The sequence below is a fragment of the Pteronotus mesoamericanus genome, unplaced genomic scaffold (genome assembly GCF_021234165.1).
Source record: "Pteronotus mesoamericanus isolate MK-2021 breed Mesoamerican mustached bat unplaced genomic scaffold, CSHL_Meso_final contig_246, whole genome shotgun sequence".
NCBI lineage: Eukaryota > Metazoa > Chordata > Mammalia > Chiroptera > Mormoopidae > Pteronotus > Pteronotus mesoamericanus.
In genome coordinates, this window is record NW_026555104.1 from 3,284,011 (window position 1) to 3,406,641 (window position 122,631).

Sequence of the window (122,631 nt, forward strand, 5' to 3'; positions counted from 1 at the left end):
AATCTTGAAGTAGGTGGCATCAGACAACTGGGTTTGAATTCTGGGTCTGTGTGACCTATAACTTTAGGAATGTCAACTTGTCTAAATATCACTGCATTTATTTGCCTGTATTAGAATTTTTTTGTTGTATAACAAATTACCATATACTTAGTGACTTATGCAACAATGAAAGTAGCAGCAACAATAGAAACTCACCTAAGTATGAGTGTACAAGTATATTTTATTGATTTTAAGGTGTTTATAGAGTCACCAATTGAATAACTCATAACAGATACAGACATGGGAAATTAAAATCTATGCATATGGGTAGACCTAGTGCTTTGCATAGGGTAGACCATTGCATCATAAGAAAACATAAAATCAGAAATGTATTTCAAGATTGTATATGAGATATATATTTTTGTCAACTTGATTCAAAGTCTTACTGCAACTGTTCATTTTTACAGGTTTCAAATTTCCTGTATAGTCACAACAGGCAAAACACAAACTCTACAATATAAAAATCTGAAAAATGATAGAAAAGGAAAATCAGAATTAAGAAAAAGTATAAAAATAGTGAAAGTGAATTACAAAAACCAAAGACTTTGTTGCTGTGTAATCAATGGACTGACTCCCTGCCTCCTAAAATCAGCATTGTCTTACTTGGTATTTTAATAAAAAAGATAAGAAAATGTCCAGTATATTAAAATGCAGAGAAAGAAAATGAAGCAATCTCTGCATCATCCTCAGAAACAGAAACAATTCTGTAATAAATGCATTTTTTTAAGTTCACTCCTGTGTGAAATACGGAATCTGGTAGCTGGTACAGAGGCTGCAGGATCTGGCTTCCTTAGCCCCACTGTGAGTAATATTACTGAGAAAAATTATGATGTAAGTTTCAAAAGTACCTTGTACAAATCTGAGATGAGGGGTATTCATACTATAAAATATTATCTTAAAACAGTCACAAGCTTAGAGAGCAACCAAGATATTTGGGGCTTCAAGGCTCTTCCTGAGGGAGGAGCTTCCACTGCACAGATAGATGGACTTCTTCCTCAAAGTCCTCACGCTCCTGCTCCTTGGAGAGCTCCAGGAACACCTGCCATGGAGGAAAAGAGCGGAGAAGGGGTCACACTGCTTCTCCGAGCTCCACAAGAGCGCAAAGAATATGCAGATAGTGTACATTTATGTTCCATGGGTGATACAAGAATCTCTAAAACTGACCCACCTGCTCCAGGGTGGACTGCGAGAGGCTGTACTCCTCCAGGTCAAAGCTCTGTTTAACTGCAAGAGGATGGGTATGTATTAGGGAGTCACATATTTTTGATCCAGAGAGTTGTACCAAGACATGTAAGAAGTAGGTATGACTAGATCTTAAATAAAAAAGACAAGGGAATACACATTCTTGGACTAAATATGAGCATGCAAATTCACTGTCTATTCCTGTGCCAGGATGGAAATACTCTTCCATTGTCTTGGAATGTGAGTAGAGGCACTGCCAGAGTGGAAACCTACTGAGGTTCCAGACCACCTAAGTAGGATAAGCTAAGGGTGGCTCTCTCCGTGCTGGAACGCTACCACGTGCCCCTCTCCACCCACCCTCACTCTTCTTTACCCTGCTCTCTGCTTCAGAGGCTGCCTCTGCCCCTTCTGGAGGGTCCACCAGCAGCAGCCCAGGAGGAGGGCCCGAGGAGAGGGGAGGCAGGTCAAGGCCTTTATTCCTGTGTCCTGTGACACCACCTGTGTCCCTCAGTTGAAAGTCACTCCTCTCAAGGTGGCAAATTCTATATGATTCTGCACCCAGGTTCCAGTCATTGCTTCCTCTCTCAGTCCCTTTGGACCTAACACTCCTGCTGGTTTAGCCTCAGGTAATTGCACTGTTCCTTGCACCTTTGCAAATAGTCCCTTTATTTAAAAAAAAAAAAAGTTCCCTGATTATCTTATTTAGATAATCTGTTACCAATTTATGTTCCATGGGTGATACATGGACTATGACTGAGATTCCCAAATGTGCAGATACACAAGGGGAGGAAATAATGAGTGGAAAGGTAAGACTGGAAAGCAAAGTTATCAGATTGCTGGGGTGGGGTTGGCCCACAATTTGGAAACATGGGAATGGGTCCTAGACTTGTGTCTGGGAACACATAAAGAAAACATGCTGTGGACGGCTGATGGCCCTGCACTCTCAGAGTCTGGAGTGGCAAAGAATCTGCGTGTTTCTTATGGAATGCAAAGTGGGAGGTATCCTTAGAGGATATTGTAGAATGTTAAAGAGGTTCCAAGCAGGGCCCAGGGCCAGGAAAGTGTTCACAAGAGGCCAAGGGGAGGAGGCATTAGCCACCTCAGTAGGCTGTGGTCAGGGGCTACTGAAGGGAGTGGAGAAGGTCTCTTCAAGGAACCCACAGAAGCACCCCACGAGAGAAGGGGAGTCAGGACCTGTTGCCATAGTATGGATCTAATGATCCAATCAAGTTTTGCTTCCATAGTATCTCTTCTCCCCTCTCCTTATACTCTATCCTAGAGAAGCCTGAAACCTGTTTATGAGTAGAGGAGAGAAGAGGGTAGGAAGAGAGAGAAAACTGACTATCCTACCTTCCTGGCTTCAGGTCTTCAAATCTGAAGCAAGAAAGGGGCATGGGAGGCTCTAATTTTGCTGGAATTTACATTATCCAAAGGAGGTCTGATTGTACACAAGAATGAACCTATGTATCAAGATAAGGGAATCACAGGAAATGCATTTGGCTCCCACATTGCTTGGCCTAACCCATAATTTCAATAATTTCAATACATGTGTAGCAGCTGAGAGTGTAACTATGGCCAATTTAACATCTGGAGGAAAAACTGCTAGCTTACGTTTCAGTATTTTGTACTTTGTGTCATCTTCACGTAATGGGATACGAAACTGATGATAAGTTGTTTTCCTCCCTAAGTCAGAACTTCAGTTTCTGCAAATTAAGCACAGCAGAATCTGAGGGGGGAGGAGGCATTTCTGAAAGCAGAAACACCAGGAGGCTCTGAAGAAAAGGCTCCATTGTATTCTAGGGAGACGGCCTTCCTGCAACATCTCCCTTCCTGCTTCTACTTTGTTATAAAACCTTTCCTGTTGGTCAGAGCCTGTGGTGGGAATCCTTCCCATTGGAACACTGCAAAATTAGACAAAAGGCCAGAAGAGTCAGTGTGGAAAATGGACCCATAGACCCTACCTAGAGTGACGGTGACCAGCAGCATCAGAAAGTGAAAAGAAAACCTATCTGGGGCCATCACAAGCTTATCCCAAGGGGAAGAATCTCGTGAAGAACTAGAATGCCTGTGACTTCTAATGGCAGATGGATGACAGGCAAAAAAACATACAAGTCAAGAAAGGGAAGGTGTTCAGCTTTTTATCAGGTTTCATACACCAGCATGACAGGCAAAAACTTAGTCCAGAGCAGCACAGTTTGCGAAAGTCCAAATCTCAGATCAGAATTTAAGAGCCGAGAAGAGTTATGACTTAGCTCAGTCCAGCAGAGAGCAGCCTTCTTATGAGTCTCTAATGCTATCAAAGAGCACCGAGCAACAAAATCAAGTGTGTGTCTTTCTGTTTGCATGAATTTGTGGGCACTCTCGTCCCAAATGCCAATGGTCTCTTCCCTCTGGGGCCTCATGCACTTAGGGCAGGGTTTTTCAACTTTGGCACTAATGACATTTTGGTCCAATCATTCTTTCTCATGGAGGGGGCTGACCCGTGCCTTGTGGCATGTTTAGCATCACCCCTGCCTTGACCTATTAGATACAAGTTGCAGCCCCCAACCCCACCCCTAGTCGCGGCAACCAAAAACATCCCCAGGTATTGCCAATTCACCCGTGGTTGAGAACCACTGGATTAAGGATTAATAATTTATTTATGGTATAATACCACAATTTTCAGTTCATGTACATATTATCCTGGCTTTACACAAGATCTGAATATACCTGTTTCCCAGCATCTTAACTTCAAACAGTTGCTCTTACCTATCTCTAATTTGAAGAAAGCCTGCGATAAAGGTCGCACATCCTCGACAGGCAGCTTGTACACCATCAGGGAGGAGTACCTGTGAGGAGAGGAGGGAGGCTGAGCTCCGGGTTTCAAGAGCACAACCACTGACGGGCGAATGTCTAAAAAGGAACAACAGCCTGATGGGTGAGAGGTGATACCTCATTGTGGTTTTAATTTGCATTTTTCTAAAAAACAAGACAAATGAACAGACAAAATTGAAACAAACTCAAAGATACAGAGGACATCTTGACAGGTGCCAGATTTGGGGGGAGATGGGGGAGCTGGGTGAAAAAGGCAAAGGGATTGAGAAGTACAGGTTGGTAGTTACAAAATAGTCCTGGGGATGTAAAGTGCAGCATAGGGAATACAGTCAATAATATTGTGATCACTATGCACGGTGCCAGGTGGGGACTGGAAACATTGGTGGGGAGCACTTTGTAAAATATATGATTGTCTAACCACTCTGCTCTGCACCTGAAACTAACAGAAAATAACATTGAATGTAAACTGTAATTGAAATACAATTAAAAAATAATAAAATGAAATCATGACTTTGGAAAACAATAAATGAAAAGGAGCAACAAGGTCACCAACAATTTGTTTGCATGTACATATCTGTGTAGCGCTGGAAACAGCCATAGGGTAAATGCCCTTTGATCAACAAAGAATCAGTTTCCTAAAGCAGAACCATTGTAAGGCTCTTAAGAAAAGGCTCCTTTGACTCTAGGCAGGAATGGCAGACAAATGGCAGGGAACCAATGACGGTATGCCTCTAGAAGGGAAGACGGAGGCTACTTACCATCCTTCTTCTCTTTTAGCGAGAAGAGAATAGTATTTAACTAAAAAAGACGAGGTTCACCTCCTTGCTCCAGCACTAGTTATTTGGTGTTATCAAACCTGCCTGAGCCTCAAGTGCCGTTTGTTACTGAGAGTAATGAGAAGGCTAAGAGACACCATGCAGTGAGGTCTGACCAATGCCTGGAACTGGGCATTGTACAGGTGATCTCATTTAATGGGGATGGTTTCACCCTCTAGAAAGAACAACGAAGATGAACTAGGTACCAGCACATGTCAGTACCTGGCACGTTCCCTTACAAGAATTAGCTTCCAAATCAGCACTTTGTTCCCTTATTTCCTTCTTGTGGGGTCCCTTGGATTTGGGCCTTTCTCTAGTAATTCAAGCATTCACAAATACCATAAAGGTAAAATAAAAAAGAAGAATGAGATGATAAAGCTTTTTATTTTTCATCACCATAATAGGAAACAAAACAAAGACCAAGATGAAATGGAACACCAGTCTGTTTACCTTTCCTGCCGAGCAGCCTGGGGGAAGAGCCTCAGAATTTCCGTGTGGAGGGGCTCCACTTGGGCGAAGGTCTTTACCTTCATCTCCAGCAGGTAATCTTTTCCAAATTTGCTCTTCAGGTGCTGGATGGAACCGATACATCTGGAGCAGGTAGGAGAATGAAATCAATCAAGAAAAGGGAGCGGGAAACCTACAACGGGTGATATTTGGCCTCTGTAGGCCTCCATAGGCAGGGCCAGGTACATCCAGAGCAGCAGCCCCTCCTGCTCCTCACAGTGATAACCTGTGCAGGGAAATATCCTTTGTTCAGGACAGAACTGGCGGCCAAGTGTGGGCACCCACCTCAGCCTTCCAGACACCATGATGGCCACGCGGTCACACACGGCCTCAGCCTCCGCCATGTAGTGGGTAGTCAGGAGGGCGCCCCTCTCCATGTTTCTAATGGTGGCTCGGATCGCCTGCCTAAAGTTAGGTCAAGGGACATGTTAATTAGTGGGAATGCTAGGACAATGTGAAAAAAAAATTAAATAAGTTACCATCAGCCCATATGAAACAATTTGTGAATTCAGATCAGACAAAGAAAGGATTTTTTGCAGGGATAACAAGAAAGGAAATAACCAAACTATGGTTTGGGCTGAATGGAGAGAATGCTATTGGGTAAAAGTTTGTTTAGAAAAATGCTGAATTTCAAGAATATTTATGAGAAGAATATTTATTTATCAGTAAGCAAAAAGCTAGAAAATGATGACATGTAAAAACATGATAATAATGGCATATACCCTAAAGTACACAATGGCAGATTTCAGAATACTCCTGGAATAGTTAAGGAATATATTTTGGAGATGGAAATTTTTTTCTGCCAGTAGAATTTTGTTTCAGGTGGTGTTGCAGAAAACTTTAGAACTTAATATAGATTTATGTCATTGAGTATAAAAATGGGCCATGCATATGCATATGACTAGGATGAGAACAAAATTCTTAGAGTATTATATTAGTTTGTTAGAATATCTTTTTCTCCCCCATAAAAATTGGCAGTGATGTGCCAGCAGATTTTTCCCCCCGTCATATTGCTGTTCCTGATAATGTCGGTGTCTTTCGCTTTGTAAGTAAAACAATTTCACTTTGGGTTGCTCATGACATCTCACCACATCTGCTGCTGCCCCTCGGGGTCCATGCCCGTGGACGGCTCGTCCAGCAGCACCACCGACGGGTTTCCCAGCATGCTCAGCGCGAAGCACAGCTGGAACGAGAGGAGCCACGCGTCTGGCACCGGTCGATCGGTGGGTGGGCTGCACAGAGCATCACCGAGCTCCGCCCCTACCTTTCTCTTGATCCCCTCGGATAAGGTCCTCACGGGCTGCTTCTGCTGGTCCTGCAGCTTGAGCGCATCCACCAACCTGAATGAGACAGCGAGTCAATCCATACCACCCCTGCATAACGGGGCATGCTGTGGGGTAATGGGCAAATCAGAAGGCTACAGTGTAGAATTTTTAAGAACACTCTTCAGATTGATCATAAAATAGAAACTATATATGATTGTCTAACCACTATGCTCTACACTTGAAACTAATATAAAATAATATTTAAAGTCAACTGTAATTGAAAAATAAAATGTAAAAAGATTGAAATTATCTAGGATACTTTATGGACCTTTCATGGATTTTAAGTTCATATTTTCAATGACTTTTTTTTCATATTAAGAATAATCAATAGACTTTTCCTCTCCAGGCCTAAAATGAGTGAACACAACACTGAACTGGGGTCTAGATAACCAAGTCTTCCCCCGCAGCTATGGACTCATCAGCTAGAATCGCCCTTCTTTAATTTTGTGTGAAGCTATTACATTCCTGTAGTAGAGAACAGGTGTGTCTCCCCCCAGGTACCATGTGATGGCGGCTGCAGCGTCTGCTTTCCTGAGCCCTTTCACCGCTGCAAATACGTCCAGGTGTTCCCTCAGAGTCAGGTTGGGCCACAGCGCGTTCTCCTGAGGGCAGTACCCCAGGAACTTGGGGGAGTCCCCTCCGCTGCTCCCCTTCAAAATCACCTACACAAAAAGTTCATTCTTAGACTCTGTCCAAAATTGTGTGTGTGTGCACATGAGTGTGTATTTCAATGATGTGCTTCTCTTGAGAGTATAAAGTCAATAAGTAAGCACTTAGCTCTGGGAAAAAGATGATAGACACACAATAAACCCAAAGGCAGCTATTCCTCATTGCTCTATCCCTCCATTATAGTTTAGGCTTCATAACCAAGTCCATCTCCGTGGTTGAATTCAAGTTTGCTTATTTTGTTTTCCATTGTTTGACTTCATTCATTGATCCAAACATTCAAAGGGATAGATACTTGAAGACTCTGTTTCTCCAGTGTAAAATAGCTATTATTGTTTAATCTGATTTACAAGTTTATTGTGAGGATTGCACAAGGTAGTTCTTTTCAGTCAGGGACAGTCCCTCTCCCAGGGGACCTTTGGCATTTTCTGGAGACGTTTCTGGTTGTCACAACTGGTGTGGTAATGGGATCTAGCCAGTAGAAGCTGCTACATGTCCTACGATGACTGGGATAGTCCCTCAGAGTGAAGAATGATCTGGTCCAAAATGTCACCAGTTCTGAGCTTGAGAAATCCTGAACCAAGCTAAAAAATGAAAAGCCCTTAGCACTAGCCTGGCACATGGGAACCAACAAATACATGATAGCACTTATTATTTTTATGAGCCAGATACTATCAAGATAACAACAATAACAACAACAACAACAACAAGGAATGTGTACCAGTGTTTACTAAGTGCTGGGAATTTTATGTTTTGAATCACTTTATCCTTAGAAAGACACAACATGACTGAGGTGTTGGTTTTATCATTCCTGTTTTACATATGAGAAATCTAACATGTGCACAGATGTAAAAACTTGCAGATCATACAACATAAACCTGGGAGCTAAAACTGCGATCTACCATCGGAATCCAAGTCCTTGACCTTATATTGCATTGTCTCTCCTCGATACAAAAGAGAAGAAACATAGTTAACCTGGCCTCATAGAACTTTCAATCTAGCAAAACAGGAAACAAAGCATAAATGTGAATGAATTATAGCCTCTGCTTCATACTTACAAGGAAATAAATGTCCTAAGGAAAACCAGGAAGGATATCGTTTAGTTCCTAGTGTAGTCAGGGATAGCCCTTTTGGGGAGGTGAATTTGAAGGCGATGAGAAGGAGATAACCAAGAACAGGAAAAGCTGAAGGAAGGGTACTCTGGCCACAGGAAAAACAAACCCAAAGGTCCAACGGTGGGAAGACCAACAAAGGCCGATGTGAACTGGGGATGTGGCATGAAAGGTGTTCAGTGGAGCCCAGATCTTGCAGGGCCATTTGCAGCCATGGTAAAGATTTTGGATCAATTCTAACTAAAGGATTATGAGCAGGAATGTGAAGTGACCTCATTTGCATTTTTAAGGACTGCTGTCTGCTCTGTGAAACTAAGAGGCAATTCAGGAAACCCTCACAGCAATCAACAGGCTGTGCACCCTCTCTTCAAAAACACTCCATAGGACCTTGGCTTTCTGTCAAATGTCAATAGCACTTCCCTTCCAAGTGGTGGTCCTTTGATCTCCGTCCATCATTTGGCTCAACTTAGCCTGGACGTACAGCCGAGTGTTATTCATATACTATTCTAGTTTTCCTTTGGAATTCAGACAGTTACTAATTTTCCCTCTAACTTATGATCTCTATTTTCTGAATAAATCCTGGATCTTGGCAGTTCAATTCAACAAGCTTTCAGAATACATGTGTTCACAAAGCCAAGATCTCTGACCTCCAGTAAAGTGAATACTTACCTTTACTTTCCAAAAGATTGCCTTTAATGTCTCTATTTTTCATTCAATAGAAGTCCTTCTACAGATAACATGCAGCCCTTTTGAGCACATAGGTATTTTTGGAATTAAGAAGAAAATTCTATTAATCCTCTTCGTTCGATGCATAAATCACATTGATTAATACCAAAAGATCACCTATGTTTGTGAAGACCGTCTTCAGTACGTATTGCAAAACATTTGATCTAGGCAACCATTAATGACTGTATTTCAGTGTGTCACTGACCTGCCCCGCAGTTGGTTTTGAGTCTCCAGTTATCATCTTAATAGTTGTGCTTTTACCAGCTCCATTGTGTCCTAACAGACCTATAACTTCACCTAAAAAAAAAAAAAGATATGCTAAGAATTATAACCACAAATAATCATAAAAATGAAAAAAATACTCTTTGAGGACTACGTATCAAACTTTATGTCAAATGCACTATGTATGTTAGTTTGCTTATTCCTCACCCACGAAAACCCTGCATTTTACAGGTAAGGAAACTAAGGCGTACGGAGCATAAATACCTGTCTAAGGTCATGCAACTGGTGAGAAAGAGGCTGAGCTGGAATTGAAACAAATTTTGATGCCAAAGGCTGTTGCACTGCACTGACACTTTCACCAAATGTGTCATTTGTTAGGAATGAAGAGTGAGCTACTACATCCCAGGAAGCTCCCCTGTGTGTAGTATTCCTCATTGTAAAATTAATTTTACCACCTAGAAAGTTCCTTCTTAACATAAAAACTGCCTCCTTTTCAGTTTCTGTTCTTTTTTTTTGGTTGTCCGTTTTAACAGAACAGACATAACTGTCTTCTAAGCAAAGAACAAGCTGTCCTGAGGCTTTAAAGCGGGGTGCATCAGCAGGACACCGCTGTCAAGCTGGCTGCCTTTGCGTTTACCCAAGAATGGCCTCTGCCTGGGAGAGTACCATTCCCTTCAAAAGACCTCATCTCCAGAGGTCAAGATTGCTCTGCTAACAGAACCACTTTTCCAACCTTTTTTAACGCAGAAAGAGACATTTCTTGTGGCCACTTTCTTCTTCCTCTTAGCAAAGCAGTTCTTCTTTTTACTGGCATATTCCTTCCGTAGACAACTGGCGATGATGACTGGTTTCTGGAGAGACAAGTGAGTAACTGCAGGGCTTCATTTTCATCTTAAAATGAGTGAGTGCTCCCCACCCCCGCCAAACCTTTCCTTATACAGAAGCAGGAATCCGCCCTCGGAAAGCAGACCCTGCCGATCTGTATTCCTGCAGCACTAGGATGTTTGCACTGAATCATCTGTGTGATTTGTGTTTGCCCTTCCTCGGAAAACAGGAACAGAGACATTTTATTAAACAAACGGGTCTGTTCAGACACACACGCACAGGCACACATGCACACACACATACGGGCAGGTACTTCTGATGAACTGTCTCCTCTGCATTGCTTTGCTCGATGAACCTCCTTAGGTTTGGTAACAGTTAGCCTTAATTGCCCAAACTGTGACTGGAAAATTAATGTGAGTGTGGGGTCTTTCATCTCTGTTGGCACTGCAGATTCACGGAAATCAAGTCATGAGCCATATGTGTGAGGATGAAAGAACCTCAACATACTTTTTTCAAAAATTCAGATTAGGAAGGTGCCCGCTTTATCAGACAGGGTATTATTTGGTGAAGAGCATTTTTAGGAGTTCTACCTTGTCCGAGTCCGAGACAGTCACAGCGTTTGCTGTTCTCATTCTTTCCATCTGAACATCTTCATCCTCTCCCTCAGGTTCTTCTGGATTTGGAAGAACTTTACTGCTTCTTGGGGAAATTCTAAAATGAAATCAGGTTTCCAGTTAAAAACTTGTAGCAGAAATAATAAGCTTTCTGTAAACTGTTATCAATTATTTGAATAGATTGAGTAACTGAGCACAATATAATCTTCTTTTTTCTGCTCTACACCCTGTGCCTTACAAACAGCCTCATTTTCCAATGATTCAAACGACACTGTTTTACATCATCCTTGCTTTTTGTCTAAGTTTAAGTCTCCTTGTTAGTTGTGACTTCTTTTTTTAAACAATAAAATGGTACACTCCAACAAAGGATTTTTAGGGCAGGGTCGATAAAGGAATCTAGGAACTGTAATTTTGACAGATATTTTGGTGTTCTTAAAGCTTTGTGAGAACAATGTCAAAACATGTGGGATCAGGGATGTGTCCCAGAAAATCCAAGATATACAATGACTGGTTTCTGAGCACTGTTGCTTCTTGGGGACATGTGTCAGAATCACTCTTTCCTGGCTGCTCCTAACCTAATTCTTTCCTTCATCATCCCCGCCACTGATTACTGCCGATTCCCATCTCTCCTCCTCAGGCCATCCCAAATTGCTGCTGTGAGCTGATTCCCTAAAATATGCCTGTCATCTTGTCACTCTCCTGCTCTACCACCTCCATTAGACTTGAACTTGATTCATATTTTGTGAGTTGGACGAGGTTTTCAAAACACACCTGTGTGTGTTTCCCATTGCATAATATGTAAAACCTTCCCAATGGTTCCCTATTCCAAGACCCTCCAATATCCAGCTTCATTGTAATTTTCCATCAGCCTCCAGCACAATGAAGGCTTTAAATTTCTTCCAGGTACCTTCTTGAACCTAAAAGATTGTGGCATTTATTCTAATTTTTGGTCTTTTGCTCAGACTACCCCTCCTTCCTGGATTGGCTACATGTATCCAATTGCTTGTATATACTTAGCCTTTATTTCTAAGTACTAACTCTCGTATATAACCTTCTAGCATGTCAGTGAAATTACAGTCTGCCTTAATTTTTCAGGGTCTTATGTGTGCTAATGTAGCTTCTCTCACTAGGTTATAAGCTCATTGAAGTACCAACAATGATAATTCTGTGTACTACATGGTCCCTTAAAAACAATCCTGCACAGTACTTTTTACTCAGTTAATTTAAGCCTATTAAAATGTCTTCAACAATAAATATTAAAATAAAACATGAAATTCTATTTGAATTCTCTCAACCTGAATACAGGATCCTTTCTCATTGATTTCTTCCTAGAGTTTGCTTCCAGACATCGTAGAATGAAGAGCAAAATGAAAAATTGAAGGAAAGGCTAGGAGTGAAAAAGACAATCAAAATTAGCATCACCATGGAAACAACTTCAATATTAGAATTGACTTAAGGAGTTTAATAATATATAAAGATAGATTTGATAACATTTTCATACGATTGAAAGATTGTATTTATTATTCTATGAAACTCTCAGAATTAGCTTCACTGCCCTTCGGAGAAACCGCGACAGAAATAATACTAGTAAGTTGATACTAACTCTATTCATGACTTTGAGAGTTTGGGCTTCATACTCAGGGTCAGATGATCATTATAAAGCTAGTGGCCCAGAATTTAAAGTGTGTGTATGTGTGTGTGTGTGTGTTCAGATGTCTAAAGTGCCAAATTTTTAAGCACCAAAATTAAATTTTTAATTTAATGCAAAACATACAAATGTGTTCCCTCGGGCGAGAACATTTAAATGGAAATGTCTCCTTACTATTAGCAATGCCAGAAATACAGGATAATACTCTGAAGCTCCTAAATATTCCATAGAGTCAGGAGAAATCTGTAAAATGAGAAAAAAATGTGTTTAGATGAATCTTCATCTGTTCATGAATCTCATCTCAGTTAAGATAAATTAATGCCCAGTATGAGACCTTGCCAACCTTCTACGTAATTCTCACTTGTGCATTTCAGGTAAAAATCAATTTCTGACTGTGCAGTCTGTTTTCCTTGCTTCCAATATCACTCGGTGACCTGTTCACCTGCGTGTGGCTATCAGCTCGGACGCTTTTATGTTTCCCACAGTGAGTTAGCAGGACGTGGCCTGCTAGGGGAACCTGGGTGGTGTTGACAGGACTCATCTAAGCCACAGGTGGGATTTGTCTGAAGACAACCCTCTCCCCTAACTTTACATTTCTTTCTCTCTGCATCTGTGCTCCTTCCCTCTCTTCTTCTCCCACAGCCCCAGAATAATTGCATTGCTCTGTCCATTGCCACACACACCCTTAAGAAAAATCACAGCCACCTCTCATGCTTAAGACAGAGCTCTTCACCTGGTGTTTCCCAGGCACTTAGGCTCATGGTTTCCATTAAATTTACAATATGTTTTGAAACGTGCCCCAATTTTTCAGTGAATTAAGAGTAGAGGCCCAATGTTGTTTCTTGAACTATATTTCCCAAGACTGCTTTTTTTTTTCTGAGCAACTTTAAACTGATGTAGTAAATTTCTAACCATCACAACCATCCAATATCAAAAAAAGATAATTTCTTTTTGCATTATTAGATGATTTGCCAGGATCCTGATATCATTTCAAATGACCTTTTTCTCCTAAATGTTTTAGTCACCCGTTCTCAAACCTGTGACACATTCAAAATCAGTTTTAGGCCTCCCTGACGTTTGCCCTGTCTGCCACCACATTTTATGTTTCGGCTTCTTTCCTTTGTAATTTGGAGTTGGTGATCCTCCAACCCATCGACCTCACTGCTTGTCACTGTCCATAAACTCCTTCATTTCCTTCACTTGTTTATTTCCCAGTTTAGAATCCTTGGTCCATGTTATAATCCTTCTTTATACAGAACCGCCCTCTTCCTCACCCTTTTCTTTGTCAGACTGATCTTGCAACCTGATTGGACGCAGCCCTCCACTTGCCGAGTTGTACCAGGAAGCAGACCATGACAGCAAGCTCTCAGCTTAGCTGACTTCACTTGAAAAGCAGGGCCGGGCATCCTTTAGCACTGCTTGTCAATTCTACTGACCTACTCTCTGAAATAATACTTTCTATTTTTTCTTCTTTCCTCAAAATCCCAGTATCTCTCTTCACTTCACTTTCAGCTGATAATTTCACTTCTATCTCTAAAAAAGTACAATCCGCCAAAAGGGAATCATTGCATCTGTTTGCCAACAAAACTATTTGTATTCATATACTCTGGCCACAATTTTGATGCATAGATGAAATGTTCCTACCTTTGTGGATGTTAATGCCTCTGCTTGTATACTGTACACCATTTTTTCTCACCTATTCAAGGGCTTGACATCTTAGGTACTCCATCTTCCTTGCCAAGAGAAATTTCTCTCATTTCACCATAGTATTTCCTGTCTTAAACAAAAATCTATCCTCTTCATTCACCCACTCATCCATCTCTCTGGTACCCTTTTTAGCAAAACTTCTAGAAATATGTGTTCATAGCCACCATACTACTTCCACATCTCATAGTTTCTACTATGCTCACTCTTATCAGGCTTTTGATTCACCCTCTTATTGAAATATATCTTATTAATATCACCAGTAACTTCCATGGTGTCAAATCCAATGGTCTCTTCTCCGTTGTCAACTTTCTAGACCTCTTATTTGTTGGTTGAATCACTCCCACCTTTGGAAGCATTCTTTACTGCCATCTGACACCCATCCTTACATATTGATACTCTAAGTGCTTAAGGAGAGTTTCTGATAAGAGTTTCTGAGAAGAGATTCTGGCACACAAGAGTCCCCCATTTTTTCTTCTACCTCACAGGATCCTTCTCAAACTGATTTGCTGTTTCCTCCTCTTCCCAATCTTTAAATTTTGGAGTTCAAGGCCAAATCCATGGGCTGTCTTTTCATCCTAACTATACTTACTCTGTAGGTTATATTATCGAGTTCCATGATTTTAAATATCACTGATATGCTGATGAATCTCAGGTATTTAGCTTTAGCCCCAAACTCCACGAAAGCCTACATACCGAATTTCAGACTTTATGTCTAACTGGCTGCTTGATACTTCCCACTGCATGTCTATGAGGAACCTATGTCCAAAATAACAGAAAAAGAGCATCTCATCTGCTTCTCTGTAGGGTCTTTGTTTCCAGGAGTGAGGGTTATTATGAGAACTATAAAATTCTACTACTGTGGCATTGTCTTTTACCTTCCTAAACCAAGGCAGGCTTTCCTATTGAATGAGAACATGACTCTAGCCTGTGGTAAGTGAACTGGCTTTCAGAAGACAGAGACCTCAAACCTCATATGGCTAAAGACTCTACATGCATTTTTACACTATTCAAGGATGTCTTCAATGGCCACTCATTACATGACCTTAGGACAATAATGACATTCTTACCTCTGAAAAAATGAATAGAGACCCAATCAGTGTGAATGGTGGTATGAATATGGTGCAGTGAAACAGCCATAGAAATCCATATTCATTTATATCGGTAACAACTGTCAAGAAGATGGTGACCTAAAGTAAAAACACAGGATGGTTTCACTAAAGTGCAACGATCTGAACTTTGGATGTTTTTCAAGAGAGTGGAAATTCATCTTGTAAATGTTCTTATTTTCAATTTACTTCTCACTCCCCAAACCAGTACCGCCATCTTAATTTTTACTTCTGCAACACAGGATTGTGCCACAAGTCTGAAGTGGATGGAGTATGAAAGTTTTAAGACACAACAGGGCTTCTTAAATTCAATGTAAATACAAATCAGAAGGAGTTCTTGCTAAATTCAGATTCTGACAAAGGATCGATTTATTACATAGTCCTCTGCATTTTTCATTTTTTCATTTCCCAGTAGGTCAGAGACACCCTTTTAGTTTTCGGCTTACCAGCTATTCATTTTCATAGCTGCACAGTATTTCTTTGAATAGATGTGCAAAAATTCAACAATTTCACCTTTACAAATGATGTTTCAATTTCTCTGCTGCTATACATGATGGTCTACATGAATTTTTGTATGAACACTTTCAGTATTTAAGGCGAGATTCTGAGAAGTGCTGTTACAGTTTAAAATTTATGTGCATTTAAATTTTCAATAGTTACTAGCACATTATTTATTAAAAAGATGGTGACAGTCTATTCTCCCAGTGACCATGAGTTAGAGGGCACATTAGGCCATCACAGTGCGACAGGATTTTATAATTACTGAACGTGTCTTTGCTTTACTGTCAATATTAGGTAAAGAACTGTATAATCTTACCATGTAGTATGATAATGGTTTTGGTGATTTGTCTTTCTTGTATTTATATTTTCTCTCTACTGGGCATTTTTTAAAGAAATTATATGGCATTTTCTTAACTCAGGCAGTTTTTTCCTCCTGTCCTTTGACAGCTGCTACCCCTAAGGTGTCAGTGCCTTCTGAGATAAATCACACCTATTTATTATTATTATTACTCCTTTAATTTACGCCTGGGTTTGCCTGGCCATATATTTATTCAGAGAGCTCTCCTTGATTTTCCCAACTAAATTTATCAATGAGTTTCTTTTTTATTCTGTCTTTCTTGGGATTTGTTATTAAAGTTATGTGTGCTTTACAAAAGGAACTACAAAAACTTTGTGGATTTTTCTATATAAATATGCCATAACAAAGTTATGTAATATTAACACGGGTTTAACAGAAATCAGGGATCCCTACCTATGCTTTTATGGCAATTTTTATTTTCTTGAATTCTTTATTTGACTGATTTCTTGGTTGAATGGATTTCATCTTTAAGTGGTTCATCTTTTTTCCCCAGCTTTATTGAGATACAATTGATATATAACATTGTGTAAGTTCAAGGTGCACAATGTCATGCTATGCAGGTATATTAGGAAGCAAGCCCGTTATTTACAGGAGTCCAGAGTGGAGAGAGGGAGACCGGTTGCAGAGCCGCTGCAGCGCTCCAGGGCAGAGACGCTGAAGGCTCAGACAGTGGCTGCGGCAGCAGCACTGAGACACGCCACACAGACTTGACAAATGTTGGGTCTCAAGGACAAACAAACGGATTGAACGTGAGGAGAAACAAAGAGATAGGAACTGAAGATAAGTCTAGATTTCTGGTATGAGCAAATTATCTTCATAGGTTGTACTGTAAGAAAATCATGTATTAAGAGATAAAGAAGACTAGGATGGAGGAAGGGATTCTGTTTTATGTATGTGATCACCAAGGTGTTTTAGAAATATTCTAGTGAGATTATAAATGAACCTTTGGAGGGAGAAGTCTCTCGGGACAGGTTAGACCTGAAGATGTGTTTGAGGTCATAGTTTATAAATGGTATACACCCTCATTTACAGTATGTTTTACATATGTCTATGATTATCTTAGAATAATTAGAATTTTCTAGATAGCAAATTAATTTACCATCCTGCTTAGTATAAAGATTAAAATACATGTTCTAAAATCATGTAAAGTGGTTTAAAAACAAAATAACATGTGTTGTATGCACACTTACAATTAAGAAGAAAAATGACCAGAGGCCACTATTTTTCCTCCCGTTGCGAAAAATGAACGATATCACATATGTGAAGAAAATAAGAGATGATACATATCCAATGCTACACAGGATCTGAAAAGAGAATATTCAGCTTGGATAAGGTAAATGCTATCTAGGAAAGTATTCCTACTTCAACTTTCCAAACTAGGCTATAGCAAAAGCAAGGTGAAGTTCTCTGGTTTAAGGTTAATAATATTGCAGCATTCATTAAAAATATAAAATAAAACCATTTCATAATTTTTGCCACTTACCTGCACTAACAGGTTTTGGATTATATATACAATGTCATCTGGGTTAAAGACATAATCCATTATTTGCATTACAACAAGGATCAAGAAAAAGAGTGGAACGTCGACAAGCGCCTGCCCAAACCAGTACGCAGAAGGGGAGAGGCCTGAGATCCACAGCAGGGAATGAGCTTTCTTCTGATTAAAAATACATAAATAAAAAATAGAAGAGTCATCAAAAGGTTTTGAATAGTTGAGGCTGAGAAATTACAAACATGCAGTCACAAACATTCTCTCTCTGTCCCTTCTGCATATTATGCTGATTTAGTAAATGAGTTTCACTTGCCACCCTCCTGCTTTAAGGGTAATCATGCCATAAACGACAGGACAACTTCATTATCTGAAAGGAAAATGCACCAACTGCACTAGCTTACATTCCATCACACAGCGATTAGCCATTGCCTCTGCGAGAAGATACCTGTTCCTTCCCTTTGACACCATCAAGGCTTGCAAACTGTACAAAGATTCAAAAGACATGGGTTTACAATGTCCTATAAGATAGATAAATTGTATTTTGAATGCCAAAAGTGCCTTTGTGATGGGTGTTTTATTCCGAGCCTAAGAAATGATCACCTAACTAGTCAATTTCATTAAAAACTCTTTGGATAGGCATAAGAAGTCTTCCTCTAAAACATGACACTCGTCGTTGAGAAGTAAACCACATTTTTCATTACTACGTGTGAAAGCTAGTCAGTGGATTTTGTCACTGTAGCCCATGATAAGCCATATTTTGTTGCAGTGATTGTCCTAACACAAAGTTTTCAAATATAACTTGAACTTTTCTAACAGTAAAGCACAAAAACAATTAAAATTTAAAATCTCACATTGAGTTTCTATAAAGAGACGAATTAAGGAAAAGGTTGGAATGCCGATAACTATTCTGGAAAGGAGAGCACATCTGGAAGGAAGCAGGAAAGAGAGTGATAGTGAGGACACATTAGAGAGCTGACGTTTCCTAGTCATTAATTTGTTTGTGTGCCTGGCTCTGTGTGGGTCGCAGAGCTCTTGTGGAGCTTACATTTCAGGGGGAAGGGAGATAAAGTCAATAAGCAAGTAAGTACAATAATAGCTACCTAATTAAAAATGTTAAAATTAAAAATTAGAAAAGTAAAGTTAAAAATGTAAAGAAGCTTCAGGGTCACATGAGAACCTTTACAAAGGAGAAGAATAGTAATATGGGATTGGGGTGGGGAGGGGGTCCTGGGGAAGGGTTGAGTTTGGGTCTCAGCAGTGAGTAGGAGTGATCCACGAGGCAGGTTGGGAATATCGCAGGCCAAGAGAACAGGAGGAGAGAAGGTTAGGCAGTGGGTAGAGCTGATGTTTTGCGGGAACTGGAAAGAATGCAGGGGAGCTGAGTGTGGTTATCAAGATGAGGGGGGCATCAGACTGAAGTGGAAAGGGATACCCGGGTCCAGGTCATGCGTGGTTTTACAGGCTGCACTACTATTTTGTTCCTGGCCCATAATTTGATGAAGGGATTTAGGCAGGCAGTTAACAAGGTCAGGTTTGTGTTTTTAAGATATTTCTGTTGCACTGTGTAGAAAATGATAAGGAGAAGACAGATGAGGATCCACAGCGAGCAGTGAGGGAGGCTGCTGTGCTCACCTGGGACAGAGATGATGGCGACTGTGACTAGGGTGTTGCAGGAGGGGAATGTGGACGACTCTAGATATAGATCTGAAGAAATTTTAGGACTTCACCGACAGCTGGCTATGGAGGCAGGGAGAGAGCAGTTGCAATGTCCTGGAGCTGCCAGTTAAATTTGTATTTTAGACAAATACCTTTTTTTTTTTGGTATACGTATGTCCCAAATTTATATATTAAAAAAAGGATTCTTTGTTTAGCTGATATCAAAGTTTAACTTAGTATTTGTAATTTTATTTGCTTAATCTGGCAACCATTGCAGGAATAGGTCCTACATTTTAGTCAATAGGAAAATAATAAAGGTAATCCAATATTTAGGCAGATGAGTAACAATGGAATAGGCAGAATTTAGGGAAAAATATTCTTGCGCTGATGATGTTTATTCTTAGAGAGGCAGAGGCAACAAAACAAATGAGAAAAGACTCAGAGAGCAACAAGCACGATGCATAGATTTTTTTTTTTAATGAGCCTCTGTGGCAGAGATGGGGAACCTATTTTAGATTGGGTAAGCAGAAGGGGAATCTGTTTAAATGACATTTACGCTGAGATCTGCGTGACAAGAAGCCAGCTGTGCAGAGAACAGGAGGAAGAACATTGCAGCCAGAAGGAATTGGCCAATATAAAGGCACAGAGATGGGAAGGATATTGGCATGTCTGAAAACCAGAAAGAGCCATGGAGTGGGTCAGGGAGGAGACTGAGTGAGGAAAGGTTGAGATACTGGAGAGAGACCATGCAGGATTTTGCCAGACAGAGCAAGGCATTAGAATTCCATTCTAGACAAAAGAAAATTATTCAATTTCATTTAATTAAAAATTAAATTCTAGCAAAAAGAAGTTACTGGAGGTCATTAGGCAAAGTAATGAGGTGATCTGATTACAAATTTTTGAAAGCCATGCTGGCTGTCTACATGGCATGAATTGCAAATGAGGAGACCAATGGGTAGCTACTGCAGTGGTTCAGGCAAGGAATGATGATGATCGAGACACGGATGACGATAGTAGAGATAGAAACAAGTGCATAGATTTGATACATTTGAGGTAGAGGTTAAAGAAATTGCTGAGGGATTGGGCAAGAGAGGTAAAAGAAAGAAAGAGAGAAAACTTTCAAATATTTGTGCTAGAGTAACTGTAGCTGGTAGCACCATTCACTGAGAAAAGTTGGGAGATGAGCAGATCTAGCCAGGAAAATCACAGGTTTTCTTTCGTTCATGTTTTAACTGCCCACTAGACATCTCCATATATACACATATATCATGTAGACTGTTGTATACAGGGAAGTTCAAGAATTCTGGAAATAGCTCAAAGGGGCCCCTAAGACTAAACTCTGGACATTTGGCCATCAGACACTGACATGTATGGAAAACTTACTATGTGCCAAATAGTGTTCTAAGTAATTCATAAGTATTACTTCACCCCTGAGTGATTAAGCAACTTCCAGATGTTCATACAGCTTAACAGTGGAAGAGTCAGGATTTGAACCAGGCAGGTTGACCCAAGAAAAGACAAAGAGAGAGTAATGAGCAGTAGAAAGAAAATGGTGAATATATGGTTTCCTAAAAATGAAAGAAGAATAGTAGTTTGTGTTTGTCCTGGGAGAAACATAGGAAAGGGCCTTTCTGTTAAATAGAAAAGTTCACAGAGAGGCAAAAGAACTTTGTGATGGGCTTCACGAATTTTTATAAAAGCACAAATCACAAAAATGAAGCTTCAAAGAAACGGTCTTTTTCAGTAACAAGTCAAAGAGCCATGGTGAGTTGGTTAGGTCTGTTTAACTCAATAACTTTCCCACCATCCAGGAGTGGAATCCACCACTGAGAGAGGGGACATCAGTGGGAAGTATCTAGATATAAAACTAAGTGATATACCAGATGAAACTGCCATTTCCTGTTACATGATGATATCTTCTAAGCTGTTCTTCTTGAGGGCTCATTGGTTTAAGAAAAATTTGTTTCTTTTGTTTAAGAAAAATAATGTTTTCTTTTTTTAACTTTTATTTGCCAACTTTTAAAAATATTCTCACTGAGGATGTTTTTTCATTGCTTTTAAAGAGAGAGAAAGGGAGAGAGAGAAGCATTGATTGGTTGCTTCCCAATGCACCCAGACCAGGTATCACATGAGCCCATACAGAGGATCAAACTTGCAATCTAGGTATATGCCCTGATTGGGAATCAAACCCACAACCTTTGGGTTATGGGAGGATGCTCCAATTAACTGAGCTACATCAGCCAGGGCATATTTGTCAACCTTTTATGAAAATGCTTGATTGTTCATTGTTTTCGGCACATAACTTACGTGTGCAACCACCTACATATAACTTTAGGGTCATAAGATGGGGGTAGCGTTGCCAGGTATTAAGGACATGTAAAGGCTTTGTTAACTATTCTTACTTTATAGTCACCAATGCTGCTCATGGCAATGTAAGGAGTAAAACAGGCTGCCACAGGAATCCAGAAGAAGGAATTACTCATGGGCCCGTATTCCTGGGATGTATGCTCCTGAAATCATACAGAACATATGAGTTGATAACAATTGGCTATATGGTTCATTTAGACTTTCTTAACTAAATCACTCAAATAAATAAATCAATCTGACTGTCCAAAATATGCGTACTTTCCAAGGTTCTATTTGTAACTTCTTTCCCACATTCATTTTCAATCATGAGTTGCAAAAACTTGGAGACTTTGAACATGAATCCTGATTTACTTGTGAAGAGGTAAATTCCACCAGGTTGCACGCATGAACTGGCTAAGGTCCCACAGTTAATAACATGTGAAGTAAGCACACAACTTCTGCTCTCTGACTTTATGATGATGAATGACATTTAGGCTGATGTTTTAGTGGACAATAGAGTTTGTGGACTGACAACGCTACTCTCAAGTTAGTGCCAAATCAGTTCACTTCAAGATTTCTGAAAAATCATTCCTCTGGCTCAACATAATGCATAAGCAGTAAATTCAAGTGCCTTTAGGTACCTGGTAGATGATAAATGAATGAGTAGGGGGACGTTAGGAAATAAAAATGAAGGAGCTTGGAGAAAAATGATCAGCACACACTCCACATAAGGGCATTAAATCTTAAAAATTTCAAAATCCTGTTCAGGTTAAAGAGGGTTTTGCTAGAAGCTTTGACTTGACCCATGATTAGTTGCCTACTATACTACAAGTCGTCTGTATCACGAGGTCTGGTATCACGAGTTTTGGGACCTCTTTACTTGTTGCTTGTCTTAGCCCCTCTTAAGATTTTGCATCCCTATGAGCTCTTACATCCTATAAACTGCCAGAATAAAGATGCATATGTGGAAATGAGGCCCTGGCAGGGCAACAAAAGGCACCAAGGACCACATCACCCATTTGATGTCTATGGTCACCCTTACTGATTTTCCAGATTTGAAAGATGTCTAGGGGTGCACGATGCACAATTAGTCTCAACAGCCAGCCCCCTTACTCACAACTTGGTTAATAAAGAACGTATTACGTGCATGTTAGATTATACCCACCCACAGTTCTGTAGTGCTTAGCCTGGAGGGATTCACAAAGAAGCCCTTGATACCAACGTCGTAGTTTGGTCAGGAGATCACATGCATGAGTGGCTGGTGGAGAACACTTCAGGACACTCTGACAGATGGTTAAAGTTATTGATTGAGGTCAGAAGCTACAACAAGCTCTGTGCTTTAGGATCAAGGAGGATGTGCTTGCAGAATTGTAAGAGGACACCAGGAGCTGGGTGGAGCCATCAACAGAGGTAATTTAAAGAGAATTTACATACACATGAATGCAAGGTCAACTGGGCTGGTAGGTAGCAAATATTTTGTAGATAATACATCTTTTTAAAGGAAAGAACTCAGGTCAGGTCATTTGCTCATTCTAGGAAGCTCTCTATTATTGGTGGTCCTGATAATTGACTAGTCTCTTTGAATTCAATAGTAAACAAAACATAGCAGCACCTCTAAGTGCTATAGGTTTCCTTGGCTTAATAATAACAATACTCAAAGTCTTGTTAGGACATGTAAATAGAATAATACATGTAAACCACATGGTAAATGTTCTAAATATTTGAGGTTGACTTGGGCCCTCCCATAAGCAGGGGACAGTTGTTTCTGCCTTGGAGACTTCAGAAGTTAGGAGGACTGTTGAGTGCCACTTGGGAGGACAGAGGTCCACTGTGCTTAGGAAGGAAATGGGGCAACCCCCACTGCACCCCAGATCACTATAGCTTTCACACAGTGTGCAAGAGGCGCTCAACAGTTCTTATTGCTCTTTCTGAAAAAGCACAGAGGTGAAACCAAGGGCAAAAGTGCTTCAAGTATCTGGATGAAGGCCACATCAAATGATGAAAACCAAAGAAATCTTGATGGGCTTCTATGCAGAAATTCTGCATGGAATGGGTCTTCGTCTATGGAAGGGCCTGGGGTCAAAGATAAACACTACCCAAAACAATCACACAAGTCACTGAGGCTGTGGCGGCCACTTTAGGAGAAGGTACTAATAGCAGATCAAGCTATAGAAAGCAGGGATGTCTCCACAACACTATTGTTTTCCATCTTGATCTCTCTACCCCTGCTTTCTGCTCCCAGCCCCAGCAGCATTTTACTAAGAAGGGAAAAGAAAGGGGAGAGGTTCCAGAGCAAAGTCATGCTCTCCTTTATTCCCCAAGATGTTAAACTACAAAGAAGAATGAAATAACAAATCACGCCACTACCACCTCCTCCAATCCACGTCCCTTAAGCCACAGACTCACCCTGCAGTGTTTGGAATAGATAGGAAATTGAAGCTTTGGACAGCACTGGAATGATTCTTAATAACAGAAGGGACCAGAAAGCTATTGGAGAGGCCCAAGATGTCATTAAAGAAGGCAAAAGGAAATTCAGCATAGTGAGATGAAAGAGACGACTTGACATAGATTTGCACCCTCCTTGCCACCCACCAAGGAGATTCTGACTCAGAGGATCTGAGCAGGCTTGGCAAACTATATTTTAAACAAGAACTGCTTCTAGTTTTAATTCAGCCAGTTCCCCGATCTCAAAGCAGAATGTTTTCACTGGTTTTTTGTTTTTTTTTTTAGAGAGAGAAAAACATCAATTTGTTATTCCACTTGTTCATGCATTTATTGGTTGATTCTTGTATGTGCACTGACTGAGGAGTGAACCCACAACCTTGGTGTATCAGGACAATGCTCCAACCAACCGAGCTATCCAGACAGGGCCTGAATGTTCTTTAATGGAAACTTAATGCATTCCCAAGAAGAGTAATATTAACAGCAATTACAATATTAAATGCATTTTATTGAGTGCCTATGGTTTTCTATGTTTATGCATTTTATTGTTCATGTTTATAATAACTTTTTTAATCTGCTTTTGTTTTGTGAACTAGTGAACCAAGGACTACAGAAGTCAAGTTGTTAAGGAGGCCACACAGTCTGGCCTTGATGACTCCAGCTACTTCAACCAGGTCCCACTACTTAGGACGACAGATAAGTAAGAGATATAAGACTGAGAGTCATTTCTTTTTCCCAATTAATTGTATTTTCTGTTGTTCCTTTGACCCTGAGTCAACCAATTAAGTCTGTAATGTTATATATTTATTGCTAAATATTATGTATATATGTGAATGTTTATAGTAATGTATATGTATATAAAACATAAACTTTTTCAAGAAGAAGTTTATAAAAATTAAAATGATGCTATTTCAGCATTTCAAAGATTTTTTTTGAAAATTCACTTCTTATGGTTCAGGATAAGGGACATAATATTATACTTACTTCAAAATAGGTGCTCCTGTCTGTCTGAATGTGTTCTGAAGAATTAAAAATTGCAAGTAGTGCATTGCTAATGATATCCATGAGGACAGGAAAGCAGTTGAGCCGTTTGGTATTGCATGCTATTGAAAATCTGTGATCCTGAAATAAAACAAATATGCATTCTAAGTCTTCAGAAAGCCAATACAAAATTTAATGAAAGAATATGATAGAAAATCATTCAAATTATTGACAATACAAGAAGGCTAAAGCACTGAATATAATTAATGTCATCATCACTATATTTAATTGTAAGAAATCCAGGATTTTGGTCTTTACTAACTACAGCATCAGCCATGTGGCTATTTATTCCTAAACTCTCACAAAACCTAACACCTCACATGATTTTTGGCAGAAACACTATAAAACTCTGTAATGTAGCCTCACTTTAACATGGCAGTAGGCTTTGTTTCAAAATGTGATAAATTCATTTTATAGCTAAAGAATGTGTGCATGCTGGGAAGACAGGATGCAGGCAGCTGTTGTACAGAAATTGGTTTTCAAAAACACTGAGCTTGCAATTGCAGCGTGGCATGGAAAATCTCTTTTTAAAGCGCCATTTTAAAATCATTTCACAGTATATGTAAGTCAAGTCATTGTGCTGTACATCTTAAACTTCTACAGTGCTGTATGTCAGTTATATCTCAAAACTTGGGAAAAACACTAAAAACTGACATTTTATATATATTATATATATAAAAACATGATTATTTTTATCCCAAATAAAAAGAATACAAGTAAATTATTATCTATATTGGCCAAAATGTGGGCAAGCTTTGAGCATGTATTTTTACAGTCACAAATACATCAAGTGAATTGTGCCTAACCTATACGCTTAAAGCAATGTTTATTGATATTAAAGGTGTCATTTTAAACCTTTTTTTCCTGAATATACTGGAAACTAACCTGATTAAGAGATATCAATAACTACTTTGATCAAAGGTAATTTCTGATTTTATTCTTGGCATGGAAATTATTCCTGAAAATTAACTAAAAAACTGCAAATGGTCAAGCTTTGTGCTGATTTGTACATTTAACATTATCTTCTCATCTTTTTCCATCTGTCTAATATAGGGATCTCTATCCAAGCTCCTGCAGGGCCTAGGCAGGTGGTATAAAATGCGAAGTATGGAGATAGAGCAAACTGACAAGTAAAGTCTGAGTATAAATTGGACAACTGTTTCTCTGTTCCAACTGTAGACTGCCAGAATTGTCATATGAAGGAATTTTTTAAGAGAAGCCAATTTAAATTTTTATGTGAAATATACCAATATTAAATATTTCCAAATAAGGCAGTTCTCAACCTTTAATAAGGCAGTTATTCTCAAATTTTAATGAGCACACTGATCTTCTGCAGACCTTATAAAAGTGCAGATTCTAACCCAGGTCTCAAGTGGGGACTTGGGTTCTGCATCTCTAACAAACTCACAGGTGATCCAAGATACTGATACATAAACCACATTTCAAGTTGCATGAGTCTGTTAACATCAGATTCATAAGGCATTTTCTGTTAACATCATGGAACTGAGCATAAATATTTATCTAAAGCTTTGACCTCTTCGTACAAAGTGTAAAAGGTAGGACTTGAGCTTCCCCCCACCCCCACCATAAAAACCACAAAAAATTCTACTGTAAAAAAAAAAGAGCTAATATTTCTTTTTGGTAACTGGAGCTGAAGTTCACAACAGGTATTAATCAGATATATGTCTGGAGGATTTATCGAAATATCATTTGAGCTGATATTCATTTGAGAATGAAATTTAAATTAAGGATTAAGATGGAATACAACTGTTAATAAGGTTTAAATTCATTATTAATGGTAGCACACATTGTAATAAGGAACAAAATCAAACAGTATTTATTATATATTATATGCAGGCTGTGGGCAAATAATTGTAGTCCAGTTTCTCCTCTAAAAATGAGAAATATCCTTCCTGCTTTCGTCAAATTGGCCTTTTACATCGGTGGATATGTATTGTTCAGATTCTGTGCCCATACTCCATCTTTGGTGAGATGTGGCAATTGGAACCCTACCTACCTTGCCATCACCTGACACAGTGATAGCACCATTGTATGACGGCTCGCTGGGGCCATATCTAGTTCCAAAGGCATCCACTTCCAAAGCTATGTTCTGTTGCCTCAGTGAGTGTATAAAGTTTTCAATGCTTGACCCTACCAAGAAGGTAAAGATCAAAAGAAGTAAACATGTAGTAAAACAATAGTCAAATAATATTGAAAAAAAGGAAATAATGTCACTCAAAGCGTATCATCATAAGGACTGTCTAAGGATTTCCTTAAAAAGGCAGAATTGATGGTGTGGTACTAAAATTGATTCCAAGGTTACTTTACCTAGAGGCTAGGCATTTCCCTTATAATTGTTATTAGTGTAAAAATACTATTTAAAATTAATGTCATAATTCTTAAAGATACTAATCTTTTATTTTCTTTGAAATTTGGAATATATTTTCTTTCCAGAGCCCATGAATGCATAGTGCTTAAAAAGTGTTACGGGAAGACCATCACAAAGATCAGCCAATGGCTTGCCTACCTAAATCCCTTTTCATTGTTTGTGCAATAAGCTGTAGGGTTTAAGTAAACTTGAAAAATGTGTTTCTAAAACAAACTCTCCAACCCTGTATTTTCCTTTTTTAAATTTATTGTTTTGCTTGGTCCCTTAGGTGCTTTCTAAAACACACAGGATTTATTTTTTCTTCATGATTTATGTTGTCTGGGGAATCCTTCAACAAGACCTGCATTTCAAAGTTTCCTTTAGCTCCATGTTTACCTGTTTTGTTGATGACCAATAAGTGCGTCAGAGGGGTCTGAGGTGGTTGTCCAGGTGAGAGGAAGTACATATTAGGAGACAGTCCCCAAGAATAACTCTTTTGATATAGCTCATAGAATAGATATCCCAAAAGTTGAGGGCAAAAGCTAATGCCCAAAAGCAGTAACCTGTATTTAAAAAAAAAAGTCAGAGAAAAATATTCATGCAGAGCACTTCTGTGGGTTTTAACATTTGGGGAGATAATGGATGTTATAATAGAAATAAATTATAAACACTAACCAAATATATGAATCATGCTTTTCTGCCCCTTTTCATCTTTCTAAAATAAGACAGTTCTTACAAAGCTACCGTTGGTATTTCTGTCCCTCCAAATGCCTCCCTGTACCTCTTTTAAACACTTCATTCAAGCTTATGAAATCTGCTGATTACGACTCTTAAATCGCTCTCTCCCTAGAGCCCACTTCTTTGCTTTGATTCAGTCTTGTAATTTTTCTTTCCGGGAGACCTCCGCAAGCTGACATATCGCCAACATCCAGTCTTACGACACTCTGAAACTTTCCCTTCTCCTATCCCTGATTTCTATAAATTACATTTCCTTATTGACTTGGGCTCTAATGCTCAATTATTTTACACACATTTCTCTCCCATACATCCTTTTTCTAAATGGTTGCAAATTTCTATTTGTCATATCATCGTTACTACTTGCTTCTCCTTCTTCTGTCTTCTACTCTTCAATTTTGGACATTAATTATCTCTTTCCTGACCTCTTTCAATATTGTCCTAAATGGCTCTTTGTTTTATATCTTGGGGATAGTGTCTACTGTCCCCAAGCCACTTGCACTGCTGCTCTATTAAGTTTCTCAGCATTCTGTTCTAATTATATCAATTGCCTGTTCAAACTGAAAAACAAAAAACAAAAAACAAAAAAAAAACCCATTCAATAGTTCCTTATTAGTCATAAAGTCCAAACTCTCTAGCTCTATGTAATATATAGTCAAAATTATTTTTACTTTTTGCATACTCTATGTTGCAATTAACTCAAATTAATAACAGCTCTCTGGACTCCTCATGCATCTCCATGCTCAGAACTGCTGTCTGAATTTCTACCCTCCTTTTTCTTCTTAGCTAAATAGTCTATTTTTCTACACCAAATTCATGTAAAGTTCTTTTTATGATACCACTACTTGGATATAATATCTCTCACACTGAATGCCATAGTTGACAATAATGTCTGATTTTGTGCTATGCTTTTTTAGTGTACTTCTAATCACCCTCAGGAGCCAAATCTCATGTCTGATTTATTTTGATGAGTGTACAGATGTGGACCACAGTGCTCTGCAGAGGTGCTCACACACACTGTTGCATGAATAAGTGTCCTGGGTGGAGAGCAAGGGGGTGTTACTCAGTGAAGAGCCTGAAGCTGTACAGAGCTGCAGAGATTTCATATTGTGACGTCAAGCCATGGCCAAGATAGGCCAGGCACAGAGACAAGCCTTTTGGGTAGAGTTCCAGGGCTAACTTTCATGTTCTGATAGACTACTTCAATCTTTTGATAGGAGCAAACTTTGTGGGAAATTAAAAGAAAGGCCACATACTTTATCTGTTTCCATGACATAGCAATTAAAAGTTGGCTTCCATGTTAAACAGGCTGTATACTGTTGCTGAAATTTATGTTATCTGAGGTAGTTTTTTTTTTCTTATTTTGAACATGCTGACCAAACATACCTGAGGCACGTGGATACTCACATGGTCATCAGAGTTTTTCTTTCCTTCTTTAACTTTAGGAAGCGAACTTTCGCCATTGCACAGGTCTGCTGCCTCCAGAGTGCCATGCCGCTGACCACTTCTTTTGTCTCATTAAAGGAAGACAAAACTTGTTCCAGCTCAACAAGGCTTCCTGTGTCTTTTGTCCTATCACTTTGTAACTGTCCCCAAATTCCAATATCTATAAAATGTAAAATCAGTAATTTATGAAGTGCCATTTTCAATGTGCATTTTGACTTTCCTATGGTCATCTTTTCACCACATGGTGTCAGAGTAGAGTCTTGACAAAGACAAGTAATCTAATTCATGGTTTTACTTGAGCAGCTACTAAAGAAATGGGAATGAAGCAAAAAGAATGTTATACTACAAGAAGAAAAAAATGATATAATAAAAGAAAATCTTGTATTTTCTGAAAAAAATTCTGTGTGTATAGCTTTGAAGGACTTAATTCATTCTAAGGAAATCAATGAAAAGAAACCTATATTTAGCTGAGAAGAAAAATCTATTCATTACAAGAGATAAACTCTCTTAGTATTTCTGAGCAGGTAGAAGAGTTAATGCATATGATAAAAGTTACTTTTTTTGAAAGAAAAGCCTAGAGAAATTGATCAACTCAAGACTTTCAGAAAGCTGTATGAACATTAAAAGGTAAGTGTAACCACTAAGAAAAGATATCAAGTGTATAACTTCAAAAAGGATTTTAAAAACCCATTTGGATCAATTAGAAAAAAAAACCCAGGAAATAAAAAAGTACAGAAAAGAGTAAACACATAGGATGATAGTAAACCAGATCAAGTGACTATCTTAGTCATTACAGAGAAAAGGCAGAACACTTTCCAAGTTATGACAATTAGACTGACAGAAAATCTTTCAACAGCAATAATGGAACCCTGAAGTCATTGGAATGATATCATCAAAATGCTACAAGAAAATGAAGTGTCAATCTACAACTCTCATTTTCTTTTCTCTATAGCTCTTATACACAAGGAATATTATATTATGTATTTGTTGTCTGCTCCATGAGGATCTAGTCTTAAGCACTGCGATATTCCACGTGCTTAGTAAAATGCATGGTACAAAACAGGAAATTCAAGATGGGAGACCAGCATTTCTATCTGCTCTACATTTTCCCAACACCAGACTAAATCGTTACATTCCCAAAGCACATAATTTCATCACTCAAAGTATATTTTCAAGATAAATATTCCATAGGAAGACAAAATTCAAATGTATTTTTTTACCTGAGTCATCAATAGCTGATTTTCCTTCTAATTTCAAGAATACCTCATTCAAAGTTGTCATGGAAACACCATAATTCTGAATGCCTTGGTTAGAACATCTATCAAGATCCCTGTAAAGGTCTAAAAAAAGACACAAAAATGCATTAAAAAGGATATAATTTATAATAAGATTGATAATAACTATATTTTAAAAAAATAGAAAATATTTGTGATAGACCAAATGCATTAATCAGTTATGATATAGATATTCCCTTATTTATAAAATACTGTATACAGTGTGTTAGTTTCCATGTCTTCTTGAGTATAAAATTTTAAACATTTATTTTTTCATTCTTAGAAAACAGTGTGTGAGGGATTTTGAAATAAATTATTATATTTTATTTAATTTGTTTTTTTAAATATTTAATTATTAGATTTTGAGGAGTGTTATGGATGAATTGAGTGTGTCAACCCAAACTTTATATGTTGAAACCCCCATTATTTAAGAAATATTTTCTAGAAAGTAGAGATTTATGCTTTCATGTTAGGGAATAATTGTTAGGCAATACAGTAACAAATGCAAAAGAACTAAGGCTATTGTAACATCAATAGAAATAGGTCTGTGGTCTCTACATTGTTACCTGGAAATTTGTTTGTCCTTTCCAAAGGCAAAATATACACAAGCTTTTCTTCACTTTGTGCTGTTAATTTGGCATCAGGGATGTGCTGTTTAACAATTGATGTTATATTGTCTGGATCACACATTTCATTCAAATGCAAACTAACATTTAAAAAGAGTAAATTAAAGTTATTTTTCTTGAACACTATCTCTACAAACAACTGTACTATGTGCTTGTCCTTTCCATAATATTTATGAGACAAGACATATATCATTTCATGGGTGAAGCAAGACATAAAAATACTAATATAGTCAAAACCGTATAATCTATATCACATGGCAGGGGAACTTGTGTCACGGATGTTACAGATAAATTTGACTCAAAGATTGTTATTTGGCGAAAAGAGATATTTGGCTGGATCTTGGCTGGGGTTAGGTGGAGAGAATGCCCAATTTTGTTTCCATCTGCTCAATAACTCTGAATTCTCCCTTCACAGTAAAGTATGAGTTCTGCAGAAACTAGCACTTGAACATGGGAAAAACAAAAACAGAGGTAATTTGGTATAGTCATTAAGAATATGGCTTTATGGTTCTACTGATCCATGTTCCAGAACACGAGTCTCTGAGCATCAGTTTTCTCACCTCTGAGGTTAAACAATACTAATCTCAAAGAATTTCAAAATACAAAGTAAAATATGTATGAGATAGCACAGGGCCTTGCACTAAGTAAACCCTCAATATATATTTGCTGATGTCATCAATTTTTTGGTCCAAAATTTACTCAGGTCAAAGCTGGTCTGCCTTCTTGTGAGACCATATAAAGTTCTTCATGAAATCACTGGATTTTAGAAACCTCATTGTTAGTCACGTGTGTTGAAATTGACTGAGGCCATAGAATGATGAGAGTCATCACAATTGATTTGGATGACATGACCCTAAAAACATCAATTTTAGAAAAAGCTGTTCTGTGTTTACAAGGCCCTGTGCTAAGCATTCTCCAGGATACCTAATAAAAAGAGTAAAGAACCTTCTCTAAAGGAGCTTGTAACATGGCATAGTATGAGTATAATATAAAGCAACATATTATAAAATCAGCGAGGGAGAAGAAAGTTGAGTGAAATCAATTAGGCACTTTGCACATTGTCAATTACTCATTTGTTCAACATTTTTTGTTTTAAATGCAAAGCAAGTATTATTACTTGTATTCCATAAGTGAAGTTACTGAGAATCAAGGAAGTTAATTAAGCTGCACAAGGCAACAATTCGAAATAATGCTTTCAGGGTTCCAGAGGACAGGGTGCTTCTCAAGGAGAAAAACATAACAGACCATCAAGAATGAATAAGATTTAACCATGGTTTAGTGGGTTGGAGGAGGACATGTTAAGCAGATGTCCTATCTCAAGCAGAGACAAGACACTACAGTATGGACCACACCTAGAGAACAGCGAGCGGTTCCTTTTAGTTGGAAGGTACAGGTTCAGTCAGGTTGAACCAAGCAATCATGATGGAATGGTAGATTTGAACAGGTTAAATTCCTGTAGTAAATAATGGGGGTGAGAGGGGATTCATTTAACTACTGGAGATTAAATGATATGAATTTATTTTAAGAAATATTAATATTTTGGGGGAAGTATAGGGAATGAGTCATATTACACTTGCAACCTTGGTCCAAAGAGTCTACCACTTGTAAATTATGTGAGATTGGGCAGATTATTAAAACTATCTGACATGTCAAAGAAGAATAATAGTACCATCTTAAAATTATCTGGAGGATTAAATATGATTATATGAGTATTCCTACATCAATTATCTTAGCAAGTACCTAAAACATAGCCAATACTTATTAAGTGATAGACATTACTTAATATCAATAATAACTATGATCTGGAAGAGAAGGAGACAGAAAAAAATGGAGAAAGTGAATTCAGGGGGAACCAAGAGGAGGCTATTGAAAATGGCCAAAATACACCAAAATAAGCATCTGAAGTATAATAATGGAAAGAACTGGAATATGAATACATCCCTTTTTTGCAAACAAGGGGTTGTGAAAATATTTTCCAGAAATTTTATTTAAATGTAGCCTAATCATCCTTATAGTCTTAATGTCTGCAACCCAACATAGTCTTCATTCTAGCTAAGAGAGAGCCATTGTGGCGCAGTTCTAACACAGATCCCTTGAAATGAACACAGCAGTTGTGTGGCCTACTTTAACATACTAATATTGACATCACCTGTCCTCAACATTTCCAACATGTTCTAATATGTCTCCAGCAATAAGGTCATACCTTAAATGGTAGCCAATGCCCCATTTCTTCTTCAGGAATAGAGAAGAGCCCGCACACTTCAGCTTCCCGTTAGATATAAACACCTTTCGATCTAAATAGATAAAAGAAAACAAATTAAGTACATTGTATTAAGGGGTTATTTTTTTCATTATTTATAAAAGAACAAATCTATTAATAATTAATGTATTTTAAGAGCATGCCCCACTAAAACAGATGCATTCAAATTCTGATTATGTGTAAGCCACTTCCTTTGTCATCCAGTAACTAAAATGATTTGTTAGTTTATTGTCTTGTATATTTAGAAAAATTATCATATATTGGAAGGATCTGTTTCAAGCCGACTGACATTCATATTGAATAAAGCATAATATATCTTTGAGAGGAGCTATATATTTTACAACCAATGCAACAGGATCAGAGTACTTCCATGGCCAAATGTACTCAGGGATGTAGGCATTCAAAGGGGTGATTCTGTTGTCTTGGCAATTGTGTTGGAACATATCTTTATGTATTCCACACATGTCCCCAATTTCTCACTAAGATACTTGAAAGAAAACCCGGAATGACCAGCCAGGATGTCAGCCTCATCCATGAACTGGGTACTGAAGAGAATGACTCTGTCTGATTTCCTCTCTTTAAGAAGGTTCCACACATGGTGCCTTGAAAGAGGATCTGATCCTGCTGTTGGTTCGTCCAGTAGCAGAATCTGCAGTAGGAAAGCACATAAAATCATTTTCCCCTTTCAGGCAACATCCTTTTAAAAGACAACATACTCATAGAAGTTTTTGGAGAAATATCTTAGCCCTTAATTTTTCATGGTAACTGCTCTCTTGCTTTTATCATTTACAAATTAAGTCTGATCAAATACAATTATTTCACAGTCTTAAGTCTGATTTCACCAGTAATTTTAGTTCCATTTACCTGAGGATCTCCTAAAATGGCAATCCCAAAAGTGAGTTTCCTTTTCTGTCCACCGCTTAAATTTTGAGCAAGAATGTCTTGAATATTTTTCATCTCCAAGTCCCGTAAAACACGTTGTACCTAACCAAATAGAGGATATTTGGTGTTCATTTTGAGAACACTGTCATTTTGCTGTTTATTCCAAAGGGACTTTCTGCCCTTTAGATAATTAACTGTGTAGAAATAACACAAGTGCAGTTAGGATGTCCTAGGTAAACAATTTCATTTTCATGCCTATATGTGGCATCTAACATGTAATCTACCTCTTGTTCCACTTCCTGTGGCTGAATCCCTTTTATTTTTGCAAAGAGCCTGAGATTTTCCTTCACAGTCAGGAAGTCGAATTGCACACTGGATTGGGGACAAACTCCAGTGAGCTTGCTGACAGCCTCCAAGTCAGCTGTTTCCGAAAGCAAGTGATTATAGATGGTGACTGAACCTAAAAGTTAAGCGTAGAGAGTTAGCAGCAGGGGCATGTTCCATGCTTTAAGATATTTTTAAATGAAAAAACAATATGCATCGATCACTAGAGTCCTTTAAAGACTTTGTACCTACCTCCAAGGAATACACAGCTGACTCATTAAAAACTTAATGCTCGTAATACATCTGATCCCGTTGGGATGCCAACTAGTAAGCATAAAGCTACTCATCAGGAAACATTTAAACCACAAAGATGTTCCTAAATGAAGAGAACATGAATCTATAGAAGAATAACTTGAAGACACTTCTAAAACTTTTAAATACCTCTGTGTGATTGGTAGTTAATGAAACTACTAACTATGAGAATGAACTAACCAACATAATTAACTACTGAAATGCAGGTAATTTATTTGCCCAGGTTCTTGCCATCAGATAATTGTCCTCTCACCTGCTGTAGGAACTGACAGTCCGCTGAGCATATTCAGCAGCGTTGTTTTCCCAGCTCCGCTGTGACCGAGGAGGGCAGTGATCTGGCCTTCATATACATCAAGTACCAGACCTGGTGTTATTTCAAAGAGATTACAGTCAGAGCCTACATAGTAACTTGACCTTCTCTGATTCTCTGAAATTTTCATGAGCTCTTATAACATGGGTATATTTGGTTAGCAACATTCAAAATAAAATTCATCCCAAAATTATTTCCTTTAAACTTGTATCTGCTATGATAAATATTTTATAGATGTAATATTACCCATAATATATTATTATGTGATTAACAACTTTGGGGGGACAAAGAAGTTTTGTCATTAAAGATAGGCCGACTACAAGAAAGATAGGTTTAGGATTAGAGAATGTGATGTATTGAAAATGAACTATCATACACCTCTCAGATCTGTAGGACATCAGAGGTGCATCCAGCTTTCTAAAATCACCATATGGTTTTTCATTTACTTGGAAGGAAACGCAATATGTTCAAACAAAGGAGCATCACGATAGCTGGAATATCTATCTGGTCTTTATCTACCAAAACAGTATCACGGTGAGACATAGTCTTGAAAGCAAGCAACCAGGTTAATTATGGTATTTTATTACCTTTCAGTGCTTCTACTTTTTCATGCTTTCCTTTTTTATATTCTTTGCTAAGATTTTTTATTCTGGAAAAAAAAAGACAAAAATGTTTTGAGGAGATTGTGGCGGTGGACAGCAGGCTGATGAATCAAGTCACTGACGCTGTGAGGCTAGTGAGGGCTCTCCCGCTTCACGCAGGCCCAGGGGAGCTGCAGAAGCATCGGGGGCCTCTGTCTAGAGGCAGAGGGGTGCCCCTAACTACGTCCCCTTCCCGGCTCTCTGGAGGGTGTCTCTCTCCCTTTTCTGCCTCACCTGCCTCTTTTTTTCCTTCATATTAACCAGAGAACAAAGAGGCACAGGACAGAGCAAATCAGAGAGAAAAGGGGGTGAAAATAACCAGGGAGTGTGGTACAGGGTCTGCCATAAAGAGAGCAGGCAGAGAAAGAGGGAAAAGCGTGAACAACAGAAAAAAGAGATAATGAAGAAGATGGAAATATGAGTATTATTTATTTATTGATGGTTGTTGCTATACCATAAGACAGTACTGAATGTAAATGCAGACAATGTGAGAAAACAAAATGTTATCAAGAAAGAGCGTAGCCCTTCATGGTGTAGCAGCCTGGATATCGGTGGGTACAAAAAGGAATGGAAGGACATCTTTGTCACATGTGCATTCGCCCGGTTGATCTCTGGACTCTGACCTGTTTTTCCTTTGCACCTCCATGGGAGTTACTTATTACCTGATTGCTTCCTTCCCGTGGAATTCTGGAGACACTGGCTCAAAGGAGCCATTAGATGAAGGATCGGAATCTATTTCATTTTCAAGGGTCACGTGGTTAGCGCTTCGGTGTCGAAACCAAAAGGAGGACTTCAGGAAAAACCAGGGAGAATGCTGGTGTCCGTATTCAGCTACGTGAACAGACAGCAATTACATGCTGGCTCAGCCGCCACTTTGAGGATTACAGTCACCAGAGCAGTTAGCAGTCTTCATCTAGTTCTGACGAGCACTAACAATGTAATTACCCTGAATCGCCTGTCAGTGTCTTTTTTTTACAAAGAAACAATCTAAACTGTTATGGTAGAGCAAATCTTAGAAAGTAATTCTATAAACATCCCTGGCTGGTGTGGCTCAGTGGATTGAGCACCAGCCTGCAAACCAGCAGGTTGCTGGTTTGAGTCCCAGTCATGGCACATGCCTGGGTTGGGGGCCAGGTCCCCAGTTGGGGGAGTGCAAGGAGCAACCAGTTGATGTATCTCTTACACATCCATGTTTCTCTCCCTCTCTTTCTTCCTCCCCCTCTCTCTAAAAATAAATAAATAAAGTCTTTTTTTAAAAAAGTAATTTTATAAACAAAGTACAGAAGACCCTTAGGCTTATTTTAAATTTCTGGGGGGAGAAAAGCTGGCTAACTTATATTTAATACACTGTGTACATTACTTATATATCCCAATATATCCCAAATATTATTTCAATATGTAATCAGTTTAAAAATTATTAATGATATAATGTTTATCTTTGTCCTAAGTGTAGACAGTTAAAGAAATGCAATGAATGAAATTGTGTTGAGTCATAATCATGACTCATACTTACTGGGCAAGATTTTGTCAAAATATAATGTCAATACCAGATAGAGAAAAGTATCAAAAACCAACATGAAAAAAGTAGCTATTATTAGGTTGGGGTTGTTTGAAGAATCCAAATGGGTGTTAGCATTCACATCATAATCCAAATGTATAAGCTGAAAAAAAAATACATACATTGAATATTAAAAGGATAAACAGAACCTCAGGAATTATCATTGTTTTATTATAGACACTGGGCTTGCAAAAGTAAATAAAACATAATTCCTGTCTTTACAGAGCTCTAAGCTATTGGATGATATAATGATGAAACCATCTAACTCACAAGCAATTTGGGAAGTTAAGGGAAGTAGGTATGAAAAGTTTCGAGACCCACAGGCGGCAGCAGGCCAGTCCTCTCAGCGGAAGTGAAAACTCGAGGAAGGTGATACTTGAGCGGGGACACCTGTAGGGTTGCATCTGGCTTAGGACGAGGGAAAAGGAGGGCATTCTGGACAGGGGACAGGATTTGAAAGTAAAATCATGAAGGGCTGAAAGTCCTTCAGCAGTAGGACAGGGGGCAGCAGAATCATTACTTAGTGTGGTCAGATACACTGACTTTACACATAACATAACCCTTCATTTAGCATTTACGTTATGATCTAGTTAGCATCTAGTTATGATATCATAACTAGAATGAATTTTCTGAGAGGGGGTTCAGTTTCATTTAATTTGGATGATCAAAAAATGAAAATGGATTTCTATGGAATTCCTGGTTTTCAAATACTTGTGATAATATCAAGGGCCATGTTTCCTGAGTATGCAATTAGATACGTCTTCACTGGGACAGCCCATTAAAAGTACAAACAGAACCCATCAGCAATGGAGCATCAGCTGGTACAATAGTTAGTGACTGAAAAGGAAACCATGCCAAGAGAGAAAAACATCAAAACATATTTCTCCTATCTCTTCAGTGTGTATAATTACAAAGGTAGATAAGAATTTTAATGTTCAGTATATGCAGCATGAATTATTTGGAGGAATCTGTTTTAAATACTTCGTGAAAAATGAAATAAGTTACATCAGCTCTCACCTGGGCCATTCCAGCAGTGAAAGCAAAAGGGCTGAGGAGGCACAGGACCCACTCCAGGAAGGCGGGAAGGTGTCTGTACAGCGCAGTGAAACCCAAGCTCCCCCAGAAGACCGTGAGGAGGAAGAGGACCAAGCCCGTAATGAAAGGCTTCCTTATCAGGACGCTCATCATGAAGGCTAAAGTTATCTGAGAGAAGAGAAAAACTTCAGGTGGGATGTAACTCTCTGAGAAAAATCAGTAGCATAATAAAAAGAATGTTATAATATAAAATATATTTCATCTATTTCCCTCACCCCCCATATTGTCATATGTACTCAAATACTGCAAACAGAAGAAAATGGGTGTGGCCAAAATCTGTGATAAATAACAAATAGTTTTCCTGAGAAAGTGGAGGAGGGAGGGAAGGGTTTGGGGCGGGGGCAGGAGAGATGTTAAATTCATCAACTCACCAAAGACAGGCCATAGAGAAGAAAGAGGATGAAGACCACCACAAAGCCAGTTAGGACGACAACGTGGGTAGATTTTACAATAAGAGCCATCAAAGTTGCCATAATAAAGATGAAGCCGGCATATATCAAACCCCAGGAGAGCCTTGCACAGAAACAAAGTGTCAATTCAGAGTGTTGCTACCCCATCACTTGACTCCCTCATTTATTCAGCAAATGATCTGTGAAGCTCATCATGTATCAAGAGAAAAGGGAATACACAGCTAATAAATCAGAAAACTTCTCTGCCTCTAAAGTTCATATTGTACAGGGGAAGGTGGGCAATAAACAAGTAAACAGGTAAAATGTGTAGCTAATTACAAAATAAGAAAGAAACTGGGTCATAAAATGAGATTAATTGGGAGAGGTTTTCGAGGAAAACATTTTTGAGGATTTGTCAGTTCTAGGCTTTCATTTGTGTTAGAGTTGAGTAATTGTACAAATACGGTGGACCAAAAATAGATGATGAAGCAGCAAACGTTTTCTCTGAAGAGCCAGAGAGTAAATATTTTAGACTTGTCAGCCAATATGGTCTCTGCTGCCACTGCTCCGTGCTGCCTTTAGCACGAAAGCAGTCACAGAAAACATGCAAATGGATATGGCTGAGTTCCAACAACAATTTATTTATTGACATTGAAATTTAAATTTTATATGAGTTTTTGTGTGCCATAACATATTATTTTTATTTTTCCAAACAGTTAAAAATGTAAAAGGTATTCCTAGTTTGCAGATGTGAAAAAAGGGGGACATATTTTGCCACCCCTGATATGATGATTAGATAAAGATTAGATACAGATACAGATGTACACAGAGACATAGGACATGGATACAGATATATAGATGGATTTGAAGATATGGTATTTCTTGTTATAAATGACAAAGAAGGAGGAAGAAAGTTCTTTATAGGGGAAAGAGAATAAGCTTTCCAATCATGCAAATCTAGGTTCAAGTTTTCTCTGCTGCATTGTAACTATCTGATCCTGAAAGGTAGTAACTTAATCTCTTCAAATGTCCTTATCCTCTACTGAAAAACAATAAGAGAAGAAAGTGAAATGTCGTGTTATGGGTTTACCATGGCATCTGGTCTATACCATGTTCACAATGAACACTAAGTTTTCTTCTAGTCAAAGGGAAAACGCCATCACATTTTGGGAAGTCTTGCCTAATTGTGATGATTCCCTTTGCACAATATACTTCCGTTCATCCGAAACTGGTCATCTCTGCACTCTATGAACTTCTACTTAATTTCACCTGTATGCCATACAAACAGAATGCCATGGCCTTTTCTTTTGGGTTGGGGGGGAGTTCTTATTTTTTAATGCTTCGCCATAAGACTTATTTGATTTCTCTTTTTCTTTTTATCATATTGGTTGCTTTTCTCTGATGTTCTGTCAATTTCCATGCTTCTTTAAAAATACAGTGGCCAAAATTTCCTTCAGGATCAAATTATGCAATTTTAATACAAAAAGAGACACCAGAAGAAAAAAACTCCCATTCTTGACCAAGCCAGCAATACATTTTCTCCACTTTTTGCACTCAGTTTATTGAATATTTCTGGGGGAAAAATAAATTTGGTATAAATTTTTAGTGCTAAAAATGTGTGGTCTTCCTACTCAATAGTATCTAATGTACTTTTAAAGACTACATGGCAAATATCTACAACTACTCTATATGTTCTAAAAATCTTATTTAACACAGAGAATAATATCACAGAGTGGAAAAAGCACATTCAAACTGCTGCGATCTGACTCTAGAACTTATGCTTTTAGTACTATATGTCTCAAAAAATATCATTTGGCTAAATTCATTAAAAAAGTTTTTGCTAATTAGTTCCCTAACTTATATCTCTCAGACCATACTACTTCTCAATACTGAACTTTTCCACTTTAAGTACATTTCCTGTTTAATCCTTATGGCCAATAAGAGATGGATATCATTATCAGTGTTTAACAGAAGAGAAAAACCAGTTTTTAAAGACACCAGGTAGTGGCTTCCTGCCTCCCAGTACTGTTCTCACCGCTCTGCTACACCTCCACCTAGGAAAGCTCTGTGCTTAAAGGGCAAAACATGGTTTTATTCTTCCTTCAGTGTCATAAAAGAATGCATTCAATGTGGGGTCAAAATCAACCACCCTTTCTAATACAGTATCTGAAACATATATTTCATCAAGCATTAGAAACCTCAGGTATATATCCATCATATGTAGTAACTAGTGATTGACAGTCATCATTTGTACTGGTTAATAACCTGGGTTTGAGCAATCTATAGAATTAGACTTTCTTTAATTCAATGAAGTATAAAAAGTATCATTTACCAAGCCTACCAGTTCATCTACCTCATTCATTTATAACAAACTCCTTTATGAAAGCCATCAAGTTTAAATATGATACTTTATAGGTCTAGGGAGTCCAATCGACTCCCTCTGTTTATGCTATGTGACACACTAGCCATGTGGTTTACCAGAATGCTGACTCTCGAAGTCCCATCATTTTCATCAATGACTTCATGTATTTTCTCTCTTGTGCAACATTGACAGATACATAGTATATGAATGTAGAAAAAGAAATGATACAGAAGAAAATGAAAACATCAGTCGCAACTCCTGCTTGGGCAACAAAAGGTAATATCTTCATATTAATCCCAGTAACTGACATGAGCTGTTCCATCACAGAGTGATTTGTTGTGATCTAAGGAAAGATATCAATAAGCAAATTCTTATTATGAAGTTAATTATAACCTCATGCATTTTCTCACAATTACTAGAACTTATGTGCATTCCACATTTAAATATACATGCCCGAGGTGATCTGGCCCCGTGAAGTTCCTGCCACACTCCATTTTCTCTATTTATTCCTTAGAATATCCCTTCCTACCATCTTCACTGGACAAAATTCTACTCAGTCTGGAAGTCTCAGCTGGAATGTCACTTCTGTTAATAGGTCACCTCTGATATTTCTCATCAGAGTATCCTCTGCTTCAGTGTTGGCCTAGCATACCATTTATAATGCCATGACAGAATTTAGACTCTTATTATGAATATATGTCCACTTCTCTCCTCCCACTCTTCAGTATCTCTGGAGAAAAGTACCAGTGTTCTACATTTCCCAGTCCTCGGTGCTCAGTGTGATGGTCTAAATACAGTCATGCACCACGTAACAACACCCTGCTCAGTGATGAACTGCATACAGGACAGTGGTCTGTCACCTGGCGCAGGGACGTGGCCACCCTAACATCATAGTGCACGGGGCACAGGACTGCCTAGTAGTTGTTCAGTGCCTTGTGCCAAATAAAGTAAGTGAATAAATTAATTAAATGATGAGATAGGACAATTCGTGAGATAACCATCCATCAAAATTTAATTTACAATTAATTTGCTTCTTTAATGTAATACTCACTTCTATGATAGCAGCATTAAGGGCAGCTTGAAAAGCTATAAAACCTTTCTCCCAGAACAGTGAAACTTCACATCTGACTTTTTGGTCTATTGTTTGACAATGAGCTTTAGAAAAAGAAGAACACAACATAAACAGGATGGGATGGGACAATCGTGGTTACAGGAAAAATAATAATTTCAAATGTTCCATAATGCACCCCAAGTTCACAATAATATAGAGTATGGTAAGGCTTTTCAGGTGAGGTTTGTAGTGTACACCCAAGGAGAATACACTAGCGTTGCTTTGTTAATATGAAAATCAGTTCTCAACAATTTTTCATTCAGTTGTATAATTCTCTCCATTGGCCAGGAATATTTTGCTGAGCTTTGCTATCTGCTGCTTGTGAAAAAAAAAGTTTGGGAATCATTGAGCAAGAGTCTTTTCTTGAGGTTTTATTTGGACTAACACAGGAGTACACTCATGTGCCACATAACTGTACTTGAATCCACAGCGGGCCACATACAATGATGCTCAAAAATTCCTATAGGGACACTGTGGCCATCATCACATGGCAGCCCAATGCATCCTAAGTGTTTGTGATGACACCGTTGTAAACAGACCTACTACACTGCCAGTCATAAGAGTAACTACATAAAATTATATACAGCCCATAAGACTTGATAATGACGATAAATGACCATGTCACTGACTTATGTATTTATTATACTGCGTTTTATCATTATTTTAGAGTGTTCCTTTCTACTTATATAAACAACATTGGTGGTAAAGCAGTATGCTGCGTTACACCAACAGCCTCACGTATCTCATGTTTACCACATCTCTTGATTGCACCATTTTCTCTTGCGCTTGATTTAATCTTATGGTGTTTTGTACAGGAATATGCTATACAGGCTTGAAGCCTAGAAGCAGCGGACTAGACCGCATGGCCTAAGTGTGATGTAGGCTACACCATTTAGGTTCGTGTAAGTGCACCCTGTGATGTTCACATAACAACAAAATCATCTAATGCTGCAATTCTCAAAAAGTATCCCTGTCATTAAGCAGCTGGTGATTGTAACAGCAAGTATAATTTCTCAATAAAACAATAGATTGAAGGACATGGGCTTTATTTATTAAGAATGAATTTCATTATGTTCAGAAATTAAAAGTATGTATATGTTGTGTATACTTCTGTTCTCACACATGCTTCCTTGTGTCACATAATAGCAAAAAGAAGAAGAAGAAGAAGAAGAAGAAGAAGAAGAAGAAGAAGGAGAAGAAGAAGAAGAAGAAGGAGAAGGAGAAGGAGAAGGAGAAGGAGAAGGAGAAGGAGAAGGAGAAGGAGAAGGAGAAGGAGAAGGAGAAGAAGAAGAAGAAAAATGAAAAGTTACCTGAATGGTCTTTGTGTTCCTTCATCTTGGGAATTCTACCGCCCCAGGAAAACTTTAAATGATATGAGAAGTTATCATTAAAGATGACTCTCACTACATCTATGGAATAGTTTAAATTCAGTTCACTCATGCTTTTTTCATCAGGCCAGCCCATGATTGTTCTTCCTGCCATGAGAGAGAAAGGATTAGTTATGTACGATTTCTGTGTGGTCCAGAGACAGCAGACCATGTCAATTATGTTAAGCTATTTTATGTAAAAGTTGTCTCTTCATTAAAGGCAGTGTTGGTCCTAAATAAGAGGTTCACGGTTGGTGTGTGTGGGGCTGGGGAGGGGGGGATGTGTGGATTCTAACGCTCTAGATAAAATCAGAAGTGCTCTGTGGCAATCCCTTCTATCACAAACAGGTTGTGCCTTTCCAAATGAAATATTTAACCAATAGTTTAAAGCATGATGGATTTGGGATAGTAGCAATGTCAATGCATCCATTTAAACTCATGTACACACAATCTTACTTAAAGTTGAAATATATACAATTTTAAATATGTTCTATAATTATAATATACAGAGTGGGGTAAAAGTGGGTTTACAGTTGGTGAGTATAAAAAACACACAGTTTACTCTTTATTATTATTTATTATCATATTCCTTTTCATATGAACAACCGTAAACATACTTTTGCCCCACCCTGTATATTTCCATTTGAAAAATGGTGTCAATATAGCTAAACTCCAAAGACAGCATAAAATTGCTAAATATGGGGAGTGTTTTCTCAGGAGACGTTGTTCTAGGATTTGTGATGTAAATGAATGGCTCTTACTGACCGAACCCAGGCCACCAACCCACAGTCTGGATTCTGTTGAATGCATCCAACTGGTACAATTCAGCATGTTCCATGGCCCTCGGTATTTCCTGCCATCTGGCAGCTGGAGCAGAGGTTTAATTAGACTCAGGTCCAACCCTCTGGGCCAGACTATAGCGGGTGGCATATTCTTTCATCAGTGCCATAATTTCTGAGTGTCTCACTTTTTGTGATATTAGTGGTCATTGACACTCAGTGCCTAGATCCATTAATTAATTCAACAGGGTTTTTAAAATGATGTTTTATTTCCATCATCTGTTTTTAATTTACTAGTAGAACATGTTTATAAAACAATACTTTCCATCATCTGTTTGGTTATCCAATAGTACAGTTCACGTAGGATAAAGGCTGCTATTTCCCCTTTATAAGTTTTCATAACAACTGGTTTTCTATCATCCTCTAAAGGCAAACATTTTTAAATATTATTACGAAAGCATGCATTTAAATATACACTGAATGAGTTTCAAATCACTGTATTTATTCTTGCTGAAGCTTAACATATGACAACTTGCACCGGTGGGAGTCTCTTTAAGTTGATTGCTGAGGTTTTTTTTTGACACAATCTATTTCTCTCACTGCCTTTCTAGCCACTGGGAAGGTCAAGATTCCTCAAACTGTGAATTTCAGGCACAGGGGTGAGAGAAGTAGACTATTCCACAATGACTTATTTGCTGTATCCCACTTTACATACGTAACAGCTTGGGAACAACATTCTAACACTACGCCACCAATCCAATTACTGAAAGTGGTTTCGGTCGCTCTCAGGTTGGCCCTCTCTGCCCTGCAGTGGCTCCTGGTTTGTTCTTAAGCGCTTAAGAATGCTCTGCATTCTCTTCACAGACCCATCAGGCACCCCATAGCCAGCCTTGTGGTTGTCAGGGCCTCTTCTCTGCTCATTTATATTTTGGGGCTCAAGGAAACACCTGATTTTCTATTTGGTTGTAAATATTGCCCATGGTTTGTTGGTTTTACAGTTTAACTTCTTTTTCAATTTTTATGTATGTCAAGAGATGAAAAAATCATGCTGTCACCATTGGCCAATCTTTTCAGATTCTTCTCACAACATACATTTGCATAATTTTGGATTAGCTCATTGTAATATGGACTATGTAGAGGAAAACCATTTTAACATAAAATTTCCTAAATAGGACACTAGTAAATAGAGTAAGAAAATCCCCTTGATATTGAAAAGGAATAGGCATTAAAGTTGTTCATTAAATCTAGAAACTTAAACATTTAACACAGTTTATCAAGGAAATTCCAAAACAAATTTGTGTATTTCACAAATAAAGAAAGTACCATGAGTTCCTGGAGAACATACCTTTAATGAATGGGGCTGAAGCCACTTTGTTCATTATCTCCTGAGTTGTTTTGGATTCAGGTGCAAATGCAATAACATAATTAGAATCATTAAAATTATCTACACGTCCCAGATTCATTGCAGGTATTTGAGGAAAGTCATTAGCTTGGTGTACGTCAGAAGACAACAGGTATGCAAATAACACTAGAAGAAGTGAAAAAAACCATTCCTACACAGCAATCAGAGAGAAATGAAACAAATCAATAGCTGTTCAACCACAGATTAATCATTCCAAACAATTTAGAACACCTAATTTTTAATGTCGCTTGGATTCCAATCTTTCCTCTTCTCCCACTTTTTAAATGTCCCAAATTTCTTTAATCTGCACATTTTAAAATATGCACATCATCCATCAAGACAGAATTGTAGCATCGGTTCCAATTATAATTGAGAATCTAAGTTTATCATACTCTAATGAAAGTTTTGAAGGCTGGACTGATTCATGAATGGCCCAAAGGTTTACAGTCATGTTGAAACCTCAATGAGAAAGACAAAAAAAATGCTAGGCAGCATGACATAGATAACCAGCTTCCATCAACAGGAGCAAGGTCACGTTTTTATCTTCTGCTTCCTGTCAGGGGCGGCCACCCTGCTGCCTGCGGGCGGCATGCAGCCCAGGGTGGCTATGAATGGCGCCCAACACAAAATCGTAAACTTAACTTAAAACATTGTGAGATTTTGTGTGTGTGTGTGTGTGATTACATGTTGCAATGTATTTAATGTGTGACTCAAGACAGCTCTTCTCCTAGTGTGGCACAGAGATGCCAATAGGTTGGACACCCCTGTGGAAGGAGATAGTTCGAAAACACTGCTCATGTTGAAGAATGTTAAAAGTCTTTGTCATTGCAACAACATTCTCGAATTGTAAATGCAGCAGGATGTATGTGAAGTCCATGATAAAAACACACTTCATTATTTATTTTTAATTTGAAATACTTTAAAAGAAATATGTACCTTATTCACCATATGGTCTTATTTTAGCTATGTGTGTTGGTCTATACCTGTACCTCATCTCTCTAGATAGAGAAACGAACAGATACAATGCTTATGTAAAAAGAATTAAAATGATGGTAGCAAAGCATCTACACAGAGTAGAATACAACTTTTATATTTATATAACCCTTACTCCATGCAAGGATTTTTATATATCCTACTCCTGCCAATCCACGCATTCAATACATATTAGTTGAAAGAACACACACACACACACACACGCACACAATGTTCATAAGATTGAATGTTAATATATCAACCCTTGATCTATGGGTATTTTAGGAGTATCTTTTTAACTTGTTGAATGTATTTTTCTGAATTTACTAAACAGAGCACACCTAATCATTCTTATGATTACAAGAAAATAAATGCTATCTTAATAGCAGCAAAACTTCAAAATGCATTTCTTTTCCTCTTTGTTTATACACCCATTATTTCTTTCAAATTGACATCGTTCATATCTATAGTTCAATTTTATGGAAGTGCTACAGTTTGCCTTTTGAACGCTTTTTAAAACTTGGTCCTAATTTCTGAATTAATTCTGGATTAAGTGCTGCACCTTTCTTTGACTTTAACCCTGACCTCATGCACCTATTCCTTTATGAGTTTCAGATGATTTCAGATGTTAAGATGTGTTGTCTCTGACATAAAGATGATTTTATTTTTCATCATCTGAATATGAATTATTTTTCAAGTGCTTTAAGACATGTAATAATGATATATTTTAAAGGAATCTTATTTGAAATAATAGCAAAGTCCAGGATTTAAAAAAAAAATCCAGTCTGTTAGAAATAAAATATATATGACACATTACATAATGAACATGTGGTATTTGCGCTGCCTGAAAAAAAATATGCCTTCTTCTCCTATGAGAACACGTAGACCCTGAACCATACCGACAAGGTTTCTCTCTTCATCCTCCATTTTTTAAGGACATTCTTGCCGAGAAGAGCCCACGTTTGCTGACCCACGCTTATGTGCCTCTTGCTCATTCTGACCTGCTCGTTTTAAAATAAGGAAATAAATGTGAAGGTGTGAAATAGAAAACATTGTGCAATCAAAAGAAACAGTATTAACAGCTGTTTCAACTTGCTTATGTAGCAAAGAAGGGAACTGAAAAGCTTAAAAAGACATATAAAAGGATGTTCAAGCTCATTGCAGAAGGAAATTGAAAAATTAAAAATTATTAGATATAATTTATATTTACTCTTCATTGGACTGACAAAGATTAGAGAGTTTAATAGAGTCCAGTGTTATCTCCTCAAAGTAACATTGCTCAATTTTCTAATGGGAATAAAGGAACTTTATGCACCGCTGGTGCGAGTGTTGACTGCACACCCTTCCCAGGGATTCATTACCAGTTCATTGCTGCTGACTGCCGTCAGTTCAGCTGCTGGGAACGTATGCCCAGGACATTTTCACGTGAGTCCTTGAGGGGGCCTTTACAGAGATGCTCTTCATAATGTGGGTTATAGTGGCACGGTGTTGTAAACCAGATTTTAATCAATACAGTCTATAGAATGCTATAGAGGGTTCAGAAGCCACCCATCAACATGAAGAGATCTTTAAAAACATAGTGCCGACTTTTTAAAAAGTAAGACAATGTTGAATGTTACGTCACCACATCATTTATACTAATTAACACTACATGCAATACACATTTTCCAAGAATATACAGGAACTAAAGGATCATTATCAAGTATAATGAAAAGATTACCTGTGGCAGCGGGAGATGGGAATGGAGGTTGAGTATAAAATGAGTTATTTAAGGAAATAAATAACCAAAACAAGATAAAAGCTTTGTTTGAACCAATCATTTTGTGTGCCATGAAATCAAAAGTATGATTAACTCCATTTTTATGCACCTTTTATAAGTCCCAAAATGTCCCATGACAACCACTAAAATAAAATGAACAATGAGTCTAACAGCAAGAAAACCCAAAAGCGAGTAGATAGAAATTCTCATGAAATTTCAGAGAATTTCATATTGTTCATATGGCTAAAGCAAAGGGAAGTGGGAAGTAATTTTGAATATAGGATATTGGGGAGAAAATAATATTAACTACACTTAATGATGGTTTCCATGTTCCAGGTAGTTCTAAGTATTTATAAGAATTAGTTTAATCCTCTCAATAAAACTTGAAGTTAGATCTTATTCTCCCCATTTTACAGATGGAGAAGACGGGCCACAAAGAGGCACGGTGACTCTCCAAACAGAGCTAAGGGCGACGCCACCAAGGCTTTAACCCAGGCAGTCCCGTTCCGGAGCCCTCGCTCCTAACCAGGGCGCCGCGCCAGCGTAGAAATTCGCCTGCGGAGTGTGCGGACCGCGGCTCCCTTCCGTGCAGGATCAGAGAGTCTGCCAGCGTCCAGGCCGGCAGCGAGGGGCTGCGGGGGGGATCCGCTCAGGCTTTTAGCCCCAGACTTCGGTTCGTGCCATCGTTGTCAGAAACCCCAAATGCTGGAGCAGAAAAAAAAGGCAAATTACCCTCAAAAGGCAAAGAAAATAACTTAATATTTTAAATTAAACTATATTACAATAAACAGAAAAAACTTTTAAAATCTTCCATTTAATGACCATAAGAAAATCCAAGAAGAAAGGTAAAAATAAATTAAAAATATTATATTAAAAATTCCCATTGAAGTCATAAAGAACATAATATCTTCCATGATATAGAGAAAATTTTGTAATCCTTCCAATTTTTCAAAGAAAATACAAACATATTTGAAAATAATGAGAGATTAAAAATACCTAAAATGAAGAGAAAGATGATTAAAAAAATAAAGTATTTGGTGAAGCAATATCCAAAAAGAAGAAAATACAATTGCAAGAAAAATACGTGATATAAAATACATTGTAAAAAAACACAATGGGAATAACTTTTTCAGAGTTACTGGGAAGACATACATATTTCTCAAAAGGCTCTCCAAGTAGCAAATATAAGTACATAGAAATATCAAAAGTAATATTTATGAAATTAAGAGATAAAGAGGGAAGTCTAAAGAGAATCAAGTTTACAGGACAGGAATGGGATAGCTCAGGAGGGAGTAAATAGTTTATAATGAAATAAAAATCAACCCAATATATTCAAAGTAGAAATGAAAAAGTGATTCGTTCAATTTCCTTTTGAAAAATCTACCAAATAGACAAAATTAAAGAAGAACACAGAAGAAAATCTATTTGCAATAAAACTAGAATATGATTTAACCCCACCCCATACCACACTTGGATTCTTACAAAGTAGATGGTCCAGTTTTATAGTCAGTTGAAAAGAGTACCCCAAACGATGGTCAGGCCCACAGGCTTATGGCCCTCGGCCATGCATATGAATGCATGGGTGGGAGGTGGCGAGATGGTTAAGGGGTGAACTGATAACAGGTACAAGAATCAGATACATACATTTGTATTTGGGGGTCCTTGAACTGGAAATGCTTCCTAGGCAACGTAGGCGTAATTGTTTGCAGGTCCCCAGGATGCTCTGCTGTTGTCAGTGAGAGACAATGATCTATTCACTCCTTTTATGCGTTCAACCTTGGCCTTGCAGGAAGAGAGAACTGGCCTTGGGGCTTACACACAGATCCACCACTCAGTCAGACTGCCAGCTTCCAATATGTGCGCCAAGTCCTCAGCGACTCTTTATAGAACTACTTGCAGAGGGCATTCTAATTCTAGTCGAGAACCTATATAACTACGAAAATTCAGGACATATCTGTTGAACGGCCATTAGCTGAGCACTTCACACTTAATTAATGAAGGCAGAAGGTTTCAGATATGACACTCGATCTGGCAGTAGTGGTGTCATGTCATTATTTATATGGTCATCTTAGAGCAGCCCAAGAACTACTAGGATACTCCCAGAACGAGCTATGTAATTGCATTGCAGAGAGCATACCTCATTATTTTCCCATAAGGCAGAATAACAAAAAGGCTCCGAGACTTGAAGAGTGTGACCACCCATGATTTATCTTAGTTGATAAAGAAAACATAAGCCTTAATCGTGGTTAACAAGCCCAACATTCTAAGAGGAGGAATAGGCCCAGGATATGTTCCAAGGACAGTGCTTGGAGCACAAGGCTCGTTGGCCAAGGAAACCTGGGCTTTAAAGGTAGTAGTATCCTCCTTTGGTGCCATATTAAACAAGGATGGAAGTCATAGGGTTACTATTGTCTCTTCCCTTATTTTACCAATGAGGTCACTCTTGGCTCTCAGGTTCAAGGACTAGAATCCTGATTTTACCCCTGGGGCAGGAGCAAAGTCATAACTATGTGGCCCTCTCCTATTACTCAGGAGACAACTCAAATGGGAAGATGACCTACTCAAGGCAGCCTGGGGCGGGGACACAGCCAGAGACAGAGCCTATTATACTTTATTGCTGGGAACACTGTGCTGTTGCTACTTAAGTCAAGGAATAATAAAACAGAACAGGTATGCAGAATATAATTGTCTCATTCTAATTCCAGAATTTGTGAACATATTACATTATACGGCAAAGGAGAATTAAAGTATGGAATACGATGGGAGTAAGTTTGCTAAACAACTGATTTTAAATCAGGGAGGAAATCCTGGGTTACCTGGGCAGCCCCAAAGTAATCACAAGGGCCCTTAAAAAATGGAAGAAGGGCTAAAAAGGAGGTCAGAGTAATGGGATATTGTAAAGACTCAATCCATTGCGGGCTTTGACGGTGGAGGGAAAAGGGCACGAGCCAGGGAAGCGCGGAAGCCTCAAGAAGCCATAACAGCACGAAAACAGATCCTCACGTACATCCTCCAGGAAGGAACGCAGCCCTGCCAATGCCTTGATTTTAGTCCGGTGAGACTCACATCACCACGTCTTACCTCCCAGACTCTAAGACGATAAATCTGTTTTGTTTTCAGCCATTAAGTATGTGGTCACTTGTTAGAGCAACAATATAAACTAATAATACAGGAGCATGAGAGGAGGACGGGGAACCAGACAGGAAGACATTCTAACATCATCTAAGGCAAGGGCTTCCTTCCATGATGTGCCATTTATGGAACACAGAAGGGCATGAGTTTATATTTAAAAATTGCCCGGGAGAGAAGAAAGGGATTCAGAAGCTCTGTGGGTGAGCTCCCGCAACAGCCAAGAGAACCCAGCTCAAACCAAGTACAGCATCTCAGGTTAGGAAATCACTGCTGTGGTATCTGAAAGGGTTAAATGCATTGCCCAAGTGCCTACTTTTTCTTTCTGTGGATTAGTGCATTTGTTGAAAATTATTTATGGATAAAGAATAATTAACATGATCTAATTGCCATGATTATGGCTATGTATTTCTCACTGTTAAAAGTGATTTATTTTTCCACTGCACATCCCGATGTGAATACCAGGAAATAATACTACTCAGCATAGTAGTACAAAATTCCTAACTAGCTTAAATTGCTCTGAAAATCATGTGATGTAGAAATAACAACTTGGCTATAAAAATCCAGTCATATCCTGTCAGATAGAATTCTTAGTATTTAGAGAATAAACACATTGCACAACAAATTAGATCAAAATCCTTATAATAAACAAGGTCAATAAAAATATTGTCCAAAGTTTTCTTGATGAAAATATTCTCAAGCAAATTAAAACAATTCAAAACTCTGAAATCGTGTATCTCCCCAATGCCTACAAATCCTCTGGCAGTAAAATTGAAGACGAACAATAAAGAATAAATCATTTGAATAACTTGGCAAATAGCTCCTACTTGCAAAGAGGGAACATAAAGTTATATTCCTTTCTATTTCTCCCATAGCTTATTAGATAATATATGCTATTTGTCTAAATATACTATTAGTCATGAGATAAATATGAGGAAAAAATCTTAGTTCTCCAACTGATTATTTAGCCATACAATATAAAATATTCAGATGATTTGAAAAATCAAAACGACTTGTTAAGAACTTACTGCTTTTAATAGTTTCCATCCAAATGTTTGGCATTTCCTGTTTGAAGTCGTGGATTATATTTCCATACGCAAACAACCACAGTTATAGAGGTTAACTTACTCTCAGGAAATCTGGAACAAGAATCCAGAAACAGTTCATCCACGGGTCTCTGCATGTCCTGGAGGAGAATTCACATTCCTTTTAGGTCGCTACTACATCATGCTTTTAATTTCATGTTTATTGTGAATAGTTCCGTTTTAGACTGATTTCCGAAAAGGATTATGGTCTTAATTCAGCTGGGCTGCCAAAAGCTCTCTGCTCACATCACATGGAGACTTCTTTACAGTTTTCCATTTCTTTGTCTCCCCGCCAGTTCCTCAGCAGGGAGTTTGTAGTTGCAGATGGCTGGCTGGACAGATCAAAACGTTAGGAACTATCAAACTAGAAAGAATTTAGTCTTTCTCAATTAGCTTTCTCATACAAGGTCCTAATGGGAAAGTTAATCCCCCAAAACAATCTTTTAAAGAAACATAAGTAAAGAGCTCAGAGAAGAGCACAGCAGGGAGAAGTGAAGGGGAAAAAATAGACTATCCCTGGCTGGGTAGCTTAGCTGGTTAGAGCATCATTCCAACATGCCAAGGTTGCGATTCCATCTCTGGTCAGGGCACATGCAAGAAACAGCAAATGTATGCATAAATAAGTGGAACAACAAATTGATGTTTCTCTTTCTCTCTCTCTCTCTTCCTCCCTTTCTCCTCTCTCTCTCTAAAATCAATACATAAAAAATTAAAATATAAAATCAAAAGGGAGAAAAAATAGCTAGAAGTACACCAACCAGGTCAGAAAGTAACTCCAAACCTTCCACTGAACTTTAGTTCTTAAAACTTGGACTTAGATATGAGGCAATAAAGCAATGTGATTTTTTTTCAGGATAACAAAATGAACTCTAAATTTTTATCTGTATCTCAGTTGCATTGCATGCCCTCTATCTGTAGCATCTTTCTTGGAATGCAAAATAGGAGAAATTTTAGAGTGTCGTCATAAAAAAGTAAAAAAATGAGATTTAAAAAACCAACCTGCACTCCATAGGTTGGTTATTTCTGCCACAAGTCCCAGAAAATAAACTACTTCCTCTGTAAGCAACTACCGATTTTTAGTACATCCTATTTTCCATATTGATGACAAAACATTTTTAACAGGAAAGAGCTGCCATTCTATCCTTTTTGAGCAACTCATGCAAGTCGAAGACAAGGCAGTTTCAAAACTTCTTGTAATTCATGAAGTTTGTTTTTAGCTGAAGAAAAAAGGTGAAAAAGTAAGAACCACTACCTTTCTTCTTGAGGTCAATAAGTCTAAGTTCTTCTGAGCTGCAATTACTTCCTGAAGACACAGTTGAAAAAGAAACAATGTGTTATGCATTCAGTTCTTAGAACAACAGACTCTGTGTCCCATTGTCCAAGCAAATCACATTAAATCTTCCTTACCTATTTTCCATCTACTCCATATTTATTCTATTATATTTATTCTTTGATTAAATATACGAGTTCAGAAATTGCTCAGCAAGCAAAGGAGAAGATTGAATTCATTAACTCATGAGACTATCAAACATTTTTTAAAAAAGGATTCTGATTGTTTCTGTGTGTCTACTGTCTTCTGTAGGTAATACAAAATTATCACATCTAATAACATCATCAGCATTTTACACACAGAGAATATAATATAGGAAATTGTTTTCAGTAACTTTTCCCCAAGACTTCATGTCTGGGGTAGGGCTGATGTGTTCTGGACTTAGCTGACTTCCGGACTCTACGCTTTTCCTTCAGCACATCGCCTCTTCCTTCCCGTGTGCCCGCTGGGTAACCGCAGCACTAGAGCAGAGCATGCCCACTCTCACTATCTTCTTTTTCAACGTTTTCTTAATCAAAGTCATGTGTCTTCACGCTTCTTAATAAGCTTTAGTATTAGCCTGACAATTTTAAAAGAAAAGTCTCATTGGGATTTCAAAAGTGGAAGGTCACTGACTTTGTAGCATAGCATATTACTTAGCAACCACACGTGGCATTTTCTATGTACAAAACACACTTAAATATTAATACATTTAATCAAGGTAATAATCTCATGTGGTAGGCACTATTATAATCAACTCCCATTTTACAGATTAACAAAAAAAAATGAGGCCCAGAGAGTTTAAATAACTTGCCCAAATTCATACAACTGATGCGTAACAGAACTTCAGTTAAAATCCAGACCATCTCCAGTCTGTGAGCTCAAATTAAGGCTATGCTGTCTCCCTTGTGTATGTCTGTGCATTCAATGATTCTCTCTTTAGGTATATGCATTTTACAATTTTCCTTGCCTTTTGCTTCACATATTTCGCAGCAATATTCTCCAGTGCCAGAAGCTGCATAGATTTCATGTAACAGACTTGGCGTCGGCCTAAAACATTCCACTAAGATTCTTTTCTTTTTTAAAAGATTTTATTCATTTATTTTTAGACAGAGGGCAAGGGAGAGAGTAAGAGAGGGAGAGAAACATCATTGTGTAGTTGCCTCTCATGTGCCCCCTACTGGGGATGTGGCCCACAACCCAGGCATGTGCCCTGACTGGGAATCAAACCAACAACCCTTTGGTTCACAAGCTGGCGCTCAGTCCTCTGAGCAACAACAGCCAGGGTCCTCTGAGATTCTTTTCTGGCTACTTGTAGCAAGTTTTGGGTTGGCTAAAAAGTTGATGTGGTTTTTTTCTGTAAAATAAAAGACACATCTTTCATTTTCACTAATAGCTTTATTGATCTGGACATTTTGAGTATATCAGCTATCTCCTGCATGATGTAATGTTGATTTTTCTCAGTTAATGACTTGATTTGATCACTATCAACTTCAACTTGTCTACCTGGCCACAGAGCATCACCCAATGAGAAATTTCCAGCACAATACTTCACAAACCACTTTTGACACGTTCGATAGGTCACAGCACCTTCTCAATAAATTTGCACAAATCTTTTTTTGTGTTTCAGTTGCATTTCTACCTTTCTTGAAATAACAAAGCATAATATGCCAAAATGTTGCATTTTTTCTTCCATTTTCAATATTAAAATGGCTACACAAAAAATTCACCAATTTTGATAAGTTTTTTAAAAATGCACACTGATATGACAGCTGTCACAATACTATCTAACAAAATTGTTTCAAATGAAATTAAAGACAACTAAGTGTTAGTAGAGCCATTTTATGGAAAAAAAACAAACTTTTTGGTCAATCCAGTACTTGGCACTGTGGGACCTGTGTGCAGTCCTCAATACTGTGTGTGAAATGCAGAAAAACCTGATCTTCAAAGAAAGAAGAATGACGTGGCCTAGCACCCTGATGAGAGAGAGAGAGTGATTAAATGTATTTGTAGGTGTTTTCTGTTTATTTTTTGAAGCAATTGTGAAAAGCATTGTTTTCTTAGATTCCTTTTTTTTAAGTTCATTATTGGTGAATAAAAGTACAACTGATTTCTGAACACTTATTTTGAATCCCGTTACTTTACTAAATTCATTGATCAGTTTTAGTACTTTTTTGGTGGAATCTGTAGGGTTCTCTATATACAGTATCATGTCATCAGCAAATAATGACAGTTTTACTTCTTCCTTTTCAATTTGTATTCCTTTTATTTCTTCTTCTTGTCTGATTGCTGTGACTAGGACTTCCAGTACTATGTTGAATAGGAGAGGTGAAAGCAGATATCGCTGTCTTGTTCCTGATCTTAACGGAAACACTTGTAGTTTTTGCCCATAGAGCATGATGCTGGCTAGGGGATTGTCACATATGGCCGTTGTTATATTGAGGTATGTTTCCCCTATTCTCACTTTGCTGAGAGTTATTATCATAAATAGGTGTTGGATTTTATCAAGTGCTTTTTCTGCATTTATTGATACGATCATGTGGTTTTTATCCTTCATTTTGTTTATGTGGTGTATCACATTTATTGATTTGTGGATATTGTACCAACCTTGCATCCAAGGAATAAATCCCATTTATTTCAAAAAAATAAAGTACCTGGAAATAAATTTAACCAAGGATGTAAAACACCAGTACTTGAAAAATTATAAGACATTAAAGAAAGAAATTGAAGAAGAGGCAAATAAGTGGAAGCACATACCATGTTCATGAATAGGAAGAATTAACATCATTAAAATGTCCATACTACCTAAAGCAATCTATAGATTCAATGTAATTCTTATCAAGATACCAATAGCATACTTCACAGAACTAAAATAAATATTCAAAAAATGTATATGGAACTACAAAAGAACCTGAAAAGCCACAACAATCTTGAGAAAGAAGAACAAAGTTGGAGGTACCTTATATCAAACTATACTACATCGAAACAGCAAGGTACTGGCATAAAAACAGACATATAAATCAATGGAACAGAATGGAGGGCCTGGAAACAAATCCACACCTTTATGGTCAATTAATATTTGACAAAGGAGGCATAAACATACAATGTGATAAAGACACTTTATTCAATAAACTGTGTTGAGAAAACTGGACAGATGTGTGCAAAAAATGAAACTAGATCAACTTCTTACACCATACACAAGAATAAACTCAAAATGGATTAAAGACTTAAATGTTAGAATCAAAACCATAAAAAAATCCTAGAAGAAATTATAGGCAGTAAAATCTCAGACAATTCTCCTAGCAATAATTTTTTCTGATATATCTCCTTGAGCAAGGGAAATAAAAGAAAATAAACAAATGGGACTGCATCAGACTAAAAAGTTTTACACAGCAAAGAAACCACCAACAAAAGGAAATCTACTTAAATAAGAACATATTTCAATGACATATCTGATAAAAGGTTAATATCTAAAATTTATAAAGAACTTATACAACTCAACACCAAAAATAATCCAATAAAAAAAAACAGGCAAAGAGCCTGAACAGTCACTTCTCTGAAGAAGACACACAGATGACCACTAGACATAGGGAAAGATGCTCAACATCACTAATCCTCAGAGAAATGCAAATTAAAACCACAATGAGATATTACCTCACACCTGTCAGAATGGCCATCATCAATAAATCAACAAACAGCAAGTATTGGAGAGGAAGTGGAGAAAAGGGAACCATAGTGCCCCGCTGGTAAGAATGCAGACTGGTGCAGCCGCTGTGGAAAACAGTATGGTGTTTCCTCAAAAAATTCAAAACGGAACTGCTTTATGACCCAGCAATTCTACTGCTGGAAATTTATCCAAAGAAACCTGAAGCACTGATTTGAAAGGACATATGCACCCCTATGTTCATTGCAGCGTTATAGCCAAGATTTGGAAGCAGCCCGAGTGCCCATCAGTAGATGAGTGGATAAAAAAGCTGTGGTACATTTACACCATGGAATACTACTTGGCCATAAAAAAGAAGGAAATCTTACCTTTTGTGACAGTATGGATGTACCTGCAGAGCATCATGCTAAGTGAAATAAACCAGTCAGAGAAAGACAATACATATGATTTCACTTATATTTGGAACCTAATGAATAAAATAAATTAACAACAAAAAAAGAAGAAACTGACTCATAGATAGAGAACAGACTGAGAGATGTCAGAGAGGAGGAGGTTTTGGCGGGGCTGGTGAAAAAGGTGAAGGCATTAAGCAAAAAGAAAATTCATAGACACAGACAAGAGTATGGTGATTACTGGAGGGAAAGGGAGATGAGGGAGTAGAAGAGAGTAAAGGGGCTGTAAAAGAAAACAGTTATGGAAGGAGACTTGATTTGGGGTGGTGAGCACACAATACAATATGCGGATGATGTGCTGTAGAACTGTACACCTGAAACCTATATCATTTTATTAATCAATGTTATCCCAATAAATTCAATTAAAAAAGAAGTGATCAGTGCCCCTGGTCAGGTATTGGATGTTTTAAAAATTCTTGCAGCTCACCAGCTGAAAATGACTGCTTTAAAGGATGCTTCCATGAACAGGAAACCAAAAAAGAAAACAAAGTAATCTGAAGGAAAATTTGCTTGCATGGTATTTTCTTTTTATATGACTATATGAGCTGCTGGCTCCAATGAATTCTTCTTAATATAGGCATAATCCTAAGCAGTTATTATTATTAATTGTTAATTAAAGCTTTCAATGTGACTAACTTATTTTCCATAATGCTTAGGACAATATAAACAAAACATAGAAAAAGATAAGATAAAATAAAATAAAATAAAATGAATATCCCCAAATTTAGACTCAGGTTTTCTATAAATAAAATGCCCCTCAGAAGGCACTGATAACTGTAAAAGGTACTCTGCAGCTGAAAAGAAAAATATATTTCATAAACAACAATGTAACTTCTTTTTCCTCTTAAAGAAACACCCTGTGTTTATCTTAAAGTAACATGATACTCTCAGTTTTGCAGTCAGCTGAGCAGTGTAATACATCTGTTAAAACTTAAGTTAAAATAAACAGGTGATTTGAGAGAGAGAGAGACTGAGAATGCTCATTTCCCAGGGACTTTCTTGTTCTTGCTTTTCGTCATTCCTCAGACCCAAGTGCGTTGCTTGTGTTTGGATTTTGTCACGTGCTCTCCAAAAATTTCTCTTTGTTTCTTAAAAATATAGTAAACTGATTCTTCTTGGTCTTGTTTCTGCTTTTTTTTTCTTGGCCTTGAAACATCCTTTATAAGATATTCATTTTTATTTGCAGTTGCATTTCTTAGGTATTTTTTGGACTTCTTTTATTACCTGCTAATAGTATCATTTGACACAGTAGGATTTTTGTTTCACCTAGTCTGCAAATCACTTACTTTCCCCAGGGAATATAGGTCCTTAGGATAACCCATCCATTTCATCCAGTCATCTGATTTTATAGTTTCTAAATTAAGCTTTCCTGTGGTTTGCCATTTCTCCATTTCTACACTGACCATATTTTTTCTGTTCCTTTTTTTAAGGTTCCCCTTGCTCTTTTCTTCTCCTCCCACCTGGAGAGTTTAAGTCAGGACTTTCTGGTATTTCACTCTCCTAGTGATCCCCCTTAAATATTGACAAATGTATTTGAATGTACGTTACTCTGGCAATGTAAAAAAAAAGCCTCTATCTCTACTTAGCCCATGGGGTGCCTCCTTCCCACCCTTTGCAGGTTAAGCCCTTTATCCACCTTAGCTTTACCCCTTACTTGCTCTACAAGGCTGGGCAAGCGACCTATCGTAGAAGCCTCGGTTTCTTTACCTGTGAGACAGTCTCCAACGGGGTCATTTAGGATTTAAAAATCTAGAATTTGAGGGGATAAGGTAGGGATTCGAAAAAAACAAACAAACAACACATGCAAAGTAGTTAGCACAGCAGCTAGCACTGCGCGAGCACTCAGCAAAAGCTGGAAGTTCTCTCTCCATCATAGACTTGCCCAAAAGGGAAATTATAGGTGTTTTTTTTAAAACTACTAATCTGTTTGATAAAAAAATCCTACCATCTTGATTACTTAACAAACATTTCTTAAGATTATTTGTGATGCCAAGCACATTTTAATATAATTTTTGGCCATTTGTAAATTATCTGACTAATAAATCTGTCTGTTTTCTCCACCTACGTTCTGTTACTTTGTCGTTCCAGGGTTTTTGTTTCCATTTTTGTTTTTGACTCTGAATGAAAATGTCTTGAATCATTCACTTCAAAAGTAATATGTTACTGCCTTCTCACATCTCGTTTTGCTGAGAAGAATCCTTACATAACAGTGGATCTCATTAATTTGAGCTATTTTTTTTTTTCACTCGGCTATTTTAGGATTTTGTCTTTGGCCACAAGTATATGAAATCTAATGACAATGTGCTCTGGTGTAGCTTTTGCTTTTGTTTTTTTTCCTTTGTCCTGCATGGTACTTTGTGGTCAGTTGCAATAAAAGAAACTGTGTATTTTTTTTTAAGTTCCAGGAAAGTTACAGCTAACATTTCTGTAGAATATTGCCTTTCTTTTATTTAGCCTTTCTATTCTTTTTCTCCTGGAAGTTAATTAAGTATTTGAAACCTATTGTCCTTGTGTTATCTTTTACCTATTTATTATCTTAAAACTAGAAAGCAATCCATTTTCACATTATATGTAAACAATTTTCCAAATTAAATTTTTATGATGTTACCCTCATCTTTACTTCCATAGCATCTGGTTTCTCTGCAGAAGAACACAAGACTTTTTATCATCTGGGCCCTGATTGCCTCTCCAGCCTTCTCTTGCCTTAACCCTTCCTTCAACTCCAGTCACACTTAAACATGATCACTTTTTTTCTTTCTTTCTTTTTTTTTTTTTAATGAATGCACCACACTCATATTTACCACTATTTGCTCTCCTGGAATGAACCTCTCCTCTCAACTGGCCTTCTCATAATGACTACATCTACCTGTCTCCCACCATGGGCTGTGAACTACTGAGGGGCTACTATAGAATCTTCATTGCCGTACACATCACAGATTCCGGGACATAAAAGTTGCTCCATACATATATTTTGAGTTTCAAATGTTTAATGTTGAGTGTAAGGTTGGGAATCAAAACAAACAAACAAACAACAACAACAACAACAAAAACCCCTCTCTCTCTGTCTTTTTTTCCCCCCTGGAAGGCCAATTTTGAAAGAAAGATCTTGGATGGATGGTGGCCAAAATGAATTGTTTTGGTCAAGGGTAAGATTTTTTGAAGATGGTTTTTAAGTGGAAGGAAAAGGGAAATAACAAAAGTACAGGAGAAATTAAGTAACAGATGGAACATTACTTTTCTTTTCTTTTTTTTTTTTTCCAGGAGATTAGAAGAGAGTGGATCAGAGCCAATACATGAGGACAACCTTAAAATGGGGAAGGGAGAGTTTCTCAAAAAGGAGAAGGGGAAAAAAGGAGATGAAAGTGAGAACCAAGAGAATTTTTAAATATGACAACATGAAGTAAAGATTTGACCCCTGGATATTATGCTCAGAGAAATAAATCAGTCAAAGAAAGACAAATGCCATATGATTTCACTCTTTTGTGGAATTTAAAGAACAAGATAAATGAACCAACAAAATTGAAAGTCTCATAGACACAGAGAGCAGAGCGGTGGTGGCCAGAGGAGAGGGAGCTGGGGGCCTGGCTGAAAAAAGTGAAAAGGCTGAGTAGTACAGATGGGCAGTTACAAAACCGTCATGGGCGCGTAAGTGTACAGCACAGGGAGTTTGGTCCATAATATTGTAATCACTACAGACGGTGCCAAATGGGTACTGAAAATATCTATGGGAGCACTTTGCAAAGTATGTGATTGTCTAACCACTATGCTGCATACCTGAAACTAAAACAAAATAATATTGAATATAAAACATAATTTAAAAAGAAAACAGCAGTTTTCCATAAATATTAATAAAGATTTATTGGAAGTTATTATTTGCGCTACACCAAGAGTGTCCCTCTCGCTATCATAAAATAAACTGATTAATAATTAGATAAGAAAAAGATTTCACCCGTGAGAGTTAAGATATTTTACTGTGAAGTAGGAAGCAAATTCGAAGAGCAGACCAACAGATGTGCTTGGCAACCGAGTGTAGTGTTAGGAATCTTGGAACAGCTACCAGGAGAATGAGACATGTTAGGGACACTCGAGCCCAGCTGAAAGCCCTGGCAAAGTAGGTAGTTCTGCGTAGAACAAAAGGAAAATTAGTGAAGTTTGTCTCTGAACTGATAGTAACGTATTTTCAAGTCGTTCATTGCTGAACTAAAATCATTGGTGGATTGATAAAGGTATCAACGGCTACTAAAGCTGATAAATAATGAATTACTTAAGGACTTGAAAATGCTTAAAATGAACAAGAAAGAAAAGCATATCGAACAAGCCGAGTTACTCAAATTCAAGATGCTGGCATCAGCACGAGTGGGTTAAGGACGAAAACAGGAATGCAAAAAGTGCACAAATTGTCATGTACTGTGAAATTCTGTAATATTTTTGCTATTTCATTCTTTTTACAAAAAGGTAATTTGCCCAAGGCATAACTAAATGTGATTTAATATTGTTACATTCACCAATTTTGAATTTATAAAATCAGTGGGTCTACAGTTTTCTCCTTTTTCCATACTTAAAAAAAAACAACATCTAACCATTAAGCTTGGAATTCCTCAATGACCATCATCAGTTGTAAGTGCACCTTTCCAAGTTATGGGGAGATCTGCAGAGGCTGCACACAGCTCATTGGGTTTGAAAGAACGAAGCAGGTCTGACGTTCATTGCCATTGCTGGCAGTGGGGGAGGTCTCTCAGGGCAGTACGCAAAAAGTGAGTTAACTCCTTATGGTAGGTGCCCACCCCAGTGCAAAGTGCCGGAATGGAGCCTGGAAAATCTCAGACCCTTCTCACTACTACAGACTGTGAAATCTAAGCCTTATTCCACAGCATTTTTGGCTGCTAATCTTTTCTATGTGTTTCTCAGATACTTGATTGAATCCATATGTCTTAAATTTTGCATGAGCTTTTTTCCTTTATAGAAATCATTTACTATTCTATAAGAAGCTCAGATGCTAGCCTTTTTGTAAAATAGTCAATGAGAACGTCAAACAAAAACATATTCTGTCACTTAAAAGTATCATTTACAATATACAATCATTGCTCCTCTAAACCTACCCCAGGAGTATTTTATTGCAAGTTTTCTGGTGTACTTAGTGTAAAACTTATTACAAAGCTGGGGAAAATGTTGGGGCGGTTTATCCCTCTATTGATCGTTTACACCAATATAGCACAGAGTGTCATTTTAAAAGATAGTTGCAAGATTTCAACAAACTGATGGACTGTGCTGATATGTTTTCTCCCTCAAAAGAGATATAAAGTGGCTGAATTAGAATATATCAAAAATAGAGATCAGATTCAAGAAAAATAAGTATCCCAATGATCCCAGTGCCAGAAAGTAAGCAAGAAAACAAAGCCAAAGTGATTGCTGATTTAAGCCAGTAAATTTGGGAGTGGCTTGTCAAAGGCTGATTGATAAACCAGTTAAAATACTATTCATGTGTAAGGATTAAATAGTCACAGTTTCGAGTAAAATACAGGATTTCTCTTTCAGAAATAACTCTGAAAGAGTTATCCTCCTAGAACAATGAAATTGAACCAAAAAACACTAGTCAGATGTTGGGAACTAAGGTAAACTTAATGAATATTGACCAGGCAAAGTAATGATGACATGACCGATTTGTGTATGGGGAGATGTTAGACATAGTGTGGGAACTCAAGTATCAAACAGCACTTACATGGGAGAATAAACAGGCATGATCAGACCTACGTCCCCTAGAAATCTTGAAGTTCAGGATGAGGATAGAAATACTGATTAACTTTAAAAATGCACTGTCCAATATGGTAGCCACTAGTCCCAAGTGAGTATTTAAATTTAAACTCATTTGAAAGGAACAATACTTAAAATTCAGTTCCTTTACCTATTACACGTAAACAGCTTGGCAGTCATCCTTCCCTTCCCAACAACAAGAAAAAGCTAAGCACACTGAAAATTGATGATGTTTCTTGGACCCATCAGAGACTGAGGTTTCAAGGCAAAGCACAACCAAGAAACCTGGAATCACCAGAGTCCAGAGGTGTTGCAAGACCTACTGTTTTTGTAATTCATGCATGGCCTGCTTTTGTTCGGGCCTCCACTCAAATAAGGCTTTCTTTCTGGTACTCTTAGGTACGGAAGCTGGCAATATTCCCAGATGTGGAACATGCGTTCCCCAAAATTGAAAGAAACTAACCAAAGGCTGAGCTTCTCATTTGGTCCCAGGGGTTGGTTGCAACAGATGTATATATTTGGTTGCTTGTTGAATAGCCAAGGAGGTTCCTGTCCAGGTTATTCCTAGGAATTTTACTAATAGGGCAGGTTTTAAGAGCTTTGCTGGATTTATCATCCAGCTTCAGTTGGTTATTTAGTCACTGCTGCATTCACATCAGTCCTAGCCTGCTCTTCAGTTTCCAGTGTTACCATAACGTCACCAATATGGCGCATTATTATTATACTGGAGACCATCATCAAATCCAAATCCCTTCTGAACAAATTATGACAGTTGTCTGTGACAACACAGCAAACTTAAATTGGGATCTTTCCTATGTCAACGTGAACTACAGTTGGCCCTTTTCCAAGATGGAATAGAAAGTGTTTGAAAAACAGTAACTGAGTATCAGTCTCCTTTAGCCTGTGGGTTTTTGTGGGTTTTTTTTTTTTTTTTTTTTTTTTGGTATGGCTGAAGCCATGTCCGGGAGCACTGAGGCATTGCATGGTCCAACTTTAAGCCTCAACAGTCTATTGTTAGTCTCCGTCAGCTACCAGCTTTTTTCTTAGGCTACAAAAGTTCACTGTACAGAGAATTCATTGGTACCAGCACTCAGCACTTCAGCTTTTAACATGTCACTAATTAAAGCAGTAATCTTTTTGCCTACCAGGTACAGTAAGTCCTCGAAATAGTAAGTTGTTAGTAAGTTCTGGGACTTTAAGGGAACTGACTCTAATGACACCTGTTTTACCATAGGTGAATTGATATAAACAAGAGTTAAGTTCCTATAGCATTTGATCAACTTTATAACAAAAACAACATGGCACAAAACTATGTTAATTGAGGACCTGCTATATTCTATGTCATTTTAAGTTAACTACCTGCATGTGTTTGGGCAGTCCTGTTGGTTCCCATTTAGTATGACAAATTAAGACTGGCCCAAAGGAAGATTTCTTGCCTTCTGCTTACAGTATTAGGTAGGGGAAGCAATCTCTAGTTGGACATAATATCCATCCTGAATATACATCCAGGTAAAGGAGAGCTGACCACCTCATATAAGTTTGTTCAAAAATCCCAATTTTCATATAAACTATCATCTTAATCCCATCAGCCTTTGCATCTCTATGTCCTCCCAATCTAAACTTAGTGGCCATCAAGACTTCGCCAACACGTTTCAAATCATAGAAGATGACTCAGAAAATTCTCTTCCCTTTGACATTAATCCAGCCATTTTATCTACACACGTGCATATGGCCTTGGTTTATTATATAATAAAGGATATGATAAAGGATTCAGAGGAATAATCAGATGAAGAGATACATAGGATGTGGTTCAGAGGGTCCCAAACATAAAAGCTTTTGTCCCCGTGGAGTTAGGGGGCACCACCTTCCCAGCACATGAATGTGTTCACTGGTGCAGAAGTTCTGTGAATCCAATACATTGGGGTTTTTATGGAGGATGCATTAGGTAGACATGATGGATTATTCACTCAATGTTCAAACCCTCTCCCATCTCCAGAAAATGGGAGGTGAGGCTAAAAGTACCAAGTTTCTAATCGTGGCTTGGTTTCCTGGTGACCAGCCCTGATTCAGAGCCCACCAAAATTCTCTCATTAGAACAAAAGATGTTCCTACCACCCAGGAAATTCCAAGAGATTTAGGAACTCTGTGGTCAGATGCTCCTATTTCTCAGAAAATTACAAGGGTTTTAGAAGCTCTGTGTAATGAACCAGGGATAGATAGATATATATTTGTATATTCTTTTACATAAAATTCTTTTACATAAATGACCACAGAGAACCAAAGCTAAGATCAGCTTACCTGGAGCAGAAGTCAATAGAACCATTAATTGGTAGGAACAAATACTCTAATGTAATTTTGATAAATTGCTGGAGGCTGAGTGTGGACCCTCAGTATTAAGAGGCCAGGAGCAGGTGGGTGTAAGTGGAGGAGGGCAAAGCCTACGGGGTTGGAAGGTTAACGCCAGCTGATAGAGACCTGGTACCAAAACAGACACAAGGGAAGAAATATTCTGACCTCTCCCTTCTTCTGACCTTACATTTCTTGTTGCTACTTCCTATTGGACTGGACAGTTCCAACTGGAAGCCGTCCATCAGAGCAGAAATTGGTGATGCAGTTCCCAGTGGCCGGCCTTGTATAGAGGGCTATTAAGGAAAATAGAGAACAGAACTAGCACAATATCTGTCTATACTAGAGTTAGAGATGGTGTAACTTTTTTCTTTTCTTTTTTAAAAATCTCTTCTTTTGTTTTATCCTCACCTCCTCTTTTTGTATCCACTCACCTGCTTAGGACAAAATAAAAAAAACAAACACCCAAGTTAATAGCCTCAAAAATAACCACACTATGTTAGTTTTAGCAAACTATGCCCAGTTTAATATTTTAAAACATTCATACTATATCTGGTATTCATTATTAAGTACTTTGTAAACTTATTTCTATAATAGTTAATAAAATTTATAATTTATAAAGAATACAAGCAAAGATTTCATTAGATTGTCATGTGAAATGGTTATATGTGTTGTGATGTTACACATTTGAGCAAGACAGGTGAATTTATTGACTGAGTTTTAGAAATAATTTAAATAAATTCAACTTTCACTATAATATGAATTTACTTTTATATGACACTAAAGGCTCCTAAATAAACAATAAACTATAGCTCATTTATCATAGATTTATAAATAAATGCTCGATATAATATATGTAAAAATATACAGATAAAATATTTAATTACATTAAAAGCTTATAAAACAGATGAGAAAAAGATTAAAGCACAAAAAGAAATGGAAAAAGAATACAAATAATTAACACAAAATAAAATGCAAACATATGAAGCTTCAACCTCACCATAAGTTAAAAAGTAAATTAAAATAATTTCAATGTTATATTAGCAAATATGCATATATCCCAAATTAGGAAATTATATGTACTATAATGATTCTAACATATAAAGAGTGCACTAAAGAAAGAAGAAAATCATCGTTGTTTTTTTTTTGTATGGAGATATTGTAGTGATTCTCTTATCCAACTTTCTATGTTTTTCCCCATTATACAAATTTTCTTCAGTGGGCATAACAATTTTCTTAAAGTTACATAACATATCGCCAAAAAAAAAAAAGCAGCAGGAATACTGCTTGGTTTTCAAAAATTTTTCTGGCAATATTCAAAATGAATGTGCTGTTGTTTAAGGAAGAAATATGTAAAGCTGACCCAAATTTTTTTTTAAGTTGAGTAATACTAAAGACAGGCATGTTTGTGACTGTGTGTAGATATACACACATGAGTATACACTTATATAGGTTAAAAATTATTTTAAAATAGCAGAAAATACACAGAAAACTACTGATAAGGTGAAGAGGGAAATCAGCACTCCCCAGAATCATAAGAATCTATGTTATTCAAAAATTTTAAAAATCTGAACAAATGCTGCTGTGATTCCCATTATTTTCAAAGAGTGTAGTTGAACTGCTTTTCTAATTCAGGGGCTTGTTCATTTGTGAGCTAAGGGTCTCCTGGCCCTGCTAATTTTAAAACGATTTCTCGAAATTTTTTAGAGGAAGGCTCTTAGGTCCTACTTGGATATTAAAACAAACTCGGAAACTTGATATTATCACAACCTGGCCTGTAGCAATCACAGCACCTCTGGCTATTGACTATATCCCTCACATATTTCAGCAAGAGAATTTTTAGTAAATGTCATTATTTCAGAAAAGTCATGCTTCAAAAGATTCTAAGTTGGTGGTTTTATTTTCTCAACACCCAGTGCCTGGCTCTTCCTATAACCTCTTTAATACTTTGTATTGCTTTTATCACAGATTTTCTACCATCCCTAAATTTGAGGGCAAGAATAATTTTAAAATGTATTCATTTGTTAACTAAATATACAAAAGACACCTAATGTTGATGTTAACAATTTTTTAAATTATACAAATCGCAAATTATTACATATAACGTAAGCTTATATGACATTAACAAGGACTGATTAGGCTTCAAATTTCACGGGTCGTCTGAGTGAGAAAGGAGTTTCCATCGCATGGTTGTATCAACCTCTTCGTCAAAATTTCCCACGTCCTTCTCCTTAGAAAGCTCTAATATTCCCTAAAAAAGAAAGAAACAAGGAGGAAAAAGAGTTAGCAAGTTGTTGTCTTCCAAACAAACAGGAACAACAATACAGAATCATCAAAGCTGACTCACCCTTTCCAGTGTGCACTGAGAGAGGCTGTATTCTTCCAGGCTAAAATTGTGTTTCACTGAAAAAAAAAAGAAACTGGCAGTAGACACTTATAATTTATTTCCAATAATTTTATTATAGTCATACAAAATAAAAATACAAATCATTCATATAAATGTAACATAGAGTTGAAGAAACAAATGTGTGGTGACAGAATGAAATAATGAAAACTCAGACAGAATATAAATACGCATTGAGTTGATCTTGATATTAAAATTTTCTCACATTACTTTTGATAATATGCATTTCATTACTTAGTCTATGTGTCTTTGGGAGATATATAAGTTCCTTGAGGAAACACATAATTGACTGATAGATTCTTACACATGAAGAAGATTTGAAGCCCATTCTATTGCCTTTAAAAGGGCCTAATATTTCCATGGAGTTTTGCTTCAGCAAGTTCATATGCTGTACCAGCTCTCTGCTGGGCTTCCCCACCAGCAAATCTCCAAGAGAGGGGCCACCAGATTTACATATTCATGTGTTTACAGCACACCACTTATACATTGAGAATCTTCTCTGTGTGTGAACCAACCTTAGGCACCAGGGATAGAGCTGTAAATAAAACAGGTGAAAACAAAAACCCCTGCGTTTGTGCAATTTATAGTCTAGTAAGAGAAATATGGGCATTAATTAAATAAGCAATATATAATAATATATTAATTTCTACATATAATAAAGTAAATAATTGCTACTATGGAGAAAAAAAATAAATCAAGTAAAGGAAATGGGAAGTGGTGTTCACTCTTTTTACATAATGGTTAGGAAAGGCCATAGTAACAAGGTAATAATTAGGCAGAAAACTGAAAGAAATGAGGAAGCAGCCTGGATATTTAGGAAGTAGAATTCTAGAAAGAAGGATTAGCAAGTGCAGGACTATACGTGTCTGGCAGCAATTAGGAAGAACTAAGAAGTCAGGGTGCCTAGAGTGGGTGGAGCAAGTCAGAGATTTATATTATGTCAAGCACCGCCCACGAGCCAGGCTCTGTTCTAGGCTCTTTACCAATGAGCTCATTTGATCCTCTTAACAACCCTGTCAAGAGGGCAGCAATACCCTCTCTCATTTTAGAAACAGGCCAGCCAGACACGCGGGTATTATGCATCCTTGTCCTGTGTCTCCTAACAAGTAAGCAGCAGTACTGAGACAGGAACCCAGGGATCCTGGTGCTAGAGGTGGAGCTCTTTGCCACTATGCTGTGCTCAGAAATTCCACCATGGTTCGTTTTCAGAGATGATACAGCAAAAAGTGGAAAAATGATGATGAAGAGAGAAAACAGACAATTTCAAGTGGCAAGAAGAGTTACGCACAATGCCTTAGCTGAAGACACAGATTGCTCACTCCTCTCTAACGGGAAGACAGAAAATGCAGCGCAGACAGGGGGAGTTTTCTGTTGCCTTTATTTTATTGGTGAAATATAAAGCAAGGGAATCAACTATGGGAGAAAAGCAGAAAGGAGACATATGTAAGAGGAGGAAGGGAATAGTATAGTAATTCAGGACACTTGGTGGGAATGGATTGTGTACGTGCAAGCAACACGGTCTGGACTAAACGGCTTTCGGAGGCTAATGTCATGAAGCCACATGAAAACTAGTCAAGTGTGACTATGTGTTTTCTGCAGCTTCCATATACACTGGAAAGAAACCCCTTTCCAGAGACTTGGATTAACCAAAATTGGGGTAAATCTTATCATTAGGTACTATTAGGATTCTTAAAGTCATACCCTACAGGGCCTATTTTTTAAAATGCATTACATAATTATCTCATTAAATTATTATCTAAGTCTGAATTAATTCTTCAAAAGTTATTTTAAAAATAGTCATTCTTACCTGCTTCTAATTTGCAAAAGGCCTGAGATAGAGGGTAAACATCCGCCACGGGCAGTTTATAGGCCAAGAAGGAGGAATACCTGGGAATGGGAAAATGTCATACTTGACCTTGAGTTTTAAGGGGAAAAATGACCATTCAAATAAATATTTATATTATCATCAATTTCCTTTTTGAAATGAAAATAATGCAAGTTAACAAAGCTCCCATATGAAATAAATAAAACAATTTATCAATGAATGTTTCTTAAAATGGGTTTGGTAGCTGGTTGTGAGAGATATTTCTCCCAGAAATGGTCCAGCATAATTATACCTGTGCTCAGTTTATGCAAACCTTTTTCTTGTTGAACACAGATATTCTGAACTAATTCCGAATTAGTCAGTGCAAATGAGGCTGGAATTATTCTCAACTTAATATTGGATCCTTGTCACCAGAAAGCTAAAGAAAGAGAGATATGAGGTTGGGAGAGAGGGACATGATAGTGGAGGGATTCCAAAGGCTTTAAGTAAAGATGCCCCTGGCCGCTGAGGAGAGAAGAGCCAGGACTTATTTTTGGCACCATGTGTCCACATGCTGCTTCTGGCTGTGTGACCTCTTGTCCCATTCTCAGTTCCCTCCCAAACAGAAGTCTGATGCTCCCAGGAAGCCCCGTAGCTGCCCAGACCTCCAGGACTGGCCTTCTTCATCCCAGAAGCTTCTCCTCCGGCCCTGCCCTTCATGATCTTCCCACCTATATCAAACCTGTTTCTCAGATTTGTGACACCAGATGTCTGGAATTCTTCCGTGACCTGGCATGTGCCTCAGATAATTCCGTTATATTTACTGTGCTAAAATGGAAATAGCTGTTATGTTTTGCTTCTTTGGAGTGCTTATCTGTCCAAGGACTTTCAAATTCAGTTTCTGCTCCACCTCCTTCCCACCTCATCAATAAAACACACATACACACACACACACACACACACACACACACACACACACACACACACCCCTTTCTATTCTCCATTTTGAGGCATGAAAAGTCCACTAAGGGAAGATTCTTTAATTATCTCAGTTGCTATTTGTTCCCTATAAAGAGGATTCACCCAAAATAGTTATGTCTTTTAAATTATAAATATTTACAGGGAGGGCTGAGAAGGGTCACGGGCCTGCCTGCAGTCCTGTGTGGGTCTGAGTCCCCAGGAATTCCTTTGCCCCAATTTTTCCAAGCCTCCTCCAGAGAAGGGGATCCGCCTCAGATGGCAGAGGAGACCCAGGAATCTGTGTTCCCAGGCTTCCTTGGGGGACACCGCTTCCTGGGTAGCTCCCAAATCTCATAATCTGGAAGACTCAACAAGTCAGTTTTTAATCGAGGTCCCTAGCTTTCCCTATGAAACCAAATCACCCTGAAGTTGCACAGAGCAGAAAAGGAACCATCCAGTGGGTGAAGCCAACAGGTTTCTCCAAAATCAAAAGCTCTTTCACCTTTCCTGCCGTGAAGCCTGTGGGAAAAGCTTCAGAATCTCAGTGTGGACCAAAGTCTCTTGAGAAGTTTCCTTCACTTTTAGTTCTAGAATGTAATCCTTGCAAAGTTTGCTTTTCAGGTGTTGGATGGAGCCAATGCATCTACGGGCAAGAAGGAAAACATACTGGAATAAACACTGCTCCTGACATTTTTTTTACGTTAGTTTTAAATTTCAAATGGAAAGGAAAGGGCGTTTTTGAGGGGGTTGAAAAGAACTCCAGCTGCTCATGGTGACTGTCCCCTTTTCTCGGGAATCTCATTTTGGGGGTTAAGTGAAAGCTATGGAATGACACCCACCTCAACCTTCCGGACATCATGATGGCGATGCGGTCACAAATGGCCTGGGCCTCGGCCAGGTAATGAGTGGCCAGGAGGGCCCCCTTCTGTGTGTTTTTAATGGCTGTCTGGATCATCTGCCTGAAGAAAGCCCAAGAAACCAACACCATTAAAAAAAGAGCATGGGAGAGAAAGAGATGAAGGGGAAGTTTTATAGGCAAAATACAGTTAATGAATCATATTTAGATGCTAATTAAAAAAAAAACAGGGAAATGTGACTACTACCTAGGGTTTTTATAGCATAAAGAAAAGCTTTAAATATTTTTGGGGGTGATAATGGTATTCTGGTTAAGTTAAAAAAAAAACTCCATATCTTTTTTAGAAACTAACTGAAATACTTAGAAATAAAGGGCATGAAACCGAGTACTTGCTTCAAAATAACTGGAGAGTGGGAAAAGAAAGTGGAAGGAGGTATAGGTGAAGAAACATTGACCTTCTGTGGGTAACTGTTGAAATTGGGTGGTGTGTATAATGGGTTCATAAATGATTCTCTCTGCAAATGTATAAAATTTCCATGACAAAGTTCTTTTTAAAAGTTGAACAGTCACAAATATGAAACTGGACTGGAAAATTTTATTAGTCCAAATGGAAAACCTTAGATAGGAAACTAAAAAGAATTTAAAAACTAAGAAAAGTTATATAAATTTGACAGGTCAGGTAAAAGTGGGGGGAAAAGAAACGGGGAAATTATGTCACTAATTTGATAGTTTCTAAGAAAACAGTTGTAGACATCTCAATAATTAAAAGACAAGATTAAAATACACTCCAAATTGCAATGCCTAAAACTCTAACAAAGTCCTTAGAGTTTTTTGTTTTGATTTTTTTAAAACTGTAAATACCACTTGAGTATGATACAACAGTAGAGAATCCGTTTGTTAAATATTTGTTTTCCTAATAACATGGATTATCTTCACTAAACTGGGAACCGGTGGATTTGATTTTCTAAGGTCAGTTTAAAAATGCATCTTTTATACCAGGTTTGTACTTCTGGCTCGGAGGGGGGTAATTCTCACCACATTTCCTGCTGTTCTATAGGATCCATGCCTGTAGATGGTTCATCCAGAAGCAGGATAGGTGAATTTCCCAGGATGCTCAGCACAAAACCCAACTGAAACGCAGAGAAACACCCCTAGTGGCTGCCACCACCCCGCCCCACCCTCTGAACATCATCACACACCACGCATACCTTTCTAGTGGCTCCTGCCGTTAATTTCTGCACTGGGACATTCAGCAGTTTCTGCAGTTTGAAAGTATCCACCAATCTGAGGGGAAACAGGAAGAGAATGTCAGGTGGAGAGAGGATTTGGGGGAAAATGCCATCACACGGAAGAAGGGCAGCTTTGGAGGGATGCTGGGCGCTGTCATTCTCAAAGCTGTAACGCTAATGAGCAGGGGGAGACAACAGTTTATTATGGAACATGAACGATTTTTCATCTCGTAAGAAGTTTTAAAGAGTAAGTTGAACTCTGAATTTGGAACTGAAACATAGGATAATTCATTCACGTGTCAAACACAGCTCTTGTCCTTGATTCCTGCTTTACCCCTGACACTCTCTGAAAAAGCGGTGTCATTTCTACTCCCTAGTCTCTGCTAATGAATTAATCATCAATGTATGGTCCCCGTGCCTCTCAACACAAAGAAACCACGCGACCTCTCTGTACCGTGTGATGGCGACGGTGGCGTCCGCTTTCCTGAGCCCTTTCACCGCCGCAAACACGTCCAGGTGTTCCCTCACGGTCAGGTTGGGCCACAGCGCGTTCTCCTGAGGGCAGTACCCCAAGAACTTGACCGTGCCATCTCCCCGATGGCCCAAAGCTGAACTACACGCTCTCAGTTCCACCTACGACAGGAAATTGGTTTTAGAAATACATGTAGCCTTTTCTTCAATCACACAATAACTCAAGAAACTGGAATCTAGCTATTAAATATCTGGGGGTTTTTTGAGCATCACAGAAATGTTATAGAAATTATTTTATATATTTATTATTAAAAACTTTTTAAGTGACAGAACAAAGCCATACAAAGATATAATATATATTTATCATGAAAGGTCCCTTTGGAAAATGGAACCTGTTCCTTCAGTTTTCACTACCTTTCCTGCCGTTGGCTCCGTGACCCCAGATATCATTCTAATAGACGAACTTTTACCAGCGCCATTGGGTCCTAGCAGTCCCAATATTTCACCTGAAAGAGAATCACTAATTATCAATACTGGAAGTGAGATATTGATTAACATAAAGCTGTTTCTTCAATAACCTTATTTTTTAATTTTTTATTTTACTGTATTTTTTTTCCGTTACAATTAGTCCCCTTGTACTCCCTCCACCCACAAGGGGGTGGATATATTGAGCCAAAAGGAAAAAGAACGCATGGACTTCAATAATCTTATTTAATAACCCCTCAGTACCATTTTGAAATTTATAACACATATGCAGTCAACTAAAACATAACCTTTTGCTCCTATAATTATACAAAATATTGGTGAAAAGCTTATGAATTTGATGTTAATACATCTGTCTGTCTTTCTTTTCTCTTTTTTTTTTTTTTTTACTTTTTTTAGCAAAAAAAAGGGCCCCGATTGTTTTCTGCAGCAGACGGCCGATGTGCTGACTGCATGGATAAGTGATTCCTCAACTTGGGAAGCCGGCGGCATTGTCTGCTTCCCAGATTCCACAGCCTGTGTTCAAGCCACCTTTCGTCCGAACTGGTATAAAAGTCTCTTCACTTGCCCACAACCCAAATTTGTAAATAAGCAATAGCCAGAGTGTATTTTTTTTCAAAACATAAATTGTGACAAAATGCTGTCTTAAAGCCCTCCCAGAGCATTCCAGTAACTTAGCATAGAATCTGAACTCTGCTGCTTTTCACACAGCTGCACCCCTTCCACCTGCAGGTGCAGCCACTAGCCTCTCACAGGCATCCCCATGTGCGCGGCCCTGCCCTCGCTGTGTCCTCTGCCTGGGGTGGTCTTATCTCTTCATGCTGACGGAGCAGACATCTCATCACCCAGATGGCGGCTTGCATGTTACTGCTCAAGGAAGGCCTTCCCTGGCCCTAAGTGAAAGCAGCCCCAGGTCACACAGGTCATTTCAGATATCCGAATATTCCACATAGACCTTGCCTATGTGATCTTTGATACTTTTCTTGGTAAGTTACTTTTGTTTATCGACCCCTCTTAGGGTGTAAAATCCATGTGGACAGGAACTTGCCTATTTACTTCATAATTGTATTTTCAAAACCCAGAACAGTCCCTGAAACACTAAAAAACTATATGTTAAATGAATGAGCGAATGAATGCTTCAGCAGCTATCATGGTGTCTATGACACAGATGTTCAGTGAGTATTTCTAAAAATAATGATGAATAAAAAAGTGGTTCTTCCAAACCTTTTCTAACACAGAAGGAGATATTTCTTGCTGCTACTTTCTTCTTCCTTTTAGAAAAGCAATTTTTCTTCGGGCCTGCATATTTTTTGTGTAGACAGCTTGCGATTATGACAGGTTTCTGGAATAGATGACAATTGATTTTCCTCTTAAACTTCAGAGACTTTATGTTCCTATGTTCTCCCTACTGGAGTCCTTCATGCCTTATGTCATGAACCAAATCATATTTTGAGTTGAGGGTAATCCTATTGCTTGTTTCAAATGTAACGTGCACTCACTAACATTTCTTGCTTCTAAATGAGTGGAGCAAAACAGCATAATTTCATAAAAGCTGGCTCGTTGCCTTCCCAGAACAGAAGTATCTAACTCATGGGAATATCACAACATCTAAACTGAAGAAAAAAATAACCCTTAAAATGTTAATCTCTATTTAGGATTTTATAACAAATTTCACTCACATAAATTTCTCAACTCCTGAAATTTCTGGTTTTGAAATTATTGCTCTAATTATCAAAGTCCATTTTTTCTCTAAAGGAAAATAGAGCCATTAGGCTTCGTGTGCTTCTTTAGAGCTCCCAGGATGCTCCAAAGAAGTACCTGCATATTTAAAAATTATGAAAATGCACCAAATGCCAAATTTTCAAAACAAAAAGCATCATATCACAACCTCTATTATTGATAGTTCTCCGATAGTTCCATTAACATGCACTTTGTCACTTGGTTTTCTACCTCCTCTGAGTCTGAAGTGGTCAGGGCGGTTGCTGTTCTTCTTCTTTCTGCTTGAACGTCTTCATCTTCATCGACAGGTTCCTCTGGATTTGGTTGCGCCTCTCTTCGCTTGGGGTAAATTCTGTAGAGAAAATGAAATGAATGCCATGGGATCTTCCGAGTTGTCAAAGATGGGTCAAAAATCAGTCCCCCAGGGATTTTACGATTGCCCCTTTCTTTCAAACTGCTGCTGCCAATGCCCCAAATTCCCACCCTGGCAGCCAGAGTCCCTTTTTCATCATGGTTCCCATTCTTTTAGTTAGTATCCTTGATACTGTTCCAATGTGCTGGCGGGCATTACTGCTTCTTTAAATATCAGGTCACCTACATGTTCTCTGTTTACTACAAGCCTGTCTAATCAACCCAGCATTTGCCCAAATATCTCTTCGGTTCACCCTTTCTGGAGTCTCCCCGGCTCATGAAGCTTTTGGAACTATGTTGCTCAGGCAATTCCACCTCATCTCTTTTGTTCAGGGATGTGCAATCGTCTCGAATCGCAGAATGGTACGCGGGAGCGTTCATTAAATCTTTGAAGCACTGAAGGCTTCCCTCAGCTGGTTAGTGTCAGAACTCTGCCTGGAAACCCTGTCTCTCAGCAGTAAACCAGCAATCCACTCACTGACTGTCATGAAAACCAGCATGCTGTTTGCATTGTAAAGAAAAATCTGCATCAGCAGGTTGATAATACAACCACTATCTAGGATCATTGAAATACAATATTAAGTAGGAAATGAAGCTTTACCCGACCTGAAAACAGGATCCTTTTGCATTATTTTCTGCCCACACTTTATTTCCAGGCATCTTAGAACAAAAATGAATATCAAAGCCTGAAAGTAAGGCTAGGAGCAAAGAAAAACAGTTATATTTAGGCATTTCGTTTATAAATATTATTTCAACATTTGAATGAAATTGGTGGCCTTTTGTCTTCAGGTAAAATTGCTGTGGATTGTCTTACAAATTAGAGAAGTCCAGCTACACAGTGACAGTCTGGCTTAGTGGGGCCTCACTCCTTTCTTCTCAAAACATTCAATCCACATTCAATCTGCCAGCAAATCCTGTTTTGCCCTCAGAATTACCCAGAACCCAACTACTTCTCACCTGGGTTTGTGCTACCCCCACCCAGGCCCAGGTCGTTATCATTTCTCATTATTTAAAAAAAACAAAAAAGAAATCCAATAATATTACAACAACTTTCTACCTAGTCTCCCTCTTCTCCCCTGTTCCAAACACCTATTCTCGGCACAGCCACTAGAGCTCCTCTTTTGAAACGTGTCCTATCACAGCAGTTTGCTGGAAACTCACCAAGGACTTCACAGTTATGCAAAGTCAAGTCAAAATCCTTAGAGTGACTGAGAATACTCTGTGTAACCTCCTCTATCCACCCAGATGTCATCCCAGTACTTCTGTGACCTTCTCTCAGACCACTCTCCTCTTTGGTTATTCTGCTACCAGACAGATCTCCTGCCTCACCCTGAAACAAGCCAGGGTGACTCTTGTTGGAATGTTCTTCCCCAAGCTCTCTCTACAGCTTGCTTCCTGCCTCTCTCTGATCTTTATTTCTCAGCCAGCCCTTTCCTGACCACCCGTCTGATATGGTATGCATTATTTATTTAGTTTATTACCTGTCTTCTTTTACCAGAAAATAAACTCCACGAGGGCAGGAGTTTATTTTTTTCCGTCTGCATTTTCTCCTATGCCTAAAAAAGCACTGATGCATTATATTCAAAGACAGCAGCTTTCTTCAGTCTAAATATACCAACATCATCACATTTTTCCTTTTCATTTTTATTATTAAACTTTTGCTTTTTTATCTCTAATTCAGAGGATTTAAGTTACATTTCATCTCTATGTTTTTAAATCCTCACCTGAGGATAGTTTTTATTGATTTTTAGAGAGAGAGAGGAAGGGAGAGAGAAACAGTGATGTAAGAGAAAAATATTGATCATTTGCCTCCCATACACATTGCAGCCAAGGATTGAGCCCTCAGCCTAGGAATGTGCCCTGACTGGGAATCAAACTCATAATCTTTTGATGTAGAGGATGATGCTCCAACCAGCTGAGCCACCTGGCCAGGGCATATTTGACATGTATTTTTGACAAGCTCTCTCAAATTTGGAGGGGGATGTATACAGAATAAATAAACAGTAAGTATAATATATTGAATTCTGGATTTATACCATCCATTTGTGGACATAAAAAGTAACTCTAGGATTTAGAATCATGTTAGAATGCAATTGCTTATTCTAAGATTAAAACAGCTTTAAAGTTGACACACTTCTAGCCAAGATCAAATAGTTATTATAGTAGATGAAAACTGTCTCCCCCCCCAAAAAAGTAGGTGGTGAGTCAGAAAAACCTTCTTACTATTAGGCATACTAGAAGATCAACTCCACTCAGAACATAATGTAAGTTTCCACTTTCTCTTTCATCAAAGGTTCTCTGCAAAGACAAAAAAAAAAAGCTAAATGAAAATTCATCAGCTTTACAATTTCCATTTAAATGATATGGAATTTCACATATTGAATACTTTCTTAAGCTTGAGTCCCCTATGTACTCTGGTGACAAGCAATTCTCTTCTGAGATGTGAGGGGACCCCGTACTCAACTCTGAATGTCTCTCAATGTTTATCTTTTTCAATTCCTCTTTTTTTCTTTAATATTTTGGTTTAATTTTGCTGAAAGGCAACTGAAAGCATAACAGAGAGAGGTGCCCTCATCATGATAAATTGTAGGGGTCAAGAATATTTGTGCTAAAGAGCCATCACCAGCCTTTTCAGCGTCCCTTCCCACCCCAATGATGATTGTTTGCACCACAATAATGAGTCCCATTGTGTGATTCTCTTTTCATCAATGCAATGAATTCATCAATGCAATGAATTAATGCATTCAACAAGTAACTCATTAGCCCTAAATAATGTGTGACAGATCTAGAGTAATGTATTTCACTTTGCAGGTCTACTTCTATTTTAGGAGAAAAATGCTTTACACAAAGGAATCAATTTTCAATTCAGAATTCCAGACTTTGCTCAGCCAACGGAAATGTTTTTACACAAATTGGGGAAGCCCTCTCTACTTTGTTTAAAGCCGCTTCATTCAGGATGATTCCGTGTCCCCAAAAGTATCTCCCTGACTTAGCTCTTCTGCTCATCTCATTGTACATTTCTTTCTGTTTGAATCACATTCAGTGTATTTAATGCTTCCTGGCCTTTCCTGCTTCAATGCCTTTGCTTCCCTCTACAGAACATGCTTACCTACTGCCTCACTCTCTGACACCACTGATTTTTACTCTTTAGGACTGTGTTTAAACATTGATTCTCATTAGAAGAATTCTCTGACTCTCCAGAGCAGAGTAGCTGTGCTTGAAACTCTGCCCTTCTCTTTTGCAACCATTAAGTGTTTTGCATTGACTACTTTGAGGTTGGTCTTTGTCTCCACTAAGCTCCTTGAAAGGTAGGACTGTACTATCTTATCCATCAGATACCCCCAATTACTGGCACAGTGCCTAACATAGAGTAGTGATTAACATATATTCTGAATGAATGAATTACATTGTACCTGAGTGTATTCCTCACAATGGGTAATGGCTACCCATTAAAATAGGTAACATTTTTCCACCTAGCATTAGTTTTGAATAAACTTCTGTTTTGCAAAGTGTATATGGCAAAGTTTTCTTTTTTAATAGCTTTTTGAGGCTAAATTTTCACACCATAAAATTCACCTATTTTAAGTGTGCCATTCAAGGATTTTTAGTAAATTTAGAGTTGTGAGAGCAACACCACAACTTAAGTTAAGAACATTTCCGTCATATGTATTTCCCGTCCCTCCCCATTCCTTCCCCAGCCCCAGAAGAGTTGTAGCCCTCTTTCTGTCTTTGTAGATTTGGGCAAAGCATTTTAATAGGTTGCATATTTAAAATGAGTGACACAGTTGATAATATTCCTTACCTCTGTTACAAAAACAATAAATCCATCCAAGACAAATGAGGGAATAAATATCATACCCAAGACTGAAGAAGATAAGGATTCATCTCTGAACATAAGGATTTCTGACAAGTTGGCTGAGATCTACAAGGCAAGTTGAAATATATTGCATGTCAAACATATTCAGTCCATTGATATTTGAGGAAACATTTAAGATGTAGGTGTTCTTGTCCTATATATCATAATTTTCCTATATGCAGATAAACCCCTTTCAGAAACAAAAGGGAAAGGATAAGCTTTTGATAATGAGAATGCAGTGAATGGCACAAATAACACCCCTTTTTAATGACTGGTAATTAATTTAATTATTGGTAATTAAATTTTAATTACAAAATCTTAATCATGTAATTCTATAACAGAACAATATCATACTCAAGCACACCACATGACATTTTAGGTGAAATGTTCAAATTAAAACTATAAATGATTACACCCACATTATTACCCTACTAACCACACTCAAGTAGGCGTTACTTCTGCTGGACCCTGTATATTTGACCTTATAAAAAAATCCATATTGCCTCTCACCTGGACTGAAATTTTCTAATTGTCATAGCTGCTCCATAAAGTGCCCATTCCAAATAAATGATTTTTCTGAGATTGTGCATTTTGATTGTAAGGGACTCATGTTCTTTTAGATTACTGGTAAATGTTGGGGTGGAGTTGAAAATAATTTATTTTTCTGTTTTAAGAATCAGTTTAACAGTCAATAAGTATGTTTTGAGCACTTTATTGAACCATTGCTGGGTCTTACTAATGTATTAATTGTACTAAAACTAGAAAGAATCATAACTACTTAATTCATTGCATATTACACAAATGCTAGGCATTAAGAATTTGGTGTGCATTGTGTACTTTAATCCTCACAACTCTATAATGTAATTATGCATATTATCCCTCCCTTTATATATGGGAAATCTAGGGTCCAGAGACATTAAATAACATCCTCAAGACAACAAAGTTAGTGAGCGACAACACTGGAATTCAAAACTCTGGGCAGGTGTGATTGCTAAGCCTTTACATTAAAAACTATACTGTTTTGAGGAACTGTTACATAAAAAGGAATGTTGTATTGCCAGTAAGTGAATTTAAGGTTTTGGGGCAACATGTAATTGACATATGAAAAACAACTGGGGAAAAACAAATAATATCATCAAGTGTTCAGGAAGAGCACAAAAAGCATTTTAGATGGCAAATAGAAAAGACTTCTCTCATTTTACAACCTCCACAACCTCTCTGCAAAGATATTGCACAATTGTCTCTGTTTACATATTTCTCTTCTTTTAGCTTCCATGACATCACAATTTTGTTTTTTCCCTATCTCCTTCTTTTTGATAACTGAGTCCTTTAGTCCATTTAGCTGACTCCACTTATTCTACTAGGCCTCCAAGTTTATACTTTTGTGACTCTTTCTCTTCTTCCTTTTCACCCACTGGAACAAGTGAAGATGTCAAAATGCACCAAAGGAAATACTCCATGGCCGACTATGCTAAGATATGTTACTATATGCTCACCACTGGGTTGAAATATGGGCTGAGAGAGTGCTTCCTTATTAGACAAGGGCCTAAGATACCCATGAAGTGCCACACCCTTGGGGGTACAGGAGTCCACTGGACTTTGGAAACAAATTAACTGTTGTCTGTGGCTTCACTCAATGATGAGGAGACATTGCCTATACTGTCCTTCCAAGTATACCTAAGATGACAAAAGGACAACCGCACTGACTGTCAACAAGTGATATATTTTTGTATATAATCCTGTGAGTAATAAAATATAACCTCAGTTCTAAGATTAGCATGGTTTAAACTTATACCAACTGCATGATGAAAGATCAATTATCATAGTATTTTTCCTCAATACATATTTTGAATGAAATTGTAAGTTCTTTTTAGCAGGCATAAAGATATTGCCAACTGCTTGAGTCTCTGTGAAGATATATAATTTTGCCCACTAAAGTCAAGATATGGATCAACACAACTTTACATCAGTATTGTCAATCATGCTACTATCTCTCATATTTTTTGAGATGAGGGATGACATAAGGTCTGAGACCTCAGTTTTGTTCCTGGGTCTGTCAGTAGTTTCCGTGTGACCTTAAATAAGTTAATTATTCTCACTCTAAAAAATGAGGATGTTTTTTCAAATCTGACATCCCAATATTCCATAAATATATAGCTTCTTACAACAGTATAACAATTGAATAGTAGACAAGTACACTAAATAGACAAATATGAAACAAAAAAGAAAAAATCAGAAATTATAAACGTGTACTATACTATATATAACACTGATGCAATTTTTTAAAATTTTGAACAATTTTATTTTAAAAAATTTACTTTGCCTCTGCAATACTGTCTTATTTTAATACATAATAATTAAAAAATATTGACAGCAAAGGAAAAATAGCATTCATTCACATACATATGAGTATATTTTGATTTGAAAAATAGTGTTTCAGAGTCACATGTTTGATTCTCTGCTGTGGTCCTTTATTTGCTATAGCTTGTTCCACCACAGTGAAAACATCTTATTATCTCATTTGTCCACAAACCTAATGGAAAAAGTGTTCTGCATTATCATGACTTTCCCTAGAAATAACAAAGTCATATTTCTTCATTTGCTCATTTATGCTCTTGCATAATGAGGAATTATGCAAGAGGAACTCATTATATAACAATGCAGGTTCCATTCTGCCATCTACCACATATTGAGGGACATTTGCCCTCATTAGACTTCCACGCTTCATTATACATATAAAATATTAGGGGAAATGGCCTCTATTCTCTAAGCCAAGAGATGAAAGCTATTGTTCCTGAAGACTGTGGTGTTTCAAGTTCTGGAAGGTAAGTCATGTTCTGTAGAATTGTGCACTTCGAATTCCTGGAATCTGGACATTTTTGTCCAGCCCCAAGCCTCGCTCCAGAACCTGCGCCCATGAGAAGAGCTCCATCCTTGCTCTGCTTTCCCACTGAAAGCTGAAGGAGAAGAGGCTGAGGTATGGTTCTGCCATTGATGCCAACACTCCCCTGAGACAGTATCTGAGATATTGTCAAATCTATACAAACCAAATCACAAGATATTGTGAGTACAAGGTCAACCAGGGGCTAATTTTTCACTTGACACAAAGCAGAAGTACATTCATGTAGACTTCTTTTTTGTCCCAGTCTGGAATGGCTTCTATTTAAGGAGAACCAACACAAGAATGGGAAAGACAAAGAAAAGGGAGCCATGACCTTAGGCTGCTGATTATTTAGGACTGAAGGAAAAGAAGCTCAATGAGTGTCTATGCGAGAACTCACCGGGATAGGCCTAGCCTCCATTAGGCTGGCAGTAACAGACCTGTCAACAGTCATATTGGCAAATAACCCTGACATTGCTTGAACATCAGCTCTGAAAAAGACTTCATTCAGAGTTGAAACTACTGGAAAATACAAGGTATGGACACAAAATCTTTGTTAACCTTTGCTGGACATATACCAGAGTGCTGACTGAAATCAACTATTAGCTAGACTCTCTTCTACTGCCTACACAACACCTGGGTTTACATTGATCACAGGCGATAATAAGTTGACTGAACTAAAGTTCCCATGCAAAGGATGAACGGAAGACTTTTGGTATACCAGATCGTCATGACAGCCTCAAAGCCAGTCTTCCAAGTGAGGTATTTCTCTACGTCTTTCTGTAACTTCTCAACTTGTATTGGGTTGTTCTGATGATGGTAAGTGGGGTAGTTATAGATATGACCTGCTGAATACCAAGAAATACAGTCTGGAGAAGCCAAATCAGAATACTGTCCACTGAGAAGGGATAAGTCAACAGCTACCTGCTGACCAGGGCAGTCTAAGGTTAACTTCTTATAAAAGAGAGTGGGTGCAGTCAGATGTATTTTCTTAGCCAATGGCCTCTGGTTGGGTTCCTCTTGTGGTTTCAGGACTTCAACTCCAAGAGTTGGGAGCTGGGTTTGCAAGTCAGACATTCAACTACCAGGTGAGAATATCAGCTAAAATGCACCTGAACTGCTGGGATCAGGCACTCTGGGTAGCCAGAGTCTTGGTAGTTATCTCTATCCAAGTCTTCAGTAATCCTGGACCTTCAGTCATCTTTCATTCATACTTATGAATAAGTGTACTGCCATAGGTATAGAAACATCTCTAATTTCTAGAACTGTTAGCATATGAGTTTAAAAGACACTTTCTTAATGCTTGTAGAAATGGATTGTACTTGTCAAATGTTACCAGGTCAATTTTTGTTCTAGTGTTGCCAGGAAGCCCTGTGTGCTGAAGGATTCATAGACTCAACGGTAGCACTTGGAGCTCCAGGTTGCCTGTAAGGTACTCCATAAACTCTAGTCAAAGGGTTGTACATGAATTCTTCAGGAACATTATTGAATCAGCAACACATTACATTTTTTCTTCTTTCTATGGTATAATTTCTCTTTGCTCAGGGCAAAAGTGAATATATTTACTATTACACTTAAAGTTTAAAATAGAACTTTCTCTCTATTTGTATGTTTTCATATATACTTACAATATAGAAGCAAAATGACCAAAGGCCACTATTTTTTCTCCTCTTGCGAAAAATAAATGATATAACATATGTCAAAAAGATGAGAGAGGATGCATAACCAAACGTAATTACAACCTAAAGATAAGAGAAACAATACCAAAGTCAAAAAATGAAATATTGAGGGAAAATTTAAATTATAAATATTTTAAAAGATTTTATCTAACATGCATTTTACATGTTCTTTTTTTGTTTGTTTTAATTTAGGACAAATAAAACTGAAAATGTCTTAATTATATAAAATATCAAATGTTAACATTTATCATGAATTACCTGATAAGACAATCTCTATATAGCGTGTTACTTACCAAACCAAACACAATTCGACTTGTGATAAAAATTGGTGCGATGTATGATACGTAGAAAACTAAATACATTATAAAAAGAATAAAAGCGAAGAGGCTGATGTCCACCAGGGCCTGCCCACACCAGTAGGCAGAAGGGTAGAGGCCTGAAATCCATAGCTGGGACTTAACTTTTTTCTGATGAAAAAACACAGGATGCAATTAACATCCAGATCCAAAACACATTGGGAGACATGTTAAATGCAATCTGATCAAATACTTTTAAATTTTCTAATAATTTTAATTATGCATACACTCTTTAATGGAAATTAGCTAATTTCAGTAAGGTGACCATTTTGAAAATGGGTATTATTTTACTTTATAGATTTGATTCACAACACCACTTTAACTTATGCATAATAAATAGAAAAGCAGATTTAATAATGATCAAGGAATGCATCCCCTTCAAAAGAAGTATCATTTTGTGGTCCACAGGATAATCAAATCTCCATTATGTAAATATGCTTTAGGAGAGTTACCGGCTCAGAATTGTGAAGGATGACTCACCTAAATCTCATTTACCTGTTTGACTTGGATAATGGACATAACCAAATACAAATACAACATAAAATTGTATTCCCCACAGTAGAAAGCAGATTCAAGTCTTAAATCTTGTCTTGTTTAATATCTATGATTTCTTCTTTGTAGAGAAGAAACAAGATAGTCAAAAGTTTTATAATATTCCCTTATGAATGTTTAGATTAACTTGGATCCCTATAAAATTATTGTATTTTCCCCCTTAATTTTGAAATAAAGTATTTTGTGATTTCATTTTTATTATATTTTTCTATTACTATTTACCCCCCTTACACTCTCTTAAACCATCACTCACCCACCCCTACCCCCAACATGAGTATTTTGTGTTTTTAGAAGTAAATTTCTGACTTGCTAGAAATAATGCTTAATTACATTATCTAAATTAAACATATACTTAAATGTTTTTCTCACAGGATAATGTTTTGAACAAATAGCATTTAAAACAAAATTATTGAGCTCCCTGAAGTTGTTTTTCCTTCCCCTCCTCTTACGTTGTGATCGCTGACGCTGCCCATGGCGATGTAAGGAGAAATACTGCACACAATGGAGAATAAGAAAAAGGAGGCTTCCGGCAGCCCAGTCCAGGTTAATACATAATCCTGCAAACAGAAAATGCACTTTAAGCAGTGAATATTTTTAAAAAATTAAACAAATACTAATAACCACAAAGAATATGCTGTTCAAAACATTGAAAAATCAACTTAAAAGTGTATATGTAGTTCGCCAACATACATGCATGGCAGTGTGTGTTGGGGGGGTGGTACTTTCTGATTATGAAACCTGAGGTTTAAACTCTTAGAAAAAAGGGAGGAATAAAAAATAACTCCGGACCCACTTCAGGGTATATATGAAAAAGAACTGAAAGCAGGATCTGAAAGCTATGTCTGTCTACACATTTCATAGCAGCACTATTCATGACACCCAAGAGGGGAAAGTGACTCAATGTCCATGGATAAATGTATAAACAAAATGTACTGTATACATACAATGGAATACTATTCAGCCTTAAAAAAAGAAAAGAAAATCCTGGCACATGCTACAATATAAATGAAGTTCGAGGGCATCACCCCAGGGAAAAGCCTGTTACAAAAAGACAAATGCTACATACTTATCCTTATATGAGGTATCAAAAGTAGTCAAATTTAATAAAAACAGAAAGTAAAATGGTGATTGTCAGGGTCCAGGGAAAGGAGTAATGAAAAGTTCTTATTTAATGAGCATAGGGTTTTAGTTGGACAAGATGAAAAAGTTCTGGAGGCCTGTTTTCACAACAATGTGAATATACTTAATACCAGTGAACTGTACACTTAAAAATGGTTAAGATCGTAAACTTCATGTTACGTGTGTTTTACCACAATACAAAAATAATTCAGGGATTCTGGTCCTAGAGAAATAGATTAGTCAGACCTGAGCAGCAGGTGTTTCTCAGTCAACCTAGCGATAGATATGCGGAAACCACAGCAGGCAGCTGGACATGCTCTGAAGCATAGAGCTAAAAAGAAAATTGGATGCACCAAGCCCATCTTCCAGGGGATATAAATCACCACCCCCAAACCAGTGTCTGCCTGAGGGCTAGGCCGATGCTCAGGTAGGGTACAGGACCGTCTCTTTTGCAGTAGCCTGTCTCAAAATCACCCCCCAATTCTCACGTTTTTGTTAAGGCTTTGGGGGCTATAGCTAGAAATTTTTCAGCAGGTGGGGAAAATGTATTGCTGTCTTCATAAGAATGGCTGAAAAAAGAAAGGTTTGGACCCCTGGGGAAGCTAAGAGTGTAACCGTGGAGCCTCTGCTCATTTTAATCTTGGAACAGCATGAGGACCAAGAGGAGGAACATCTATCTTTTTGTACTACCAGCTGGTTCCACTTTCTGGGGACTTCCCTTCAGACACCGCCACTCTTGAAGCTTTCCTGCTCTCAGGGACAGTGATGGCTTCAGCTCACAGGATTATGTCACCTGCTGACCTCTCAAGCATAGTCCATCCATGTGCTCCCGTGCGTTCCCCCAGAACCAGTGATGCAGGGAATCCAAAACTTAATTCAACCCCTTTGTTACAGAATGGGCTTCCCTTTTTGAAGGCTCCATTTCTAATCCTGTTCATTTTTCTTCCAACATTCTGGTTGGAAACAGTTGAAGTCAGCCTTGAGAGACCCCTATTGGGTATCACTCAGGCTCTAGCCAGAAACCATAACCACCTTGAGTACTTAAAATAGAGTGAAATTAATCACACAGTGGTGACATGGGCGGAAGGAGCAGACAGAGAAGCCAAGAATGATGACATGGGAAGCCACTGTCACGTCCGGGTTGGAGGGGCAAAGGAAAGAAGTGATGTCACTGAAGGCCAGGGTGTGAGATCCTTCTGCAGTCCTGGCTAAGAGCACTGCTTGCAGTTGTCAAGCCACCCCAGAGCCAGCTGACGAAGAGCCCCCGAAATGCAACCGGTGTGTAGCAGACAGTCCCCCAATGTAGAGCGACAGGGTAGGTGAAAGAATTCCTCAGAAAGCATATAGTCCAAGAACTGGTAGATTCTCCTTTAAATCAGCCAATCTACTAATGTAGTCAATGAAGATCCACCAACAAATTACATTAGATTTAAAAGATTCTAAAACAGGGTTAAATGTGTTCCTGATTTTCAATTCAGTGTATAAACACACACACACACACACACACACACACACACACACAGAATCTCTTTCTCTCTCCAATACACTCCTGCAATCAAGTATGCATCTTTTCAGAAAAATTTCTGGGAGACTAGGACATAATATGGAAAAGTATTCCCCCATGAGAATTCTCTGATCATAATGAGGGAAAAAATCATATTCGGTTAGACATAATCTGTTTAAAATATAAGGACAAAATTAATTTTTTAGGAATAGCAATCAACTATAAATATTTAAAAGCTAAAGAGGGAACACACAGTGGCTTGTCAAATTCCTAATTGTTCAGAATGAGTAAAGACAATACTTACAAAAGGAAATGAGCTTCTTGCATTTCGAATCTGTAGCGTATGGTTAAACATTTGAAGTAGCCCATTGCTGATAATATTCATAAGAATAGGAAAACAGTGCAGTCTTTTGGTATTGCATACAACCGAAAATCTATAATCCTTCAAATAAACACAAATGAAACGATGTTAATTCTAAATAATTAAACAACAAAAAAGATTTATACATAAAATCCTAATGGTGCCATATGCTAGCTGTGTGACCATCTTCAAAGTCACCTGACTTTTCTGAGTGGCAGCATCCTTATCTGAGAAAGGCTATATATAATAAATAGGCTGTTATGCTGTATAAATGGGATAATGTATATTAGGCCCTAGCACAGTCAGCAACATGAATTTTTTTTAGTATTACTAATTTTAGATCATTTTGTCCTCATTTTGCTGATAAGGAAATTTCAGCTGATGGAAATTAAAAGTAGCCCTGGTGAGGAAACTGTCACTTGGGGTGAGCAAGCAAAAGAACCCAGTTTTTCTGGATACGAGATAAGCATGGGGGTCATAAAACATTCATGGCTACGCTGCCAATGAAGCATTTTTACACTTCCTAGGACAATATTGATGTTCTTCATGGTAATAAAAAAGAGGCTCAATGTTGTTTAAATATTACCAAGAATTCATGTAATAAACATGATGGTTAAGTAACAAGTAAAGCAACTGCTAAGCAATGTAGTTGCTCACATTGAGATTACATTTTTTAAATGACACACTTAGTTTAAAGAAAACTGAACGATGTAACATTGAAGACGTATAATTGATACATCTTCATTCATTCATTGACTTCATTTATTTATTCATTTGTTCACTAAAGTCAATGATACATCTTCAAAGGCTTTTGCTTTTCTCCTTGTGGCAAGAATAAAGAGGTAGCTTCACTGAATTGAATTCCTTGTTTTCATTGGAATGCAAGTTAAGACACAGAGTTTACTTATGATTAGGATGTATTTTCAATAGTCTTGTTACTGGAAAGATATCTATTGCTTATAGTTTTTACTCAAATTGACACATGTTAAGATAGTAGGCTGAAAAAAACTTTTCTCAGAGACTTCAGTAGCTATGATAGTATTTAATGTATCTTCTCAAATATAAAAAGACAGTTTGGGTAATTAGTCATTGAATAGAGTCCTTTTAATTCATAATCATCTCTATTGGTAACTTCAAGTTCTAATATTTTAACAAGTTTGAACAATGCAATTATATCCAGCTGCTTTTAAATGTAAAAAATAATCTAATTCAAAAGTTATGATAGAAAATGTTACACAAACTTAATTAAGTTTCCCAGATTATTTAATAATGACCCAAAATGTTTTTTGAGTCAAGTTGCTGCATGCAGGGCAGGGTTGACTTTCCAAGGTCTGTAAGACAGTTAAAATGTAGCACTTTATTAATTTTTTTTCATAAAAGCAAAAACAAGAAGCAAGCGGCAAATATACCTTTTGTTTACCAGAAACTATGATAGCTCCATTGTATGACAGATCCTCAGGGCTATTTCTGTTTTTAAAGTCATCAATTTCCAAAAGTATATTCTGATGTTTCAGTGACTGTATAAAATCTTCAATATTTGATTCTAATATTAAATCAATAACAAAAGATAATAAAAAGCAAGGACATCTATGTAATTTTTTTAAGTAAACCACATACACAATTATATTTATATCATGTGAAGGGCATGTCCCTTTGGGTATCATTATAATAATAATATTGGCCCATGAAAGAGAACTCATTCTACTATCTTCTATGTATCTACCATTACTCTGTGAGGAGTTAGCTTTATAATTCTACTTAATGTAAGTTAACATGTGACCATTAAGAATATATAATTTGATTTTATAACTCTTTGTTGAAAAAAATACATTTAACCTCAATAATTTGTGGAAATACAATAGTTGTATGGGGAGTACTTTGGATTGGCTGGCCTAAAATAGCCGATAATACACCCCTCTTGCTTCTGTATTCTCCAAGTTACAGAAAAGTAAATATATGTAGGTGTACGTATGAATGTATTTTCACACATGAATGTATTTTATACATTTACATATATACTAGATACACATATATTTCATAAATATCTTTTTGTTAGGAAGAAGGAAATGAAAAGAGTGCCAGTATCAGATCAAAGTTTTTGATATGCTCCTAATAAGGAAAACAGAGAAGTAAGAGGTAAGAAAAACCCTAGTACACACAGGGGCCAACAAATATAAAGGTAAAACCAATTTCCAAGGGGCCAAGTAGGCTCTGAAGTCGTGGTCGGGCTCATTGACTGTTTAACCACACCCGGAACAAAGTGACCACAGGCCCCTCCCTCTTCACACAGAGAAGGTGGCAGCTGCACTTGTCTTCAGAATATAAGTCTCCAAATTTACATTCTAAGAGACATTATCTGGGAAAATGGCAGGGCAAGACCTACAGCAACTCCAGACAATTAGAAGACAGAATTTAATGGAAAAAAGGGAAAAGAAGGACTCTCATTTTTGGCTCATTTGGACTTTCAAGTGGGAGCTGGGGACAGAACTGGGTTCTGGCACCAGAAAAATGGGGCCAAGCGCCAGGTGAATTAGGATTCCCACCAGGTGAGAAAGGGGCATACACACAGAAAATAAGCTTTCCTTGCATCGTAGGACAGTTAGCCACACAGCCTGATCCATTTCCACAGTCACTTGAGGTGGTATAGAAAGGGGCCATCTTAATGGTGGCCCCCATTCATCTAGGCAAACAGGGATTCTCCAATTTAAAGATGAACATCTTATCAACAATTGTGACGTTTTGGGGAAAAAAGGAACAAGATGGCACAGAAGCTCCAAACCTAAATGACAAAATACCTAACAAGTGAGTATAGGGAAAAGAAAAAAATAAATAAGTGAACACCGTATATGGTTCTTAGAGTAACCGGAGAGGGAAACGTGCGTGAGGCACCTGAAAGGTACTGAAACAATTCTGGATCTTGGAAATCAAACTAGCAAGTCTTTCGGGTTTAAGGTAGGAGAATGAATAAAATTTCTAAAACCCACATAGAAAACAACGAGAATGAGAAACAAACAAGAAGACCACCTTTGTTTAAGGAGGAGACATCCAGAACCCTGAGTCACAAATGTATATGAAAATTATAGTGGGCAGGGAACTCTTCAAGAGAGGAATCCTACTCTGAATATATTTTGTTAAAATTTTAGGGAAAACCAAAAAATCTTCTTCAAAGTTAAATAAGGAGTAGGTGTAAACAGTTAAACAAAATCAATTATCCATCCTTTAGGATAACAGGAACACAGGTACTGAATTATCTTAAGGAATCTTCCTAGATCCTATTGGACCTCTACATGTCAGTCAATATGTATAACATTTAAGGTAGAAGTAAGGCTGCTGTAACAAAGAGATCTAAAAATTGAGTGGTTCAACCAAATCACTTTCTCTGTCACATAGTAGCTTAGGGTCACCAGGCAGGTTAGCAGCTCTGCCCTACCAGGCTAGGCAGTGACCCAGGATCCTTCTATGCTGTCTCCTTGTCCCCGTCAGCCCCTACACTCAGAGCAAATATGCAGTTCTTCAGAAATTGTTTTCTATTCACAAAATCTACATACATATTTTTTTCTCTTATGGTTCACTTTTCCCTGTCTACATAAAAATGCCTTATTTCTAGATTTGAATTTTGTTTTTCTGTTCACCTGTGTTATTGATGATCAATAGGCTAGTAAGAGGATCTTGGGGAAGTTGTCCAGGAGAGAGGAAGTACAATTCAGGTCTAAATTCCCAATCACTTCTTTGAGTTAATACAGCATTAAAAATCAGTTCCACAACCACAGGGAAAAGTGCAATTCCAAGCACCAACAGTCTATAAAAAAGAAAAATTACCATATGAATCTATAGCAATTTTTTTTATTCAGTCAGATATTTCACAAATATTTGTAGAATACCAACTTTATGCCAGCCATAATGGTAAGCGCTAAAATTTTGAAAGTCATCCCTTAGCATGCCACACAGTACAAAAATACATTGCTATATAAACGGCAGGCAATCAGACTATGAAAGCCAAACAGACCTGTGAATAAGGTTAACTGAGTGCTAACGTACAGGTGTTCGCACTGACAGCAAAATCAAATGCTGCACGTATCCATGCTCTGGCAGGAATTTTGGATGTTATGTTCTAGTTTTAAATTTTGTTCCAGTCTCGCCCTCTCCTGAGACTCCCTACCCAATGAAACCACAGCACTCTGTTACTTACAGAATCAAAAGCTCATTCTTTCCGTGTTTTAACTTCAAGAAACGGAGCCACGCCATGGCACAGACCTGCATCCCCCAGAGCCGCAAGCCGCTCGCAGTCTTCTGAATTTCGGGGCGAGGCGAGCAAGCCGGCTCCACTTCGCAGAGGCTGTCTGTGTCCCTGCCCACCTCTGCTTCGTCAAAATAAACGCACGTGCACACACATACACAGGTTATTAATGCCATTCTTGAGTCATCACAGTTTTCTCTTTTTAGGGAAAAGTTGTCTTAGGAGGTTTGTTACAAAACAAACAATATAAGCAACAGATTATGCCTATCATGTCCACATTCAATAAACTTGGCAGTATAATATTCTGAATTTATACCGAAAGAAAAATTCAGTAAAGGGCGATCTCATTGTGTCCAGTCTTTAAAAAGGCATAGAGGGTCCTGTATGTAACTATATTCTGAGGGACTTCAGGAAACCTTCTCCATAGAAATAGCTAATCACTAATGCCTAGATGTCTACTATTAAGCTATCAATAATGTGGAAATCGAGGGGAAAGACTACCAGCTCTGAAACCACAAGACCTGTACCTGATTTCCAAATACATGACTTACAAGTGGTATTATTTGGGGGCAAATGACTTAACTGCTCTTAAATGCAGAGCATGAGGCATGATTTTCTCAAGTGGAAGATGGTGTCAATGACACTTGTTAGAATGGTTATTGGAGAAAAGCAGTGCAATATAGCCACACATTGATCATAGCGTCTGGCATAAACTCTCCATAAATAACAGCTCTTAGTATTATCACCCATTAAAATACACAAGAGATGATCCTAAGCTTTTCCCCCATTTAGACCTTAGTGGAATTTGATGTATAAACAAGCTAAGAGCAAGTTTTAAACAAAGTATCTGATCAGAGTTCCTGACCCTGACTGGGAGGCTTTTATATCCTCAAAATGACCAAGAAGCAGTGAGCATCTGGGGATAGAAGAAAACTGCTGAAAAGGAAGCAAGTAATTTCTGAAGAAGCATTTGGTATATTCCAGGGGCAAGCTGTGTTGAGTCCTAGTGATGACGTTAGGAAACAATGACAGCCCTTCCCATAGCAGCAGAGTCAAATTTGGGGTTAGTCACATTCTTTTTTTTTAATATATATTTTTTATATTTTATTTATTTATTTTAGAGAGAGCAGAAGGGAAGGACAAAGAGAGGGAGAGAAACATCACTATGTGAGAGAAATACCTATCGGTTGCCTCTCGCATGCCCCCAACTGGGGACCTGACCTGCCGTCCAGGCATGTGCCCTGACTGGGAATTGAACTGGTGACCTTTTGGTTCACAGACTGGTGCTCAATCCACTGAGCCACACCAGCCTGGACTAGTCACGTTCTTTAGTGTAATTAAACATAAGACATTATAAATATTAAATTGATACATGGTCATTTGGAAATTAATTTTGTATGAATTATACAAAGGAATTTACCTTGTTCAACAGTTGACATTGCTTCCACTCCCATGAAGACTTCATTCAGAGTTGACACGGAAATGTCGTAACTCATCACACCTTGGCCAGAACCCTTATTATCAAGATCACTGAAAAGGTCTAAGGCAACAGACAGGAGTAGGTACACTTGAAATACCACTGATAACTAAACCTGGTAAATTAACATATTTAAAAGATGATGCAGAGTATCATTCATAACATTTATGTCTTTGAAATACCATGGAAAGCAAAAGCAAGATTCCCCTGGAATGCTCCCCCTCTCTGAAATGAGTATGTCACACCTCTCCCTTTATCTTCAAACTGTCTGCACTCTATCTTGTGTTCTCAGCTCATGAACTTCCTGCAAAAGTCTTTGAGGAAATATAAACAATCAGAGAGAACATCATCTTCTCACCTCTATACCACAAGTCAACACGTGCTTCTTTCCATGTTCTGGGTCTTTCTTCTGCACAGGTAGAAGACTTGCAGCTGCTCCTACCAAACGTTACCTCTTGACTTGTGTTCTGAATTCCATCCCTGCTGGACATCTCAGGGACTTTCCAAAATAATCTGCCCTTTCTCACTCTCTCTCTGTCTCTCTGTCCCTTTTTCTCTCCCTCCTTTCCTCCCTCCCTCCCCTGAATCATCAATTTCTCCTATATTGGGTCATCCAAATAGCATGTAAGGTTGGCCATCAAACAAAGAAAAAATATGCACCCAATTAATTTAAAACCCAAAATGGAACCTGTAGCAGACACCTTGACGCCCCACTCCCATCTCTTCTGCACTCACCTTTAACAGCAAATCTGCTTATTAAGAACACCTGCCCGAAGACCCTTTTTTTCCTGGGCTCTGTAATATACTAAAGCTCATGTTGAGCGCAAGCCAGATGGGTCAGAAAATTAATGCTCTGGACACATCTCTTAACCAATAATGGATAGGGAGTGGCAAATAAATACCCTAGCTTTCTCATCCTTCTGGCAACATAATTCTGAACCCCTTACTTACTCATTTATTTCTCCCAGGGGTATTACACTTAAACTGCTTATTGCCATAACCTGCTCGACAGGGCAAACTTCCCTGGCTTCCTTCCCTTCTCTCTCTCGTGTCCCTGTTCCCTGGTGCTTCCAGGCATCAATGACCAAACAAATTGCACTAAAATCCTCCTCTCAAGTTCTACTTAGGAAACCCAACATAAAACAAAATCCAAATCTATTAAGCAATGAACGTTGTAATAATAATGTAAACACTTGTTCCCAAAAGTCATTCCATTGTAATCATATTTAAGTTACCTGGAAATTTATTTGTCCTCTCCATTGGCAAAGTATACACAAGCTTTTCTTTGTTTTCTGTTTTTAATTTAGCATCAGGGATGTGATGATGAATGAAGGATGTTATTTTTTCTGGATCACATATTTCATTCCTGTACAAACTAATGTTTGAAAAAAAAGACAAGTCATTTGTGCTTTCCCCAGTGCTATCACAAAGTAAGTGCTTTCTATTGAATAGCTAGCCTTTGAGTACTACTTTACTTGGCTTTAACAAACAAATGATTTTAATAATAATAATAATAAATACGTAATGCTATCAGATTGAAAAATCTCCTGATCTATACAGAGGAGGTGTATAAACTCGGAACAACTACAAACAAATACATAATGGAATTGAAACTTGATATATATCCAGAAGGAAGACAAACAAAAGGAGGTGAGAACAGTAGAAGAGATTTCTTAAGGAAAATAATTATTACACTAGACTGTGTGGGCATCAGAAGTTACTGGCTAATAGGCAAATCTGGCCAACATGCATGTTTCATTTGTCCAGAGAGTTTTTGCTTAAATTCTTTTTGACTGGATACACACATTCTTGTTACACAGTCCTCTTTAGTCTCTGCCACCAGATTTACTTCCACTTTTGATACCAGCTTCTAAAATTATTTGATTTTTGTACCCTATTAAAGAAGGAAAATATGTCAGTTATATGGATCAACTGAGGAAAATGGAGCATGGAAAGAAGATAGATTTTTAGGATGCACAGAGCAGCCACCTGGAAAGTGGTCCAGCTTATAATTTAGAAATTTTTCTTATCACAGTGGAATGCAGGAAAAACATTTAGGAAACAGTCAATAGAGCTTGGCAGAGTTAAGCATAAGGTCAAATCTCTCTCATAGTTGTCTACCTTTTTGATATATCAGTATTGAAATTTATATATATATATATATATATCCAATTTATCCCAAAATTCTTTACCTTAAGTGATATCCAAGACCCCATTTTTTCTTCAAAAAGAGAGAAGAGCCTGCACACTTCAGTCTCCCATTGGACATGATCACTTTTCTATCTGAATAAAAAGAAGCAAGAGAGAAGGGATGAGAGGAGTCATTTCTTCCCTCCCTAGAAAACATAAACGAGGAGCCAAAGCTCAGATTTCCAAAGGAGAAGTGTTCTATGGGGCATCGCCATATTTAATGCCTATTTGAAAGTTTGAAATACACATTAAAGTTGAACTTTAATTTAAAATGAACTTATGAGCTTCAATTCATTTCAGTGTCCCTTAAAACTTAAAAAAAGAAAAAAAAAGAAATTACATGGGTGCATTTTTTTTACTATGAATGGGATCCTAAAGAATGAGTGGATATTTTTAACCAAATATATATTAAAGCATATTTGGATGTTAAAACTATGAAAAGATGATCTGAAAAAAAAGTCACATTTTTTTATTAGTGGTCAAAATCTAGCAACCATCCAGCTGGAGAAGAATTATGCACTGGGACTAGGCTCCTGATAGCCCTCGGACTGGTATGCGATATAGGCCTACCAAGGCAATCAGAGTAGGGCTCTTGGCCTGGGAATAAATAGTTCCCAAATTTTTTATTCTAATATTGAGATAAAATCAACAATTACTAGCCAGGATGTCAGCCTCATCCATGAGATTGGTACTCAAGAGGATCACGCGGCCTGCTCTGCGCTCCTTGAGGAAGCTCCACACTCGCTGCCTTGCAAAGGGATCCAATCCAGCCGTTGGTTCATCTAATAGCAAAACCTGCAGAAGATGATGATATATAAAATATATCTTTCTCCCACGTTAGCTGTTTCTGATGATGGCATGGGTAACAATAAAAACCAAAAATGAGTAACTCTCCAACCATTTATGTCCAATATACTTATGTTCATAGTTAAACATGGCAGATTCTCTCTTGATTCATGACAATGAAGGCTCTTCTACCATTAGTGATAAACAGCTGCTTGACTTTTTATTGATATTCCATCTGTATTCTGCCACATGCATAACAGCACTTACTTGAGGATCCCCTAAAATGGCAATTCCAAAGGTCAGCTTTCTTTTCTGTCCTTCACTTAAATGTTTAGCAAGGTGATCCTGAATGTTTTGTATGTCCAGCTCCAATAAAATTCTCTGCACCTATAGAAGAACATATACAAAGCTTAAAATCCAAGATGACTCATGCCATACAAATGCAACTGTTCATTACAGCAGGAGGTGTTTTTAATAGGACCTCAATGCCTAAATTCTACGCCTAACAGGACAGGTAAATCACTGAGGGGAATTCTGTGGCTATGATCTGACTTGACAAATGATTGACACTTTAATGAATCTAAGCATGCCCGTCTACCTCTTGATCCACTTCCTGTGGATGAATCCCTTTAATCTTAGCAAACAGCCTGAGATTTTCCTTCACAGTAAGTATGTCAAAGTGAATATTGAATTGAGGACAAACGCCAGTTATCTTTCTGATTTCCTCCAAGTCTTGCATTTCAGAAAGATTTTTGTTGTAGATGGTAACTGATCCTAAAAACAGAAGTGAAAAATAATTTAACATTGGCAAGACAATACATTTTACTGATGCTTGAAGAGCTTATTCATGGAAATGATTGCATATATATACACAAACACCTAAAATGATGACTTCATAATTTATTAGGAAGCACTAATTATTCTTAACATAAATTTATGCTCAGAGTAGTGTGTATTCCCACTGAAATATAACATATGAATGGAATAAAAATAGTAATTTTCAAACAATTGGGAAATATATTTAAAATCATATAGTTCTGAGAAATTAGATAAACAAAAATTATTTTCTCTTAAGCAGTTAAATATAAACCCTCAAATGAGAAAGGCTACATATCACCTCCTTCTATCATCAGACCATCTTGCCTTTGAGAAGTTGTTTTTTTGTTTCCATTTTTCTCACCTTCTGTTGGAACGGACAACCCATTAAGGATGTTTAGCAATGAAGACTTGCCAGCTCCACTATGACCCACAATTGCTGTGATTTGACCTTCATATATGTCAAAAACCAAGCCTGTTTTTAAAACAAAATACCAACATCTAAGAGAGCATTAGACAGGGCTGGCTCTAAAGACAGAACAACAGATGTATACATTTACATATCCATTTATACATGAGCATGTATACTGGAAGTAAGTGTAGTGTGAATATTTGGAATTAGAGTTAATTTTATCTTCTTCTCACTCCAAACAACAAGAAATCCTTACAGAAGTTGAAGATGTTTAGACAAAAACCTCCAGTTATTGATGAGTTAGAAAGTGGCTCATAATGTGCTCTGGAAATTAAAATAATACATTTAAAAATACCTCAATAAAGCCTTGGCTAAAATTAAAGAAAGAAACCACAGATCTACATCATATTTGATGAGAAAAACATGGAGTGAGAATAAACTTGCTGATACAACTACATTAAATTCTCAATTTGTAAGATCTAATCACCAAATGCAAAGGAATAAGTAAGACAAGTTAGGGGGTGCAACATTTGCTAGAAAATAAACACAATATAAACACAAAGGACAGAGAACTCTCAACCCTCAGGAAGATCTATGGCTTACTTCAATATTTGTTATAGAAAGTTATATTGTTAGTATTAAATATGTTGGCTCATTCAAAACTATAAATTATGTATGGTTATTGACTTATGAAATATAATTCATCATCAATGGTGCTACTCATCTTGTCTTAATTAATCTCAACAGTACATGTAAACTATGGGATTTTCTGGCTAGTACAAAAATATTTATCAATCTTAAGTCTAAATATTCTTTCCTCATAGTGCCAGTAAAATAAAATATTCCTTATAGCTATTTCATCTTAAAATACAAAGTAAAATTGCATTTTTCACTGTATGGTTCCATTTTTGTAGATTAATAGAGCCATGAAACATCCAAAAGGATTTTATATCCAGTTCTTAATCATGGTTAATTTCTGCATGGTGGAATTAGACTGCACATTTTTAAAATTTTTCTTTCTATTTTGTTCATCTATATTTCCTAATTTTTCCATATTGAGTTTTTCCCATTTTTTGAAACAGTCAATAAAACAAAGGTTTTTCTTTACCTTTCAATGCTTCCACTTTTCCAGACTTTTCTTTATATTCTTTTTTAACATTTATGATTCTGAAATGACAAAAGGAGATGCTTACTTAGACAACACAGAAATAAAAGTGCTAAGATCATGAAGAGCCCTGGAGAGAGGCAGTCAACCACTCCATGAAAGGAAGGATGGCACCTCCTGTGTCCTCTGGAAGACAAAGCCTTATTTTTGGTAAATGTTTCCCCTGCAATAAACAATAGAAGTCTCTTTAAAAAGTTATGCTCTGTAATCATCCCAACTTTGTTCATCGAGTCTTAGAACATCGGATGTTTTCCCCTCTTCAAGATTAGCACCTTTACCTGCATTCTGTAGCCATCATCTCCCAAACCCTCTGCCCCCCTGAATTTTCCTCTCTGATCGCTTCTATTTGGCCAGTAAATCTGCTTTAGATATGGTCAGATTTCTCTGTCCCCTAATCTTAAAAAAAAATTCTCAAAATAAAAGTGTGAACTTGACATCTCCACTTCTTCAGTCAATTGCATTCTTGCTTCTGAACCCACAACGCTAGTGACCCTTTTCATACTGAAATCATTAGTGGCCTCCTAATCACCAAACACAACAAGTACTTTTCCATCCTTATTTATTGGGTTATGAGTCACCATTTATGACTTTCTCCTTGTTAAAAGTGTCTACTTTCAAGGTGACACTCAACTTTATTTGTTTTCTTCCTATTTTTGTAAATGTTCCTTCTCTGTTCCTTCATAAGGTTCTCTTCTTTCACCTGACACATCAGCTTGGTCTTCCACAGGGTTCTCTTTGTATATTATAGTTTCTATCACTATAGACACTGTTGATGGGTTATCTCATTGATTCTCATGGTTTCAACAGCAACCTAATGTTGACCTCATATTTGGCCCTGAGATTTAAGTTCATATATCTAAAGGTTTGCTGGATTTTTTCATACAAATTTCACACACACACACACACACACACACACACACACACACACACAGCCCCTCCCAGATCAGTGCTTGCTGAACTTAAAAGCACCTTGGAATTCCAAAGGGAACTGCTGCAGAACAAGGCAGGACATAGGCTCAGAGACATTAGAGATGTCATGGCTACATAAGATCATGTACAACGCATCTTCAAGTTCAAAGGGGAAAAGAGATTAGTCACCCTCTTTTCTGAGCATGAATGAGAATAAAGGTATGGACACTTATTCAACCAGCAGGCTGATGGTGGTGAGGTTATACCAAAGACTCTGGAAATTTAAAAGGAAAAAGTTTAAAAGGTGCTGAATCTGACAGGGCATTTTATTTCTGCCTTTCTTTGTGTAGTGTAGCATCCATTGAAGTGGGGCTTTATTGTATTTTAATAAATGAGTTTCCACTTAGGAGCACCTGGTTGTTTTGGGATTTCAGAGATAAAGGTAGCCATTTATGTTTGGTGGAATGTCTATCCCACCTGTGTACTGGAAATGTTACACAAATGGTCGAAAGTTACAGGAATGAACAGATGTGCATACAAATGTCCCAGAGAAGATGGAAAATTGGGGGATGAAGGGTTATGGGTAAGAGGGAGCCAGTTGTGAATACAAAGTTGATGTTTTTGCAGAACAAAGATCTTGATTATGGTTAGAACTCTGCAAGATTTTCTCAGTATTTCCAGATACATATAACTAAGGGCTGCTAAGGAAAAAAGACGAGTTCTTTAATATATAAAACAGAGAGTGCCCGGAAGAAGGGGGATTAATAACTTAGTACCTTCTATATCTATGCAAAATCATATTTGCATGTTGAGATTGACTGGGATAGATTTGATGCTTGTCTAGTGGTGGGGAAGAAGAACCATGTTTTTAAGAAAGAGTTGCAATGAAGAAAGAGACAAGACTTATGGACTGGGAAGAGCATCTAATGTTTGGAGGTGAAAGGTGATTTTAGGCTGCCTTGCAGCTCTAGAACCTGTTTCAAAAGACACTGAGTGTGCAGGCATTGTCACTAAAGAGCTGTAATGTTGGACACCTAAGCCTACTTCGCTACTTTGGTATGGACTGGGGTAGGGCATCCCACAATGGAGCCAAAAACTTCAATGACTAAGCCTTGGGTTAGACAACTTTCCTGATTTTTCAGTGGCCTCAGACCTCCACTTTAGTGTAAAATCCAGAGTAAGAGACAAGGATGTCCAGTGTCTAGGTTGGGGGGTGGGGAGGAAAGGGCTACGTGGGTGAGGACATTTCACTTTTCTGTCCGTCACAGCAGCAGAAGGACAAAGAATATTTTCAATCTGTGTAACTAACTAACCCTAAGCCTCTCTTCTAAGATTGGACCTGAAAAGTATTATAATTTGAACAGTAATATAATGTGCGTGTGTATGTGTGTGTGTTCTCAGCTGAGGAAGAGGGACTGCTGACATTGAAATAGTTTGGAGGAATTATCCCTCACTTAGCCTTTCTCTTTTGGACAGATGTTTTCCATGGATTGGAGAGGGGGTTGCCCCTCAGAAAGCTTAACAGAAAATAGGGTTGGAATTAGAAAGAAGAAGCTGAGGTACACAGGTTCACCTTCTGCTCTTTTAAAGAGAAAAATTTCACTTCTTAGCCTTAGTTCCATTTTATTCATCTTCCTTTGCTTACTTACATATCTCTAGTAGCCAGAGGTTAAGAGCATAGATTCTGGAACTAGAGTGGGTTCCAATCCTAGCCTCCCATTTATGAGCCGGTGACGTTGGACAAGTGACTTGACTTCAGCACTTCACTTTTCTCATTTGTTAAATGAGCATCATAAAAGTGCCTATCTCATCAGCTTTTTGTGAAAATTAACTGTGTATCTCATACATAGTAAGCACAATCTGAATATCTGTTAAATAAATAAAAGGTTAATATCTAAAACTCTAATTCTTTAAGTTTAGTGCTTATTAGAAAAATCTACAGGGCTCTTTAAAATCCAAAGATACTTGGGTTCAAGCCCACACCCCCTGAGTTAGAATGACTGAAGGTGGGGGTCTGAGAGCACAGATATTTTAAGAGCTAGTCATATGAACCTGTAACAAAAACCTTACAAATTAGACATGACTCTTGTTTCCTAGAGGACAGAGACTTAAAGAAACTTGTTGGGTTTTTTTTGAGATTACACATCAAATAAGAGGGAGGTGTGGTATTAAGATATAAAAAAGACTCCAAATTTCTTTCTTCTTCTGTCACGTCATATAAGCCAGATGAAACTATGGAGGAAGAAATTCAGAGGAAGAAACGAGCAAGTATAAAAGAGGTGGGGAACAAGAGACAGAAACAAGGAGGGAAACAAGATGGAGGGCGATTTGGTAACAGTATATGGAGCTAAGCAAAAAGAATTTTCTTTTCAAGTAACAGTGAGGAAACAATGGTGATTGATGTCAGTGGGAGAGTTCAAAGCGATGGTCACAAAAACAAATTTCTTCTTCGGTATTTTGCTTCAGGCTCACCCTCTTGCTATTGATTAATAATTCATTAGCCTTGCACCCATACATTAGTATAAGTGTGATTACCTGATGGCTTCCTTTCCATGGAATTCTGGAGCTATTGGTTCAACATAATCATCAGAGGGATGCTCGGGATCAATTTCTTTCTCAATGGTCTTATCAATCCTTCGGTGTTGGAAGCAAGATGATGAGCTCAGGAAAAATAATGGAGAATAACGGCGGTCATTTCCATCTAATGAATCAAGAGACAAGAAAATATTGGATCAGTAATAACATAACGAGCAAAGAATCCTTGTTCAAAATAGTGCAGAATATCTTAGACTTTCAAACATCATACAGAGAATCTTTTCTAATTTCCTAGTACCGAGAATATTCTCAAGAAAGCTTGGTAATTAAGTAAGAAATGAAAATCCAAAGGAAATAACATATTATCACAAAAGTTAAACAATAGAACTTTCAAGAAAGCATATATCAAAGGTTTGAATAAAATGAGGTCTAAAGGTATTCAGGACAATAAAACCAAATATTTTGGGGGAAAGTCTTAATATGGCATAAAATTAATTGTAAACATATTTGTGACCTTAATAAATCATTTGACCACAGCAATATGATTGAACATAATACTGAAATATACAGGGTCTGGCTGAAGTAAGGCCTGCTTGACTGTGGCTGGCAGGATAATAATACGAGTATAATAATTTACATTTTTAATTTGAACATTTCACCTAAAATGTCATATTATGTGCTTGAGTGTGATATTTTTATGTTACAGAATTATATCCTTATGATTTTGTAATAAAAGATTTTGTAATAAAAAGGGGCTGTTATTTGGGCCAGACCCTGTATATGGTACATGAATTAGAAGTACATGGAGCAACTTTATTTGTTCCAGATGAATATATGATTATTTCCTAGATTAAAAAAAATGAAATAGTATTTGTTATTAAGAGCCTTCAGATATAAACCAGAAATGATAGAAAGACAGGTATACATAGAAACAACCTTAACTACAGTCAAAATGGAAGGAACAAAAAAAAAAAAGAAAAGGCAAGAATACTGTGCAATGAAAAAGGCATTCTGATTCTAGTATATGTGAAGGAATTCTGGGCTTATGTGAAATTTTTGATTGTTTGCAAGATAAAGGAAATCTACCTGGGCACTAACTTCTGTAAACACAAATAATATAAGAAAACTTTTCAGAATAATGTTGAAAATGTTCTCTCTAATTTTCATTTTGTGATTTCCTTAATGAAAGATATCTCCCCTTCTGAAATGGTCCTTCCACAAACAGTGGGGAGTGAAGAAGACTGATTATTTCACATCTGGGGTTCTTTTCAGTTGTAATTAGTTTACAATCTGCTCCACATTTTTGTAAGGAGAACAAATATTTACTAGAAAGTACTTTACTATATCATGGCCATATACTATATAAGCCAAAACCATCTTTAAGAACTAAGCTATTTCAGCTTGATCTGATACTAATCCTAAATATCACTCATTGAAAACACTTTCAGAGATCCTTGAAAAAAGTAACATTATTTAATACTATATAATTATAATATCTATTAAAATTATCATTACATATTTATAATGTGTATCATTATATTAAAGTCAGAAGAATGATTGTTTTTACATAAATATATTTTTCAGGCCATTAAAACTGTGAAATAGAAATAAAGAATGTATGAAGCCTGTGATGGGAAATACTTGTTATTCATCATTTCTTAAAATATATTTATACAACCTTTTCGAAAAGTCTTTAATATGGTCAATATTTGTTGAGATCAGAGAAAAATCCACTATTACTTACATGGTAAGATTTTGTCAAAGTATAATGTCAATACAAAGTACAAAAAAGCATCAAAAGCCAATATGAAAAAAGTTGCTATCATTATGTATGAGTCTCCTGATGGGTCAGGAAAAGTTACACCATGCATATTGTAATCCAGGTGAATAATCTAAGATTCAAAACAAAAATAATAATAAATACTTAAATAAATAAAAAAGCAATATAGCAGCAAGGATTATCATTTTTTAAAGTAGCTTTTTAAAGAAGCTCTTTAATGAAGTCATTAGGAAACTACTCTCATTTATAGCAATCAAAGGATTATTAGAAGAAAATATGGATTTTTTAAAAAATACAAGGCTCTAAGAATAGAAATTTAAATTATAATACATTTGCTTGTTTTCATTGCAATATAACAAAATATCCTATATACCCAGGAAATACAAATTTTAGATAAAACATATAAAGATTTCTTTGAAGTATTGTATTAGAATACTGATGAGAGAATTTACCTTTTTCTAGTCATTGCTGCAAATGAAGACTTGTATTTATAATTTTTTATGTAGTAACAGCTACTATGTTCTAGGCACTGTGCTAAGTGCTTTTTATATTATCCCATTTAATCTTCATCATAACCCTATGTTATTTTCATCTGCATTTTACATAAGGTAAAAAAGAAGTTGAGTGGCTTAACCAGAAGTAAAAAAAAAGTTGAGTTTATTCTAAAAATGCAAGGTTGAATTGAAATTCGAAGCTCAATCAATCTAATTCAGCATAAAACAGATTGACATAGAAAATAATGCTGTCAACCTAATAGATGCTGAGAAAAGAATTTGATAAAACTCAATATCTGCTTATAATAAAGAAAGTCTCCTCACAAATGAAGATAAGAGATCTTCCATAATCTGGTGAATTAGATGTACGAAGACCAACCCCAAAAATAATGCTTAATTGAGAAATGTTGAAAGCTTTTTCTTTGCCTGCATTTGCACTCAACACTTGTACTAGAGGTCCTGATCTATGCTCTAAGGTGAGAAAGATAAATGAATGACATACAGGCTGCAAAAGAGAAAAACTATCATTATTTGCAGACAACATTATTATACATAAGAAAGTCCTCAAATAAACCATGAAAATGCTCAATTTAATAAAAGAATATAGCAAGAATACTGGACACAGTGCCAATGTGCCAAAATCAGTTGCATCTCTCTACATTAACAACACACATTTAGCAGTAAGAATTTAAACACAGATGCTATTTACAAGGGCATCACAAGTATCAAATACTTTGAAATAAATCAAACAAAAATGTGCAAGACTATACTGAAAGAAAAATAATTACTAAGGGAACATTCATATGAAGATATGTTTTAAAAGTGTGAGTTTTCTCCAAATTGAAAAATTCAACTGTGTCAAAATCTCAACACCTCTGCACACACATACTGTTTGTGTATAACTTGGTAAGTTAATGGTGTAACAATAGTAAGTTACATTGCAAAGAACCTAGAATAGAAAAGACTCTCTTGAAGAAGGAAATAAAGTGGTTGAATTGTTACTACCAAATATTAAGACGCATAAGACAAAATCACTAAGACAATGTGACAACAGTGCAAAGATAATCCTATGGGTCAATATGTGACTGGCTGAGTTGTGACAAAAGAAACACTGCAATTCATTTAGGGAAAGAATGGTCTCTTTAATAAATGGAGCTAAAGCAACTGGATTTTCATGTAAAAAAATAATATTGCCTCTACCTAAAGATTCACAAAAGTTATTTGGAAAAGTCTTTATATCTAAATATAAAAGCAGAAGCAGTCGAGCTTTCATAATAAAAAGGTAGTAGAAGGATATCTTTGTAATCTTGGGACAAGGAATGATTTCTTAAACAGACTCCAAATTGCTCTATATAAAAGAAAAACTTGACATAGTGGGCTTTATCAAAATTAAGAACTTCTGCTCATCACCCAAAAGAATCACTACGAGAGCAAAAATGTCAGCAAGAAATGATTGCAAAATGTCACATATTTAGCATGTATAAGGAACCCCTACAGAGCATAAAGGAAAGATAGAAAACTTGGCAACACACAGTGAAAAGGCTTGAGTGAGCAATTTATAAAACAGAAAATCCAAAAATATATCAATAATTAAGGGAATACAAATTAATTCCATGATGATATATCATAACATTTCCACCCGAATGGCTAAAAGTTGAGAGACTGACAATACCAAATATTGGTGAAGGTTTAGAGCAACTGAAACTCTGAAACACTATTGATGCAAAAATAAACTGAGGCCACCACTTTGAAAAAACATTTGACAGTGGCTGTAAAGATGAAAATATACAAACTCAGGGTCCCGCTATTCAGCTTCTAGAGATATATCAAATAGAACTGAATGTCCACATTTACTAGGAAATATGCATAAGAATTTTTTGCAGAGTTATTAATGATAGTCAAAAAACTGGAAAATATTCTTGTCCATCAATACAAAAATCAATAGTATATTCACACAATAGAATACTGCATAACACTATACTACCATAACTACACACAAACTGTGGATGACCTCTAAAAACAATGTGAGTGGAAAAAAAAACAGATTTTCAAAAATATATTTTGTACAGTATCATTTAAGTTGAAAAGGCACAAAACCAAAAGAATTACATTTCAGAACACATACTTAGGTGATAATGAAAAGCAAGAAAGTAATGATCATAAAACAACTCTAAGAGGAAGGAGTGTTTAGACCTCTGGGGTTGTGGCAACCTTTTGTTTCTTGATCTTGTTCATGGATCCTTTGGTTTATTTTATAATTTTTGGTTAAGTTCCATATTTATGTCTTGAAAGTTTTTCATATTTGAGGTTTTGAAAAAGGTTTACCAGCAACTTTAATCATCTAGCTTTATGTGAAGTAAAAAGTTTTATATGTAGAAATAAAGCTAGAAGAAAAAACTTCAAAATAAAAATTACATCTGAGATATGAAAATTTGAAACATTTTCATATTTGAGCTTCCTTGTGAGATGACCATTTTTTTCTACAAGGTAATAATAAGATTTTCATATTTAGCTTTAGAGTAGCATTGTTTAGAATAAAAGCTCTTAATCTGAAAGTATTGATTATGAAGAGCCATGACATACCAAATTCTTTTGAAAATTCAATAATAAACCAATTAACCATTCTCTCACCTGGGCCATTCCAGCAGTGAAGGCAAACGGGCTAAAAATACTCAAAATCCACTCCAAAGATGAAGGAAGCTGTCTATAAAGTGCAGAGAGTCCCACACCCCCCCAAAAGACAGTGAAGAGAAACACAACCAAATTCGTGAGGACAGTTTTGTTGAGTAGCACGCTCATCAGGAATGCTAAAGCTATCTGAAAGAGAGAGAAGACAGGTGGCTGTTACACAGATTTAGTTCATCGAGAAACGCTAGTAGCACAATTGAATAAGCATCCTAACACCTTTATGAGTGAGTCAGTCATGAAAATATTAGGGTATAACTATACTCAATCCTTCTCTCAACCCCTTTATGAATAGCATCCCTATGTGCCCTTTTCAAACGTTGGGCTTTTGTTGCTGAGTAAAGAGTTGGGGAAACCTGGAAGAACTGCTGAGGGAGGGGTGGAAACGCAGACTTGGAAAGATTGAAAGAAATTAAATTAAAGTATTGAAGAGCATCTACATAACCTTTCACAGAAAACACCCTGAAATGTGGCAGAAAATAGAGGCTCTTGTTTAGAGAAGGGAGAGGGAATGGCATGAGAAGTCAGGATAAGGTGGGATATTAGATGGAGGAGAGTTGGCGTGCACGGGGGAGTTTTGGGGAAAAGATGGGTTCACGCCTCAAGGCACCCTCGTTGATCATCTAGAAAAGTCTTAGATACTTTAGAGTCAAAATATTTTTTTCTTTTTGATGCATCATTTAATTAATTCATATCTTTGTGTGAAAGAGAAGGCTGGCTTAATTTAGGTTACAGCATTTTCTCACACTCGGAGGCTTTCTCACACGCGCACACAAAATGGAATGAAAGAATCGACTGCAGGGGCCTGCTGATACTATTTGTGCTGCGTATCACTAGGACCTAAAGCAGGGGAAGTGGTAATCATTGCATGAACTTACCAAGGATAAGCCATATAAGAAAAAGAGTGTAAATATGACCATGAAGCCTGTCATGACTATAATTTTGGTAGATGTTATGATAATTGCAATGATTACGGAAATAATGAAGATGGAGCCAGCATAGATTAAACCCCAGGAGAACCTAAATAAAGACAAAAAGTTATTGCAATTATTTTAATTTTATTACAAAATGTTGAAAACACAAAGTGTCTAAATAATAATGTAATGATGGCCCCGTGCCTGCCATCTAGATTAATAACTAAAATATTAATATTACATTGGCATGATTGTGCCTCCTGGCTACATGCCAGCTCTGTATTCACATACTGTATAAATAGTATGAACATTGTATAAATAGTATCATCTCATATGGACTCTTCTACCACTTGCCTTTACCAGTCAACATATGCAATAGTATACACTGCTATATATTTCATTGTTTGAATATATCCCAAAGTGCTGCCCCAAAATATTTTGGTTGTTTGTTTCTTTTTCTAAAATAATGTTTCTAAGGGCATTCTTATACTTGTCTTTTTTGGGGGCGGGGGGAAATGCACAATTTCTCTTGGGTAAAATTGCTGAATGAAAGGAATAAGCATTTTGTACTTTCAGCTTTATTGATTACCCAAGTGTTCTAATTATAGAATTGGAAGGAAACTTAACAGTGCTAATCAACTGAGTAATCTTGGAAGCACTGCTGGCAGGTGATAATTTGGTCATTCTTGAGAATCCCAGCGAGCAGCGCCTCCACTCTCCCTACCAGCAGAAAATTAAAATTTCAGCTCTACTAAGTCCATTCCATTCTCGCCATTCCTATTCATAATTTCCTTATTTAAGATTATGTAAATTATGGTATATCTTAAGAGTTCACACTGTTCTGCTTTAGATCCGCTGGCAGTCACATTTTTTATAAAGTAGTTGTTAAGAAACAGTATTCAACCTTAGATCTAACAAGCCTATAGGGTGTTTTAGTCCAAACTTCTCATTTTACAGAAGAGTAAACTTCAGTCTCTATTATTAGTTAATGGGCCTATTTCAAGTCAAAAGAATAAGACCATTTAATAAAGCTAAGATGAAGCCACTGGCCTTTGCTCAGCCCAGAGCTCTCTCCTCTATATAAATTGCCTAAGGAGGTAAGAATTGAACAGCTAAAAAAAATAGCGAAAGTATTAAAACTGGGAGCTTGTATCAATATGTCCTAGTAGAACATGTTTACTGCTTATGTGACTACTAGAAAATTTCAAGATTTATTTTTTCATTGAATTTATTGTAGTGACATTGGTTAATAAAATTATATAGGTTTCAGGTGTATAATTCTATAATACATTATCTGTATATTGTATTGTAAGTTCACCACTCCAAGTCAAGTCTTCTTCTATCACCATTTATCCCTTCTTTACCCTCTTCTACCTGTTCCCGGTCCCCTATCCCTCCGGTAATCACTACACTGTTGTCTGAATGTATGAGGGGTTTTTTTTTCCTGTTTTGCTTAATCTCTTCACCTTCTTCACCCAGACTCTTAAACTCCCTTCCCTCTGACAGCTGCCAGGCTTTTCTCTGTATCTATGCGTCTATTTCCACTTTGTTAGTTTACTTTGTTCATTAGATTTTGATATAAATGAAATCATATGTATTGTCTTTCTCTGACTGGCTTATTTCACTTAGCATAATACTCTCCAGGTACATCCATGCTGTCACAAAAGGTAAGATTTCCTTTTTATTCCCAATGGCCAAGTAGTATTCCATTGTGTAAGTGTACCACAGCTTTTTCATCCACTCATCTACTGATGGGCACTCGGGCTGCTTCCAAATATTGGTTATGACGCTGCAAGGAACATAGGGGTGCATATATCCTTTCAAATCAGTGCTTCAGTTTTCTTTGGATAAATTCCTAGCAGTGGAATAGGTGGCTCAAAAGGCAGTTTCATTTTGAATTTTTTGAGGACACTCCATACTGTTTCCCACAGTGGCTGCACCAATCTGTGTTTCTACCAACAGTACACAAGAGTTCCCTTTTCTCCACTTCCTCTTCAACACTTGCTGTTTGTTGATTTATTGATGATAGCCATTTTGACAGATGTGCAGTAATATCTCATTGTGGTCTTAATTTGCATTTCTCTGATGATTAGTGATGTCAAGCATCTTTTCATATGTCTAATGGCCATCTGTAGGTCCTATTTGCAGAAGTGTCTATTCAGGCCCTTTGCTCATTTTTTAATTGGCAAAAAAAAATTTAATTTTGGGTATAGACCCATTTGTTTATTTTGTTTGTTTGTTTCCCTTGCCCAAGTAGATATATCAGGAAAAATATTGCTACGGGACTTCTTTTTAAATTTCATGACTTTACAGTGAGGCAGTCTGTGTTAGAAACAGCATTTTTGAAAAAGCATAATGCATCTGCAGAATCCACTTCCTGAGAATATATAGGAACTAAGTAGGTAGGAATTGAAAAACCAGAGGGTAGGGGAATTACAAACACAGGAAATTAAAATATTGCCTAGAAAAAGGAACTCATTGCAGAATAGATGTTACTAAACTCAAGAAAACCATCATTATAACAACAAAACAATTCAGATGTCATACTTAAAGAATAAATCCTGATTATGTTTCACATTTATTACAAAAGTTAAAAAAGTCATAAAGTTTATTTGCAATAGGTATCCTGTATTTAATTTAAAAAGTTTCAGAATGTTTTTTCTTCTTAGTTTTAAGGATATATATATGTATATGTATACATCTTGCTAAATTTTAGGTTCCATGCATACTAAGAAGCATTTATCCTTGGAATGAATCTACATCTAACTATCCAATGCCTTTACAATTTTAACCTAGAGTTGACTTGGTCCTACCTATTTCTGGTAACCGCAGAGATACTGTCCCACAACACATGCCCTGAACTGAAAGATGGTTTTCTTTATACAGATCCCTTCTTTCTTCCCTCCTAACAGACTCCATCCATTTCTTCGTATTTCCCAAAGTTCCACTGCAAAAAATGCTCTTCTCCTTCTTTCTTTTTCATTGAAAGACACAGTTTCCTTTGTCTAATTCACATTTCATATATATCAGAATCAAAACTCTCTCTGTTAGTCAAACAATTTATAGAAAATTTAAAATTTCCTAGACCATATTTTTATTTCAGGGAACATGTGTTTTGCAAAAGGTTGTTCAAGAAATAGTTCCTCATCCATTCCAGATAGTTCCACATTCCTAAATAGAATCTTCTTGATAGGAGAATTGTACAGAAAAATATCTCCCAGGTTTCAATATTGAAAAATAGGTTTTTTCAGGGATAAAATTAATTGATTCTTTTCCTTTTTCTTTTCTTTTTTTTCTTTTCTTTTCCTAGATAGTATGAACTGTGTAGCTGACTGTATTGTAGAATTCTCTGCCTTGGTGTCTTGGCAGCTTAGAGCTACCAATCCTACCTACTTACTATTTTCCTAGGTTTCTGCTTCTACTCCTCAGTTATTTGTTTTTATTTTACTATAAATGCACACACAGATACATGCATACACACATATTTCAAAATTTCATACTCACTTTAAATTATTCATGGAATAGGACAAGATATAAATATATCAATATATAAAGAAAGTACGCTTATTAAGCCCTTCCTGTATGCCTGCTTATGCACAACATGTGCTGGGAACATTATGTAAGCTATCTCTTTTTACACCAGCATCTGATATTTAGTTCCTCAAAAAAACATATGTCCCTGGTGACCAAAACTCTGAATATAAGTTAGCCATTAGAGAATTATATTTTCTTCAACACAAGAGATTCTCCAGAAGTCAAAGGGTAACCATGGGCAGACCCAGCCAGAGAGCAGCAATCAGGGCTCTTGGGTTGCAGTCTGGCTCTAGCAAGCATCTGACTCGGGCAACTCTTGCACTCTTTTTGATGTGAACAGTAGTTGTGTAACAGCATTAGCTTAACATACTCTGGCACAGAAGAAGTGCTCAGCAAATTATAATAACTATCTTGCATGGCAAAATTTCACAAAGGCTAAATCAAAAAGTCAGAACAAAAGAAAAAGTAGTCAGTATGTCAAGTTTCAATCATGATATTCTGGAACAGTAATGGGTTTTCGCTGCTTCTTCATTTCTCTTATTCATCGGTACTATTTGAATCAGTCACTCACCAGAATGCTGAATCTTGTAGACCCATCGTTGTCATCAAATCCTTACTCTTTTTTCTCTCTTTTGTAACATTGAGTGATGCAAAATATATAAACGAGGAGAAGTAAACCAAGCAGTAGAAAATAAACATCTCATTCTGAAGGATGTCTTTGGCAATAAAAGGTAATGTCTTCATATTTCTAGCAGTAACTGACATCAACTCTTCCATCACAGAGTGATTTGTCATGATCTAAAAGTGTTTAAACAAACAAAATAATTATTTAAAGTAGAGAAACTGGTGAAATCAATAAGCTGTGGGGATTGTACCAATGTCAGTTTCCTGGCTTTAAAATTGTCCAATGAAAATATATTTCCATTTAAAGAAAGGGGATGAAGGGCACACAGGCCACCATGGACCTTGTTTTTGCAACTTCCTCTCATTCCATGACTACTGGAAATTTTAAAGTTAAAAAAAAAAGCAACATGTTCCTTTGCCTAAATCCCATTTCAGCATTTGCATACCTGCTTCATTATATAACCATGTGAAAACCTGAGTATATATCACCTTTCATCAAAATCTTGATGCTTCTGGAATTAGTTTACAGTATTTATTAGAACTTTTCTTACTTCTATAATAGCAGCATTAATTGCAGTTTGTAAAGTCACAAATCCTGTATACCAGTATCTGGCCAATGAACATGCTGACTCATATTCTATCTCCCAGCAATGAGCTGTAAAACACAAAGAAGAGCAGAATCAACATTATGGAATGAGGGCACTTGGAGAATAAGAAACAGGAATCCAAGAGAAAACAATCTAGAGGGGGCTCCACCAGTCAGAACCTTTAACCACATAGGGAAAAAAAGCAGCAAATGCAAGTTCTTAATGAGGCACCTCTATTCATGGAGACCATAGCATGCATAGGGAGGCTTAGCAAATAAAAAAAGAAAGCTTCACCCATATCGGACTCCGTGCTATGCCTGGAAATGCTAAAAGCACTCCAGTGCTAGAACTTCCTTTGTGCTCAAATGCTCTCCCTCCAGGCGAACTCATGGCACACCCCTTTCCTCCATCACCATCTCTTCTCAAAAGTAAACTCATTGTACAGGTCTTTCCAGATCACCATAAATAAAAGTGTCTAAAATAGCCCTTTCAGTCTCTGTCTTCTATCCCTGCTTTCTGTTTCTTTGTTGCTTGATCACCACCTGGCAGTGTGTATTTTTTCCCCCATTCCCTGTCCCTGACTGCAATGATTCATACTAGCATGCTCTGTATTTGGTTTACTTCAATCTTCAAGGCCAAGAAAAATGTGGAACACCTAGTAGATCCTCAGTGAAGAAATGGGGAAAAAAAGACAGTTCTATTAGTCACTTCAATTCTGCTTCCTAAGGAGTCCTCAAAGCTCTTTACACCTTCTACGCTGCCTCCACTGTGGTCTAAGCCACCATCAGCCACTGGTACATTTTACTGCATTCTCCCTGGCTCCTCTGCAATCCCGTCTCGAGGCTTGGAAATCTAATCATGCTTCTGCCCTGGTTAAAGTGCCTGGGTGGCTCTCCGTTGCCCTGGGATTAAAGGATGCCACAGGACATCGCCCTTGAATACCTTCAGCCTCATTCTCCCATCATGGCCCAACACATTCCTTTTTGTGTTCTTCATTCAGTTTTACTGCTCTTCTTCCATGCACGTTAGCAGATGTCCCTTTTCCACCTCAGGACCTTCATATTTGCTCTTCTATGTGAAATCCAGTGCCCTAGCATCTCACACATGCCATTTCTTCTGATGTCAGTTGAAACATAACTTCCCCAGATAGTACTTCTCTATTTCCAAGCATATTAGGAACTCATGGTCTAAGTCTTACCAAGGACATTTCCCTTCCCTTTGTACTTATCATTACTATACCTGCTCAATATATTTCTGTACTGCTAGACTGGGACCTATCACGCTTGATCACCTTCCACATCCTTCACAACATACACCTGTGAGCTCACTACACACACACACACACACACACACACACACACACACACACTACTAGCAGGCTCTGCATTTTGTTCACTTTCATCTTCAAGGCCAAGAAAAATGTGGAGCACCTAATAGACCCTCGGGGTATATGGGTGTCGATGTTAGATAACTCTATGATCTTTTGATTGTTATCTTCTAGCTGGATAATATGATTGACCTTCAAAAAAGTTTAGTAACAAAATGTGCTTTTGAGTTTTTCAAGTGCCATTGAAAGCAACTCTGTTGACCATCCCAACCCATTTCTTAAGTTAAAAACATGAAAAATTCCATAATATATTTTATATAGAAAATTACCTGAGAAATGTTCTTCCTTCAAAAATGGAATGCCATGGCCCTGAAAAAATTTTAACTTATAAAATAAAGTGTCACTAAAGATGATTCCTGCTGAGTCTAGGAAATTGTCTACAAGAATTTTATCCATAGATTTTTGATTTGGTACTCCAATGATTCTTGATCCTGTGAATTCAAAGTAAAAATAGATATAGAATATTGTTAGAATTTCACTAAAACAGAATGTGATATTCAACTATGTCATCATACATTTTTCATTAGAATTAAAATCTTTTTTCCATAAATAAAACTTATCCCAAAAGGCAAGGGGGAAATTTTTATTTTAATGGATTAGGTTGTAGAATCAGGAGACATGCATGAAAATTAAGTGCTTTCTTTTAATAATAAGTCTTAGGGCAAGTTTAGGTACATAAAAAGGTTATGCCAGAATAAATATACATAAAATAATTGGTATGCATAAGAAATCAAAATTACTGGGTATGGTGGGGTAGAGTAATGGGTAGGAAATGAAGACAACTGTAATTGCAGAGCAATAAAATAAATAAATAAAAGAAATGAAAACATAAAAAAATAAATAAAAGTTACTGAAGAAAAAACATATATGATCTTTGCCTTATGCAGGAACCAAGAGCACAAAGAGACTCTGTATCTAACAGCCAGCAATTTTAGTTCTTTCAAAATTGAGGACTAGAAAGCAGGTAGTCAGACTGCACCCTGTTCACCCATGAATGAAGTACACATTTTGGTTATCTCAGTTATATGGTGACCTCATTTAGAATGAAGGCCTTTAAAGATGTTTACAAATTACACCAAACATGGATTATCTTTATTTTTATTTGTTTATTGTTGTTCAATTGCCGTTGTCCCCATTTTCCCCCCATTGCTCTCCCTTGCCCTACCCACCCCCACCTTCTACTTTCAATCCTCGCCCCTGTTGTCTTTTTCCATGGGTACTTTACACATGTTCCTTGACTTAGATTATCCATCCTTACTTTTTATAGTTTCAAAATTATTATTTACTATAACCATGACCTAATTTCTTTTATTTAGATTTTTTTCTCCTGACTTATAAATCTTAATCATTGTATTTTTGTGCTAAAAACACCCACATTCACATCCGGCATATTCTTCCTAGATACTATTCTGCCAATCTGTTATTATAAATCTATTGTTTTAATTAAATTTTAATAGAAATGTGGGCCTCCCTAAATTTGACCCCTATCAAACTGAAAAAGGATTTAATAGGCTAATTTTTGTTAGAGAAAGAGAAAAACTAACCAAAGTTAATACCTAAATAAGTAGCATAATGGGTCACTGTAACTTCAAATTAAACGTATACACATCTTATCAAAAATATAAAGCAGCATCAGTAATTCTTGTCATTAGTACATTTACCTTCAAATAAGGGGGCCGTTTTATTCATTATCTGCTTGGTTATATTAGAGATCGGTGTATACACAATTATATGAGTGTCATTAAATTTATCTACCCTTCCCAGGTCCTCAGGAGGCTTTTCAGGAAATTGGCTATTTTCTTTTAAATATGAAAATAAGCCCATATATAGTCCTAGAAGTATTGGGAACCCCCATTCCTATAACACAGAGAGAGAAAAAAGAGCAAATTTAGATTATATTATTTTAAAGAGCTCAATTGGCACCAAAAAATTAAAGACAGATTCCAATTTTGTCATAGTGTTGGTTTCTCTTTGCTCTCCTTCAGAACAAAAGGATTCCAATGAAAGGCATACACTGAAATAGTTGGCACATATATCATTCTCCAATATTAGAACTACACGTTCTCATTAAATCATGAACTAATGTAGAAACCATTCGATAAACTAACAGGAACACAATCTCTGTATGCATGAGCATCTGATTCTAAAGTCTATGAGACACAGATTATCCCAGATAGAGTTCATGGTGACAAATAACAATATTCTTGTCAGTTGTTATATCCTTATGTTGGAAATCAAAGAAAATGGAAAGGAACTGAATGGTAGAGACTGTCAAGTGTTTCACCAACATCAGTAATCTCTTGCTGCTTGGCACGATGGCAGACTATATTCCCAGTTCTGGAACTTAAGGGGGACCAAGTGATGGAGTTCTGGCCAATGGAATGTGGGCAGAAGTGACAGAGGCCACTTTTAGGCCTAGCTCAAGGAACACAGCCTTGTAGCAGGGGTGTTCAACCTTTTGTCATCTCTGGGCCACACTGGAAGAAGAAGAACTGTCTTGGGTCACACATTGAATACACAGACACTAACAAAAACTGGTGAGCGAAAAAAAAGGTTTGAAGTAAATTTACGATTATGTGTTGGGCTGCATTCATCGCAATCCTGGGCCACATGTGACCTGCGGGCCATGAGTTGGACACCCTTATTAGTCTCCCTGTCTAGGTCCCTCTAACTCCTGCTCTTTCAACCGGATGCAGAGGATCCAGTGAAGCCCTCCAAGGCCCAGGGAGAGGGCAGACTCCCTCGATGAAGAAGCCTGGGTCCCTGAATGACCGCATTCAGCCACCTTCACCCACCCAACCTACTGCACTTTTACTGCCAACTTTATTTAGGCTGTTAAAAGAGTGAAAAATAAAACTAAGCCTCTGTTCTGGGAAGCCACTGAGATCTGGGGCTATTACCTGTAGACAGCCCACCTACTTAATTCAAACTGACAAGCAATGATGTTATTTGGTCATAGTTCTTGGAAAAAGCCCCTGTGTAGGTAATTCATGGACTTGAAAATTAGTCCCTAAAGTTAAAATTATTTGATTTCTGCTAGACATTACTTTTATTATTTCTTGACTCTAAATGTATTACATGCAAATTATAGCAGCTTTAATAGTTGTTCCAATTTATCATATAATTAGATTTTCACTTAATCTCATTTTTTAAAAAAATGAGTAAATAGTTTTATCTTTACAATTCTGGGTTGTTTTTCAGAACTGCTGTAAGTCTTTTAATTCAACAAATACAACTAGAGACAACCTTGAAATCAATAAACCCAGTCTGTTACTTAAAATGTAAAATAAGAGAATCTTTAGGAAATGAAATACAATAATGCTAACCGCAGAAAGGGAAAATCTTTCGAACATACCAATAAGCTCTCTCTTTTCATTCTCCATTTCTTAAGAAGATTTTTCCACAGAAGGGCTTGAGTTTGTTGATACACACTTTTCTGTTTCCTATGCATTTAGCCTGTTCATTAAATGAACAAGGAGAAAGTAAACATGGTGGAGCATAAACTAGGAGAAAAAGGTGTAATGAGAAAAACCTTGATCATATTTGGGGGGAAATATTTCCTACCTTTCAGAACTGAAAAGGAAATGGATTTAAAATATTTCAATAACTCATGACTGTAAAAGGTTACATGAAATATACTCACTGCACAGTATTTGGTGGGTAATGCTGGGGAGGGAAAGTGACTATTATAACATTTTACAATAACAAAATATTAAAATGGAAAATATATCATTAGATTTCAGAGCCTGTAAGATACTTCACATTTTGACCTTTCATAACAGAAATTCAACTATATGAATAGAGTATCTAGACTGTATCTCATCTGATTAATAATTTCTTATTCTTTGTATTTAAATAGAAATCCCAGAATTTATATCAAATTAACATCAAATTTCTGATTACTGAAATTCATCTGAATAATTATGTCCATTACCTGTAACCCTAATAAAATATTTCCTTGTAGTATTTACCTTCCAGATTGACTCGACGTACTTCTATGAAAAGAGTTGGGCCATGGGATAATAGTCCAGAGTCAAACTACTTGACACTTGATTTTATCACACAGGAGGAATAAAATAATTTGCCTTAATTTTCTGAATTCAGAAGTCCCTTAATAACTGAGGAGGCAAACTACGAAGTAAGTTAAAAAAAGAAAAGAAAGAAAAGAAAAAAAATCACATGGGAAAGTAGTTTTTGCTCAAATGTTTGCAAATAAACCAACAGAGATTTTTTTTTCAGTTTTTGAAACCTCAAAATTAAATTATTTTAGATTTGCATATCAAAAAATTCAGATAATTCTTCCTCAACTAGCACAGAAGCAAATTTTACTATTTTCCTAATTACTTTTTTATCTATATAATAAATTTGGGAAAAATAGAAAAATTTTGTCATTAGGTCTTCAGTACAAAACACACAAGTATTTAGAAACATCTGAAAAAAAGATTGATTTTAGCAGTGGCCACCCACATATCTGGCATAGCACGACGAAACAGAGCTGTACTTACTGTCAGAAAAATCAGAAAAAGTACTCTGGAAGCACTTTCAAAGCACTGTTCTTTTTTTGTGTAAGGCAGAGATTAAAATTTCTTTATTGACACTTCTTCATTTATTCCTTAAATGGATGTCTACTCCCAACAGTTCTTAACCCAGGCTGATTGCTGAAAAGGGGCGTAGTCAGCCCAAGCTGCACATGATGAACTTGTTTTGTTTTCTGCCTTTTCTTCCCTAAGCCAATTATTCTGCAGGGAAATGACTGTTCTGTGGTTGGTTGGGAATAAAACAAACCCTGTGTTTGTGCACTTGGCCTTTCAACTCCAGGGATATGGGGGACAATGGTAAACAAGGAAAATGCAGCTAGCCCCACAGAAATGATGAATAAAGATGGGGAAGAACAATAAATGAGTAAAAATGGTAAGTAAGCAAAGTAGTTAAATTTGCATGAGAAATCTTTAGCTATTTTTTTCAATCCTAATGCCTAAACAGAACTGCCAATAATATATTTGACTAATTTAGATGAAATAGAATGTGCTGGAGCTGAACTTTTTTTTTTGCCTAATAAAGCTAAGCAATCTATAGTCTGCCTGGGAGAAACACTTTGGACAAATAAAGAACAATAAACAAATTCCTTTTTCCCATTCTGCTCATAGTGGATGCAGAATTTCTTAAGGCAACTGAACAAAATAAAAGTGGATTGCTAAGGACTAAAACACATATTCAAAGGAAAAGATTCAGGTCAATTTTTATGCATGACAGCCAGGCAAACAACCTGAAATTTATTCAGCTGCTTTTGCATAGTTTATCTCTCCCTGTAAAGAGTTGCAAACTTTTCTTGACCCCCCAAAGTAAAGGGCAAAACAGGAAACCAAAGTCCATGAGTTGGGAAATCTCAAATATTTGACATGGCTCCTCCTAATCCGCAGATGTTAATAATCATAAAACTAAGAGATGTTCTGGAGAAAAGGGGATTTTTAAAAATATTTAAAGCCACAATATTATGTATATACATTTCTCTCATTGGTTATTAGTTCTATTTTTTAAAACTAGTTGACAGTGAAATATTACATGGCTTTTACATTTAAACATGACAAAAACAAAGGCAATAAAGATGTTCGAAAGGTCTTGTCATTGAGGGGAGAATAGAAGACCATGAACACTGTTAAAACTCTGTTATCAGTAATAGTGAAGGGTCCACACCAAAATTCTAAATTCTTTAGACTCTCTTTCATAAATCATTTTCCCACTCTGCCTTTCTTACAATTGCACTAAAATTCACAACTACAATTTCAATAATTATTTATATTAAATATTTTACTAGGTTCACTTTTTATCATTATTTTTAATGTATTATTTGTGTTCCTCTTTCTTGAATGATTTACTCTGATTTATTTTTATTTGGGGGGCCATTTTTCATGTTTGAACCTGAAGATTACCCTCTAAATCTGATCTAATTTGTTAAAGATGTGCCTAATCTCTATCTAGAAGCACATTGAAATGGTGGGTAAAATATATCTAAAATAGATGTTCAGCTATATAACCAAACTTTAAAGAAATAGAAGTAAAAGATCGAGGGAAGTGAATAAGAATCTGGAACACACTAACTATCTGGAGCTAAACTTTGGTATGAATTCTGCTTCTTCCATAGATGTGTGACCTTGTACCATTTATTTAATTTTTTTCCCCTCAGTTTTTCATACATAAAAATGGAGATAATAGCCCTGGCCAGTGTGGCTCAGTTGGTTGGAGTGTCATCTTGTAACTGAAAGACTGAGGGTTTGATCCTCAGTGCAGACATGTGTGGGAGGCAACCAACTGATGCTCCTCTCTCTCATCAAAGTTTCTCTCACTCCCTTCTTCTCTCCCTTTCTCTCTCTCTAAAAGAAATGGAAAAATGTCCTCAGGTGAGAATGGAAAAAAATGGAGATAATAAATGTATATATGTATTGTTATTTGGAGGATTAAATTAATTAAAATAAGGAAAGTTCACAGAACAATGTGTAGAAAATTATAAAAGCTCAAAAAACTACCTGTGATTACTGATACTCTTCCTCCTCCTCTTATTACTATTATTATCCTGGAGCCCTACAGAGAAGACACAAAGAAAT

General features: G+C 37.2%; 2 protein-coding genes and 1 pseudogene across 6 annotated transcripts; all 3 read right to left on the reverse strand.

The window, feature by feature from the left end:
- Positions 1-215: 215 nt before the first annotated feature.
- Positions 216-53,726, reverse strand: ABCA9 (ATP binding cassette subfamily A member 9). Of its 5 annotated transcripts, none has more exons than XM_054573090.1 (40): positions 53,374-53,726; positions 49,643-49,821; positions 48,257-48,358; positions 46,329-46,536; positions 44,148-44,312; positions 42,778-42,881; positions 41,843-42,069; positions 39,347-39,488; positions 38,898-39,083; positions 37,836-37,983; positions 36,985-37,153; positions 36,269-36,330; positions 35,625-35,735; positions 35,020-35,195; positions 34,718-34,837; positions 34,364-34,502; positions 33,797-33,887; positions 31,534-31,673; positions 30,914-31,033; positions 29,655-29,853; positions 27,909-28,075; positions 27,162-27,295; positions 25,088-25,225; positions 21,718-21,825; positions 17,651-17,824; positions 17,358-17,471; positions 15,270-15,389; positions 12,670-12,738; positions 12,143-12,234; positions 10,824-10,944; positions 10,142-10,259; positions 9,392-9,483; positions 7,184-7,344; positions 6,622-6,697; positions 6,446-6,540; positions 5,643-5,762; positions 5,301-5,441; positions 3,970-4,049; positions 1,208-1,263; positions 216-1,078 (listed from the first exon to the last, which is right to left on the reverse strand). In XM_054573090.1, the coding sequence occupies exons 3-40, from the start codon at positions 48,350-48,352 to the stop codon at positions 980-982; spliced, it is 4,878 nt and encodes a 1,625-aa protein (XP_054429065.1). In that variant the 5' UTR covers positions 48,353-48,358; positions 49,643-49,821; positions 53,374-53,726; the 3' UTR covers positions 216-979. The 5 variants fall into 5 exon arrangements, with proteins under 5 accessions (XP_054429065.1, XP_054429064.1, XP_054429066.1 ...); XM_054573089.1 differs by having other exon boundaries at positions 49,078-49,821; XM_054573091.1 differs by having other exon boundaries at positions 49,078-49,821; positions 53,274-53,726.
- A 14,239-nt stretch (positions 53,727-67,965) lies between these two features.
- Positions 67,966-120,683, reverse strand: LOC129070243 (ATP-binding cassette sub-family A member 6-like). Its single transcript, XM_054573099.1, has 40 exons — positions 120,535-120,683; positions 120,001-120,160; positions 119,385-119,485; positions 117,691-117,886; positions 116,299-116,460; positions 114,607-114,710; positions 114,003-114,229; positions 109,862-110,003; positions 108,930-109,115; positions 105,769-105,916; positions 104,025-104,190; positions 100,524-100,582; positions 99,368-99,478; positions 98,786-98,961; positions 98,455-98,574; positions 98,058-98,196; positions 97,404-97,494; positions 96,447-96,586; positions 95,155-95,274; positions 93,687-93,858; positions 93,130-93,296; positions 90,907-91,040; positions 89,441-89,578; positions 86,963-87,070; positions 85,899-86,072; positions 85,555-85,668; positions 80,992-81,111; positions 79,413-79,487; positions 77,796-77,887; positions 77,010-77,130; positions 76,284-76,401; positions 74,991-75,082; positions 74,560-74,738; positions 74,085-74,160; positions 73,912-74,006; positions 72,860-72,979; positions 72,523-72,663; positions 71,064-71,143; positions 69,200-69,255; positions 67,966-69,103 (listed from the first exon to the last, which is right to left on the reverse strand). The coding sequence occupies exons 3-40, from the start codon at positions 119,478-119,480 to the stop codon at positions 69,002-69,004; spliced, it is 4,857 nt and encodes a 1,618-aa protein (XP_054429074.1). The 5' UTR covers positions 119,481-119,485; positions 120,001-120,160; positions 120,535-120,683; the 3' UTR covers positions 67,966-69,001.
- On the reverse strand, positions 83,579-85,407 carry LOC129070167 (protein transport protein Sec24A-like; annotated as a pseudogene).
- Positions 120,684-122,631: the final 1,948 nt, after the last annotated feature.

Coding starts and splice junctions, on each gene's coding strand:
- ABCA9 (XM_054573087.1), bottom strand. CDS start 53,412: ATGAACTGTTTCTGGATTCTTGTTCCAGATTTCCTGAGA. Junction 37,154..37,835: donor TTTTGACAAAATCTTGCCCA/GTAAGTATGAGT, acceptor CTGTTCACGTAG/CTGAATACGGACACCAGCAT. Junction 10,260..10,823: donor CTGTCTCGGACTCGGACAAG/GTAGAACTCCTA, acceptor TTGTCTCTCCAG/AAACCAGTCATCATCGCCAG.
- LOC129070243 (XM_054573099.1), bottom strand. CDS start 119,480: ATGCATAGGAAACAGAAAAGTGTGTATCAACAAACTCAAGCCCTTCTG. Junction 98,575..98,785: donor CACAGGAAGTGGATCAAGAG/GTAGACGGGCAT, acceptor GTTCTTCTATAG/GTGCAGAGAATTTTATTGGA. Junction 89,579..90,906: donor TAGTTTCTGGTAAACAAAAG/GTATATTTGCCG, acceptor GTTTATTTGAAG/GATTATAGATTTTCGGTTGT.